Source organism: the organism of the source record quoted next, unplaced genomic scaffold, assembly GCF_019419815.1.
Source record: "Pyrus x bretschneideri cultivar Hongxiangsu unplaced genomic scaffold, Pyrus_bretschneideri_v1 Contig29, whole genome shotgun sequence".
Lineage (NCBI taxonomy): Eukaryota > Viridiplantae > Streptophyta > Magnoliopsida > Rosales > Rosaceae > Pyrus > Pyrus x bretschneideri.
The window spans coordinates 97,429-224,524 of record NW_025999601.1 but is presented as its reverse complement, the minus strand read 5'-3'; the positions used below and the strand labels follow the sequence as shown (position 1 = coordinate 224,524).

General features: G+C 35.9%; 6 protein-coding genes, 1 non-coding gene and 1 pseudogene across 15 annotated transcripts; 2 read left to right on the top strand and 6 right to left on the bottom strand.

Moving 5' to 3' along the window:
* Window positions 1-30,019: 30,019 nt before the first annotated feature.
* On the top strand, window positions 30,020-34,877 carry LOC103945707 (putative leucine-rich repeat receptor-like protein kinase At2g19210; the record flags this gene model as incomplete). The annotated part of the gene is made up of 8 exons (XM_018647070.1): window positions 30,020-30,555; window positions 31,242-31,717; window positions 32,909-33,041; window positions 33,144-33,212; window positions 33,358-33,429; window positions 33,516-33,587; window positions 33,857-34,098; window positions 34,693-34,877. Coding segments are annotated over 8 exons (1,785 nt in total), but the record flags the coding sequence as incomplete, so codon positions are not given.
* Window positions 34,878-42,953: 8,076 nt separating this feature from the next.
* Window positions 42,954-50,226, top strand: LOC103945672 (probable NOT transcription complex subunit VIP2). Of its 7 annotated transcripts, none has more exons than XM_009356270.2 (15): window positions 42,954-43,111; window positions 44,338-44,470; window positions 45,090-45,195; window positions 45,266-45,444; window positions 45,606-45,654; window positions 45,769-45,987; window positions 46,693-46,899; window positions 46,978-47,079; window positions 48,138-48,226; window positions 48,336-48,518; window positions 48,826-49,251; window positions 49,347-49,399; window positions 49,479-49,520; window positions 49,782-49,926; window positions 50,013-50,226. In XM_009356270.2, exons 2-15 carry the CDS (start codon window positions 44,453-44,455, stop codon window positions 50,070-50,072), a joined length of 1,878 nt encoding a protein of 625 aa, XP_009354545.1. In that variant the 5' UTR covers window positions 42,954-43,111; window positions 44,338-44,452; the 3' UTR covers window positions 50,073-50,226. The 7 variants fall into 7 exon arrangements, with proteins under 7 accessions (XP_009354545.1, XP_009354544.1, XP_048444811.1 ...); XM_009356269.2 differs by having other exon boundaries at window positions 48,135-48,226; XM_048588854.1 differs by having other exon boundaries at window positions 45,606-45,987; window positions 46,996-47,079.
* On the bottom strand, window positions 45,118-45,195 carry LOC125479534. The gene has a single exon (XR_007260094.1). It is a non-coding gene; the product is annotated as a small nucleolar RNA snoR35 (small nucleolar RNA).
* A 1,271-nt stretch (window positions 50,227-51,497) lies between the features above and the next one.
* Window positions 51,498-53,981, bottom strand: LOC103945708 (annotated as a pseudogene).
* A 9,682-nt stretch (window positions 53,982-63,663) lies between these two features.
* Window positions 63,664-71,412, bottom strand: LOC103945674 (E3 UFM1-protein ligase 1 homolog). 2 transcript variants are annotated; one of them, XM_009356276.3, is made up of 20 exons: window positions 71,186-71,411; window positions 70,588-70,899; window positions 70,242-70,508; window positions 69,952-69,999; window positions 69,489-69,554; window positions 69,262-69,365; window positions 68,750-68,843; window positions 68,615-68,671; window positions 67,501-67,933; window positions 67,242-67,396; window positions 67,010-67,075; window positions 66,850-66,918; window positions 66,621-66,716; window positions 66,404-66,469; window positions 65,763-65,809; window positions 65,602-65,665; window positions 65,404-65,481; window positions 65,245-65,307; window positions 64,432-64,524; window positions 63,664-64,024 (listed from the first exon to the last, which is right to left on the bottom strand). In XM_009356276.3, the coding sequence occupies exons 1-20, from the start codon at window positions 71,357-71,359 to the stop codon at window positions 63,923-63,925; spliced, it is 2,454 nt and encodes an 817-aa protein (XP_009354551.2). In that variant the 5' UTR covers window positions 71,360-71,411; the 3' UTR covers window positions 63,664-63,922. The 2 variants fall into 2 exon arrangements, with proteins under 2 accessions (XP_009354551.2, XP_048444819.1); XM_048588862.1 differs by lacking the exons at window positions 63,664-64,024; window positions 64,432-64,524; window positions 65,245-65,307; window positions 65,404-65,481; window positions 65,602-65,665 and having other exon boundaries at window positions 65,779-65,888; window positions 71,186-71,412.
* A 2,736-nt stretch (window positions 71,413-74,148) lies between these two features.
* Window positions 74,149-77,327, bottom strand: LOC103945673 (ankyrin repeat-containing protein At5g02620). 2 transcript variants are annotated; one of them, XM_048588856.1, is made up of 4 exons: window positions 76,991-77,327; window positions 76,110-76,812; window positions 75,602-76,011; window positions 74,149-75,138 (listed from the first exon to the last, which is right to left on the bottom strand). In XM_048588856.1, the coding sequence occupies exons 2-4, from the start codon at window positions 76,468-76,470 to the stop codon at window positions 74,260-74,262; spliced, it is 1,650 nt and encodes a 549-aa protein (XP_048444813.1). In that variant the 5' UTR covers window positions 76,471-76,812; window positions 76,991-77,327; the 3' UTR covers window positions 74,149-74,259. The 2 variants fall into 2 exon arrangements, with proteins under 2 accessions (XP_048444813.1, XP_009354547.1); XM_009356272.3 differs by having other exon boundaries at window positions 76,110-76,768.
* Window positions 77,328-92,882: 15,555 nt separating this feature from the next.
* LOC103945677 (nudix hydrolase 9) lies at window positions 92,883-96,581 on the bottom strand. The gene is made up of 9 exons (XM_009356277.3): window positions 96,397-96,581; window positions 96,194-96,268; window positions 95,752-95,808; window positions 95,502-95,584; window positions 95,037-95,095; window positions 94,642-94,790; window positions 94,248-94,388; window positions 93,545-93,703; window positions 92,883-93,262 (listed from the first exon to the last, which is right to left on the bottom strand). The coding sequence occupies exons 1-9, from the start codon at window positions 96,475-96,477 to the stop codon at window positions 93,167-93,169; spliced, it is 900 nt and encodes a 299-aa protein (XP_009354552.1). The 5' UTR covers window positions 96,478-96,581; the 3' UTR covers window positions 92,883-93,166.
* A 7,996-nt stretch (window positions 96,582-104,577) lies between these two features.
* LOC103945678 (3-ketoacyl-CoA synthase 12-like) lies at window positions 104,578-106,285 on the bottom strand. The gene has a single exon (XM_009356278.3). The coding sequence runs from the start codon at window positions 106,214-106,216 to the stop codon at window positions 104,801-104,803; it is 1,416 nt and encodes a 471-aa protein (XP_009354553.1). The 5' UTR covers window positions 106,217-106,285; the 3' UTR covers window positions 104,578-104,800.
* Between the last annotated feature and the right edge of the window lie 20,811 nt (window positions 106,286-127,096).

The window sequence follows — 127,096 nt, the reverse complement described above, 5'->3', positions numbered from 1 at the left end:
TCTGTGTTTTGAAATTATTAATCTCGTAAACAAATTGGGAAAAGCATCCAATAACGTGTATCCACATGGAAAAATGTATAACCATATAACGTGCAGACCTCCTTAACATCAGCAGTCTACTTTGCTGTCATCCTAACATTTGACTTGAGTTTAAACTTTAAAGTAATGCGCTTTTCTTTTGTTTTTATTAATTTGATATTAATTTCATCATTCTATGTTTTTTCTTTAACAAACGATATTATTTGCATTAAGGTAATTGTGAGCAAGAACAAATCCACTGCACAACAATCCCAAACATAATACAGAAAAAATCCAGATGAACAGATCAAATTTAAAACAACCCATCATCATAAAGTTGGGAAATTTACCGGGGAACCCAAGGAATTAGGGTTTCTTGAGCTCAATTGGGACCAAAAGGATCAGGGTTTTCACACAGGAATTCAACTAATTAATCAGAAACAGAGTTTAATGGAAACCCAGAAACAGAATTGATTGGAGAAGTGAAAAATGTCACCCTTGAGATCAAATGAGCTCCAAAACAAATCTGATACACTCTTGAGAGTTCAATAGCAGAGGTTTCTCTCTCTCTCTCTCTCTCTCTCTCTCTCTCTCTCTAAAATTATGGAAAATTTCAAATAACAGGAAGAACAGTGAAGATTGTATACAAATCTGGCAAAACACAATCTGTTTTGAAGCAGATGACAACCTTTGTTGGATACTGACAGGTTCAAAGATTCTTTTAGACATTAAGCTATCCACGAAAACTACCAAACAAAATGTGTAACGGAGTCAACTGTTTAAAGGAGTGAGTGAAAAGTTAGAATAATTAATTTATTAATTAATTAATTGAAAAACTGGCCAAAGTTTCAAAGTAGAAACTAGACTGACGGCTTGGAGAGAAGGTAAATTACAAACAAAAAGGTTAGGTGCCCATGTAACTCGACAGATAAATGAGAAGTCATTTGGCACACTAATTATTTTTGTTGTAAATGGGGCATAAGTCCAAAAGGAAAAGAAGTATTACATAAGAATATTACGAGATCAAAGATCTTAGTTATATCTACAATTAACAATTGACAACAATGAAGAACTTGTTAAAAAAAGTTTGGACCCTAACTGCATGATAAACACAAACGAGCCAGATTATCAACAACAAAAAAAATTTCACGATAAATATGATGAATTTCGCAAGACCAGTTTTGATGCACAAGGACATGACTTCAGTACTATACTTTTCGGAGGGTGATTATTCACTTTTGCATGTAAAATTAACTATACTGCAAGTGCAGAATCTGATAAATGGACACACATAATTAATATGTTATTTGATACTTACACCGCTCATATATTTGATGCATTTAGATAACTAAACAATCACCGTTTCGAGTGATCTTGTCTAAGTATAAACTTTGAATGATCTTTTCTAAGTTTAACCTTTAAATAAAAATTATAAAAACAAATTCTCAAAAAAACGAGGATTACTGAAAATGCTCTTAAAGTTAGAAAGATTTTTCAATGTGTTGCGAACGAGAAATTTTTCATTGTGACGGGAATACGGGTGGTACACAATGTGTTTTTATGTAAGTGGTTGAAAATTTTATTTTCTAAGTTATTTTTTTAACACACATATTCTATCATTTGTATAGTGACACGTGATGTATCATCCTATGTGCCGATCACACTGAAAAATCTTTCGTTGGGAACACGATTTGATATACTAGTGTAAGAATACAATTGATTGAAAACTTAAAAAAATTAATTAATTATATATGATACTTAATGTGTAGTATACTATATCACTGTTTTGACACACTAAAAAATTCAACTTGACTGGAGTATTAGGTAAAGCGCCGACCAAAAAACAAAGTTGTAGAGAAGCTACATGTAAACACGAAAAGAAATTAAGGAAAACTAATGAAAATAGCTTAAAAGCTTTAAGTTTTAATGATAATAACAAAATAATAGGTAAAGTGAATAGTACTAGGATTAACTTTTTAGTGTAAAAATATAATTTTTCGTTAAAATGAACAGTACTAGAAACATTTCGTTAAAATTCCTTAGAAATTATGGATCACCAAATTTGGTGTACAAGTGCTGAACCTTTTTAAAATAATCATACCATCAAAGTAGAGAAAATGGAAATCAACGTCACCTCTTTTGAATAATAAATACAAAATATGGTCACCTTACGAAGATGGCCTCAATGCCACTTGCCATTTTGCATGATGCCAAAATGTTGTAAATTCTATAAATTTTGACTTCTTATATTGATTGTTTTTTTATATACCAAAGCTACTTTCACAGGAGTAGGATTATCTCCTTTCTTTTTTTCCTCCCTTTCCTTCATATTTGAACGGTCATGGTTAAATTACGTTAATATCTTATGTTCATTTTTTGTAGAAAGAGAAAGACAAAATAGAGAATGTAAAAGGAGATGATGGAAAGGGATGGAAATATAAGGGGAGAGAATTCTAATCCATTTTTACATTACTCGTAGACCTCACATAATTCACTTACTGTTATTTGATGTAGGTCCAATTCATAGAGAAGTTTAGAAAAAGATTGATTACTCTCATCATTAGTGTCAAGGTATACTCACAACTTCAAGTCTGAAAGATTTATCAATAGCACATAACTGTCAGCTGACATCGATATAGATTTACGTATAAATTTATAGATCACGCACCAATAAGGACGGTGACAACAAAACTTGAACCTTGATAGGACGACACATAAAATAAAGATCTTATAAACTAAGCCAACCCTAGTTGGACTCTTATTTTATCTAAAACAATAGAAATTATACAATAATGCAAAGTCTGTTTTTTGAAATTATTAATCTCATAAACAAATTAGGAAAAACATACAAAAACGTGTATCCACATGGAAAAATATATAATCATAGAACGTGCAGACCGCCTTAACATCAGGAGTCTACTTTGATGTCATCCTAACATTTGACTTGAGTTTAAACTTTAAAGTAAAGTGCTTTTCTTTTGTTTTTATTAATTCGAGATTAATTACATCACTTTATGTTTTTTCTTTAACAAACAACATTATTTACATTAACGAAGTAAGCGTGTGAGTTAAGCCTCATAATGAGCCAATATTAATGTAGTTCAAATTCACATTTAGCGAAAATCAAAACTAAAATCTCATACTTATAAGTGAAGAAAAGTACCACTAGATTGTAATATTAAGTGGCTACACCGTTGCATTAATTGCAGAGATTTTTTGAAAGATATATATTGCTTTCATCTGGTTAATTTTCAAATAAAAAGTCATGGCAGTTGATATTTATCTTTTGTTTTTTGAGATTGATGTTCTTATATGTAGCATCCTTCAATCCTTGATTGATGGCGAATGTTATACGTAGCATCCTTCAATCCTTGATTGATGGCGGAACAAGCTCAAAAGCGATGGAAATTTAGCCGTTAGATTTTTGGTAAAAGATTTAAGAACCAAAATCGATGGTAAAAAATCTCTAGTGTATTGAAAACCAGAGACCAGTGGATTTTTGGCAAATGAACATGAAGGTTTTATTACCTTTTGTTTTAGTTTCGACCTTCTATTGACTGGAATTAATATCAAGGTTTAAGATAGTCACTCTTTTATACATTCGATAGTAAATTACATATATTATTTAAATTAGAGTAAACTTTCGTTTGACTTTTGAACTATTATTCTAATTGAAATCAAGAGTGGCCTGATGGACGCCAAGCTATGGCCAGCTAGCTCCAGCAGTGAAGGTGCTTCTTTTGCTTGGCAAACGGAAACCCTACCTGCTAATCAAAACCGTGTACGGTACGACGAGACACACACGTAGAACAAAACTATCATCGCGATTATTCAAGGCCCAAGGGACGCGGCAATACTCCATAGGACGACATATATCTATACATATGCCAATTGCCAGCATTTCATACGAGTTCAACGTTTCTTTCCCGTTGTATTTTTGGCAATATTTTACGACCAATTTTCTTTTAAAAAAACTTGTCTCTCCAATTTTGTTAAACAAAAGCAATAGTACTATATTAGATACTAAGGAGTATTCCAAAAGAATGGAAATGATGAAATTGTACTTGTGGCAACCAAAAGGTCGATTAAACACGTACATAAAGAGGGATAAGAATTGTCTGCCCTCCTCCTCCTGTTTATATTACTATTCGTTTTTGTCTTATTATCTCTATAAAAAAACAATATAAAATGTTAACGTAGCTTAACGATGATCACACAAAACAGGAGGACACGAGAGGGCACCGAAAGTGGGAGGACAGATCCTTGTCTGACAAAGAGGGCGCAGACAAGTAAAAATGCCCTCCATTACACTCGCGAAGTGAGGAAGGAAGCATGTTTGCTCACCACCATAAACTATAATGTATACGCACTAATACACCTAATCATCTAACACTTGTACTTTCACTTAATATTCGATAATTTTTTTTTCAAAATTGAAAAATGACCATTTAATATGAAAGTTAACTAGAGTTAGATGAAAATGACAAGTAATAGATGATTAGGTGTATGGTGAGCAAACACCATAGTTTATTATGGTGAGACAAAATGCTTTCAGTGAAGAAAGGGTAATGCTAGAGAGACTAAATGAATATACTAAATTTTATAAACTAAATGACATCGAAGTTGATAATTGAATTATTACTTAAGTATTGATTAACGTGTTTATTTCTTATTGGCGACACGTCATTTAGTTTGTAAATTTATTATACTAGCATTACTCAGTGAGGAAAAGATTAGTTATTGGATTACTATACCAATAATCATGGCCTAAGCATAGGCTATGATATCCAATGTGGTTAAAGGTCTTCCTCCAGCTCTCTAATCTAACATCTAATCTAATAAAATTATCGTTTTATAAAAAATAAAAAAATAAAAAAATAAAAAAAAAAGGTCTTTCTCATTTGTTATCTTATAATGGTGCCAATTGCAACAGAGCATGAAGCAAGCGAAGGAAAAAGAAAAAAAAAAACTCAACCTATTCACTGAGGCATTTCTTCGAATGTTTGGTGGGGTTGTTGTTGTCAACTAAACCCTATTGCACGCATGTCAACAAATAGCGACATATGCTGAAGGAATCTGATAAGTGATATAGAAAGAATTTATTGAGTTCAACACAACCTTTGAAGATATGCCTAACATTCATTACATCAAACATTTAGTAGGCACAAAAGGGACCCGTACCAAACATTCGGAGGATCTTTAGAAGACCTTCGCATGTTTATTTTTCGGATGTCATTATACTTGTATATATATTTCCTCCTTGAGAGAAGAATGTAAAACAACCATTTAAAACTTAACTTTATCTTAACACAATTATCCAGGGTTTTATAAATAAAAACGAGACATCAAGGGCGATGAGATTTATCCATGAAATGGTGGAGAGAGCCTTCGTTGCAGGTGCGTCTACTACAAAAATTGGTAGTTAATTTGTTGTCTAAAGATGATAATAATTATGAACATCATTTGGATGTTGAACTTTTGAAAATGATCCTTTTGACCGTCCCAATGCACTTTGGAACTCCATCACAATGTCGGATTTTTGTTGGCCCTCAAATTTTTAGCAAATAGTTTTGCATGTTAGAGTATAAAGGTTATAGGTTGCTTGTAATATGACATGTGTCAAATGTAGAGTGGATATGGTTTGAGGTAGTTATTGTAGGTGTAACTATAAATAGTGAAGAGTCCTGTAATTATAAACATATAGAAGAATATAAGAAAGTTGTTATACAATTCTCTTTCTCTCTAAACTCTCTCGAGTTCTTTCTCTCTCTAGTTCTTGATTGCTCGTCTCAGTATTGTTAACATGGTATCTTCGCCTCTGATGGTTAACACCGGTGGTCGACGATCCTTTGCTTCCGCTCATCAGTCGTCTTTTTGGTAGTCGTAGTCGTTGTCGACATTCCAGTTTCTGTTCGATTGACGAAGTTGTTTGGTTGTTTTCGCGTTGTTGCCATTCGTTCTTCAAACATAGGGTTCGGGTGATTGTTGCTCCTTGAAGTTTCGTTGATTTTTTCGAGGTGATATCTTTCGTCTTGCTTGTTTCTTGGAGATTTTGTTGTGAATTTCTGATTGATTTACTAGTTGGCACATTCTTTGTTCTGTGAATTGTTGATTTCTTGCGATTCTATCTGGCGTATTCCATTTGCCTGTAAATTGGTAAACATGGTGACTTCTACTCAATTAGCTCTTACACAATCACCTATTTCTTCGTTAATTCCTAGTGTGGTAAATACCGTTACGATGAAACTTGATGATTCGAATTATGTAACTTGGAAATTCCAACTTGAATTGCTACTGGATGGCAATGGCATTTTGGGCTTTCTTAATGGTTCTATGCCCTGTCCCATTAACTTTGAGTATGACACTGGAACTGTGGTGAATGACATTGCTATGGCTAATGCATTTACGATCTGGAAAATACATGATAAAGCCTTGATGGCCCTTATTACTGCTACTTTGTCTACTACTGCTCTATCCTGTGTTATTGGGTGTACAAGCTCAAAACAAATGTGGATAAATCTATGTGAGAGGTTTGCTAATATGACCAGAACCAATATTGTGCAACTGAAGATTGATCTTCAAAACATAAAGAAAGGTTCTGAGTCAATTAATGATTATCTACAACGTATTAAAGATGCTATAAACCAATTAGCTACTGTTGGTGTTGTCATTTCTGATGAGAATATTATCATTGTTACATTGCGTGGGCTTCTTCCTGAGTATACTACCATCAAATCTATCATTCGTGGCAGAGCAAATCTTGTCTCTCTTCAAGAACTTCGGTCTCAATTGAAAGCTGAAGAAACAATTTTGGATGATGCTCCCAAACAAGTACCTCTAATGTCAGCTATTATTGCTCATACCTCCAGTTCTGTTTATGATCTGGTGGTACTTTTGGTACCAAGTCTGTCTTTTTAGGCTCTCATTTTGGTGGCCCTTCCAATTCTCCAGTTTCATACTCTCCAGCATTGAATCCATATCAGCAGATGCCATCACTTCAGCCAATGCCACAGCTTCAGCTAGTGTTATTTCCTCAAATGCCACTACCTTTGCCTCAAATGGTAATGCCTCAGGTGTCTATATCGAGTCCATATGCTTTTGTTTATCAAACTAGCTCATGTAGCTATAACAATTTCAGAGGAAACAATTTTAAATCTAAGGGAAAAGGAAGAAATTTTTCTTTGGTGGCAATAATTCTCAACAGCATCCTTTGTATGTGGGTAATGTTTTTCCTGGTTCATAGCAGTTTTCTTCATTTAATCATCAAATACAATCTCCTCAAGGGTTTCAACCATTTCAAAAATGTTAAATTTGTGATAAGAAAGGTCATTCCGCAATTAATTGCTTTCAACATGAGTGCCAGCTTTGTCATTGAGTGAGGCACACTGCTGCCACTTGTTTTGACAGAAACCAGCTGCCTAGACAGGGCTATTCACTGCATCCATAACAGTTTCAACAGGCTACACAGGGTTATTCATCATCTCCACAGTATTATACTCAAACTCAGAATCCTGGAATGTCTTCAGTTCAATTTTAGAACCCTTCTATGATGCAACCTCCTTAGTATTCTCCACATGGGGTGCTTTCTCAGTCTCATTCTCCTATTATTATTAATGCTCAAACTACCGCCAGTCCCACAGCACATCCACAGGAATTTTGGCTTTTGGATTTTGGAGCCACAAATCATATGACATCTGATTTGTCCAATCTTAATGTGGCAGCACCTTATCCTTCTACTAAAATAGTCACTGGAGCTAGTGGTGAAGGTTTGCGTATTGCTCACATTGGCACTTCTACTCTTCATACTCCAAATTATAACTTTCAATTGAATTATGTCTTTCATGTTCCACGATTGTTTCAACACCTTTTGTCTATGCATCAATTATGTAAGGACAATAATTGTCGATGCAGTGTTGATGAGGTGTCTATATCTATACAGGACAAGGTCACCGAGAAAACATTGTTCCATGAACTGAGTAGTAATGCAGTGTATCCTCTACCTACCATCAAACCTACAAATACTTCACCACCAGCGTCTTTTGGACAGAAAGTCTCTTCTACAATTTGGCATAGTCAATTGGGACATCCTACAAATTCTATTGTTCGTGCAGCTCTAAGTAAAGCTTCCATTCTAGTTAGTGAAGAGTCTAGTCCTCACACACATATTCCTTGTCTTAAGGGCAAGTTCACAAAGTTACCCTTTCCTGTAACTACTTCAAAATCTGTCATTCCCTTTGAAGTAATTCATTCAGATGTGTGGGGCCCTACACCTAGTGTGTCTCTAGAAGGATATAAGTACTATGTTTCTTTTATAGATGAATTTACTAGATACACTTGGATCTTTCCACTCATTAATAAAGCTGTTATGTTTGGTATTTTTGTGCAATTTCAAGCTTATGTTTCAAACTATTTTGCTGCCAATGTTAAAATTCTGCAAAGTTATGGTGGTGGGGAGTATGTGAGTGCTCAGTTTCAAAGGTTTCTTAGCATCAAAGGTATTCTTCATCAATTGTCTTATCCTTATACTCTTGAACATAATAGGTTGGCCGAGCGAAAAAATAGACATGTTATTGAAACGGCCATTACTCTCCTTCAAACAGCTTCTTTGCCATCTCAGTTTTGGTGTCATGCGTGTGCCACTGCCACCTATCTTATAAACAGGATGCCTACATCAATTCTTGGTATGAAGTCTCATTTTGAGATTTTATATCACTCTCCACCTAGACTTGATCACTTAAAGGTTTTTGGCTACTTGTGTTATCCTTTCGTGAAACCTTATAAATTTGATAAGCTTGAACCAAAAACAATGGATTGTATTTTCTTGGGGTATGCTACTAAGTATAAGGGGTATATAAGCTATTCCGTGCATAACAAGAAGTTTATTGTCTCTAGACATGTGTTATTTGATGAAACACGGTTTGCTGCTTGGTCACATACCTAGTCTTCTACTCCCGTGGTTCACAACAATACTTTCCAACACTCTTTAGTTATCCTCATACCTTTACCTCATGTTTTTGTCCCACCTGATGCTAATGTACAAACTAGTCCTTCGTCCTTTCCTCTCAACAATTGTGATCCTGTCTCTACTTCATCTCTTGCAACTTCAAGCTCCAGATCACATTCTCCAAGGTTTTTTGAGTTACATCCAGATACAACTGTTTCTTAAGTTCCAGAAATATAGTGTGTGTCTCTTCCTTCACATAATAGTCATCTCATGCAGACTCGATCTAAATCTGGAATTGTCAAAAAGAAACAAGCGTACCATACTGCAATACACTTAGATTCTGATATTGAACCAACCTCATTCACTGTAGCATCAAAGTCACCTTAATGGACAAAGGTTATGGTCGAATAAATAGATGTTTTTCTACAACAACATACATGGTCTTTGGTTCCCTTGCCTCCTAATAAAAATTTGGTAGGATGCAAATGGATATTCAAGATTAAGAAACATCCTAATGGTACCATTGCAAGACAGATTAGTGGCTAAAGGCTTCTCTCAAGAGGCTGGTCTAGATTATAATGAAACCTTTAGTCCTATGGTTAAGCCAACCACAATGAGATTAATATTGTCTCTTGCTGTAACTAAAGGGTGGAAACTCAAGCAACTTGATGTCAAGAATGCGTTCTTACATGGCTTTCTTGATGAAGAGGTCTATATGTCACAACCACAGGGTTTCATTGACAAAGATCATCCTGAATATGTTTGCAAATTGGAAAGATCTTTCTATGGACTCAAACAAGCTCCTCATACTTTCTTATTTTCACTAGGGTTCCAACATCTTTTGCTGATCCCTCATTGTTTGTTTAACATAATGGCAAGTCCATTATTGTGTTACTTCTATATGTGGACGATATAACTTTTATTGGTGACAATGATGGTTGTATTCAAACTGTGGTTTCTTAATTGACAAGGGAGTTTGACATGAAAAATTTAGGCATCCTTCATTATTTTTTGGGATTGCAAATTGATTATCAGTCTCCGAGCAAGTTTGTTCATCAAACAAAATATGTTCAAGATCTTCTCATCAAGACTGACATGTCACAATGCAAGCCATGTATTACACCATGTCATCTGAATCAGAAGCTCTTGAATCATGGCAACTCCTCCTTCTCCAATCCTACTTTATATAGAAGTATTGTTGGTGCTTTACAATATTTGACTTTCACTCATCTAGATATTACATATTCTGTTAACCAGGTTTGCCAACTTATACACTCTCATTTGGAATCTCATTTTATTGCTGTGAAAAGGATACTGAGATATCTCAAAGGTACTTTAGGTTGGGGAATCTGTTTTCAACCTGGTTTATTGGATTTTAAAGCATACATGGACGCTGACTAGGCTGGTGATCCCAATGATAGGTATTCTACAATAGGTTTTGCGGTCTTTCTAAGCTCTAATCCAATTTCATGGACTTCTAAAAAACAACACACAGTCAGTAAGTCGTCTACTGAAGCCGAGTATCGAGCAATGGCTACTACAACCGTTGAGATCGTTTGGCTTCAACAATTGCTTAAAGATCTTCATATTAATTGTTCTTTCCCTCCTCTTCTTCATTGTGATAATATCTCTGCCATGGCCCTCACTACAAATCCAGTTTTACACTCTAAAGCTAAACACATCGAAGTTGATTGTCACTTTGTTAGGGAACGGGTACAACAATGAGTCATTTCTCTTCAGTTTGTTGCCTTTGCAGATCAGTATGCAGACATTCTCACAAAAAGGTTATGTTCTCCTCTGTTTGCTCATCATTGTTCCAATCTTATGCTTGGGGATTCCCAACATAAGATTAAGGGGAACGTTACAGTATAAGGGTTGTAGGTTTCTTGTAATATGACATGTGTCAAATGTAGAGTGGATATGGTTTGAGGTAGTTATTGTAGGTGTAACTATAAATAGTGAAGAGTCTTATAATTATAAACGTATAGAAAAATATAAGAAAGTTGTTATACAATTCTCTCTCTAGTTCTTGATTACTCTTCTCAGTATTGTTAACATTACATTCATCAATTTGCATTTGACAATATCATGCTTGAAAGCATTAAGATTACCCAGGAAGAAAAATTTCCATCAGTTCCCCCTTGGTGAATGGAGGACATGACCTAAACACAAAACAGTTTGGTAAAGCAGTAAGATTTACTGCGAATTTATAGTGTCTGCAAGTTTCGGTTATTTTGCCGGAATGAGTCTTCAACTGTAGTATTTGATGTGAGAATTACTTGACACTCAAATTAAACCCTCGTTTGACAATTGTAGTAAAGATGCAAGTAGGGATCGTTCTGGACCGGGGATTAGGAGGGATTGTTAACCACTTGGATTTGACTTCAAAAACGTAAAAACAAGTTTAAAACACTAATTAATGCGAAGAAAACAAAACTAAAGTAAGAAAGACTTAGACTAAAACTTAAACAAAATAAAGGGGGATTGGAATTGGACGAAAATTGAAATAAAATGGATACTTGGAAACAAATAGATTGTAAAGATGAATGTGACGGAAATGAATGGATGGGAAGCTAGCTAAGGGGTTCATCTCCACATATGTTATACTTGCATACAAAATGATTTCTAATTGCTTTTCAATAAACCATGAATTCTCAACGCCCCGGGTTAATTAGGTCCGCTTAAATTAACCGTCAAGTTTTCCTTAAGTTAATGAATTGGATGATTGCATACGACAACCCAAAGCATTCCTCACAAGTTCCCTACATGAATTGCATAATAGAGATACAAGCAAGAATCATTAAGCATCATGAAAACTATAAGTGTTGACGAGGCATTCGTTACTATGATTGCATGAAACTTATGCCAAGAATTTGTTTAACGCGATTGTTTATAAGCAACCTCCACTACTTGTGAATATAAGTTCATAACTATTACGTGAAACTTACTTATATTCTAGCGTCAAATTCATGCATGAAAATTAAGCGTCGACTCTCAATAAACATACATAAATAGGTTATCAATCAAATAGTTAAACAAATTGAATTCACAACTTATGAAACGTAATTAGAAGTACTCAAATCATAATGCAAGCATAAACATATATTTCGAATCACCCCCTAGCTAAAGGGGGTTTATTTCCTCATACGTACAAAACAAAGAGAATTGAAATTAAACATTGAAATCAAAGAAACACCTAAACATTCCAACAACTCAAAACTTGAATTGTATGAACGTTTAAGCACTCTTCTCTTCCATTCCTTATACTTACAAAACAAAGAGAATTAAAATGAAACTTTGAAATCAAAGAAACACCTAAACATTCCAACAACTCAAACTTGAATTGTATGAACGTTTAGGCACCCTTCTCTTCCTCGTTGTTGTAGCACAAGGTTTAAGGATAGGTTGGTTGATGGGATGGAAGTGTGGAATGGAGTGGAAATGGAGAAGATGGAGAAGGGGAAGTGTTTGTGTATTACAATGGAAAATGAGATGATTTGGTGAATGGAATGAATGGGTATTTATAGGAAGAGAATGGGTGTTAATGGATGTTTGTTTAAGGTATTTGGTGGAAGGGAAAAGGTGTGGATGGTGGGAATTATGGTGGATGGATGGTTTAGTGGATGATAATGGGATGGTGTGGAATTAAAAAGCTAAAGAAATGGGATAATGGGCATTTAAGTGTGAATGGAATGGTGGGAATTATGGTGGATGGATGGTTTAGTGGATGTAGTTTAGGATTTATTTAGGTGAATGTGGATGCATGGATTAGGAGGAAGAATTAGGGTGAAGGGCTTAATGCATGGATTTGGGCCTAAAATGCCCCCCCTTGCATGGCAAGGGAAAGGACTTGGGCTAAAGCCCACGGCAATGGCTCTAAAATGGGCTAAGGTTATGGTTTAGGTGTGGCATAGGCTTAGGGTCCACAAAGAGTTAGGGTTTAGGTCATCTAAAAGCCCAAAGCCAAGAATAGAAACTCACGACAATGGAAACCTCCAAGAATAGAAGCTTCCAACTTTAGAAACTTTGGTTGCCAATTCCGACTTCTTTGCTCTTCATTTTCATTTCTTCATTTCTTGAACTCCTTTGACCTTCAACCACGTTCATTCCTCGTGCTCCATTTACATACACCACATTCCAGCTCAGTTTTGCTCCAAAAGCTCCAAATTGCATCATTTCATGTAATATGTCCTTTAAACCTGAAAACACATGAAAGTAGCTTAAAAGACTACTTTAAGGAAGAAAACATAACAAAAATGCATAAGAACTAGCTAACTAAGGCGCATAAATATGCTTCTATCAAATTCCCCCACACTTAGCTTTTGCTAGTCCTCGAGCAAAACAAAACAACTAAAGTAAACAAGCTGAAACAAAATAAACAAAACATAACCTAAACCTTCCAACGGTTGCCTCAGGGATTTCCAATGAAACATGACATGTCAAAATTCATTACTCACATGGCTTTTAGTCTTCCTTTCCCTCAAGCACATACTTAATCATAGTCACCATTCACTAGTTCGCATTTAATCAATTAAAACATATTTTGAATGTAGTAACATGCCTTAGAGAATTCCCTCAATTCCTCACTCGTTATGCACTCAATTTTCACTCAAATTTTCTGACTACACACCCTACACTAGTTATATGTGAGAAGATTGATGTAAACATGAAAGACTAGTACTCACATACGTTATACAAAGAAAGCAATTTCGGGAGTAATTAAACGTGTATGGATATGATCTCATGAATGGGATGCTACTACTTAGATGCGAGAACCAGTGACACCATATGCTCATACCAAATTCAAACTCCACATTTGAAATGCACAACACTCAAGATAGAAGTCAAGGGTTGTAACGGGGCTTGGGGTTTTGGCTAACAAGGGAAGGTAAGGAATAACAAACGTTCTTTAAGCAACAATAAGTAAAGTAATGAAATTAAGACCTAGAATTCCCTTAGAATGCAGAAATCAACTTTTAAACAAATAGGGGAGATTCAAACAACTCTTAGGGCCTAATTCATTGTTTTGGGCCCTTACTTCAACAACCAATACTTTTCAACTATTTTCAACTCTTTTTCCATTTTTTTCTTTTCTTTTTCTTTCTTTCTTTTCTTTTCTTTTCTTTTTTTTTTTTTTTTTTTTTTTTTTTACCGTGCCTATGGCACATAAAACTCACATGAATACACTTTCCCCCACACTTATTTTCTGCACACATTAATCAAAGGGAATTCATTCATGCTTACTATGCTTCAAGAACAAGGGTACGGATGTTCCTAATCTAGGCTAGGTGAAGATAATGTGGGTTAACAAAGAAAGTAGGCTACACAAGGCTCAACGGGGTTAAATCCTATAAAACAAATGAAAAGGGAAATATGGCAATTTGGCTATGGTGTTCACTACACAACTTCATCTTGAATACGTGTTATGCAAATCAATGACATGCTTTGAATGAAATGGGCATGAGTTCTAGCATTTGGAACTAAGTGATGAAACGCCTTCTAAGTAGCAACCAAGCAAAGAATAATGAGATCATGCAACGACTTTAGAAAACAAAGAATGCACAGATTTTAACTCTCCAAATAAACGTTTAAGCTCAAGTCTCACAGGGATGTAGTGTTAGTTTGAGCTCATTCCTTCAAGCATGTTACAAAAACTAATTTTTTTTCTTTGTGATTACATGTGAATTCGTAAACTATAACTACAACCAAGCATAAACCAAAGAGTATATCAAACGTCCATCCATGTTTGTAACTTTCTTTAACCGTCATGCAATTAAAAACCAAATCCTCATCATTGTGTTGGAAGGTAACCTACGACACAAACACACAAAAACAACTCTTTTTGGGTTTTTCAAAACAATTTTTCAAATTTTTATGGGATTTTCGAATTTTTAAGTCAAAACACACTAAAACATTTTAAAAACATTTTAAAACAGCAAGGAACAATACTTGAAGTTATGGGTGATAAAATCCAACAAATTTGCATCAACATACTTAGTTACCCCCCCACACTTAAATCAAACATTGTCCTCAATGTTTTAAGCTTAAAACACACCAAACAAAAGAAAACATATAAAACAGCAACTAAACATACTAAACATGGCAGAATGTATCTAACAAAGAGAAGAGTTTTAGAGATGCAAATCTGGTTATGGAGTGTAAATTCCATCTTCTCCTTGGTGATTGCAGTGAGGCTTCATCTTGAGTGATTCCACAGGCTTACTCTTGAAATGCGCTGCTCCCATCGTTGATTTTCCTTTGTGCTACTCTTGGGCCGCAGGCTTCCTTTGGTCTCCCCCGAAGGTCTGAGCTTCCTCCTTTTATCTGTTTCTTTGTTCAATCTCTCCAATTCGTATTGAAGAGGGTTAGAGGATAGCTCAGCAAAGCTAGGTAAGCAACCAGGGAATAGAGTCCAGATAGACTCCAAGTGCCGGCTGATTGCTTCTTTCACTTTGCCATGCAAGTAATATCAAGAACAAAGGAAAAGACAGGGAAAGAGCATGATATGAGATACCTTTGCTTTTGCCCTTGATGATATGAGATACCTTTGCTTTTGAAGAAGCGGTGAATGAATCAGCACATGTATTTGTGGTGCTGTTTCCTCCTGGGTCATCTGTACTCCAGGCATCTGGTATCATCTTTGGGGAAGAAGAAAGAATAGAGTATTTCGAAAGGCTTTGGTGAGAGTGCGCCTTCAGAGGTGAGAAAGAGTTGGGCATTTTCTTCAGTTCTGTCTTGCCAAAAAAAAAAATGAAGGTCGACATATATAGGGAATTCAATAGCAAGTGGTGATACTGTTCTTTTACCGTTGTCGACAAACATTTTGATCCCGCAAATCCGGCTTTTTGGAATAGTGACGACTCTTCGATCTTTGAATTTGCCTCTTCGATTTCTGAGCAGTCGCCCCTTCGATTTCTGAACGATGCCCTTCGCTTTCTGAATGACACGTAGTAGCGCAGATGCGGCTCTGTCTGAGATCTTTTGACAAGTGGCACGCGTTTTCTGCAAAGCCGGGAGTTTTCTACAAATATGCACACGCTTTCTGGAAAGCCGGGAGCTTTCGGCTTTGTCTCCCACATTTGTTGGCTAAAGTGTGCAGCTGATTTCTCGCCTTCCACGCGTCTTCTGAAAAGCTGGGATTGCGTCTGACGAGCTGGCGATCTTTACGCCGGAAATTCCGGTTTTGAAGAGTGGTGTCTCTTCATTCTGAATTGGTGAACGCCTCTCCTTTAATAGAGGTAATTGATCACCTCTAGCATGCACACTTGAAAATTGCCCAGAAATCGTCTCCGGCCCGTTTGAAAATCTACTCCGTCCACCCCTTCTCTTTTAACTTCGTGAACAATGGCTAGCTCATCCAACCCATCGAACCTTTGCTTAGATTTGAGTCTAAGCAGTGATCCGGTCGCGTCTCGTCAGGGTAAGGTATGGTGCCCGTCTTTCTTATCTTCCCATGGCCCTCTTACAGATGAGGACTCTGTGATGACGGATCCCACAACGGCTACGATAGTGGCTCGGAACCTCCTCACTCCCAAAGACAGTCAGCTGCTTTCTGGACGGTCCGATGAGTTGGCCGTTCAAGAGTCCTTGGCTCTTAGCGTTCAGTGCGCTGGCTCTGTGTCCAACATGGGCCAACGCCTTCTTGCTCGCTCCCGTCAGGTTGAATCCTTGATGGCGGAGGTGGAGAGTCTTAAGCAGGAGATCAAACAGCTTAAGTACGAGAACCGAAGTTTGCACGTGCTTGCCAACAATTATTCGTCAGGCATGAAGAGGAAGCTTGATGAGCTTGATGACCGTCAAAAGCTTGCGGCTTTCTTCCAGAGGCACCTCTTTCCTGGGTCATCCAGCGTTCCACCAAGGTTTGAGGCCTTGAATGATCTATCTTTGGTACCTCCCGCTCCGATGCCTTCCGCTCCGATGCCTCTTGCTCCGATACATTCTGTTCCGATACCTCCTGTTCCGAGAGTGTTGCCACGTAGTGGGGCCTCAAGTACACAACCTTTGTGAAGGTTCCATCTTTCTGCCATGTTTTTTTTTTTTTTTTTTTTTTTTTTTTTTTTCACTCGGAAATCAATAAACAAGCTTTATTCACTGTATTGGGTTGCCTCCCAAGTAGCACTTTCTTTTACGTCTTGCAGCCGTACGAAGAACTTTTTTTCTCACTTAGGACCCCCGGCATGGAATTTATCTTTGAATGGGGGGTGATACTTGAGATGATCCGGTAATGGTTCAAATTCTAAAGTGGGTGCCTGGATCATTAACCACATATTAGTATAAAAGAAAATTGAAATTCGGGGAGGCGGCTTACCTATGGGCTGCAATATTGGCTCTAAAGTCGCAGCACATTCAACAAATGCACAAGGGATGTTTTCATTCAGATTGGACATTTTGCAGGTTGTGGCTGTGTGATCCACTCCAATTTCCTCCTTGATGAATTCAAGATGCTCCTCAACCACTTTTTCCTCGTGAATTGTTGGAAAGGTGTCCAAGATGTCTTTCTTCCCCTCATCTTTCATGGATTGCATGAACCTGCCAGGGAAGGGTGCATTTGGGGGAACAAAGTTAGAAATAATTAAATTTGGAACAACCTTACTTGAATGGGGTGGTGTAGGAATATTGGGAGGTTGCGGCAAGGGTTGTTCTTCCCTTGCCGTGCCTTGTGCATCCTCCTCCTCTTCAAGCAGTAGCAATTCATGCATGGGCTCATCTTCAACCATTTGTTCTTGAATTTGTTCCATGCATTCTGCATTCTGCCTAAATTGACTGTTCCACTCAGCCAACTCTTTTGCTTGATAGAAATCCTCAATTGGTCGCCAAAATGCGTCTTGTTGAAATGGTTGAGCTTCCCTGCCCTGCTCCACAGAATTCAGTTGTTGAATAACTTCCTTATAACAATTTGATATACCTGAATTTGGATGTGAAGATTGAGGGGAAGGCTGTGGTGGTGCATATGAATCCTCATATGGTTGCCAATATGTTTCTTGGTGAGTCTCCTTAGCTTGATTTTGTGAACCCTGCACCAAAGAGTTTAATTCATTAAGAATTTGATTATAATCTATTGACGAACCTGAGTTTGATTGAGCATATTGCATATAAGGTTGTAGCGGCTGCATAGGTCTTGAACAGAACTCCTCATATGGCTGCCAATATGCTTCATGTTGAACTTGTTGAGCTTCCCACCACATAGAGTTTGAATGATCACTCCAATCGCTTTGTGGATATTGATTGGCTTGGTATCCTTGCCTATAAGATGCACTAAATGTAGGGACATTTTGTATTGTGGTCCTTTCAGCAATCTGCGACAATTGAGAAGTAAGATTTGCCAATTGAGCTTGAATGCTAGCAAAATCCATGTCTTACTTCTCAAGCACCTAAAATCAAAGAAAAAGAACTAAAGCAAATATCAAAAGTAACATCAAACAAAGAAAATAAAAATAAATTAGAAACTAAAACGAAAACAAACTAAACAAAAATAAAAGAACCAAGGGATTAGCAAAGTTGCTAATCCCCGGCAACGGCGCCAAAATTTGATGTGAGAATTACTTGACACTCAAATTAAACCCTCGTTTGACAATTGTAGTAAAGATGCAAGTAGGGATCGTTCTGGACCGGGGATTAGGAGGGATTGTTAACCACTTGGATTTGACTTCAAAAACGTAAAAACAAGTTTAAAACACTAATTAATGCGAAGAAAACAAAACTAAAGTAAGAAAGACTTAGACTAAAACTTAAACAAAATAAAGGGGGATTGGAATTGGACGAAAATTGAAATAAAATGGATACTTGGAAACAAATAGATTGTAAAGATGAATGTGACGGAAATGAATGGATGGGAAGCTAGCTAAGGGGTTCATCTCCACATATGTTATACTTGCATACAAAATGATTTCTAATTGCTTTTCAATAAACCATGAATTCTCAACGCCCCGGGTTAATTAGGTCCGCTTAAATTAACCGTCAAGTTTTCCTTAAGTTAATGAATTGGATGATTGCATACGACAACCCAAAGCATTCCTCACAAGTTCCCTACATGAATTGCATAATAGAGATACAAGCAAGAATCATTAAGCATCATGAAAACTATAAGTGTTGACGAGGCATTCGTTACTATGATTGCATGAAACTTATGCCAAGAATTTGTTTAACGCGATTGTTTATAAGCAACCTCCACTACTTGTGAATATAAGTTCATAACTATTACGTGAAACTTACTTATATTCTAGCGTCAAATTCATGCATGAAAATTAAGCGTCGACTCTCAATAAACATACATAAATAGGTTATCAATCAAATAGTTAAACAAATTGAATTCACAACTTATGAAACGTAATTAGAAGTACTCAAATCATAATGCAAGCATAAACATATATTTCGAATCACCCCCTAGCTAAAGGGGGTTTATTTCCTCATACGTACAAAACAAAGAGAATTGAAATTAAACATTGAAATCAAAGAAACACCTAAACATTCCAACAACTCAAAACTTGAATTGTATGAACGTTTAAGCACTCTTCTCTTCCATTCCTTATACTTACAAAACAAAGAGAATTAAAATGAAACTTTGAAATCAAAGAAACACCTAAACATTCCAACAACTCAAACTTGAATTGTATGAACGTTTAGGCACCCTTCTCTTCCTCGTTGTTGTAGCACAAGGTTTAAGGATAGGTTGGTTGATGGGATGGAAGTGTGGAATGGAGTGGAAATGGAGAAGATGGAGAAGGGGAAGTGTTTGTGTATTACAATGGAAAATGAGATGATTTGGTGAATGGAATGAATGGGTATTTATAGGAAGAGAATGGGTGTTAATGGATGTTTGTTTAAGGTATTTGGTGGAAGGGAAAAGGTGTGGATGGTGGGAATTATGGTGGATGGATGGTTTAGTGGATGATAATGGGATGGTGTGGAATTAAAAAGCTAAAGAAATGGGATAATGGGCATTTAAGTGTGAATGGAATGGTGGGAATTATGGTGGATGGATGGTTTAGTGGATGTAGTTTAGGATTTATTTAGGTGAATGTGGATGCATGGATTAGGAGGAAGAATTAGGGTGAAGGGCTTAATGCATGGATTTGGGCCTAAAATGCCCCCCCTTGCATGGCAAGGGAAAGGACTTGGGCTAAAGCCCACGGCAATGGCTCTAAAATGGGCTAAGGTTATGGTTTAGGTGTGGCATAGGCTTAGGGTCCACAAAGAGTTAGGGTTTAGGTCATCTAAAAGCCCAAAGCCAAGAATAGAAACTCACGACAATGGAAACCTCCAAGAATAGAAGCTTCCAACTTTAGAAACTTTGGTTGCCAATTCCGACTTCTTTGCTCTTCATTTTCATTTCTTCATTTCTTGAACTCCTTTGACCTTCAACCACGTTCATTCCTCGTGCTCCATTTACATACACCACATTCCAGCTCAGTTTTGCTCCAAAAGCTCCAAATTGCATCATTTCATGTAATATGTCCTTTAAACCTGAAAACACATGAAAGTAGCTTAAAAGACTACTTTAAGGAAGAAAACATAACAAAAATGCATAAGAACTAGCTAACTAAGGCGCATAAATATGCTTCTATCAGTATTCAGACTATTTTAAAAATAAATCATTAGGGATATTTGTTTGAATGTATAATGGTCCATTAAATTGATAGTGTGACAGATACGGGACATTTTATGGGATCCGTAGAAGTAACATTTGCACCATTGTGAACAAATTGGCACTAACTGTTAATTTGGGATACAAGGAATCCATTGAGGAGAAGCTGACACTCCAAGATGATAATTCTTGTCAGGTGGTCTGATTGTGGTTTCCGCATCAATCTAGTTACAGTCCCATGGTTAGCACATTATTAATTTAATAAGGGTCATAAGGTCAAACAACAAGAAGGCATAAATTAATACGATTTGAAAATATCAAAAGGCAATGTGAGTAAATTTAACTTTATGAACCATTTTGAAAGCCGTAACAATGGTTTGAAAGAAATTTACCTCCACAAGTAAGACTTTACCATTTCTCCTGGCTTATTTACATTTTTTTTTTCTTCAATATAATTAGATTCAGTTGAACTGTTATCAATTCAATGACTTCTCCACAAATTCTTCTCAATTGAATGCATGCACCATACAGATCTTGCTCCTTCTAGCTCTTCCTTGGCCATCTTCATTTGCCGATAATCGTGAGTTTGATTTTCCGTTCTTATGACAAATACTATTTCATTGCTGATTAGGCCGATAACAAAATACTTGTGATTGGCACTGTAAGTCTTTAATCTCAACTTTAATTTCATTTTACTTGTTACGTATATGATCGATTTAGAGTGGAAGATAGAGGCCGTTCTCCAGATGGCAGATGATTGCACCTATAATACAGTTTCAAGTGTAGTACCAACGCGTTATAACGAGTAGCACACGATGTTCCCTTCATTCACGACCAACCCATTTAGCCATAGTGGATGAAGCTGCTGGTTTTCACCTTTTTGGCTGATCATATATTTTCACTCTCCATCGCTAGGTACAGGAATTGTACCCATACTGACATGAAAGATATGAAGAAAGTTGAGGTTCCACTATAAAATCAATTGACAATATGGAGAATAGTCCAACTAGTTATAAACACATACAATGTCCTTCCTCTCATTAAGGTGGGATTTACTCTTAACACGTCCCCTCACGTGTGGCGAATTTTCAAGCCAAACACATAGACAACACAAATTGCGTGACGTGGAGCACATGCGGCTGTTGGGCTTCATACATGGGCCAACCTGCTCTGATACTATATAATGTTCAAGAGGCTGTCATATATACACTAGAAAGAAATAGGGAAACTCCTTTTCCTAGGAAGCAGTCAAAGAGAAAAACATGCACCTTCATATAAGGTTCCTAGACCAGACATCATCTTTGACGACATTGTATGCTGAATTTCATCCATGCAAAATAGTTGCTTATTCCAAAGAATCTAACTCAATCAATGTCTTTCTAAATCATTTGAGATTCATTCCACTACAAAGATAATAGAGAGAGAGAGAGACTTAAACAGATAGATTAAATTCATATCTAACACATCCACGATTGTCAAAGGTACAACAGTTTCAAAGTAAATTTGTGAATGTAAGAAGGATCTGTTTCAACTTTCGAATGTGTCAATAGACTTCATAATCCTCTTTTAATCTACTATCAATTCCTCAGTTGATGCATCTGCAGAGAACCCTCTCTCCACCATTCTCCAATTAAGTTTCATTGCCTTTGATGTCTCATTGTTATTGACAAGCCCTCAAATAATCGTGTTATAGGTGTAATTGTCTGGACGACAACCTCTCTCTTACATCTCTGTCAGCAACTTCTCTGCTTCACTTGTTAGCCCTCCCTTACAAAGTCCATTAATCATTATGGTATATGTCCTGGCATTAGGTTGAAATCCTTTTGATAATAAAATACAGAAGAGATCCTTTGCCGATTCAAGTTTTCCAGTAATGCATATACCTTCAAAGAGAGTAGTGCAACATACAACATTTGGATCCAACTTTTAACCTACCATTTCTCTTAACAGTTTCATTGCCTTGGAAAGTTGTTGGCTTTTACACAGGCCATCAATTAAAATAGAATATGTTTGACCATCAGGAAATTGCCCACAAGCGTGCATTTTGGTAAGGGGTGTGATATCCACACACTCCATTTTACTTCTCACTCACCTTTTTAAATTTCGACCATCAGATCGGATGAATTGAAGAAGATCAACAGACAGAAATTATCAAGGGTGTGTGAAAAGTAAAATGGGATGTGTGGATAGCACACCCTTTTGGAAAATAGCTTTTGTGCATCATGCATTTTGCCTAGCTTGCAAAATCCTTCCACAAGAGCGCTATAAGTAACGACATTCGGAACCACTATCCTACGAGACATTTCCTTAAAAAGCATCAGTGCCTCATTTATCCTTCTATGCTTACAACATTTACCAGTATGTTATAATTGTAAGCAGTAACCATGGAGCCCTTACTAAGCATTAAGTCAAAAACCTTTTGCGCATCACCCATTTCCCCTCGCAAGCAGTAACAACCCATTAGCGAATGGTAAGTAAACGTATTAGGTGCAATGTCTCTATGATTCATCATTTCAACCATAATTTTTGCTTCTACAACGATCCCCTCCTTACAATGTATGTCAGCTAAGACGTTGTACGTGAATACATCTGCATTGATATGATCAGATTAACATGCATCTCGTCTTTTTTGTCAAAGATTAACATGCATCTCTTGAGATAATGCAAGTTGTAAGAAAATTATAATCCAGCTTTCGTTATGAACTAGTAGACCTTATAATTACACTTTGGAATAATCCAGCTTCCATTGTTTTCTGGGTCTTCCCTATTCAATGACTCTTTATATTAAAATATCCTAATTCTGTTTTTCCACTATTAAAATTTGTATATGAATATTTTTCTTTTATCAAATTGAATATAAGTTTTCTAAAAAAATAATTGCTTATATGGGTGATTATTTTTCATTAGGAGATTAAATGTTTTAAAATATACTTGGACTGCTTTAACTGCGATATAAGGTGATTTAGAGCATTTCTAATGGAGTAGGCAAATGGGTAATTAAACCTATTTTGATGAGCCACGTCAGCAAAAACATGCTTGGTGTAGGCAATTGAGTAGGCAAAGTTTACCTACTCCCACAAAGTAAGCAATGTAATTGCCTACTTTCAACATTATAGGCAAATAGGGTTCCACATTTATATTTATAATAAAGTATTCCATATGGATGAAGGAGACAAAAATAAAGGATAAGAGGAGATGTTAGAGATGTTAGAGATGAAAATAAAATAATAAATAAAATTTGCCTACTTGGTTTGCCTATTCTATTGGAATGATGCACTTTTTTTGTGAGACAATTAAGTAGGCAATTTGTCACGTCAATCATTATAGTACAATTTTGTCTATTTTCTTTGCCTTCACTGTTAGAGACGTTCTTATAATTGTGGTCTTAAAAATAGTTAGAGATGTTAGAGATGAAAATAAAATAATAAATAAAATTTGCCTACTTGGTTTGCCTATTCTATTGGAGTGATGCACTTTTTTTGTGAGGCAATTAAGTAGGCAACTTGTCACGTCAACCATTATAGTACAATTTTGTTTATTTTCCTTGCCTTCACTGTTGGAGACGCTCTTATAATTGTGGTCTTAAAAATAGTCTCTCTAGCATTCTCCTAAAATAAAATGTATATGATAGCAATATCAACATATTTTTTTGAAGGGAAAATTGATCTCAAAATTTGGTAATGAAGAAATTAGTTGACAACATTTTAGCTTTATTCCAAATGAGTTGCCATTAAATCCACACCTTGAGGAGCTGAGTCAAATGAAAATAGTAGACGTTAGGCCATCTCCAACCGAATAAGGGCCAAAGAGCTAGCTTTATAGCCCTGCAAGAAATTAATATTTTGATGAACAGTATCATACCATATTTTATACCATCTCCAATCGAGGGGGCCAAAGGGCCATAGGGCAAACATAGTCATTTGACAAAAAACCATCTCCAACTGAAAGGGCCAAAAGGTCATATGCCAAACATAATTTATTATTTTAATTGAATTAATATGGTTACTTAAGTTAAACTACCATATTAAAATAAGGTTTTCAGATATATTTTGAGTGCCACAACTTAAATTTAAAGATTCAACTACTTCAATTTAAAAACTACAACTTAAATTTAAAGATTACAACTTCAATTAAAGACTACAACAACTTAAATTTAAAAACTACAACTTAAATTTAAAAACTACACCTTAAATATAATTACAAAAATTAAAGGAAATTAAATGTAATATAATTAAATCTTTGAAATAACTTGTGAAAACACTTCGTCATAGTAATTGGCTTCGCTTTCATGTTTGCTTCCGTCCTTTACCACTGCTTGATGCCATTTATTCAAACTTGGATGAAGATGTTTTTTTCCATCTTGAAGAACAACTCTTGTGATTTCAGGGATTCGGTGGAGTTGTACCTTCGTAGAACTCACAGTACTTCTTGGACATACGAGTCCAAAGACCTTCACTTGTTTTGAGAACTCCCCTTGACACTACATTCCGAGACCTATCTATAAGCCATGCAAAGAATTTCATCTTCTTTTCGAGTCCAAGCCCTTCCTTTCATTGCAGATGTCGCCATTTGAAAATTATTGAAAAAACTAAAGGAAAAATTTTTGGAAGAGGTAAGAGAATAGAATGTGAAGAATTGAAATAAAATGAGGTAAGGTAGTATGGAATGGTGAAAATTATGTGATAAATGATGTATGAATAGCTTAGGTATTTATAGGAAAATTATGTAGAAATGACGTTAGCATGATCCCAGGTTACTGTTGCAATTCAAATTCTTGGGCTGCCTGGGGTTGGCTGGCAGGCTGGAATGGGCCAGCTGGTTGGCTTGATTTCAGATTTTTGGCCCGGTGAAGCCCACAAGCCCTTTGGGCTAGCCCCGGTTAGAGACCGTTTTCGTGTCATTTCAAGCTATTTAGCCTTATAACCTTTTAGCTAGGTCGATTAGAGATGACCTTACACGCTCGATATTAAATTGTTTATGCAAATCTTGCTTTGGACAATAAAATAAATTCGGCTTATGATAAGTTGATAATAAAATTTATTGAACAAAGGCGTGAAAACTAAAAAGTCTTACAAATCTGTTTGTCAACCTTAATTTTGCTTTAATTACGACCATAGTTATGAAAAAAAACTATTATCAGGACCTAAATATGATTAAGAGCATGTTTAGAAGTGTTACCTAGATACACTGTTAAATAACACTTTTGACAATGTTTGAAAAGAAAAAGTTCAAAAACGTCTCCGAGTACGAAAAATCACTTGGAAGTGGTTTATAGAAAAAGTAGTTTTAGATACTTTTTTTCATAAAGCACTTTAAATACTTCTTTCAAAAAAGGATTTAGATCCTCTCTTGAGCTAATGGAGAGGATCCTCCTGACCAATCATCGTGGGCCATTGGATTTTTATCTAACGGTTACAAACAGGGGGTCCCTTTAAAGTTATAATGATTTTAGCCGTTGGATAAAAATCCAACAGCCTACGATGATTGGTCAGGAAGATCCTCTCCATTAGCTCTTGTAACCGTTGGATTTTATCCAGCGGACCACGATGATTGGTAAGGAGGATCCTCTCCATTAGCTCAGGAGAGGATCCAAATCCTTCAAAAAACACTTTGGTTCTTTTTTCAATAAGCAATTGAAGTTTTAACAAAAAATTTAGGATGAACTGCCAATTAGTCCATGACCCGACCCAGGCCCAATGTGGTTAGGGCAACCGTCCGGGGCCCAAAAAAATTGGGGGCACCAAAATTATTAGGTTAATATATTTATATATGTTTTTATAATAGTATAAATTTATAAAATTTGGTTTAGTGACAAAGAAATTTAACTAGAGTGGGTGGTTTTGTTGTTTAAAATGAATGAAGAGGTTTTAGGTTCAAAACATCGTGTGTGCTTATTTACATTCCAATTTTTACAAATTTCTTTTCATAACAATATAAATTTATAAAATTTGGCTAAATGATCAAGAAGTTTAATTAGAAGCAATGATTTTTGTTGTTTAAAATTAACGAGAGGTCCTAAGTTCGAAATGCTATGTGCATGTTTATTTTTTTTCAATTTTTACAAATTTTTGTTTAGTTGTTAATTTATTTACTAGCTAGTAGCTATGTGGGTTGCTATTTTTAAATATATGTTCCAATTCAAGTTTAATCTTCAGCAAAAAAAAATGCGTAGACTAAATTTTTAGACCAAATTTGCAAATAATATTACGTGTCATCAAAAGGTTTAATTTAGTATTCATTCATTACTTATACATATCCTTAAAGACTCAAAAACATTAATATTTTTTTAGTCTTATATTGACGAGGTTAGTAAATAAGAAAACAAAACTCATATTCTATCTACTTGAAAGCCCGAAGCTTTTTAGTTTCCTTCTCTTGATACAAAATAAATTAATTATTCCGTATTTCTAAATTATTGAGTTTGAAGTGTCTTTCTAAATATAATTTTATCGATGTTTTAAGTGTGAAAACAAATATTTTTTTTATATGAAATGAGGACACATTTTTTTACGTCGTCCCAGGCCTCAAAAATCTGTGGACCGGCCCTAAGTCCATGAATTATCACCTTAGTGAAAATTAAGTCTCTAAACTATTTTTTTCCATAAAAATTAGTCATTGAATTATAAAAATCTGTCAATTACATTCCTAATATTTCGATTCGAAACTACTATATTCAATTTTTTGTCAATTTAAGTCACATTACTTGCATGTAATACATATTGGATGGTAGATTGGTAATTTTTCATAAAGAAAGTGTATAGTTAATTTTGGAAGGTAAATTAGACATTAGATTAGCAACCTATATGAGCTTAGAGGCGAGAAAAGGTTGTATTACACTGTAAAGTGTGTTAAGTGACTTAAGTTGACGAAAAATTAGATAAAATAGTTTTGAATATAATAGTAGGGAAGAACTGCCAATTCAATCCCTAAATTATCACCTGAGTGAAAATTAGGTCCCTAAACTATTTTTCCAGAAAAATCAGTCATTGAATTATAAAAATCTGCAAATTACTTTCCTAATATTATATTCGAAGCTACGCTATTCAATTTTCCGTCAGTTTAAGTCACTTTACTTGCATGTGATACACATTAAAGGGTGGATTGATAATTTTTCATAAAGAAATAGTGTAAAAAAGTAACTTTGGAGGGTAAATTAGACGTTAGATTCACAACCTATATGAAATGTGAAGAGCTTAAGAAAAAGACGGTATTGGACTTTAAAATATGTCAAATGACTTAAGTTGACAAAAAATTGGATAAAATAGCTTTGAATATAATAGTAGGGATAAAATTAGCAATTTTTTAGGGACTTATTTTACCTGAAAAATAATTCAGGGACCTAATTTTCACTAAGGTGATAATTGATTAATTAAATCGGCACTTTACCTTAATAGTAAGGATGCAATTAGCAATTTGTAATGAATTTAGGGACGTATTTTACCCAAAAAAATAATTTAGGGAACTAATTTTCACTGAAGTGATAGTTCAGAAACTAAATCAACACTTCACCCAAATTTTTATACGTGCTTCTTATAGAGGCCCTTACAATAAAAGTGCTTTGAGTAGAAGTGCTTCAAGCGTTTCTAAACTAACCCTAACTAGTTTTAGTTTGACGTCAAACAAAAAAAAAAAGTTTTGCTTTTTATTTTATTTTATCAAAAGATGAATGAAAATCGAATCTGAAATATCTTCTATTATCGTTAAATTACGAGCTAGTTGATCAAATGTAATTCAAGCGGCCCCTTCACTAATCAACCTCTAGCAAACTAGCAAGTGTTTAGTAACATTTGATTGTGGACTTGCTTGCTTAATGAAGATTATATCTTCAAAAACTTCTTCCCATTATCTTCATGTGAAGATTCACGTTCATGCACGTTCCATCCTATTTTTCAACTGCCAACTTGTTTATGATAAGCAATGATTACAAGAATATCAACGCCGTTAATCTCCATAAAAATGTCGTTGTCTGCGACTGGGTCTACTCTTTAACTTGTTCTAAGTTCATAAAGTCCACTCTCTTCCTTTCCCAGAAATTCACCACCAACCGTTGATTTTGACTACTTCTTAATCCATAGAGATCCCTAGAATCAAACGAATGAGAGCTATAGTTAACGTCAAAGTCAACAGAGAGATAATCTTGTGGGTTCCGTTCAGGTCCAGGAGCTTCACCTATGCTTTCAAATCAAATTGGCGAACAGCGTCTAGAACAATCATTTAAGCAAAGAAAAATAATTTTCGGACATTCTTTTTTCCTTTTGCGTATTCTTGTTTATCTTTGTTAAAAAATACTTTCAACTTTCTATGTAAAAATGCATTTATCTCACCTTTTAAAGAAAACATATGTTAATCATATAATCCAAAAGATTCAATTTCTTAAGCTTTATTTGAAAATCATCACTATAAAAAATCATTCGAATGAATATCATTCAATCATCCAAATTATGGAATTAATAAACGGTTTATCATGAATATGTTACTTAGCATTTATGTCGTCGACAAAATCCATACGTTTTAATGCATAAACGATCACTAACCCGAATGATTGTTTTTTTGTAAAGATGATCTTTGAATGAAGATTAACAAATTATTCGCAAAAAGTGAGATATATCCATTCCTCCTTCATGAGGAAATACAAGTACTATCCATTTTTATTTATTAATTTTCATTTAATTTATTCAATCTTAAAGTCCAAATGAACAAGATATGCACGAAGAGAAAATTCTTACAGGAAATCAAATCCCCTAAGAAAAAAAGACACTATGCAATTCTATTGGTTCTAGTCTCTACACCTCTTCGGTCTCATATGAGTCTGAGCTCATCTGATGACAACTAAAATATAGAGGAAATTCCCACTGGATCCAATTCCTTTACTACCAACATGCAACTAGTATTATTGGCAAGAAAAACTCCACATTAGGCAAGTCAATGCCCTTAATGTAAGGGTCGTGATCAACCATCACTATATATGGGAAGGGCTTATTACCAATAATATGTGCCTCTTATTTTGTCCTCAGTGCTCACCAATCACCATGGCTAGCTCCATAGTACTGTTGTTAGTGTTACTCCTCGTAGCTATATCTCTGTTATCTGTATCCGCTAATCGTGAGTAACGCAATTATTTGTACTATATGTACTATGTTTATTAATTTATCTATTTACGCTTTATATTCGTAATTTAATTTCATATCTCATAAGTAAATGTACTTTAGTAATCAGTATGTCATAAATGCGATCTGTTAGTAAATTTGATACAAATAAGATTATTCTTGTACTTTTTTGTACTTAGCTTTCATTTTCTTAATTTTAAAAAAGTTGTTTTTGCCATTTTAAAAGTGATAGAGAGATTTTGCATTTGAATGAGCGTATGATGACTATTTTAGAATTCGGATACACAGTTGCCGTATAGCATCACCGTGTTGGATACCATCCTTGTATGTTTTGTATCAAACTAATACCTCTTTTTCTTGCTTACACATGATTCATCTGCAGTTGTTAGCATCGATTGCGGATCATCGGATTCGTTCACGGACGAAAATACGATCAAATGGGTTGGAGACGACGAATTTGTTTCAGGTGGAAAATCCCAAGTGGTTCAAACCACAAACGGAGTGGCTCGTGTGTTGACCACCTTGAGAGTGTTTTCAACCAGGAAAAGAAACTGTTACTCCATCAAAGCAGAAAAGGGGGCTCAGTTTCTTGTGCGAGCATCTTTCTTTTATGGAAACTATGACAAGAAATCATCTCCTCCTGAATTTGCTCTTCTTCTGGACGGGAACTATTGGGCCGACGTCATAACTTCAGCCACTGATCTTGTGTATAAAGAACTAGTTTATGTCGCCAACGGTGATTTTATAGAGATTTGTCTTGCTCAAACGAAGCCTAACCAGCTTCCGTTTATATCAGCTATCGAGATCGGGGGCTTGGGCACGGATATGTACAGCCATGTCGACGCTGAATATGCTATGGTTCATACAAGAAGGGTTGCTTATGGTGCAACTGATAATATAAGGTATATAAAAGGTTGCTTATAATTCAAGCATTTTGACGCCTTTCTTTTATCTTTCTATACTTTACACCTCTATAGGCACATTATTTAGTGAATAAATTTGATGACGACTCTAACATTATTAGTCATTCACTTGTGTCATATAAACAATTTTGGTGGCCGTATATACTTGTAAGCTCCACTACATGTGTGCGCACCTAGATTTACATTTAGCAATAATCAAACACATGTTCACTAGAGACCCACAATAAATCTGTTAGAGATTAAAGAAAAACTAACAATCGCTCATGTGAATGTGAGCATATAAACAATTTTGGTGGCGTATATACTTGTAAGCTCCAGTGCATGTGAGCTCACCTACATTTACGTTTAGCAATAATCAATCACATGTTCACGAGAGACTAACAATAAATCTATCAGAGATTAAAGAAAAACTAACAACAGTCGCTCATGTGAACGTGAGCAATAGTACTATATCCACATACTCAATTTAACTTGGCCAAATTTTAAGTCAACTTAACCCAAAGCCTGACAATGGATTGGAAGTAGGATCCATATATAGTCCATAGTTTATCAAAAGTCTATAGTATAATACTAATCCTATTTAAGTTGACTTCAATTCATTTATTTCATGAGACAATCAAATTCCATGCGATATTGATATATTTATATGTGTGTGGGTTTTCCAGGTACCCAAGTGATGATTATGATCGGATTTGGGAGCCAGTGGAGGGTGGAGATGGATTAGTAAAACTCACAAACGATCTACATATTATTGATACATCTGTGCCAGATCAGCCTCCAGCTGCTGCTTTCCAGTATGCAATAACTACCTCAAAACCCTCCGTATCAATTAGTCTGGGCACTGATCTTCCGACCGATAAAGTTCCCATCTACATCATCATGTACTTCACCGAAATGAGCCAACTGACCACGTCCGAGACCAGATCCTTCGAGATTTACATCGACGGCAAGTCGGAGTCGGACCCCATTGTTCCTGTCTATGGAACTGTCACGGAGATGTCTATTACCAACATTACTGCTTCTTCCAGCACAAATATTTCTCTGGTAGCTACTGCCGATTCGACACTTCCTCCGTTGATTAATGCCATGGAGGTTTATTATGTCAGTGGTCCGTTAACGGGTGGAACGGATAGCAATGACGGTTGGTACTCGAGTCCTTAATCTTATCATACTATGATAATTCATGCACGAATGAGGATCCTCTCCCGATCCTCTTTGTAAGGATCCTGAGGATCCTCAAATCATGTTCGTTTATCGTACATCGTGAGGTCAGAAATCATTCTAAATATTTTTATTTAAAATTAAATATGAACAGTACCTAAAGAAAATTAGTCGTATGATATACTATAAAGGAACACCATTTGAGGATCCCTGGGATATAATACTACTGCTCACGTTGTCATGTGAACATGAATCCATACTCCCATCTTATCGTTCGGTTGGCAAACCATGCCAAATTCCTTGTGCCACCTGCTAGCCACATATACATAATTACCAAAAATCAATTACCGCTAGTCAACCGTCTTCTTGCAGTTACCAAAAATTGGTTCAGCCAAAATTATTGGCTAGTTCGGTTTGTAAATGGCACAACCAATAGTTTCCACTTCTTCCTCGCTATCTTCCAATTCCAAGGGCTCAATTTGATTTTCAGATTGGGGTGCTTGTTCGGTTGCATTGTGTGGTTCATTTTGGGTTAATCCATGTTGTGCACTAGCGGTTGATTGGCTAGACTCCAGCATCCTAAACATAAGCAACGCATATACATTCAAAATCATATATATATATATATATATGTATGTGTATATATGGTATCAGTAATCATCATGCTATCAATTTTGTTAACAATATTTTCTATATTTATTATGGCATGAATCATATACATATACATAAATTTTTTAAACCCTAAAACTAAGGAGTCAAGCATGTAAAAAATACCTAAAATATCTAAATAGAAGAAAAAAAAATTATATATATATATATTGGTGGGTATGGCAGACCGCCAGAATACAAAATCAATAACCAAAGCTATGCCATTAATTGTCGGTTCGGTAAAATGCCAACCAATTATAAAAAAATACCAAAACTATACCATACCGTTATGAGCCAACTGGTATGGTTCGGTTGGTAATTGGTTTATGGCAAAATTTCTTATCCCTAGTTGAAACAAGGCGCTCAACAGCGTTGATCATATTAAGAGCCTAATAACATAGCATGATTTACATTTCATATCATATGACCATCAATGAGCTCATTATTTTGTGTGTGCATTTTCTAGTTATGAAAATTGACGATTTTTTTCCTTTTTTGTGGGTTTTCTTTTGCTATATATCAGTGACAGGGTTAGGTATATTGCAAGACAAGTTCAGTATATTACAGGAATGGACTGGTGACCCATGCCTCCCTTCTCCATTTACCTGGGACTGGGTCAATTGCAGTTCTGATATTACACCCCGCGTAACAGCACTGTAATTACTTTAATTTTTTTTCTAAGTAAACCCTTTTATTTTTATGTTAAATTTTCAATTTATATTATATTCATTAATTTGTAACGCACTTGAGGTTTTCAGGTATCTGAGTGGCTATGGCCTCTCTGGCCAACTTCCAGACTTCAGCTCCCTTGATGCTCTTCAGACAATGTAAGCTATCACTGAACACAGCTAATTAGTTGGTGAAAAGAAAATAATATAAACTGAAAAATATAATTAAATAAAAAAAGGAACCTGTTTAGATAGTTTTTCAGATTCTAACCATGTCACTTGCAAATTATTTTTTGAATTGCAGAGACATGCACAACAACAGCTTGGGTGGAGCCATTCCTGATTTTCTTGGCACCTTACCCAAACTAACCCAATTGTAATATTTCCCCAGAAAATGTCTCCTAGAAGATTATATTCTTGCTAATTTCTGTATAATTAACCATAAATTTTCTCCTCTATTAGGAATTTAGTAGACAATAAACTCAGTGGACCCATTCCCACCACAATTTCAACGAATAGCAAACTGAAATTAGTGTAAGTATACTTATTCCTTTTTCTCCCTTGAAGTAATATGGACAAATAGAATTGATAACAATTTTGTTTTAAAATATGAAAACTAGATCATATTATACGAGCTCCGATTTAGTGACATATTATTATCCGGTTAGTGTTCCTCAAGTTCTATTTTTCATTTTATTTAAACAGAAAAAGAGTTTAGAACCGGTTCTGTTTTTGCATATATATTTCTCTTTTTTCTTTGCTTTTGTGTTGACAGTTCGAACTTCTATTTTCTGGGGATGAAGGTCGTCGGGAAATCCTGATCTTTGTGCCGCCGGCGCGTCCTGTAAGACAATAATTCCAGCTGATAGTGATAATGGCTCTTCTAGTGGTGGTGGCAGCAGCAAGAAGAAAAGCAGCAAGCTACCGTTAATTATTGGAGTTACAGTTCCAGCTATCATTGTTTTTGTGGTCATTGTGGTAATCATAGTTTGTGTTATAAGCAGCGGTAACAGGAGAAGAGCGGCAATTGCAGCACACTATGCAGGTAATTAAGCATACAACCTAATCTCTGAGTATCATATTGTGTAATACATCATCGTTAAAAGAGGTAGTAAACCTAGGTAGCGACCTATATGTCCAATTAAAAGTAGCATGACTTATCACGTGACAAACAACTTTTCACCTACATTGATGATATTCTAAACTAATAACGTCTGATTAGTTTGCAATACCATCGTAGTGATGTATTGTAGTAAGTCTTGATTTTGTTAGTGGGGAAATCTTGAGTTGAAGAGTTTGACCGTGTGTCTTATCTAGCCACCTATAATAAGATGACCTCACATTAGCATTTACTTTTAACCTAGATTTCTACTGACAAGCATATCGACAAACATGTATTCGAAGTATCAATAGTATGACTAACGTGTCAGTAGTCAATAATATGTCGATATATATACTTACAAAATATTAAATGGTCCAAATAATCATTTAATTCAACAACCTGATAATTCTAGATTCTCTCATGTTAGTGTCATGATACATAATGACAAGCCATGTGGATTTACTCAATATTTTAGTAATTAGTCTATATGCTTGAAATTATGAACTATTGTGACTCCTATTTTTGTGCATTTTATAGGGCAACATGGTGGTGGCAACATGCCTAACGGCCAGCCACCACAAGGAGGGCCAATGGATCCCCAGATGGTGGGGAAATATGCAGAAGTAGCGATGAATCAGTTTGAGGTGAATATTCAAGGGCAAAGTGCCCCAACAACACCAGATCTAACACCTCAACAGAACGAAGAAAGGCCACTCTATTAAGTGGCTCGCCGTCGCCGGCCGGTCATCTTTTGTTTATAGTTGTGTCATGTGTAAGTCAAAATTGTATTCATACATAGTTGTGTTTTTTAATTTTGGGTTAATTACAAAAAACTACCTCAAGTATGGGTCAAATGACACTTTCATACCTCATCTTTTAAAATTGACAATGTCATACCTCATCTTACGAATTTGTGTCAATGTTATACCTTCCGTTAGTTTGGCCGTTTATTTCTCAGTTAAATGCTGACGTGGCTTGATCCGGGACCCATTTTTATTAAAAAATTAATAAAAAATTTATTAAAAACAAAAAAAATCATTTAATATTATTTAAATATTAAAATAATAATAAAAAGTACATAAAAAAATTAAAAACATTAAACATCATCTTCCTCTCCTTTCGTGCATCTCCCCCCTCTCTCTTCCCATCATCTTCCTGCAACCCAACAACCCAGCAACCCAGAAAAGAAGAAGGAGGAAAGAAGAAGAAGAAGAGAAAAAAAAAAAAAAAAACCCAAACCAAACCAAACCCAGTTCATCCCCCCTCCCCCACCACAAACTCAACCCCCTGCAACCTAGAAAGGAGCAGGAAGAAGAAGGAAACAAAAAAAAAAAAAAAAAAAAAAAGGAAACCCAGTTCGTCCCTTGCAGAAGAAGAAGAAGAGGGAAGAAGAGGGAGGAAGAAGAAGAGAGAAGGGAAAAAAAAGAAAAAAAAGCAGCAAACCCGTCCCTCCCACCCAACCCCACCCCCCCCAACCTAACCCGCAGAACAAGAGGGAAGCAGAAGAAAGAGAAGAAGAAGAAGAAAAAAAAAAAAAAACCCAGTTCGTCCCCTGCAGAAGAAGAAGAAGAAGAAGAAGAGGGAAGAAGAGGGAAAGAAGAAGAGGGAAGAAAAGAAAAGAAAAAAAAAAAAAAAAAAAAAAAAAATACCCAGTTCGCCGCCTGCAGAAGAAGAAGAAGAAGAAGAGGGAAGAAAAAAAAAAAAAAAAAAAAAAAACCCAATTCGCCCCCTGCAGAAGAAGAAGAAGAGAGAAGAAAAAGAAAGAAAAAAAAAATCGAGTTTGTCCCCTGCAGAAGAGGGAAGAAGAAGAGGGAAGAAGAGAGAAGAAAAAGAAAAAAAAAAAAAAACCCACTTCGTCCCCCTGCAGAAGTAGAAGAAGAAGAAGAAGAAGAAGAAGAGGGAAGAAGAGGGAAGAAGAAGAAGAAGAGAGAAGAACAAAAAAAAAAACAAAAAAACAAAAAAAAAAAAAAAGCCCACGCCCAGTTCGTCTGCAGAAGAAGAAGAAGAAGAAGAGGAGGGAAGAAGAGGGAAGAAGAAGAAGAAGAGAGAAGAAAAAAAAAGGATTTTTATTATTTTAATATTTAAATAATATTAAATGATTTTTTTTGTTTTTAATAATTTTTTTATTAATTTTTTAATAAAAATGGGTCCCGGATCAAGCCACGTCAGCATTTAACTGAGAAATAAACGGCCAAGCTAACGGAAGATATAACATTGACACAAATTCGTAAGATGAGGTATGACATTGTCAATTTTAAAAGATGAGGTATTAAAGTGTCATTTGACCCAAACTTGAGGTAGTTTTTTGTCATTAACCCTTTAATTTTTAATTTTATTTGTTTCCCTCCATCAATAAGAAGTGTCGAATAAATTGCGGTTTCACAAGCTAGCTAGATGCTGGAATTTCTGAACTTGCCACAAAGTTCAAACATAATTTAAGCTTTACACTCAATTCTACCTTCTAAACGACTTATATTAATCTGGTTACCACAAGGTTAGGTCTGGCAATTCCTGACACGACCCGATAACTCGACACGACACGATACGAAATTAACAGGTGTTCGGGTCGACACGATAACGAATCGGGTCGTTATCAGGTAACCCGATAACAACCTGTTAAGATAACGGGTTGATTCGGGTATACACGTGGGTAACACAATACATGATAAGAAAAATATTATTTTTATAATTTTATAACCCTAAAAAAATACTGTAATAATTATATACATTAATTTAACAATTTTATATCCCTAAAAACTATAATAAAAAAATATATATATATATATATTAAATTAACTATAAAGTCTATAATAATTATATATACTATAATAATTATACCCCCAAAATATTAACTATCTATAATAATTATATAATTATATATATATATATATATTAAATTTTGAATTAAATTTTATAAAAACTATAATAATTATTAATTAATATGCATGATGCATCCATTGATTTGATTCCATTCCATTCATGTCGCCCTTTTTGAAGAAAATGGAGGGAAAATGAAAATGATAAGAAAAGTTGAAAATGAAACAAAAAAGTGAGGGAATTAAGGAAAGATGTTGGAGGGAAAAGTAAAAATTATAAGAAAAGTTGAAAAGGAAACAAAAAAGAAAGGGAAAAATGAAAATTAATAGAAGTGGTAAGAAATTTTTTTTTTTTTTTAAGTTATTAACTTTTTATCACACATGTCACATCCCGGTTCGGGGCGGATCACTTCCCGGGCCCGCTCCACCAGTGTAGCACGATATTGTCCGCTTTGGGCTTACCATTCCCTCACGGTTTTGTTTTTGGGAACTCACGAGCAACTTCCTAGTGGGTCATCCATCATGGGATTGCTCTAGCCCCCTTCTCGCTTAACTTCGGAGTTCTTACGGAACCCGAAGCCAGTGAGCTCCCAAAAGGTCTCGTGCTAGGTAGGGATGTGAATATACATATAAGGATCACTTCCCTAAACGATGTGGGATGTCACAATCCACCCTCCTTATGGGTCCGACGTCCTCGTCGGCACACACGCGACCAGGGTTAGGCTCTGATACCAAATTGTCACATCCCGGTCCGAGACGGATTACTTCCCGGACCCGCTCCACCAGCGTAGCACGATATTGTCCGCTTTGGGCTTACCATTCCCTCACGGTTTTGTTTTTGGAAACTCACGAGCAACTTCCCAGTGGGTCACCCATCATGGGATTGCTCTAACCCCCTTCTCGCTTAATTTCGGAGTTCCTACGGAACCCGAAGCCAGTGAGCTTCCAAAAGGCCTCGTGCTAGGTAGGGATGGGAATATACATATAAGGATCACTCCCCTAGACGATGTGGGATGTCACAATACATATGACATATATCACTATTTTTATAATGACACACGTGATGTACTACTCCGTGTACCAGTCAATTATACGTACAAAATAAATAAATTTAAATCTACTTAATAAATAAATATATATATCTATATACACCATTGGAACTTGATGGGATACGAATTCTCCGAAACTAATTTGAACGATCTCAACCGTCAAACTTGTTTGTATATGCTTTAAAATCACATCACCAAAAAATAAAAAAAAACAAACTTTCAAAGATCAAGTAACGTGACAAAGCTTTTCAACGGTTATAAACGAAAAATCACGATTTAACGGTTATTTTAACTTCGATTTTGATGATTTTTTATAGCTACACTTCTTGACCCTATATGAATACAATGAATGAATTTGATCTTCAATTTAAAATATTTACACAAGTGAATACTACAAAATCTTATGTTATACTTGATGAAAGTATAAATAAACTCTAAGTGTTAGTTAATCTATTGTTTTTATGGGATACAAATTCTCTTAAACTAATTTCAACGATCCCAACTATCAAACTTTTTATATATGCTTTGAGATCACATCAGCAAAAAATCACAAAAAACAAAGATTCAGAGATCAAATAACGGGACAAAACTTTTCGACGGTTATAAATGAAAAATCACGATCTAACGGTTATTTTAACTCCTATTTTGATGATTTTTTACAGGTACACTCCTTGACCCTATATGAATACAATAATGAATTCGATCTTCAATTTAAAATATTTACACAAGTGGATACCACAAAATCTTATGTTATACTTAATGAAAGTATAAATAAACTCTAAGTGTTAGTCAATCTATCGTTTTGATGGGATACGAATTCTCCAAAACTAATTTCAACGATTCAAACCGTCAAACTTGTTTGTATATGCTTGGAGATCACATCAGCAAAAAATCACAAAAAAAAAACATTCAGAGATCAAGTAACGGGACAAAGCTTTTCGACGGTTATAAACAAAAAATCACGATTTAACGGTTATTTTAACTCTGATTTGGATTATTTTTTACAGCTACACTCCTTGACCCTATATGAATACAATGAATGAATTCGATCTTCAATTTAAAATATTTACACAAGTGGATATCACAAAATCTTATGTTATACTTAATGAAAGTATAAATAAATTCCAAGTATTAGTCAATCTATCATTTTGTTGGGATACGAATTTTCCAAAACTAATTTCAATGATCCAAACCGTCAAACTTGTTTGTATATGCTTGGAGATTACATCAACAAAAAATCACAAAAAATAAACATTTAGAGATTAAGTAACGGGACAAATCTTTTCGACGGTTAAAAACAAAAAATCACGATTTAACGGTTATTTTAACTCTGATTTTGATGATTTTTTACAGGTACACTCCTTGAGCCTATATGAATACAATGAATGAATTCGATCTTCAATTTAAAATATTTACACAAATTGATACAACAAAAGTTTATGTTATACTTAACGAAAGTATAAATAAACTTTAAGTGTTAGTCAATCTATCGTTTTAATGGGATACGAATTCTCCAAAACTAATTTCAACGATCTAAACCGTCAAACTTGTTTGTATATGCTTGGAGATCACATCAGCAAAAAATCACAAAAAACAAACATTCAGAGATCAAGTAACGGGACAAAGCTTTTCGACGGTTATAAACGAAAAATCACGATTTAACGGTTATTTTAACTCCGATTTTGATGATTTTTTACAGCTACACTCCTTGACCCTATATAAATACAATGAATGAATTCGATCTTCAATTTAAAATATTTACACAAGTGGATACCACAAAATCTTATGTTATACTTAATGATAGTATAAATAAACTAAGTCTTAGTCAATCTATCGTTTTGTTGGGATACGAATTCTCCAAAACTAATTTCAACGATCCAAACCGTCAAACTTGTTTGTATATGCTTGGAGATCACATCAACAAAAAATCACAAAAAACAAACATTCAAAGATCAAGTAACGGGACAAAGTTTTTCGACGGTTATAAACGAAAAATTACGATTTAACTGTTATTTTAACTCCGATTTTGATGATTTTTTACAGGTACACTCCTTGACCCTATATGAATACAATGAATGAATTTGATCTTCAATTTAAAATATTTACACAAGTAGATACCACAAATCTTATGTTATACTTAATAAAAGTATAAATAAACTCTTAAGTGTTAGTCAATCTATCGTTTTGTTGGGATACGAATTCTCCAAAACTAATTTCAACGATCCAAACCGTCAAACTTGTTTGTATATGCTTGGAGATCACATTAACAAAAAAATCACAAAAAACAAACATCCGAGATCAAGTAACGGGACAAAACTTTTCGACGGTTATAAACGAAAAATCACGATTTAACGGTTATTTTAACTCTGATTTTGATTATTTTTTACAAGTACACTCCCTGACCCTATATGAATACAATGAATGAATTTGATCTTCAATTTAAAATATTTACACAGGTGGATACCACAAAATCTTATGTTATACTTAATGAAAGTATAAATAAGCTCTAAGTGTTAGTCAATCTATCATTTTGTTGGGATACGAATTCTCCAAAACTAATTTCAACGATCCAAACCGTCAAACTTGTTTGTATATGCTTGGAGATTACATCAACAAAAAATCATAAAAAACAAACATTCAGATATTAAGTAACGGGACAAAGCTTTTCAACGGTTATATACGAAAAATCACGATTTAACGATTATTTTAATATATTTTTATATGGTATAATATTATTATTTTATTTCTTTTCATAATTATTTTGATAAACTTCTCATAATTTGAATAATTTTTAATGTTTGGTTTTTCTATACTTAGTTTATGCGGAAGAGAGTTTTAACGTGGAAAACCTTACTGAAAACATCTTTAACATAACTCTTCAAGGCAATAGATCAAGCCAAAGTTTCAATACAATTTCATGATGATCGATGTAAATTGAAGATTTTGTAGATAGAGGTGTAAACTTTTGAAAAAGACTTACAATCTTGAAAACCAAAACTCTTTCATTTTGCATATCCTTGCACATTTAATATTTGTAATAGATTAGTAGTGTATGTATTATTTTTTTATTAGGCTCTTATTTTCGAGTGTAGATATAGTACTTAAATGACAAATGTTTTAATGTTTTGAAGTAATATTTATGTAGCAATGTGTGGTATGTGCAAATTTAAATTTTTTGTTTTCTTCTTAACGGGTCATAACGGGTCGGGTCACTTTACCCGTTGGGTAGAGTGACTTGACATGTTCAGGACCCGTTAAGATAACGGGTGTGATATGACACGACCCGTTAAAATAACAGGTGTTACACGAAAACGACACGAACACGACAGACATGACCCGTTCTCCAGGCCTACACACGGTGACTATTTAGAGTGTCAATAATATTCGCAAATGAAAAAGCATTACAAAAAAGTTACATTCTCTAATTTTTCTCCAGTAGTACACAACACCGATTGAAAATATAATATCTAATTGTTGTAGAAATTAAATCTAATGGCTAAAACACCCATAACATTGATTGTTTTGTATTTCATCCTCAAAACCATTACAGAAGATGATTTGTTCATCCAGTGCATTCTTCGACACAATTTATGCAACTTTATGCGAGTTAAGGGATTGGGGAGTTCCGAGGTCGTTACCTTCAATTAAAAAAAAGGGATTGGAGAGTTGGAGAAATAGGTGAAGTGTGTTTAAATGAGAAGAGATCCTTTCCGGATCTCTTTCACCAAGACCACATGATCAAGTAATCCGGAACTTTGAAATTTCATCAAACGACCTACCTGTTTTGACCCCTTAAATGCTATAATAATTTTTTGCCGTTAGATGAAATTTCAAAGACTCAGATCATTTGATCCGGTAATCTTGGTAGAAGAGATCCGAAAAAGATCTCTTCTCGTATTGACATGAGTGAGATGGTAGCAAGAAGGTGCTTATGCCGCAACAGTGGCCCTTATAGGCCTAGCCGAAAAGGGGCAGCACTCTTCACTTCAATAGCAGATCACCTGCTAAAAAGCCCACTGGGATAGTAACAGCTTTCTCTTAATTTTCGATTGTCGGTTGAATGAGCTGAAGAGGGTCAAATGACATAAATTTACATGAGATGTGTGGAAGGTAAAAAAGGTGTGTAGATAGCAACACTCTTGAGATATTCTATGGAAAACATGAATATGCTTTGTTAAAAAATTCTATGCAGATGATCCTTGTATCCTTGCACAATTCAATGTGCTGAGAATACAGTTTGGTGCATCAATTATTAGAGTATAATTGGTTGAAAATTTGAAAAAAAAATTCAAAACAATTATAATATGACACTTGATGTATATACCTGTATTTCTGACTGTTTTTTCCTAAAAAAAAAAAAGATCTTCCCGAGAAAAACTATTTTAAATAAAACTTCTAAATTACAACTAAAGTCAAGAAATCAAGTATACCACCTTAATATATAAGAATTGAAGATTTTTTCACAACAAAAATTATGCTTTTATTCCCGATTTTTATCTTATGATGTTTTATCTAACAAAAAATGTTTTTGCCAGTTAATATTACAATCTAGTGATATATATATTTTTTTTAAGTTAGAGGTTTTAGGTCAATTATCGTCAAAGACGAATTTAAACTATATTATTGCTACTCAATTGTGAGACTTAGCCTAATCCCGTACTTCTTAATATACATTACATCAGTTGTTAAAAAAAAAAAAAATGTTTTATAAGCAAAAATTTATTTTCATTTCGTTATAAAAGTAAAAAAATTACAACTTTTGTTTTGGGCAATAGAAACAACCACAATCGACAATTGGCAATCGAGATTCTCCTCACTAAATTACCATTTTCCTTTATTACCCTGCACCCAGGCCCACCTAAATTATCAGATCCAACAGTCACCCGACAGCCACAGACTGCGGCCCACTCCACCACACGTACTCGCCGCCGCATACGATCTTTTCTCTTCTCCCTACACCGAACTTTATCATCGAAAAATCTCGACATTTTCTTTCTGCTCTGACGTTCTCCTCTTCTCTCTTTAGGGCAATCTAACTCGCTGTTTGACTCAGACCTCCAAACCCTCGCTCTCGCTGATCTGCTCCCTCAGGTACTAACTCTCTCCTCTCTCTCTCCGACCCGGACTCGATCCCGACTCGGTCCGAGTTCGTTCCTCTTTTGTGGATCCTCGCGCCTGTGACTGTTGAGGAAATTTTGGCTTTGGTGCCCTAGCAACATCGCTCTCTCTCCTAGGGTTTTTGGGAGAGGTTTTTGATTTTAGGATTTTAACATCGAAATGACTGAGGCAAGTGTGCGTTGCGTTGCATTTTGCTTGGCTGTCGAGAAAATTTGGATTAATGAAGAAACCAGAAAGTATTGGAGTTTATGATTTAAGTGTTAGTTTTTGTATTCGTTATAATTTATGGCGTGAGATCTTTTCCTTTCTTTTTTTATTTTTAAATTTTCGTTTTAGTCTCAGAGAAGAAAATTAAACTGCTAATTTACTGGATATGAATATTTTAGCGATTGAAAATGGGGTAGTTTGTGGAACGTCTCGAATTATGAGTTAATCTTTGGTGAAGCATATTACAACATTCCGGTGTCGTGTTTTGATTTTGAAATGGTGTTAGATGTTTTTGAAAATCTTTTCAGTGAGTTAAAGTGCATTTGAAATTGGGAAGCAGATGGTTAAGTCTGTGGGAATCTGAGAAAGTTACTGGAGAACTCTGTAATTTTCTTCTTGGGATTGCTCACCTTTAAGATATTGTATAGTTTACCTTTTCATTTTATGGAACTTGTTATAGTAATTGATAGTTTCATTTGCATTTGGGAAGTCGAGAGTACATAAAAAATCTGGACACCTTATGCTGCAAGAGATACATTGCATTAGTAATTTAGTTAGTCATTGCAAAATTAATATGTAGAAGATTTTGGGTTTCTGTAAAGCTGATTATAGTGTGTCAATTCCTTGCCTAAGAAAACCCAGTTTGGGACTTAAGAACAACGGTTTGTACCTTGTGGTCTCAGGTTAGAAACCCCAAGGTACCTACCTTGCAATGACTAGTGTTTTATTCCCCCAAAGATTGTAGGGGTAGGCAGTGGATCCAGTTTAGAAGCTGTGTCAGCAAGGTTGACATGTTGAGTCCTGGGTTTTAAAAGAAATGAAATAAATACTTGTACCGTACCATAATCTCTCATATGTGTGTTTGTGTGTGTTGGTTGTGTATCTGTGTGGAATTATTTTGTACTAAAGTTGATGCCAAGTTATTGAATTATTATGGATGCATCTGTAGGCTATTTGTCAACAAAGAAGATTTATCAAGTTGTCCTTTTCAGGCTATAGGTGATTTGTTAACAGAGAAGATATATCAAGTTGTTCGTACAAGGAAGGGTTATTTCTCGGCAAGGAAGCAAGGAATGCGTTATTGCATGACCTTTTGATGCTCATGCAATGTCGGGTTTACTTAATGTACAGTCTTTTGTCCATATCACTTCTCTACAGTAAAATTTGTTTATAAGATATTAAGATTGTCTTCTTGACTCAAAATGTTATCTTTTTCCCAACAAGTCTGTCTAATCATTTAAGGTTTTGGATCGTTTAATGATTGAACTCTGGATTTGTTTTTGAAAGAAATGTGTCATTTGTCTGTTCATGTATCTTTCCAAGCACTTGCACTTATACACGGCTTTTTTCTCCTTCAATTTTAACATTGTCGTGAAATGCTCGTTAGGATTTGCACTTTATTTGCAAATATTTTATGGTCAGACCATGATGCTGTATGCTTTTGTTTCTAAATTTTTGGTGATTTCATGCATGTCTATTGTTTATTAGTGTTATGGTTTGCATGATGAACTATAATTATTTTTGCAGTATACGAGAATTGTTAAAATATTGAATAGTTTTTCTAATTTTATGTTTTAGACAGAATGGTGCCAAATATTGTATTCCTTGCAGTTATTGTTGCAGTCGTGATTTTTAGGATTACGAGGAATTTAAAGTCTCTAGTGTTGATATGTGTTTTGTGTTTCATATGTGTTGTATAATTTGTTCATTTATGACATGAAACCTAATTTGTTTTTGGTTGCAGTCTTCTCTAAACGGATCAGCCTCAAATCTCCCAGACAGTAGTGGGCGATTTGCGTCATCTTTCTCTGGTCAATCTGGTGCAGCTTCTCCTGTTTTTCATCACTCAGGTGGGTTACTATTGCTTGAGTTTCTTGTGTTAGTGTCAATGTTAGTGAAATTTCAAGTTTCTTTCTGCAGGAAGTATGCAGGGATTGCATAATATTCATGGGAGCTTCAATGTTCCCAACATGCCAGGTACATTAACATCAAGAAACTCAACAATAAATAATGTTCCTTCTGGTGGAGTCCAACAACCAGCTGGAAGCCTCTCTGGCGGACGATTCACATCAAATAACCTTCCTGTTGCTTTGTCTCAGGTACATGGGATATGTATTTCGTATGCTGATTGTAGTTTTGAGAGTAGTGACATAATCGATGGACCTCTCTCTCTGCCTCTCTCTGCCTCTCTCTGTCATTCTTTGTCTTGTATTTTACTCTTCTTCCATATTTTCCTTAAAAAAAAAAACTGTTTTTGCAGTTATCTCATGGAAGCTCCCATGCACATTCAGGAGTCACTAATAGAGGAGGTATAAGTGTAGTAGGAAACCCTGGATTTAGTAGTAGCACAAATGGAATTGGCGGTTCTATTCCTGGGATTCTCCCTACATCTGCTGCAATTGGTAACCGGAGTGCTGTTTCAGGATTGGGCGTGTCCCCTATTTTGGGAAATGCAGGTCCTCGGATTACAAGTTCCATGGGAAACATGGTTGGTGGGGGAAACATTGGGAGGAGTATTAGCACTGGTGGAGGCTTGTCGGTGCCTGGTCTTGCTTCTCGTCTGAATTTAAGCGGAAATAGTGGATCTGGAAGTTTAACTGTACAAGGGCAAAATCGCTTGATGAGTGGCGTGCTACCACAAGGTATATTGCCTTCCTTATGGAATTAGTTCTTTTCGTGCTTTATAACTATAGTTAGGCCTTCTGCAGTGGTTAAGGTGAGTTTGATTCCTATAACGCAATTACTACAATGGTATGAGTTTGATAGACGTGAGTTATATCTATTAGTTGCAGAATCCGTCCAATTTTTATTCTCATATTGGTTATTCCATTTTCTTTCAGAACGTTTGTCATTGATTGTATAGGAATCAAACTCATGAGTTCAATATATTGAGCTCAGAGTTGGAATCACGCTCATAGAACTCAAATTTTTTGGACTATTGTATGAATTTGATTCCTACAAAATTGGAAACAAACTCAATTTTATCAGCCTACTGTGGAAGGCCTTAGCTATGAGACTCTTGACTTAGGTTCTAGTAAGATTTGATGTTTGAAATGAATTTGAGCTCTGGTTCACGATTTGTTATAAGATTTCGTTTGCTTATTAATTTGGTAATCAATGCAAATACTATAATTTTTTTTAATACCTTGGTGGATTCTGCTGAACTGTTGTAACACAGTTTGGTGTAGTTCCTTAGTTTTTCGGTTTGAATAGCAGTCCAAGAACTAGCAGGCTCAGCTGTATTGGTTGTTATTGCATATGGATGTCTGGTGCTGAAATGAAATTGTTTTATCATTTTATCAAATTTTGCTTATGGAATCTTCCTGTACATAATTTTCTGGTTTCAGGGTCTCCGCAAGTAATTTCGATGCTAGGAAATTCTTACCCTAATGCTGGTGGTCCACTTTCTCAAAGCCATGTCCAAGTGAATAATTTGAGCTCGATGGGAATAATGAATGATGTGAATTCTAATGACAGTTCTCCTTTTGACATCAATGATTTCCCTTCATTAACAAGTCGTCCTAGTTCTGCGGGAGGGCCTCAGGGGCAGTTGGGTTAGTAAAGAAATATGATGCAGTTTTGGTTGCATCCTATACAGTAATTGGAATATAATATACAGAAATTTTTTTTAGGTTCACTACGAAAACAAGGCCTTGGTGTTAGTCCTATTGTTCAACAGAACCAAGAGTTCAGCATCCAAAATGAGGACTTTCCAGCTTTACCAGGATTTAAAGGTGCGATATATTCATATATAAGAATATTTGTTTTTGCAGTTGCATAATTTAAATTTAACCAAGACTAGAGTTTGAAATTTAATATTTTGAGAAATGTTTCTTCGGAAGGTGATTTTCAGATGTTAGTAGTCTTTGACCTGTCATTTTTTTTTGGTGATTTTACATTTTTATTTCCAAGTTTTAGAAGATTGAGGGTATTCTGAATTTTCATTCAACTTCATCTCTCTCTCTCTCTCTCAAACACACACACACACACACACACACACCCACACCCACCACACACACACTCTCTCTCTCTCTCTCTCTCAAACATATATATCCCCAAATGTGATTAACATGCTCCCAAAACTATATGAAATAGAAGAATCGGAAAGGAGTTTTGCTCTTCTAGTCAATTGCTCCTACCTCCACTATATTATCTTGAAAGAAATCCTTCTCTTGTGTTTCAAAAATTAAATTAGTTACTAATCTATGAAAATAGTGGACAGAATTCCTAAATGACTTGCCATTTTGCTAGTATGCTGACCTCTTCACAAAATAATGTAGCCTCCATATATACTTGATATGTTCATCCTTTAATTTCTACCTAATTTATCCTACCATCCCCCATTGTGTTCTTTAGTTGTGTATGAGGAAAGTGCATTACAATTGTCGGGGACAGAGGTAGACTTGTGATAATGGATTGGTTTTGGGGCTTTTATTCTTTTTTCTCTTTGGTGGGTTGGTGTGGTTGAGTGGATGGAGAATTGTGGAAGGATGGATAGAAGGGCACCCTTTGAGCTGAGGAACTAGGTGGTGTCAGATAACCATGGGTGCCAATATATCTTTCATCTACCGTTTTTTTTTTGTTACAACTGAAGGGATGTAATCATGTAACCCTTGACCTATCATACTCCTAAACCATTTCCTCCTCCCTCACTACTTAGGATAACCCCAAGGACTTAGCGTTATGTCATTTTTACCACATATACATACTGCTTGAATAGTTGAACAACATTCCTGTAGCGGAGGCTGCTGGCCCACTTGCATTTTTGACCTTATTATTAGATCTTCAGCAGGTGGTGATGCTGAATATGGGATCAATATGCACCAGAAAGAACAACTCCATGACAATGCTGTGTCGATGATGCAATCTCAGCACTTCCCAGTGGGTTCTAAGCTTTAAATCAAAGAAGAGTCTTTTCCCCCCTTCCCCTTGGATTATTACTTGCAGCAAATTGCTCTAAGCCCTTATATCTATGTATATTGTTTTGCAGATGGGACGGTCCTCAGGATTTAACTTGGGGGGAACTTATTCTTCTCATAGGCCACAACAGCAACAACATGCTCCATCAGTCAGCAGTAGTGGTGTCTCGTTTTCACAAGTAAACAATCAGGATCTTCTCCATATGCATGGTTCAGACATATTCCCATCATCACATTCAACTTATCATTCACAGGTCTGGTAGTTTGGTTTCACAAATTATTCTTTTTGTTATAATGGGGTTTCACTGTGGGGATAGATTGTATGGTGATTTTATTCTTATGGTGTCATTCAACGTGGATTGGAAAACATATTCTTATGATTGTAGGTATTATATCTAATGATTTGATTCAGAATGATTTGTTGGTCCAATAAAGTCGATTCTAGTGCATTGGGAAAGTTGAATGGTTTTTTATCCTCAGATCGGGAAAAGCTTGAGTTAAAAGCATTTATTTAAATTCTCTAGTAATTGTGGGATCTAACATCTAAAACTTTTGATTCAGACTAGTGGAGGACCTCCTGGCATTGGATTAAGACCTCTGAATTCTGCCAATTCAGTTTCTGGTATGGGTTCATATGACCAGCTTATTCAGCAGTATCAACAACAAAATCAATCCCAGTTTCGGCTGCACCAGATGTCAGCTGGCAATCAATCGTTTAGGGATCAGGGAATGAAATCCATGCAGTCAGCGCAATCTGCTCCAGACCTATTTGGTTTGCTTGGATTGTTAAGTGTCATAAGGATGAGTGATCCTGATCTTACATCCCTTGCACTTGGAATTGATTTGACAACACTTGGATTAAACTTGAATTCAACAGAAAACCTTCACAAGACTTTTGGTTCCCCATGGTCTGACGAGCCAGCTAAGGGTGATCCAGAGTTTAGTGTTCCACAATGTTACTATGCTAAACAACCGCCTGCACTACATGTGAGCTGTTCTTTTTATTAAAAATCATTTTTTAAATTCAATCTTCTTCATGCATATTGTGCCTCTGTGCTCTAAACTCACTTTGGTGGCTGCAGCAAGGGTATTTTTCAAAGTTTTCCGTGGAAACGTTGTTCTATATCTTTTACAGGTGCTTCTTGTTGGACCTCTCAAGTTATTTTCAATTTTCAAAGTATTGAACTCACGGAGTCATTCTTTTTTGTTTGCAGCATGCCCAAAGACGAGGCCCAATTATATGCTGCCAATGAACTGTAAGCGTTCATTTGTTTATAAATTTGTATTATTTCCCTTATATAAAAAGTTTAAAAACCCCATAATATGCGTACGTTTGTCCACTTAAGAGCTTGTAGTGATGGAATACTCTTGACCTCTTAACAGTTTCTTTGAGATCATGTTTTAAATCCTATGTGCCCTTCTTTTTACGACATAAGAGTGTTTAATGTTCAGCAATATATATAAACAAGCCTTGATTGGTGTGTACTAAAATGTTGTATGACATTTGTTGTTGGCAGCAATAATAGAGGCTGGTTTTATCACAAGGAACACCGCCTATGGTTCATAAGAGTACCCAACATGGAGCCAGTTGTGAAGACCAACACGTTTGAGAGAGGATCTTATCACTGCTTTGATCCCAATACCTTTGAAACTATCCGAAAGGTAAACTGATTGAATTATATTTCGTGCATTTTATCCTAACTTGACAAATTGTAGTCCCCTGAGTTGAACCTATATTTTATGCGCAGGATAATTTTCTTGTGCATTACGAGTTGTTGGAGAAGAGACCGGTGTTACCACAGCATTGATGGTCTTAATGTTTTAGAATGTAAAGTTTCAGTTGACGGATGTCATTCATTAGAACGTAATTCAGTTTCTCGTATCAATGTTCCTTCAATTTAGCAATTGTAAGCAATTGTCTTATACACCTTATTGCCGTGTTCAGCTAATCAGCTTCTTACCCTTCTGTTTTTACCAATTTAAGCGACTGCTCGAACGATAACTGTTGTCTGAAGTAGCTGCTGCTTTGACGCTGGGCTGCAAGGTTTAAGCATTGGAGGTAAAATTTGTTACTTAACAGTAGTTTGATTTTTAAAAGGGTCAACTGATTGGTTGAAATTTTGCTATTAAAGTGCTTGTATGGACAAAAGTGTTTTGTAAAATTTCAACCATTGTTAGAAGCATTGTTTGAAGTTTTGAGTATCTCCTTGGTGCTTTATACAGGGAAGTGAGTTTTGCACGCTTTTGTCACCGGCTCACCCCCTGTTTATTTTTGGTCCTTGAATTGAATAAAATTAACGGCGAATTATTTTTTCCAGAAAAAAAGATCAAAGGAGAATTAAAAGCAAAAATAAACAGGAATTTATAGAAACAAAAAACAGCGGAAATTATTTCCCTTTATACGTTGAATTGTCTAGAGTGGCCTTCAATGAAAAGTTAGAGAGGCAATCTTTGGATTATATTTCTGAAGACTGATTATTGAGTCGAGTAATTCTAAGACAAACACAAAGTTCATATAAGTTTGTTTGGCTAGAGATTTTTTAAGCCGTTTGGTAATTATTTTGTTTTCAGTTTTAAATAGGAAATTGTTATTGGTATTTTAAATTTATTATTCTACATTCCAAACTTTCTATATTTAGAAAGAAAATACATTTGTAAGGAGTGTAGAATAAGATTTTTTGAGTGCCAATTTCTCTTTAAATATTTTGAGTTTTCAAAATTCAACTTTTATTTTTTTCTGAAACTAGAACTTGAAAAGATTATCAAACGGGCTCTTAGTTATCACACAATGAGTGAGAGAGATGTAATTGGTTTGTTGGCTGCTTTGTGTGGCCTCTTAACGTCCGGTGATCCTAAGCTACGTTATGGGATTCTGGGATTTGGAGTTTAACGAAGCACTACCATCGGAGCAATGTGCCTGGTTATGGAATAACCCGGAGGATTTTCGGGCTAGGGTTCTCCAGGCGAAATACTTTCGTTGAGCAGACTGCGTCCAGAGGATACCGTCCATCCTTGGGCTTGGGTAGTTTGTTGGGAGGAAGTTGTTGCGTCAAGGTTTGAAGTGGCTTGACAAGTCTGGTTGCTTGCGACTTGTTACATTTGCTTGTTCTTTGGAAAATATACCAACACTTTTGTTCAAAAACAGCACAACAAGAAGGTGGGAGAAAAAGCACACACACGCACACACAAGGTATACAAGCATCAAAACGAATTAAAGATGATGATGATACTAATCAAATGACAGTCGGATTCTAGAAGCATACGAGAGCAGGTCCTCGCTGCTTTCGATTATGGTCATGACGTCTTCTTTCAATGACAAGGACGCTTCTATGCCATCACCATCTCTCCTGTCACTTGAACAAATTAAACCATTGGATGGTTGAGACGTTCCCCATGATGGCTTTCCCCATCCGAAATTGGTTTCATACAACGGAAACCTGCACCAGCTGCTGCAAGTATACATTTCTATATCTCTGCTCAACAAAAGTGTCATATCCCTACCCGGGCTCCACCACATCCTGGGCTTGACTCTGTTGTAACACGATATTGTCCGCTTTAGGCCCCGACCATGCTCTCACGGTTTTGTTTTTGGGAACTCACGTGAGAACTTCCCAATGGGTCACCCATCCTGGGATTGCTCTCGCGCGACTCTGCCGTAACACGATATGGCCCGCTTTGGGCCCCGACCATGCCCTCACAGTTTTGTTTCTGGGAACTCACGCGAGAACTTCCCAATGGGTCACCCATCCTGGGATTGCTCTCGCGCGAACTCGCTTAACTTCAGAGTTCTGATGAACTCTGAAGCCAGTGAGTCCCCAAGAGGCCTCGTGCTATATGGAGGTGGGCATGCACATATAAGGCATAGAGGATCCTCTCCCCTGGACGATGTGGGATCTAACAATCCACCCCCCTTAAGGGCCTGACGTCCTCTTCGGCACACTTCCGGCCAGAGATTGGCTATAATACCAAATTGTAACATCCCGACTCAGGCTCTACCACATCCAGGGCTCAACTCTGCCGGAGTTCATCGAAACTCTGAAGTTAAGCGAGTTCGCGCAAGAGCAATCCCAAGATGGGTGACCTACTGGGAAGTTCTCATGTGAGTTCTCAGAGACAAAACCGTGAAGGCGTGGTTGGTGCCCAAAGCGGACAATATTGTGCTACTGCGGAGTTGAGTCCGGGATGTGATGGAGCCCAGGTTGGGATGTGATAATTTGGTATCAGAGTCAATCCCTGGCCAGAAGTGTGTTGACGAGGACGTTGGGCCCCTAATGGGGGGTCGATTGTTAGATCCCACATCGCCCAGGGGAAAGGATCCTCTATGCCTTATATGTGTATGCCCACCTCTATATAGCACGAGGCATTTTGAGGACTCACTGGCTTCGGAGTTCATCGGAACTCTGAAGTGAAGCGAGTTCGCGCGAGAGCAATCTCAGGATGGGTGATCCATTGGGAAGTTCTCGTATGAGTTCTCAGAAACAAAACCGTGAGGGCGTGGTCAGGGTCCAAAGTGGACAATATCGTGCTACAGTGGAATCGAGCCCGAGTCGGGATGTGACAAAAAGACCCGTAGACCTTTTGATGGTTTGACATACTTCCTCACCATTGACTCCATTTAGATGCTTTTCCTTATATTCCTCAATCCCCTTCCTGAGTTTACCAACCAAGCTCTCGAGTTTTACTTCGCTCTCTGCTGTGGTCAATGTTGCAGCGTACCACACGAAATTCCCCCGTGTGTTTTCTGTCACAGACTGCCGCCATCTTTTGCGCATGTTCAAGGTTGCACACCACATAGATGGCTTCATAAGACCAAACTTCGATCTTCATGCTTGTATTAGGCTTTTCCAAATGACTGCCGATACTACTTTAACACGTGTTGGCTTTGGCACTATGGAGCTAGTAGCCTTAGACTTGAGAGCAGAAATTTTCGAAGCATCAAACACAAATCTCCTCGTCGCGTGTCTCTCCATAGAAAATGTCACAGGAGCGCCTAGTGAGTCGAAGGAATCAAGGGATAGGGCAAGAGAAGCTGCAATACCGAATTCCTTGGGAAGCAGTACGTGGTGATCAGTAGTAGTACTACTGGCTAAGCCAAAAGCAAGTGTAGCCCAACATTTGATGAATGTGGCAGTTGTAAAAGCATCGGCGGCTTTATGGTAAATGCTGACCCCGATTGTTAATCCGCCAAATTCAAATAAGTTGGCTTGGACTAGCACAAGATATCCTGTCTCTGCTTGTGTGGACATACAATCAGTCGGAAGCAATTGTTTCAGGATCTCAAAATTGGGGTTTTCCAAAATCCTCGATACAGGACAGTTCACTTGGGCTTCAAGAAATGCAGCCCCACAATCATTGCAACTGATTGAAACATTATATTTGAATTCTCCGGCGAAGGGGTAGAATCGAGTGAGGGCTTCAGACAGTGATTTCTTTAGAAGGTTGGATCTTTTGGCAAACAAAGAACGATGATCGATATTTTTGACCTGGCCATTGTCGTTGTTATTGTTGTTAGGATAGAAGAAAAGTACTGGGATATAAATTTCAGGTTGATACTGATAAAAAACAGAGAGGTTCAAGCTTTAAAGGTGGTCAGAAGTTAGAGAGAGTGGTTTAATTGTTTCCTTGTGGACCACTTCAATCTTGATCTCCGAAGCCATATTTTGCTCCACACAAGTTGGGATTTTCATAAAGAGTTGGTCCATATAAGTAGGCAGGGTTACCACACAATGAGTCAATAATTCTTGGCTACTCAAGGTTTTAAAGGAAGTTTTCCTCGTAAACACTTTCTAATTGATTTACAAAAAATCGTGCTTATATTCACAACGGTTTCAACCATAAAAAAGAAGTTCTGTAAATTGGCCAAGAGTAGTAGCCAAGTATTATTCATGACCTGGTATCCCACGCTAGGCAATTCAGGGGAGGATTGGAAGGGTAACTAACCCTAGGTCCCTAACTCAACCTATAATTGGACTCACATTCGGGTTCCTGCAGATTCATTTGCGCTCGTGTTTCAATCATTTTCAAGTTGACTCGGGTTAGCTCAGGTTGGCCAATTTTATTTATCAAACATCAAATCAAATAGCGTCAGCACCAGTTAAAATTCAATTTGATAAATCACTATCAGTCTCAACTCAAACTTCAATTCCACATATCGGATTTGGATCATCTCCTGAGTTAATGGAGATGATCCTTTTGACCAATCATCGTGGATCGTTGGATTTTGATTCAACAGCTACAAACAGGGAGTCCCTTTAAAGTTATAATGATTGTAGTCGTTAGATAGAAATTTAACGGCCTACGATGATTGATCAGGAGGATCATCTCTATTAGCTCAGGAGAGGATCCAAATCCCCACATATCAACCTCCACAGAAAACCTGGAATCTTGCCGTCCCAAAACGTATACGTATTTTATATAATATGAAGTGGGATGAGTACGAGTGATATGTTATTTTAAACCAAATTGCATAATCCGAATCTGGACGTTGCATGCTATGTTCCTATGCACTATTATTTAATATCCTAAACCAATAAAACAAAAAAGTCTTGTATTATTATTGGCCCACTGTGTTAACAAAGCAGCACTTAACATCAGCCACCAACTCTACTGCCAACTTGGCTCAGTGCATTTCTTTTCTAGTCTTTGTTTGGGGTGATTGAACCGATCCGAACGGTTCGGTTTCGGAGATTAATTTTCTGATATTTTACTGTTCTGAATAATCATCAGATAAATTTTTTAATTCCGGATTTGGTTATGATTATTGTGGTATTCATTCCGATCTACAAAAACCGGATCATTTTCATTTTTAATAAAAAATATATTTTTATATGAAAAAGCGAGTTGTCAATAGTCATGCATTATTAAATTTGATAGGCCGTGCTAGTAATTATATGCATATATCATTGGCTTAAATGTTAAAATGATTCCTATGTTTTAGTCATTGGGTCAATTTAGTTTCTGTGTTTTCAATTTGGCCAATTTGGTCATTATGTTTATCTTCATTGGCCAATTAAGGACATTTCCATCTAGTTTATGTAAAAAAGAATTATAAATTATTATAAGCTTATTTTAAAAATTATAGTTTATGTGATTTAAAATATTTAAAATGAAATAAAATTAAGAATTAAAAGAAAATTTATTCTTCTCCCAACTCCCCGACCTCTTCCCTAACATTACCCCCTCACTTCTATGTCACAACCTTAATCATTTTTCAGATTGAAAGTTTTATTTCTTATAAGTGTTATTTCTCATTGATTTGCATTTTTCTATAAAGAGAAAGGGTAATTATTTCTCATATGATTTTTCTTATGAGTTTTTTTAAAAGAGATTGAATGAAATACCCTTAATTAGCTAACGGAAACAAACACGAGGACTAAATTAGCCAAATAAAAAATACAGAGACAAAATTGGTCATATGACTATAACACAGAGAACATTTTGACATTTAAGCCTATATCATTTTTCTATAGAAAGTATGATAGTCATTAAAATGATAAGAATAGCAGTACACGAAAATAGCAAATTTAAAATAAAAGTGACCCCTAGAAAAAGGAAGAGAGAGGGAGGGAGGGAGAAAACGGAAAACAAAATCGTAAGTCTGAAGAGGAAACAGAGAAAACTTACTGCCCGTATGAGAACGAAAAGTCACTCACTCACTATTATCCATATGAGTATATGTAAAACAGCCATCTGCTATGACAAATGTCAAACATCTAGCCTATGAGCTAGTTCTAATCTCAGACCTACATTACAACAACGAACAAAGTTAAAAATTTGCAGAAATTCAAAGGCTTTCCAACATGAAATCAGCTCCAAACTTCAATCCCAACAGTTTCTCCAAAAGCTTCGTTTTCTCAAAATTCTATCAGATGAACAATCTTCTTCCTGATGCAAATAGAGATTGCTTACATTAAATTAAGTAATGAGTCCATTGACTAGCATAAGAACAATTAAGACTTCAACGAAACGGTAAAGAAATTTAGAAAATTTAAGAGTAAAGCTGCACATTTTATCTGATGATAAAATATTCTGCTATTTATGAACTCCTTGAAGAAATACTTTTAAATGTATCAGATTTAGTCTGTCTGTCCTTTGTTTCTAGTTTGAACGGAATGAGATTGGAGACCACCGGTTGATTACGCAGCCTGCGCCTGTTTTTACCCTGGAAGTCCTTCAAGCCCTTTGGAGTCAGCCGGATGAAAGAATTCATGTCCAATATGTTTTACGCAGACTAATCCACGACACTGGACTAAACGTTGAAATCATAAACCTCGCTGCCCAAATTTTATGAAGATATATTTTGAATGAGTTTGTTGACCAAAAGTTGTTACGAGAACAAATAATTTACTTAACACAATTTTATCCTCGTCCATTTTTCCGAAGAGAGTTTTATTAGTTTGAGTTCGATCTATTTTAGACTACACGTCTATTAATTACGACCCTTCTTGTGGAAAGGAATGCCCTTTGATTCTAACTTGAAAAAATATGAATTTTGGGGATTGGTGTGCTTATTTGATTTTGCAACTGAACTTATGTCGAGCCCCAGATTGCCTATGAACCTAGGTCAAGTCACTCGTAGTTCCTTTGATTTGGTTTGGGGATTTTTAGTGCGTGAATGACCCACTAAAAAAGATTTTGTGTTTGGTTTATTTGGGTGAATTTGGTTGAATGAACAAAGATTTTAATTTGGATTTGTGGTGAATTTGGTTGAATGAGCCAGGGATTCGGTTTTGGATTTGGGGTGAATTTGGTTGAATGAACCAGGGATTCGATTTGGTCTTTTGGTTTTGCAGTTGCATCTAGAATGTGAAACTACATTGCCTACATATCCTTGACGGAATCAAACTGAAGTAGTTCTAGATTTTCAATGAGTGAATGAACCACGTGAATGACACGGGGTGTGTTTTTCCCACTTGTAACTTACTTTTTGTCCACACTTTCCTTCATCTACTCTGCTTTCATTTGGCACAAACTAGTGAGCAATGCATGCAAAGTCACTTAATAGCTCGCCGACTTTACCAGGTGCTAGAGCACCATTGCTATTTTTCACTTCCTTCCTTCATTTTGCGGACTTGCAAATCACGACGGGGATCTCTCATGTTTTCGTTGGATTGTTTACTGTGTTCAGTAGCTGTGAGAAGAGACGAAACTGAGTTTGAGACGAATTTGGCATCCAAGAACTGCATGAGTTTTGTACCCAAATACTTTGCGGGATTTAACACTTACGAAACGTTCATGGAAGTTAATGACCTGAGTTTTGCCGTTTTGGGATTTAACATCCAAGCTTTGCTCTTTGTAGAGCAAACAAAACCTGAGAACTTGATCGTGGGTTAAGTATCCTCTTCTTCATCGCAGGCGAAATGCCCATTTGTTTTGCCATGGGTACGGACAGGAGGAAGACGGTGAGTCGGGGTTGCTTCTGCTTTGCCCGTTTCGTGGAGGCCACGGCTTTCGCCAACTTCCTGGGAGAGGTGCGGCGACTATGGTGGAGGTATCATATCCTGCAGAGAGAGGACCTCTGGCCGGTCAAACTGTCCATCAAGAGAGCTTCTTTGCCCGGAAGATGGGGCGGCGGGTCTGCCTGCCATCAGGGAATCGGCGCTGCTCGGCCAGAGGAAGGGAGTCAGCGTCATCTTTTTGGGAAGGAAGAAAGGATTTTTGGGATTTGATAGAGAGCTGCATTGATGGCCACTCTGTTTGAGTGAATATTTAATGTTGGGTTTAGTGTGATTGGAGGTCCAAGAACGCAAAAAGTAAAAGAATGATTGGGCTCAGACAAGTCAACAACCCATGAAGAATTAAAAATCATTTTTGCCAAGGAATAGGCAACAAGCTTATGTGAAAAGTGACACTCAGAGGGCAGCTCATTCCCAACAAAAAGTACTTTTTAAGGGCATGGATAGGTAAATAAACAGTTACTCACCATGCTCTGAGGCCATCACCAAAGGAGGAGGCTTAGACAATCGAGCTAGATAGTCTATAAAAGCAGCGAGAGCCACAAGGAAGAATGACACTCAATCAATCAATCAGAAGACATCCAACTTTGTACTCCAACAAGCGAGAAACCAGAAAGTTTTAGTTTATTCAAACTTTACCCTTTTAGTCGTAGGTCCACCATAGAAAGTCATCTTTTGTCAAGTCTTAGAAGCTCTGTTACCTTTTCCTTGTGTTGTAGTATTGAATCCCTTTAGTAAACCCAATTTATATTTCATTCTCCAAGGATTGCAATCCCTGTAAAACACAAAAAGAAGTGGTTGCAAGAAAACGACCCTTGCCTAACAAGGTCATAATCTTGCCTGAGTCTCTTTTGTTTGTACTTACATAAATTAGATATGTTGTTCTATGCATCTTTCATTGGATCCTATATCATTTTTTACTACTTTTCATTCAAAGTTTCATCTATGATTAATCTTGCTAAACTAATTGACCTTGCGTCTTTATTGTTAACTCATAACTGTAACCAAAGAGTAGTTTGAAGGGCCCTGAACTCCCTTTAGTTGGACATATGATATTATGAGTAAAAGTCTTTGTTTACAAGGCAAAAAAAAAAAAAAAAAAAAAATCTTATATAGACTTAACCAATATGTAAACAATTCAATCGAACTAAGACGTCTAAATAACTTGTGGCGCAACTTAACCAATCTGTAAACAATCCAATCGAACTAAGATGTCTAAATAACTTGTGGTGCAAGTAATCAACCCATTTAATAAACAAAAAAAGAACAATCTGTTATACAAAGGTAACAGTGTCACGCTCAAACCCATATTGGTTTTTATTGTAAGCCTCAATGCCTAACAAAGGCCCTACAAAGGCATATTCAAACTAATAACAAACTCATATTGCATTACACCAAGCAGCAAACCTTGCCAGACATGCAAGACCCAGGAGAGTTATGCGAGGGACAGATCTAACCTGAACACACCCCGTTTTGGTATTGTCGGTGGAAGAAAGAGGTGGTGCCGCAGACTGCAAGAGTCCTGTGTTGAGGCTCCTAGCAAGGAGGAAGGAGATAACGAAGCATCTTTTGATGGTGACTGGGTTTTCAAGGCAATGCTCCCTATTAAAAGGATGGGTTGCTTTACCCCTCGTCGCCAATATTGATGAGGAAGAAAGAGAGATTTTTTTCCTCTTCCTATTTTCTCCTTCGTTAATGGCTGCCATGGGGCATCGCATCAGTCCCTCCATTTTTCTTGTGATTTGTGCTTCAGAAAGAACACCCAACACATTCTAGTGTGATCATCAATAAAGGTAAGAAAGAATTTGTTTCCTCCAAGAGTATTGATCTGCATTGGACCACAGATATCATAGTGTATCAGTTCTAGAGGTTGTGTTGCTCTCCAAGCCTTTTCCTTATTGAATGGTTCTCTGTGACCCTTCCCTGTAGCACATCCAGAGCAAACATGCTCAATGACTTGTAGTCTAGGTAAACCTTGCATCATTTCCTTCTCTTGTAGAAGCATCAAACTGATGTAGTTTAGATGTCCATATCTTCTATGCCACAACCAAGATAACTCTTCAATAGTTGCTCTATTAGCCATAAGATGATTGACATATTCTAAACCTAAGGGAAAGCACCTGTTTCCTTTCATTTGGACATTTGCAATCAAATCTTCCATCTGTCTATCCCCATAAATATCAACCATATAATCACTAAACGTAAGCCAATTTCCATGTTCTACCATCTGTCCTACACTCAACAAATTTTCATCCAATCCAAGTACAATCATAACCTCTTTAATATATCTAGTTACACCCTTCATTTCTATAGCCAAGGTACCTTTGCCTATTGACTGCACTAAATCTTCAGTGCCCATTTTAACTCTACACTTCACATTCTTATCAACATCAATAAGCAAAGATTCATGAGAGGTCAAATGATTACTACATGCATTGTCAACATACCATATGTTCATATTTCTCCCAATAGTAGCAGAATGACAGGCATAAAACATGGTTGCAGGTTCTGTTACCTAATTGGCAAAGTTTACAAGCTTTCCAGCCTTGTTTGGTTGATCACAGTCCTTGATGAAGTGACCAAATCGATTGCAACCATGGCATTTTGGCTTTCCTTTAAACGAACATTCACCTTTGTGTAGCTTATCACAATGTTTGCATTTTCCCTTAGCCTGATCTGGTTTTCCTCTTTGATCATATTTGCCACCTTAATTGACAGAGTTCTGAGGTTTAGGGTCTCATTTCTTACCCTTTGATTTCCAGTTCTTCTTTGGCTTAGAGCTACCAAAGAAAGGATTTGGTTGAGTTCCCTTTGGATTTACACTCATACTACTAAAAGCTCTCTCAGTGGTACTCTCAGCATGCCTATCAAGACACTATGCAAATCCCCTCAATGTGGCAATTACCTCTTGCACCTTAATAGTTTCAATGTCCTTAGTTTGCTCAATCACATAGCAAACAGGGTCAAATTCTTTGGTCAAGCTTTGGGTAAATCTTCCCCATAACTTTTCATCTGATTCACCAACTCGAGAAGACGAGTGAGATACACAGACAAGGTTTCATTATCCCTCATCCTTGTGTACTTGAAATCACGACGTAGACTCTGCAACTTGATGGATCTCACTTGCTTATCACCATGAAATTCCTGATATAAGATATCCCAAGCACCTTTTGAGGTCTCCTCGTTTGAGATTTTGGGGAAAATGCCATTCAAGACAGCTCCTTGGATAATACCCAGTGCCTTAGCATCCTTCATTAACTTTTCGTTCAGAGATCCTTTCTCTGATTTCGATGACCCTTCCGTATCGACCTTCTTCCCTTTCGATTATGAGATTTCAAGACCCTTTTCAACTAGATCCCATATTCCATGTGATTTGAAAATAGTTCTTATTCGGATCTTCCAAAATTCATAGTTGTCACCATTGAATATTGGAGCCCGAATATCACTACCACCTGACCCAGCCATCTGAGACCTGAATCGACGAACTGAGTCGGAAATTTCACGTTGGATTTCTGAGCACATCACTCACAGATTCGACGCCTCGATTCCAGATAGAAACTAGGCTCTTGATACCATGTTGAGATTTGAGTAGTCTTTCATTTATGAACTCTTGGATTACGAAGGGAGCAAGAGAATGCAAAGAGAGAGTGAAAAGCTAGAGTGAGAAATGGAATAATCCCTGCAACATTCTAACCGTTGCAGAATGATGCATTTCATTCATATAGATCATTTTCTTACATCAGTCATCACAACCATTCAAATACATGAGCCATTGTGATTATGACACATGGCACTTACAAGGCATGTGAGCCATTGAAAATGAAAACTGATCTAAGACCCTACACTTGGCATATAAGCATAAGTTATCACAACAGAAAATAGTTATACAATAGGAAAAAGGTAAATTGAATAAGTAAATCATTTACTAACAAGAAATTAGTAAGCAATTTACTTTTCAACAAATGCAACTTCATGGTCATTGCAGCTGATTGAAACATTGTATTTGAAATCTCTGGCGAAGGGGTAGAATCGAGTGAGGGCTTCAGACAGTGATTTCTTTAGAAGGCTAGATCTTTCGGCAAACAAAGAACGATTATCGATATTTTTGACCTCACCGTTGTCGTTGTTATTGTTGTTGGGATAGAAGAAAAGTAGTGGGAAATAAATTTGAGGTTGATATTAATAAAAAACAGAGAGGCTCAAGCTTCTAAGGTGGTCAAGAGTTGGAGAGAGTGGTTTAATTGTTTCCTTGTGGATCACTTCAATTTTGATCTCAGAAGCCATCTTTTTGCTCCACAAAAGTTGTGATTTTCATAAATAGTCTATCCATAAAGTAGGCAGCTTTTCTTGCCCAACGGCAACAATGAGTCAATGACTTTAAAATAATACTTGGCTACTCAAGGTTATGAAGGAATTTTTCTCAAAAACACTTTCAACTTTTTCACAAAATATCATGCCTATGGTTATAACAATTTCAATTATAAATAAGATGTTATGTGAATTGGCCAAGTTGTAGCCAAGTATTGTTCATGACCTTATGCCCCAGTCTACAAAATTCGGGGGCGGATTGGATGGTCAATCAATCATAACTCAGGTTAGGCTCGAGTTGCCCAATTTTATTTAGAGAGTTTTAATGAAAATGGTTCTTCAAACCAAAACCAACTTAATTAAAATGGCTTGCACTTCAATGAAAGGAGGGCAACGGAACTGGATCCCCTCCTAAGCATGGGGACCGGAGTCAGCTGAGCAGCCTATCTGGGCCCTTGAAATTTGATCCAACGGCTACAAACAGGGGGCCCCTCTAAAAGTTATACTAATTACAACTGTTGGATTAAATTTCAAGGACCTAGATGGGCTGCTCAGCAGACTCTGGTCCCCATGCTCAGGAAGGGATCTAGTTCCGAGGGCAACAACCCAATTTTTGGCGTGCATGGCTATAATGTAGCCAGCCAGCCAAGTGGAGACCCACGATTGATTAATTTGTGTTTTTGTTATTTTTTTTTTAATTTTTTATTTTTAGTCCTAACCATTAAATAAAGTTATTGAAGTGTCTTTAGTTAAGATTCAAAGTTTTAAAACATTTTTTCATTATTTTCCTTTTTATTTATCAAACTCAATTCTACTTTATATTTATAGATTTTTTTTAAATTTAAATCAAATCACGTCAACACAAGTTAAAATTCAATTTGATACATCACTATCAATCTCAATTCTAACTTCAACAACAAAAAATGTAAAAGCCTCAACCAAAATAAATGCAAAAGCTACTTTCCTCGATTATCAAATGAAAACTTTGAATCTTGCCATCCCAAAACATATACGTATTTTATTTGACCATGAGTGATATGTTGTTTTAAACCAAATTACATTCTTAATCTCTTTTGGAGGTTGCATTCTTAGTCTATATATATTATTAATGAATACCGTACTTATGCTAAAAAAAATGAATATTTACCATGCCTTCTTGTTGAAGTTACCCACTACATATTTATTATTGCAATGATTAAATTTATTTTCTACACCGCGTTTCGTGCTATGTTGCTATGCACTATTATTTAATTTCCTCAACCAATAATATAAAAAACAGTCTTATATTATTATTGGCCCCTTCATTTGTTTTCTAGTCTTTGTTTGGGTGATGGATTGTCAAGTTGCAAACGATTGCGATTAAATTAGTAAGAAATGAATTACAAAAAGTTCACCATAATTTTAAATATTCTCAACACAACACAAAGTGTATTCGAAACACGAATGGTACATCACGTGTCATTGTATAAGTAAGAAGAAATTTTATTTTGTAAGTTGTTAAGTTTGTAACATAAGTGCCTCATTACTTGTATAATAACATGTAGTGTATCACCTTGTGTTCCAGATACATTGAAAGATCTCTCACAAGATGTGGGGTTACTTTCCACCAAAGCCCGGTCCGGGCGTGCCAAGTGTATTCAGAACATAAAATTTCTCAGTTCTTTAATGTTAAATCATACCAAAACTCAACCAGCATCCATGCCAAATTCAAGACTGACCCCCACAAGGGATCTACTAATTTCTAAGCCTTCCTTAATAATCTTTCTTTTTTACAAGATATTGATGTAGTAATGATATTTAAACACTAACATATGAACGCTAATCTCTAATTTGAAGCATTCCACTATGTTTTCAGAGGTTCATTTCACTTTCGGAAACAAGATTTCACGTCAGGGTCAGGATTGTGAGGTGCGTAAGACCAGGCCTTTGAGTGCAGGCATTTGAGTCTCCAAAAGCTCCCTTTTGCTCAAAATTCTATCAGATGAACAATCTTCTTCCTGATGCAAACAGAGATTGCGTACATTAAATTAAGTAATGAGTCCGACGACTAGCATAAGATTAACTAAGACTTCAACGAGACGGTAAAGAAATTTAGAAAAATTTAAGAGTAAAGCTGCACATTTTATCGGATGATACAATATTCTACTATTTATGAACTCCTTGAAGATTTTTTTTTTTTTATCAAACGATAGATTTGTTAGATTAGGAAGCTAACGGGGTTCAAACCCATACCGTGGTGCAAAGGCAACACTCCTCCCCACCACTGTGGTAGAGGCCCACTTCCCCTTGAAGAAAAACTTTTAAGTGCTATAAAATATTGGCTCAGGGATGAAAATTTATGGATCAATTTTTATCATTGCATACACCAAGTATCTAACTAGAAAACTGCAAAATAACTACTCACCTCTCCACTTGCACCAGATATTAACGTTAACAGGGTCACTGTTGTAGTTTGATAATCTGTCAAGATCTTGAAGGCTGATTCATCCAGTTTATCCTGAAAAAAAGTTGTGTTGTTATTAGGAACAGAATACTGGAAACAATATGCACACAAATACAGGGAGCCAGAGCATCGTTGGAGCTCAGTAATAGCGAAGTACCAGCAACGTTCTCTCTGAAGCAATTAGCAGAGCTATTAATGTGTCCTTATACATTGATTGGGCATTCAATACGGAAAAGAAATGAGATGATGATTTCTGTTGAGGAAAATAAGACAGAATAGGGAGATGTGATGTCTTTTGTTTAAGAGAGAAGATAGGAAGTTTCCTTTAATCGGATGTACGAGAAAAAAGGGCAGGAAGACTGTTTATGTTGACCACTGTACCCTTTTATTCAAATGAAAAAAAAATTAATCGTAGGAACTCCTCTAGTAAGGGTACACTTCCTTGCTTTCAGTTCCTTAAGTTCACTTTAAAAAAGTGTAGTTTCTATGGTGACTTGAATATTGGAACATGCTACTCAACAGATCTTGTGTAGCAAATCACATCACCAAAATAAATAAAATCCAAAATTAACCACCATATCTTGTCTCTTTCTTTTTCTCCCAGTTGTTAACTGGATCAAGTATTATAATTTATTGAAAAGAACGGAGATATATAGTAATATCTTGTCAAAACTATACTGCTAGGATAATCATCTTGGCTAGACATACTGCAAATATGTACAACTTGTAGGAGAAGTTAGCAGTGAAAACTCCCTTCAAAAATAAAAAGCGTACCTTCAGCCGTGAAACAGCAACAGCGATGGCCCTTCCAGGTGCTTGAAGAGCTTTATGGTGAACCTACATATGAAAATTCATGTTACTAAACTGGACAAGAAACACGAAGCATGAATGCATGTATTGTACTGAATCTGGTAGCAACAAAAATTAACAAACCTGAACGTAAATCAGGGAAACAACTTTTGGCAAAAGAGGAACTGGATCTGTCTCAGCAGAAACTTGAGACACCAAATCCTGAAAATGATACAGATAGAAGAAAACTGTAAAAGGTAATTTTCATCTCCATATGATCAAGTTACACATCTAGCTGTTTGTGGATTATAGATTTGACAATTCCTTATACAAGAGCAAAACCTTCTGATATGAATGCAGAAGCGTTCTTTCCAATTTCTTGTCAAGCTTTTTCAAGAGCAAGCCGCTAGAAAATTTAAACCCAAACGTTTATATTAGCTTCAGAGAAAAATAAGTGCTTCAACGAACCCATCACAAAGACAAATAAATAAGCATGCAAATACCTCTCTTCTGCAATATCTCTTAGAGCAGTCATGAATGTTTCCACCCGCTGCCATGTAGAACATTCAACATGTGAAGTCATTGTTGTAAGTTGACGGAGTTGAGTAACAGTGTAATACATACAAAGTTTTGATTTCATCAAAAGTATATAAGATGTATCAGGCAGATAAGCAAAGATACGAATTATAATAATTGCAACTAAACAAAAACTTTCCGCAAAAAATAACATTCCAAGCTTTCAACTCATTAAATAATGGGTAACCTTCAGAGATAGAAATAATCAGCTCTTCCTTGAACATTGCATACAAAGAAATGGAAACAGACTCTAAGATCTCAATCTATAAACTGAACTGGTGTTGAGTGCTTAACTTACATACAAAATAATAATAAAATGAATGCAAACTCTGCAGAACCAGAAGAGTTTAGAAATCAGAAACAAAGTACTGAATCCACTAAGGATGCAACCTAAAATAGTTAAGAAAAATGAAAATCACTGAATAAAGGAATATCTATCAATAAAATAGAAATACATAATTATATACCCAACATTAAACAGAAAAATCAGCACAAGATTTGTAATTAATCGATCCAGATAGGTCCAAGAAACAAGAAATCAACGTGTTTCTACCAAATAAGAACTGACCTTTCCTTCCAATGCTTCAACTACAGCAAGAGCCTTGTTTGAAAGAGATCCAGGAAAATTCTTGGCCTGCAAAAAACCAAAAGGCCATAAAACTGTTGCTTACCTTGAGTTTTTTTATTGGATAACGTGATTGACAGGTTCCATATTTATGAAAGAAAATGACAAACTACTCTCTGGAAATGTCAAAATTAACATCAGGTAGTAGATTATTTCCTACAATGGAAGTTCTCTCTCCCGCACTGAGGGAAATAGATTCTGAAATTTGAGGCTCGGCAACTTCTTCAACTCCATTCTTCAATTTGTTGTGCATGTCCTACATCATAGGTATCCATCATTTAAAATCCGTGAAACAGCTCAGCTACATGCATATGGTGACCATTTAATATGGGTATACATGTACATATTGTGACCATGAACATAACAAGATCACAATGAAAAAAAGCTACCAAATTGTGAAGAAGTATATCGGCAATTGTAGTAGCTGTTGTTCTTAACAGATGCCGGTGAAAAATGACCTGTCAATCATAATTCATAGATGAGCCTTCTTTAGTCCATTGTATCACCAACTGAAACCATTTAATACGCATCACTAGAGGGAAAACTTACTGAGGTTGATTGGTCATCTTCAAACAAATCTAAAGCCTTTTCATAAAGCTGCATATTTAAGAAAAACTGCACGGAAGAAAAGGCAGTTTAGCACAATGAAGATTCTAAATTACAAGGTTCCAAAAAGCACCTTACTAAAAGATGCCTCTTATACTCCAAGAGAATACCCAATGCAAGAACTAAGGAATTGAACAAAAAATATAGTCGTTGCAGCCTTGCAAGAGTTTATTACCTCATCAAGTTTCTTTTGCAAATTATCAAGCAAGTTCTTCATTCTCTCCGCGTTTTCTGTAAACAATGCCTTTCTTCTCTCCTTCCAGGAGTTGATTAACTTAGGCCTCAAATAGTGTGCCAAAGGTCCAAGAATTGTTTGGGGACCATCAAGACCTATCAAATTAGTCCACTGCTTCTATCAACACTGGGTTCGAAACTCATGGCATTAGGTCTAAATGATTAAATGAACAAAGTAGCTGAAGTCAGAATCAACAGACCTTGTTCTTCAAAATCAGGTACTAGCGCTGTAATCTTATTCATTACCCAATCTTCTGAAGGGACGTTGAGATTTTCCTCTTTTATTTTCCCCAACTTAGCAGCTGCTTTTGACTCTGCAGCCTGCCCGGAAGAGATATTCTTGCCTTTCCTTTGGTTTTTCTTAGATTTCGTAGGAACATTGTCCTGGTTGGCCAGCTCACTCTCAGCTGGCCCTGTCATCATGTTCCCAGCCCCTCTACCTTTTTTCTTTTTTGATCCTGTCTCCATTGCCTGTTTATTACTGCTGCTGTCACTAACAGTTTCATTTGACTCAGTGGACCTGCTTGTGTCATGACCAATTTTTGTCTCACGCAAATCATCTGACACCACAGTACTGGAAGGAACTGAAACACTAAAGGTTTCCATTTCTTTCTCTAGGAGATCATACACATCCTGCCATGAGGACATATACTCAAAGCATCAGAATTCATAAACCAAAAAGAGGTGTAGAAATGCTTAAAGTCACACCGAAGACCTCTAGAAGTCAGAAAGTCCACGAGTCCCACATCTTTACTTCTACAGTAAACATAAAAACCAGGTTCTTGCTCATTTTTTGGCAAATTAAATTCATTTATATTTCTAAAGATAATCACTTTTCAGGCAAGAAATTGTAAATGTACAGGGAGGGTATAAGAGATTTATGGCTGATGGTTCACAAGTAATTCAGTTTAACATTGATGAAAACACCAGGTGCAAATGTGCAAACTTGTGATTAAAATCATATTTAATTAGCCTGATGCCCCTAGTCAGACATTTTTTTTGGATAAATAAAATGCACAATAGATTTTCTGTATTGTAAATTTGTCATTCGTAAAATCCAATAATCATCATCAATAGATCTCAAATAAACAACATGCTTCTGAAAAACAGAATAGATTTTATGAATAGCAAAAGTGTCAATGCCATGTTTGTAACTTTTGTTGTTTTTGGGTATGCAATATATGTCAGCATTTTACTTTTCTACTTGAACTCAACTTAAGAGTTTTAGCCATTAGACCTTAGATAATAAAAATACCTATCAGGGACCTGGATCCTAAAAGTAACTAGTTTTATAATATACTTCAATGGACATACCTTGATAAAGCCACTGCTAAACACATACGAGTCCCCGAATATTATTGCTCTATCAGACTGCAAAAGATGAGGCACATAAGAGTTTGACAGATCAAGTGTATGAGTAGAAGAGCAGACTTGATATCAGAAAGGCACCTTGAGACCCTGCTGAATGGAAGGGCAAAGGGACAAAAGTTTAGATGCATCTTGAGACCCAAAGGACATCGGCAGTATAGAAAGAGAATCGATCCTGCATTGCTCCATCCAATCATATCAGGAAATAAAAATGTAATGCCAACCTTAACATAACAGTATAATGGAAACACATCCAAGAACATTGTTAAAACAGCTTTCTATATCTATCTAATCCACGAAAAACATCTTGATGAATTTAAGTACTGTTTCAATTAAAAGAATTTCAGTGAAACAACAGATTAAATGGCCTTCAGCTAAAAAATTCCAAACCCGAAAGAAAAGAAATAGCACTATCACTACAATAAATGGCCACTTTGCCCACTCATGAAAGCTATCTAATTAGAGGCACAAAGAGTAAGAAATGGAAAAGGTACAGTGTCAAGGGATAAATTTTCGTACTAAGGTTTTAATAGGTGATGAAATTAACTCATATATAAAAGTAAAGTATTCATAAAAATAGTAGAGAAGTTTACCAGCTATCACGTTCAAGAGCATCTTCCGTAGCAGCATCAAGCATCTCAATCATTGAGGGGTGAACAAATGTAGTAACCAAAGGTATGCCTTCTGGATATCTGGACTAAATTCAAGTGCACAACCACAAATTTTAATTACATAAAAAATAAGAGAAATAGGCAATGACTTCACATATAAACCCTATAAGCTCCAAAATCAGAACGTCAACATGAAAGCAATTAGATACCTGCAAGAACTGAATAGGCTGAGGAATTCTAAGTTTGTGCAGAACATCATAGTTAATGAAAGAATTCTGCAGGAAATTGAAGAACAAGTCAGAAGAAAGAATCATCAACATCTAAGAATGTTCTTCCCTATTTCAAACCAAAAAGAAATGGTCGAAATCACACAAAATGTATTGAACTTTGGTTTCCCAGAAAATTATGCAACCACAAATTCATTGAAAAGGTCCAAGCCTTGAACTGAGAAGCTACCAGTAACCTTGACACTCTACACATACAAAAACAGTGCTAAATGCCACATACTACACTCGTTGAAAAGAAAAGTAAAAGGCCAAATCAGAGGCTGAAACTAAAACATATAACTGAGCATGCAATTAGGAGTACATGTTAAATTTGAAGTTCAGGAAGCATCTGAAGGTTTTTGGACACCACGTTTTTACAAATAGGAGGGAGAAAAGGGCTTCATACCTGTGAAAAGAAAGAATCAATTGATTCCTTTTGAGCAATGGCAAATACCTGCACGAAATTTACAAATAATTTAGATATATAGTCAGCTTTAAAGAAAATATGTTTCTTTGATAGAAAGCCAAAAAGTCTATGGGAAGTGATTCTGTAATAACAAAGCTAATGGTTCTGCAAGTTTGTGCTGGAACATTACAGAAGTCGATGTTAATCAGAGTATGCAGTTTTTACTCCAGTCATCATATGCAATGAAATCGAAGCACCGAAACCAAATGAAACAAGAATATGACACATACATTAGGTGTCCAATGAACTCCTGCGCGAAGTGATCCAAGAAGCTGTCCTTCCTTTACAAGCCCATTAAATAGGGACTGGAAAAAAGAACCTTCTACAGCCACTCCACTCCCTCCATCCATTTCTTGCAGCAACTGCTGTAAAGAACTCCACAACAATGATAAGTTTGTGGGAACTGCGATACCTCTGGCAGCACCACGAACCATGGCAGTAACCCGTGCAACATATGCAGGTGTATACAATTGCCCACCTTCAAGCCTACCTTTCACCTGAATCAAGAGAACAACCCATATCATAATTTTCCTTTCCTCAATTCCAAAATCACTCAAAACCAGGGAAAGTAGTTACCAAAGTCCCAAGGCGGGGCTCCAACACAGATGCCACCATTTCCGAACTGACATGCAACTGCGCGGCAAGTTCTGCCAGAGCGATTTGGCTACACTCTTGAAGCCTGTCATTGACTTCTTCGGCGACAGAATCCCAATAAGACTGCGATATTATTTCCCCTTGAATCAACATAAGCCCCAGATCATCCGAAACAACATGTTGAGCTTGCTTCTCAACATGATACAAATCAACTCCGGTAGCGTCCGCCAGGTCAATCAACGAAACACGCCCTAGTTTACTGACCTCCGCCGATAACTCATTCCTCAATTGATCCTATCATTACCACACCACCACCATCATCAAATTCAAATCTTTAAGCCAGAAACCACACTCAGTACTCAAATTACAAATGCAAATATCGTATCCAATAAAATAACAACAATAGCACAAATAATTAATAATTAAACACAATATTAATTTGAATTGCGATGAAATTCAAACTGAAATGCCGTTTTCGATGACCGAAATAAAAAAAAAGTAAAGAAAGTTTCTTTAGATGATTTCTCGTCTATTTTCTTGAGAAACAAACAGAAAGATATAGAGAGAGAGAGAGGTTTACGGGAGTAATGTATTCTTTGCCGGTGACGGTGTGGAGAAGCTCGAAGTCGATGATATGCAGCTCCTGAAGCTTCTGGACCAATTCGACGACGTTTCGATCGGATAATCTGATGCTCGATTTCGCCTGCTGTGCGAACTCGAATTGCCTCTGCAGTTCCAGCAATTCGTCGTCCATATCACCGTCTCTGAGTCGACGAGAGAGAGAGGCCCTTTGCTTGTGTTATTCTTCTTGTTCGACGTTTCGACCCGAATGATCTCGTATACCCGTTTCTCACAAAACGGGTTTTCATTGGGCTGCCCTGAAAATATCCGTTTCTCAGGAGAATCTGGATTCTATTGGGCGTCTTTGTGAATTGGGCTTGAAGCCCATTAGAAGGCCCATGTTGTATAATATTTGTTTCTTTTGGTATCCGGAAAAGAAAAATAAATAAAAGAATTTAGAGGACCATCCTGCAACAGAATATCCCACTGTCCCCTATTTGCAACTGGGGGACAATAGAGGGGTCCATTTTGGCAGCCGCCTCGACAAATGACTACTTGCATTATCATGTGGTTCCTAATATTTCTCAATCATGCATCCAAGTGTTTGTGTTTCTGTCTAGGGCTGAACGTACCGTAAAATTGCGTTTACTGATCACATTGGTAATTGTATTTTTTTTTTTTTTTTTTTATAAAAGTTAGTTCATGTCAATCACTCAACACAATAATCGTAAAAATCCCAATGAACCCAAGATGATAAAAATACTGATATAATTGGGATTCCGTGATACAACTGCGTGCAAGGAAGGTGTTTGACAGAACCTGAACACTGAAGAAGCTTTGAATTAGAAGATATGAAGTTTGAGTGGAGGAGGTGTTTGCGTATTTGATAAGTATTCAGCTTATTTGAGAGTTAGCATGCTAAACTCTCTTTTTTTTAAGTGAAACAGAACACAAATGACGTAGTTTTGATTTATGTCAATTTAAAAAATATTGATTAAAGGTCTCTGTATTTCATTTATCTTAGCTAGTATAAGCGTCAAACCAAATTTCAAAGTAAGGATTTTATATGTTATTGGGGTAGGTAATAGCCATTGTGTAAGATCTCACATCGTTCGGGAAAGAGGAGGTGATGTGCCTTATATGTACATGCCCACCTCCCTCTAGTGAGACCTGTTTTAGGTGTAAACCCAATAACAAATCAGTGAGGGTGTGGCCCAAAGTGGACAATATCTTACTATATGGACTGGATGTGACAATTTGGTATCAGAGCTACTCTCCAGCCGAAAGCGTACCGACAAGGATGTTGGGCCCCTAAGGTGGGTGGATTGTAAGATTCCACATCACCCGGGGGAGAGGAGGTGATGTACTTTATATGTACATGACAACCTCCTATAGTGAGACGTGTTTTGGGTGTAAGCCAAGAACAAATCCGTGAGAGTGTGGTCCAAGACGGACAATATCTTACTATGCAGACTAGATGTGACACATTGCCGCACATTGGCTCCACCGCTGTGTCATCTTATAAAAGTGACACCAACCCTTATACTTGGACTAAACGTGAATCAAAACTTTCACATGAAATGTGGGAGGAGGATTCTCTACCCTCCTATTCTCATCCCCTTCTACTCCTCCTCTCACACATTGTTTTTTTTTGTCTTATTATCTCAATAAATAAAAAAATCAATATAAGATATTGATATGACTTAACCGTGATCGTTCAAATAAGATAGCATGAAAAGATAAAGAGATTAGGAGGGTAAAGAATCATTCTCTTGAAATGTGATTAACACTGTAATCAATAAAGCATGGTCTAAACGTTGGAGTAGTTAAATTGTTTAAACATCGACATATTTTAATTTTTAATAATTATTATCATCACATGCCTAAATAGTAAACTCAGCACGATAATATATATAAAGGGTACATTAAATGTATTGTCTCACTATAATTGCCCCCTCTTGTCAAATTCATGAATGCCAATATTCTCTTAATTTAGACACATTGTTCCTTTTTGAAAATTAAAAAAAAAATTAAAAAGAGATTAGTGGGTGGTTTCGTTATGACAATCTTTTTTTTTTTTTTTGGGAGGGAAAGACTCACATAGGTATTTTAGCCTCCCCTGACCACCATTATATGATTCATTAGCGCTAGAAGTCGAACTCAGAACATGCTGTGTGAAATACGGGTTTGAAATCTGTCCCCAGTCACTAGGGGTGGTGGTTACATTGTTCCTATTTAGGGGTGGCAACGATTCCATTTGGGGACTAAAATACTATATCCATCCCAATAACCACAAATTAACCATCGGGGATTATCCATAACTATACCCACTGGGTAACAAATTTCCCATCGGTTAACAGAACTCATTTTCATTAATATCAAAAATATATATTTGTTCAGTTGACGCATTATAATATAATAGATATTAATTTTCTCATTATAATATAATAGATACATTGGTGATGTTGGTGATGTTTGATCTCTCCCATTGATCTCTCCCATAAGCACCATTAAGTTCTCATTGGTTTTAATTCGAAACTTTTGAACTTTCCCACAAAAACGCAACTTTTGTAATTCTCAAGGTAATGAATTCGGTGAATATAATTGTATTATTCGGATCGGATTTGAAGAATGATACAGATCGGAAACCCCTATAACAACATCTGAAACCATAACCGGTAAATTTTTGGTTTTCCTCATATTCAAAATATAACCGATTTTCATCCCCAAATCCATTCCATTCAAACATTATCCACGATTATCGAGTTTAACAGTTTGAATTGTCATCTCTAGTTCTATTTTTATCTGATGTAATTGACCAAAAACCCAAAAACTTATGAAGGAGAAAAAAAAGAGAATCATTATTAGCACTTAACATTCTCATTTTACACTCCAAATTTTCTATATTTGGAAAGAAAAATACAACGCAGAATGAGATTTTAGAATGGTAATAACAGTTCCAAAAAAAAAATGATCAACTCCTTCGAAAATATGCATTTTTGAAGTTAATTATATAATAGTTACACCTGTTGGGCCCAATGCTGGAAAACCAAGAACCCAAAAAATGTGGCAGGCGTGTTTGTGGAAGTAGTTTCAAATTGCATACATTTTCTTATAGTCATTGTTGAGGAGCTCAGATTCAGACATTACTGCAGACAACGACCACGACCGCGATCTGCTGTCCAACGATGTTCTCTGAATGCTCCTCATGTTTTTCGCCTCAATCCGATGCCTAACTACCCAGAAACACATAGTCCCCAAAGTTGCAGCCATAATTACAGTTCCTATGATTGTTACTCCAATTGCTAGCCACTTCTGTTCACCCACCACAACGAAAGAGAGCGCCAAAAATGCCACGGAAACAAGCACGCAAGCCAACCACATCAGCTTGTTCATGATCGCCATCATCTGCTTCTTCGCCTTGCTCTCGATTACCACCACTGAAGTTTGCACCACCACGACAGCAAGAGAAATGAAAAGCGCAATGGAGTCGAAGATGAAGAAGATTATGAAGGCGAGTTTGGGAGCAATGTTTGCCTCGCCAAGTGACTGCCCCTTGGGAATGTCTTCAGGGTCATCAACGTATTGGCCAGGGATTTGGAAAATTGCTGCAAAGGTGACCGTGGCAATGAGGACAGCCACGACAGTGTTTGAGTTTATGGCATTGTTGAGGCCTTCCGAGTGCATTTTGTGAAGGCGTTTGGCAATGCCTTGGACGCGTCTTCTGGTTTGGCGAGTGTGTTCTAGCTGGTGGTGGACTTCGTGCTTGATGTCACTCACCGTTTGTTTCAGCTCTCGAGCTGGGTTTCTTGCTTGTGGCTTGATTTCTTTAGCACTCTGGACACCGCGCTCTTGGAGAAAAGCTTTAATGTCCGAGTTCCCAGTTTTCTCGGCAGTGTCAAGGGCAGTTTCTGCAGACTTGTTTACTGCCTTTGTGTTGGTTTCACTGTGTTCGAGTAGTATCTTCACAATCTGCACACATATAACCGGCATTATGCTCGTAAGATTGAAACATACAATCTCTCTGTAATTTGGTAAAAGGGGTCATAAATTCATCCGATGAGCCAATCAAAGGTAAAAGAAGCGTACCTACAAAACCTAACAAAGGTAGAATTTGTAACATTGTGGGGAGACAACCCGGATATGCACCAAAAAAAAGCGACTAAGATGCCCAAATTACAAAACTTAATGAAGGTAAGTTTATACAAGACTACTATTTTTCCAGAAGATCGAGATCTAGCGGTCCATTGCGCTATAGCAATGCATAAAATCCAGCAGACGAGAGCATCCGAACATAACATAGGCTATAGGCTACAATGCTATAGGCATAGAATGTGAAGAATTTTGTTGAAAGCAAATCATTATTGCTATGATGCATTCTACTCAACTAATAAAACATGAAAACTCATAGTGGTCAGGGAAAAGGTCAGTTTACCTCCCCTCTACCCTTCCGAGTAGCAATATGCAATGCGGTATTGTCTTTGTTATCCGCCATGTTTATCAAGGAAGGATCTGCGTTAATCAACTGCTCCACCACCTCAAGATTCTGCCCCTTAGCCGCCATGTGAAGTGCCGTTTGCCCCTTCTTATCCACACGTGTTGCGATACCAGGCTCCTTGTCCAAAAGCGCTTTCAGAACCTCCAAATGACCATTTCTCGCCGCAGAATGCAGCGCGGTCTTGCCATTACTTTTAGCAATGGTTGCCAGGCTGCTTCCTGCTTCCAACAGAAAGCTCACCACCTCGATATGCCCTTGCGCCGCAGCCGTGTGCAAAGCCGTGGTGTTTGATAGATCCACTGTCATGGTCAATTCCGGATGAGCCTCCATAAGCACATTCAACACATCTGCAAAAAACCCAAAACATTAATCTGCCGCCGAAAACAACATAACACGAAAAATGAAAAAAATAACCGAAAGGTCTCATGGTAGACCAGAGACATACCCATATCCCCTTGTTTGGCAGCAATGTGGAACGCATCAAACCCGTTTCTCGCTTTGATTCCGGCGTCAGAGAGATCGTAGCACTTGATCATCTCCCTGACCAAATCAACATAACCATATTCTGCAGCAACATATAGTGCTGTTTCATCAGATGAGTTCTGCTTTGTCAATAACTCCTTCAACGCACCCTCTTCTGTATTTTCAAGGATATCCATCACCACGGCCATGTTTCCTGACCTCACTCCGGAATGCAAAGGCGTATCATCGCGCTTTCCTGTTAACTGCTTCGTCATCTTCTTCCGGGGCAAGGTTGGCTGCGCCGCCGCCTGCGGCTGCTCAGCCGAGGCCGCCTCTGCCTCCATTACAGTAAGTTACAAAAATATCCCCCTTCTTTCTCTCTCTGTATCTGTTTTTCTCTCTCTGTCCTCCACAAGCTAATTCTAACGCCAACGATTGAAGAAATTCTCCTCTTCTTTCCCGCAAAAACCAGATCAAAAATTGAAGTTTTGATCCAAAACAGTCATCATTTCTTCAAACCAAGTCAAATAAATTCAAAAAATCTTCTAAAATCCCCTGAATTCCAGCAAAGCCAAGGCCTTCGAAATCGTCTTCTATCTCACACCTCTGGTTCTGAATTCTCCTCCACCCCAAATCACTGCCCTGTTTCCACAACAAAAAACCAGAGCTCTACCAATCGGTCCCATCTTCAACCAAAAAAAAAAAAAACACAAAATCACAAAAACAAATTATGGGTTTTTGTTGCTGCACTTTTCCCAACACATCCCAATTTCTCATTCAGTTTTAATCCAATAGAATTTGAAAAATTGGATTAAAAAACAAAGAAAAAATAAAGGAAAAATAAAATGAAGAAATGATATGTACCTGGGCTTGAAGAAACAGGAAGAAGCTTGTATGTTCTCCTGCACCAGTAACTAAAAACTGCCCATAAAATTCAGGAGCAGTTTCTAGAGAGCAATGGGATCGAACAAACACGCTGTAAAAAGATATTTAGGAGACAAATGAAAGGAAACAGAAACTTTTTTTTTTTTCTTTTTTTTTCTGAGAAGCCCGTTTATTTCGGAGGTAGAAAGAGCAACAAAGGAATTAACTTGTAATATACGTGCGGGTGAATATGTACATTTAAGGAAAATAAAATAGGACAAGAAATGGAAAATTATTTTTTAAATTAAATAAAAAAAAGGCACTTGTATGCGACAACAGCAACAGCTGCAACTTTTATGTGAATCTAAATCGAAACCAGAATAACCAATAAATGATCGCCTTTTGTAAAGTTTGTATTGATATATAACAATGGTTATATATATATATATATATATATATATATATATATATATTTTAAAGAGGATCAGATAGTGGCGAAGGCAGTCTACTCTTTCGGGATTGAAAAAACTCATAGAATTCAACATTTTAGAGCAAAAATTGGATCCATGACGTGTCGCGTGAAATACGTGCTTTGAACTAGTCCTAACCACTGAGTCACCCTATAGTGGTTATATATAACAATAGTTTTAGCTCTAGAGAAAATTCCCGGAAAATGATTTTTACACATTTTTATTTTCTTCAGTACGTTTCTGTTTAAAATCATCTCGCCAGTTTTTTTCCAACCAAAATGACCAGGTGTGTATGAAGAGAAAAATAAGAGAGTATTCACATATTTCTTTTTATTTTTCACATATCCTTGTTAATTTTTTATCATTATTATTTTTCAATTCATTTGATCTGACAATCTAAAATTGAGATGGAGTGTGTAATAAGTAAAAGTAAGTGTGTAGATAACACACCACAGTAAAAATATTATGTGAAAACTATTCATTTTTTTAAATAAATATTGTTTTATTGAAAAAAAAAAAGGGAGAATAAAATGGGGGGAGTAAAAAACAGAATAAAATGACAAAATATAAGAAATAACGGAAATAACAGGACCACGCGCGCTTTTGATATTTATGAGTCATGACCTTCTATGGATAAGAATGCCACATTTACTTTTCGAAAATGTCAAACTTGTTTCAACAAATTCACAAACTTGTTTCAACCAAAAAACTAATTCTACATAACTTTAAGATATATGTGTTTATGATTTTTTACAAGTTATATGGCTCCTCCTTTTATGACTTGTTTGGTAGTACTTTTAAAATGAATGAAAGTATTTTTTATGAAATTGGTTTTCCATGATGGAAGAAGCACCAAGTATACGCTTTTTGCAGGAAGCACTTAAGGTGTTTTTTCCATTATTCACTTGCATTTTTACTAAGAATTGATTACAAAAGCACTTTCATAAAAGTGTTTTCAGTCATTTCAAATGTATTTTCAGACGAGCCCTTAAATAATTGAAAACGCTTTAAAAAAAAAAGTTTTTGGAACTAGTGAAGAAGCACTTCGAACAAGTTTTATCTAAAAATGCTTGCAATCATTTAAAAGCACTTCCCAAACGAGCTCATATTAAAAAACATCTTTTCTCTCCTTTTTCCATCTTTTTGAGCAGTAAAAATGGTAATATGATTGATTATCAAAGCTTCCGTTGACTTAAACGTAGAAGATGGAGGAGGAAGGGCTTATAAACACTAAACAACTGACCCGTGAAGAAGACTGCCATGGGACATGCAACATAACACCTCTTTTGCTTGCGTCACAAGTTAAACAAATATCAAATAACAAATAATTTTCACACTTTTTCTTTCATGCACACCACACCGTTACTTTTTTGCGACTCAAAGAAAGTAGAAAATAATTAAAATTAAAAAATAAACATAATTGACAAAATGAAAAAAAAAAGTGTATAAAAATCATTTTCCCTTATAAATGGATCGAGAGAGCCCTAAACTTGTTGGGTTTTTTATTTTTGTTTTTGCATACCAAATTGTTGGTCATGGAGTGCTTATATGAAGCGCTATAAAAGTGCTTGTGAGTAAAGCACTTATCACACAACATGTTGCTTTTTCTACTCCACAAATATAATTTGGGATTTGGTTTGGTTTACATAGGAATGTCTCTAAGATTTCGGGAGCCCTGTGCGAGTTTATAAAAGAGTCCCTCCTTCTTAAGGTAGTTTTCAAAAATATAGGATAATGTATTGATGCTAGAAAACAATAATTTAAATCAAATCAAACTTTAGAACTCATTGATATAAGTTCATATATAATAACAAGTAAAAACAACCGCAAGCATAACTTTCAGTAAATAATTAAAAACAATTCAATCTTAAACAATCAAACAAGAAAAAAAAGCTTCAAAACTCTAACTTTAATGTTCCACTTTAGTATATTGGATTATATATAATGAAAACAAATCGCTTTTTGGATGTTATTGACACTCAAAATATTTCATCATGTGCTCGAAATTTTATATTTAGAACAAAAATATTTGCACTTATGAAAAATGCACAATACGATTTTAAAGTTCTAATAAAAGAAACTTTTTTTTAAAAAATGTATAACATTTTTACATATAAATATTCAATGACGAATTCTTTTTGATAGCTCCTTTAAATTTAGAGGCACATGCGATTGCACTTTTCGATCTTCCCAAGGGAAAAGGGATTATTTTCGGATCGCTTATACATAATCATTCTCATCAAATAATCTAGACTCTTGAAATTTGATCCAACGACTAAAGTTATTAAAACTTTTAAAGTGAACCCCTATTTTTAACAGTTGGATCAAATTTTAAGAATCTCAATTATTTGATAAGGATAATTAGGTAAAAGAGATCCGGATCTCCACCCCTAAAGCCGCCATTGGATTTACAAAACGTATGGATGATGGAAAAACACCACTAGAGGCTCAGATTGCCACAGACATCACGTCAAATTAACAAAAGTTGACAATAGCCTTTGGATAAATGTTCAACAACGATTTCTCCTAAATTCATAATTTAATAATCTTTTGTGATTTTCACACATGGAGTACGTGAGTCCATCTTTAGAATTAGGGTCATGCATTATAATCACACACTAATACAAATAATTAAATCGTTTGACAATAGAACATTTTCTTTCATTCATTATTGGTACATAATTTGAAAGGAAATACGAAAATGATTTTCTCAAAATGAAAATGTCTAAAACTACTCCGTTATTTTATAATTTAAAATTAATTATCTCGCCAATTTTATGTAATATTATATAAAAACATGAGATGTCAGCGACTTTACCAAAAGTTCCAGTCTCGGATGGTAACGTGAATTCCAGCGTACAATGATTGCAAACTTTACACAGGTGTGTGAATCGATTTAATTTGCCAAAGGTGGGCCCGGGTCAGTTTAAACATTTTCGGACCGATACGCAGGTGGACCGGGCTGGTTGTGGACGAAGGCGATAACGCCCACGTTGCCACGGCAGTCCAAGACAAGACCAAATCCACGAGTGAAAGTGGACCCCACGCGCATTTGTCAAATCCCGCGGGCCCGCGCCCGAATTGCTGGACGCATCGCACCAATTGCGGGGGAGTGGAAGCACGCGCTTCGTAATGTGCGTACAGGGATGTGAATGCCTGGGCCGACAATTGCTGATAAACTCAGATGGGTTATATCCGGATTAATTTTTCAACACGGTAGTACATCACGTATTTTTATCTAATTGATGAAAATTTTTATTTTTTAAGTTATTAACTTTTTAACATACATATCTCATCATTTATATAGTAACGCGTGATATACCATCTCGTTTGCTAATCAAACTGAAAAATTTTTGGATAACGAGGGAGATCCAACTATCATAGCAGACCAACCTGACACCAGAACGAGCAAGATTGCCTAATGTTCAGGAACTGATTATTCTGCTTGATTTTTTTGGCTCAGAAATATCTCTCTGATTTGGAATTCCTGATTAAATTTGTACGTTTTTAATCGTTTTATCCACATGATTTTTGGACTCATATAATAGAATTAAGAATTTTGAATAGCGTTGGCTCGAAAACCCAGGTTAATGGTTTAACAACATAATATAACAGATTGTTTTACCAAATTATTATCAGACAAGAGAATGTGGCTTGACGGTGGTGTTGATTTCTGAAAACATTTTCGAACTATAATCATTTTCTGAAAACAAGAGTATGCTTCTTTAGGGTGATTTAATGTTTATTTTTATAATCTCCTCAAACTAGACTTAATTCAATGAAGAGTCTAGATTAACCGTTTGAGAATTTGTCTTTTCAAATCATGTGACATGAGAATATTTCTTCAATCTAATCACATGCGTCAACATATATTCAAGTCATATATATGCGACAAGTAACCATTATGGGGTAGCTCAATATGTGGTTGGAGATGAATTTCAAGTAGTATTCTACATGACACGTCTTGGGTTCGATTTTTTGTAGTGGTGAATCACACGATGGTGATCAGGGGAAGCTGAAATGCCTCTGTGAGTCATTTTAGCTTCCGGAAGGGTAATTTGCCTTGGCAAAGACATTAGTTGGTCCATTTAAGGGAAGAGATCTCCATTTTTCAAAAAAAAAAAAATTGGGGACACCTTCTTGATCATTAGATTTGAATTTAATGAAATTTTGTGGCTGAGATTAAATCACGGACCACAAAATCTCAACCACAGGATTTCATTAAAGTCAAATCTAACGGTTAAAAAGATGTCCCCAGTTTTAAAAAAAAATGGAGATCCCTTCCTTTAAAGGCTATATATATATAGCATCAAGGTTATTGATGATATTGCTAATTACCTCTCATGTTTATCTGATATTCGTCCATGTAAATGAATCTTTCATAGTGATCATGAGTAAGCAAGCATGAGCCATGCGGTATTGTTCTAACTTAAAATTTTGACTAAGTTTGTTATATGTCATTATCGGTTCATAAGTTTTGGGTTTATTTTCGTAGTTATATAAAGTAATCTTCTAGACTTATATGAGTCATGGAAGATGTGCGATTGACTTTGTGAAAAGTGTAGTGGAGAGAGAAAACTTTGAGGTGTTATTTTCCTTAGTGTAACACAAAGTCAATTAATTAGATCCCCCTAATCCTAATTACCAATGATCTCGTAGAAAAATGTGATATAAAATAGGAGGACAAATTGAAGTTTGGTGGCTCAGAGGGAGACTGATTAACTATATATATATATATGCAATGCAAGGGTCCAAAAGGAAAATGATGGATGAGAGACTGTATAAGTCCAAAATGAGGTGAATATCAACGAATCGGAAGTCAATAACCACTCTTTTCATTTATATAATATATCTAAGATAAACACTAAAGAGTCTTATAAAAGTGGGATTCTCTGTTATGTCATATTTTTTTTCACATGTTTTATAATGTTGGTATTGAAATTGATGATAGTGAGTACGTGAAGAGCCCCACTTTTGAGAGAGTTCCCTTAACATTTCTCAATATCTAAATTACATATTAATAAAACTCTCTTTGTCAACTAAAAGAGGGTGAAAATATATTTTTGTTTTCTATCACAACAAAAAAGTTAAGAACAATGACGTGATTTTTAAAGTAAGAAAAAGTTACTGTTTAAGTTCAAGAGATGATGTAAAAGACTTTATATTATAGAAAAATTAACAGATACTCTTAAATTTAGGGAGCAATTGTTCACTTGCTAAATTTAGAGAGATGAGTGTTTTAGAAAATAAGTGGGTTGTGTTTGAATTGTTAATTATAAAATATTCAAAGTTTGTTAAAATAGAGTGTTGTTAGAGATGAAAAGTTAAACTAAGTAACTAAAATAGTTTTTTTGACATTCGTTGTCTAGTTTAACGAAAATTTAGAGCTTCTCTTAGAGATGCTCTAACAATTGATATATATACTATCTTGAAATCAAAATATTAGATTATCATCTATGAGCAAAGAAGTCTACAGGCATCAATTGTTCGATCCAAATTCAATTTTTCATATGTAAAAACTTCTATCTAAAGTCTAGACTAATCAATTGTTCACACTCACATATAAATATTAAGACATGTGAGTATATAACTTTATATACGAATGAGGCTCACATGAATATGAATATTATGAGAGAAATTAAATAATTATACATAAATAATTTCAAACTGTGATGTGTTGGTAGAAAATTTCTAGCATAACAGACAAGTAAGCTTATTTATATACAGTTAAAATTTTCCGTGGTGCCTTTTTGTAAATCTTTAATGCAGGGTGATATGTGTAGGATTCAACGTACATATAGAGAGGGAGATTATGTCATGGATAAATTAGCAGGAATTTGTCCTTTGAAGCATGCTTGTAATATTTTTTAGGCTCCTTCCGATAATGTTAGTGGTTTAGTTCAGGAAGATTTATGGAAGGTTGCTGGACCAAATTTGTTTAGTTGTTATTGTACTTCAACCTATCGCTCTACTGCAATCACCACCATTGGTTCGTAAGAGTAGGATTCTCTCTCAACCTAATTTTTTCCTCTTCCTTCTACTCCTATTTGAACAATTACAGTTAAATCATGTCAACGTTTTGTGTTAATTTTTTAATAGATAAAAGAAGATAAAAAACAATATATAAGAGAAAGAAAGGAAAATAGAGGGGAATAAGAGGGAAGAAAATCTTATTGCTAAACCATAACAAAAGAAATTATAACATTGAGATAAAAAAACAAAGAAGAAAAAAAAAAAGAAGAAGCAGAATCTCTTTAATATACAAGTCAATGATGGCCAGCAGAAATCATAATTTTCCACCTTTAAAAAAAAAAAAAAAAAATAAACATACAAGTACTTAGTATCAATGGAAGCACAGAAAGCTGCATGATTGGTGGTAAATACGGAACCAATTAATTGTTTATTTAAATCACAAAGGCCAAAATTAAAAAGAAAAAAACCAATATATTTTTATATAAATGTAAAGAAAAACTAATGAAAAGGGTTTGAAAACTTTGAGATTTAACGATAAAGACAAAATCAAGGGTAAAGTAAATAGTATTAGGATTGACTTTTCAGTGTTAAAATGTGATTTTTCGTTAAAGTGAATAGTACTGTGGATTTTTCGTTAAAACTCTCTAAATGTAATCTTGTGCTAGATTATGTTATAATTATACACAGGAATTGGATCCCAGAATCCCCACATCTTAGCCGTTCATCGTATATTGTGTGGTCAGAAATCATTTGATTTTTTTAATTTAAAATTAAACATAAATAGTATCTGATGAAAATTGGCCACACGATGTATAATAAACAACTAGGATGGATCATTTTCCTAGGGATCCCGTGATCTCATCCGTTCATTGTATATCGTGCAGTCAGTTTTCATTAGGTACCATTCATATTTAATTTTAAATTTTAAAATAATTTATGACCGCATAATTGGATGAGATCACAAGATCCCCAGAATCTCTAGGAAAATGATCCCTTGAAATAATTTCTGAACAGATTGTATTCGCAGTTTCTCTTTATAAGTGATTTTATTTTTTTAATTAAAAAAATGAAGAGTAATTCTGCCCACGTGTGGTTTGCACGTGCTGGTCCAAACAGTCCTCCCATGTGGGAATCTGTGCACTACGTATAGTGCCCCAAAAATGTTGGTGTCATTCTTTCTCATTGGGGGGATATCATAATGGGACAGAAATTTTTCCGTTTGCTTGTGCAACGCTACATCTTATCTAATTTACAATTAAGGCTCATGATACATAGTGCTATTATTTATTTATAGAAGAAATTATAGTAAAAGTTCTTTAATTTTAACTTAATTGAAGTAATGATCATTTTAAAAAACATGCTTATTAGGTCCTTAATTCATCAAAACGTGCATTTATAGTCGTTTTCTTCAATTTTGTTAAAACTTCAGTTAAATGAGTCACATGTCACGCACGTGAGGTTGAATTAAGGAGAAAATATGGAAAATCAAATGTGAAAATTATTGTAATGGTCCCTCAACTTTAACACAATTGTAGAAATTGTCTCACAATTTAACCTTATTGTAGCAATGGTCTTTCAACATGACATATTTTGACGGAAGTTTTAACGGAGTTGACGAAAAAGACTATAACTGCACATTTTCATGAGTCAATGACCAATAGTCACGTATTTTTAGTTAAAGAACCATTAGTACAATTTTTTCTTATTTATATTACAAGACATAAATTAATGATGTTACGTGTTATTATGTTTCAGCGAATTTTCTTTAATTTTAGAACATGTAAACATCATATGCTTATCTAGTAATATAATATATGGTTTTATATTTTTATGAAAAAATTATTGACTTGGGCTTTGCTTTCGCCATCATTGACTCACCAAATACGGATTGCTTTCATTATCGTTCATGTCTATCAGCATTTTGTTCGTACACACTACTGCTAATAAACTGAAATGTCTCGTTTTCCAGTCAAAGTGGTGCAACTTGGAAAGCTTCTAGATCTAGTAATTGTATATGGATCAATTATTAGCCCAATTGGAATTTTTGTTCATGTACACGTGTAGTTTGCGAAATTTTACCATACTCCGATAAATAGGATGTGTCGGTTAATATATCAAAGTCGTTCCATTTATTTATTTTGATACATATTTTAATTCTGAATATTAGAGGTAGTTTAATAATCATTTTATTTTTTATTTGAATTCTGAAATTGGGTAACCACTTTCGGTTTCCAGAAAAACGAAACTTCAAAACCAAAAAATGAAAACCACTTTCTTGAGTTTTCAAAACTTTTGTTTCTTAGGTTATATTTTTCTAAAATTTGAAAACTGAAAGTGATTACCAAAGTTTTCATTTTAAAAAAAAGTTAAAATTGAAAACAAAATGATTATAAAACGTCACCTTAGTCATGTAGTTATGTATAGTCGCAAACTTACAATGTATACCACACATAGAAGAATTTACATGACACGAACGTATTGTCACAATAACATCTTGTGTTAATAAAAACATGCAAGGTTTTTGTCCATATATCTCTGTTTCATTAATAACGACACCAAGTGACAATAAAGTGCCGTGTAAGTTCTCAGCCACACAAACCCATAAAGCGAAAAGAAGAGAAAAAGCAACAGAAAAATGGATCACAAGCAATGCATCTGGTCAAGTGGGAAAAATAGTGACAGGGCAATTGTAAGACAAGATGCTCCACCTCTTTGCCTAGCTTTCTCTTTCATGGACTCCACCTACTCTCCAAAATGGGCACTTTTTAGTTTTTACCTTGCTGCTAAAGTCTCAGAGGTAAAACGCAGTAAAAACACAGATCATCTGACAGAAGCTTTTACCAGTGTACTTAAATCCAACATGAATTGTAACCGGGAAAAATTATCCGGCATGAATCCCTCATAAGAATTATCCTTTCTATTGTTTGCTCGGATTTTCACTTTCGCAATTTTTTTTGGTTGCATGTTCGTCTTGTGGTCTCATTCGGCTTCACAATACTAGTATTTGCGACTCCCCGACATTGTTACAAATTTTATACTAGTATTTTCTTGTCAGATGTCTCCACAATAGCACCATTGCCCAATGGACTTGAGCTGTTTTGACAACGTATGGCATCATCTACAGACAAGCAAAGCTTACCCATCGTAAGGCTTCTTGATCATTAATTTTACCATATGCTCAGGATTCCAATCGGACAAAAGATTAAAGATGATCAGGGACTTGAGTTTGTGGGTGTGCGAAAGGCAAAAATGAGAAAAATAATGGAAGCTCATTGAGAAAAATTTACTAATTCCTGCAGTTGTACCTTCTGACCGAACCAGGAATCTTTCCCACAAAGGATTTAAGTTTGTGCCCACAAAAGTCCTGCAAAGCAAGTAGGTAACTGATTTAAAACCAGCAAAATAAAAGGCTGACTGTATATCCTTTTAAAAAAGTGGCATCCGATTGTAATTTGTTTCTTGTTTTCCTTGTTTCATAGGCGGAAGGAACCAATTACAAACTAATCTCGCTTATCAAGTATCATGGAATTAGAATCTGCCAAGACAGAACAAATAACATTTCCACTTTGTTCAAGAAACCATCTCTTCATGAAACTGTATAAATAAGCTAAATTACTAAACATGCTATCCAGTATCCACTGTCAATATTTGTTTTTATTTTTATTTTTAGAGGAGGTAATGACAGTGAAAAAGCGCATAAATCTAAGAATGTCGCATTACAGAATCAGATTTAGACAATAGTATATATGCCAATCATTTTGTTTGTTTGATTGAGAGAGAGAGAGAGCCCTATAATCTGTCAGACCAAGGTGGAGGCACACATGAGGCTCTTGGAGGAAGATTATCTTCTTTTCTAATATCTCTCTTCTTTCCTCTTCTCATATTTAAATGGTTATGGTTAAGCCACGTTAACATTTTATATTGATTTTTTTTAATAAAGATAATAAGACCAAAAGTAAAGTGTGAGAGGAGGGGACTCTTATAAAAGACCAAAACAACGAATCGGAAGTCAATAACCACTTTTGATCTCATAAGTTATACAATATATCTAAGAGAAATACTAAGGGGACTCTTATAAAAGTGGAACTCTCTGTTATCTGATATTTTTCTTTCAAATGTTTTATAATATTGGCACTGAAATTAATGTTAAATTGTGAGGTGATAGTGCGTTCGTGAAGAGCCTTACTTTTGAGAGAGTTCCCTTAACATTTCTCTATATCTAAATTACATATTAATAAAACTCTCTTTGTCAACTAAAAGAGAGTGAAAATACATTTTTGTCTTTTATCACAATAAAAAAGTTAAGAACAATAACGTGATTTTTTAAGTAAGAAAAAGTTACCGTTTAAGTTCAAAAGACTTTATATTATAGAAAAATGAACAGTCACTCTTAAATTTAGAGAGCAATTGTTCACTTGCTAAATTTAGAGAGATAGTGTTTTAGGAAATAAGTGGGTTGTGTTTGAATTGTTAATTATAAAATATTCAAAGTTTGTTAAAATATAGTGTTGTTAGAGATGAAAAGTTAAACTGAGTAGCCAAAATAGTTCTTTGACACTGTTCGTTGTCTAGTTTAAGAAAAATTTAGAGCTCATCTTGGAGATGCTCTAACAGTTTATATACTATCTTGAAATCAAAATGTTAGATTGTCATCTATTATCGATGAGCAAAGAAGTCTACACGTATCAATTGTTTGATCCTATTTGGACTCAAAATTACACCATCAAGTTGAACGATCGAGGCCGTTGAATGAGTAGAGTTCCAGACATTTGTGGAGTTGTTAAGGTAATTTCTTATCATTATTGAGGGATAATATTGTGGTTTTAATCATAATTATTATCTCTTAATAGTATATTAAATTATTGTAATTTAATATTATCTAAGATCCCAGTCAGTTTGAATGAAATGGAATAATTTGTCTTATTCATGTATTGCTTTGGCCACGTGGGGTAATGCATCATTAGGAGATTGATTTGATAGAATCTGGCAATGTCGGGGAATGATACGGCTGTAATTTACAAGGCACGACATCTAGCATGCAAGATGGGGTAATTATCATCACCGAATATCCATGGTATTTTAATTCAATGGGATAATGCAATTACATGCATTATCACATCTACGGGAAATAGGGATTGCATGCAAGACCTGCAGTTGAAGTGGGACTGTATCAAGTTGTTATGAAGGAACACAAGGACTTTTTGGATGATGGTGATGATAAGATGGCAACAATCAGATTGATAACTTTTGGTTTTTTATGTTAAAAGATTTAGTATATTGGCATATGCCTTTATACCGTGAGTCAGCATGAAGACCTTTGTGAAGCCAGATTCACTTAACATGAATATTGGGAACCCGTGCAGCCATGCATGCTGCGAATTGTGTTGATAAGGATTGTTCAATATGATTATCAAACAGTGGTTGATTATCCTTTAGTATCAAGACGTGATTTGTTGTTCGCGGCAAAGGCTCTACAAGGCGGCCATCATGTGGTTTGGTATTATAAATACAAAGCTGCACACAACATAAAAGCCCTCTCAAATTCAACACACAAACTACTCTACGTAAACTCTCGCTTTAAGCGAAACCTCTCAACAACCTTGAGATTTTTCTTTTTCTTTTTCCGCTAACACATCTTTAGTTTGGATAAACAGCAGTGTGAAGGCAACTAGCGACATATTCAGTTTGGATAAATAGCACTAGAGCCGTAGAATCAGTCGACCAAGGAGCACCTTCAGTTTGAATAAACAACACTGCTTCGAGGCCGACTGGTTACCTATCCAAGTCTCGGTCAACAAGAGTCATTGTGGGTAGAGGTCATCTCATCAGCTTTTTCGGCGAAGTAAGGTGGTACCAAGTCAATGATGGTTTTTTCGGCGAAGTAAGTGCTTTTTCGGCACATTGAAAGTCGAATTTGATATTTGAACTTCATAGAACTATCAGCCTTGTCTTCAAGCTCTAGAACCCGAAGGCCGAGATGTATTCCTTCCTCGGCTATAGTTGCAAGATCAAGAAGTCAACAGCGCACCCAATGCCACATCAACATATTTTACTCCCCAACCTAGCTCAGTCGACGAGTTGGCACGCCTCGCACATAACCGAAGGACATAGTTAGCTTATTAATTACTCGGCATGCGCGCTATGTAGGCTTGGTAGTTTTTAGGGTCAACAAATCCAAATTCAATTGTTCATATGTCAAAACTTCTATCTAGATTAATCAATTGTTCACACTCACATAGAAAGATTAAGACATGTGAGTATATAACTTTATATACAAATGAGGCTCACATGAATATAAATATTACGAAAGAAATTAAATAATTGTACATAAATAATTTCTAACTATGATACGTTGGTAGAAAATTTTTAGCTTAACAGACAAGTAAACTTATTTTTATACAATTAAAATTTTTCGTGGGGGCTTTTTGTAAATCTTTAATGCAGGGTGATATGTGTAGGATTCAGCATACTTATAGAGAGGGAGATTATGTTATGGATAAATTAGCAGGAATTTGTCCTTTGAAGTATGGTTGTCATATTTTTTAGGCTCCTTCCGATGATGTTAGTGGTTTAGTTCAGGAAGATTTATGGGAGGTTGCTGGACCAAATTTGTTTAGTTGTTTTTGTGTTTGTGGATGTGTGCCCAAAAAAAAAAAAACAAAAAACAAAAATTGTACTTCAACGTATTGCTCAACTGCAATCACCATTATTGATTCGGAATATGATTCTCTCATCTCTTCATTTCTCTATGCTTTCTTCTTTTTCTATTTAAACAGTTATGATTAAGTCACGTCAACGTTTTGTGTTAATTTTTTAATAACCAAAAGAAGATAAAAATTAATATGTGAGAGGAAAAAGAAAATAAATAGAAATAAAAGGTGAGAGAATCCTACTCCTGCCCTATAACCAAAGAAATTATAACATTGAGATACAAAAATAAAGAAGAAATGCAGCAGAATCTCTTTACAAGTCAATGATGGCTTTTCCACCTTTTTAAAAAGAAACAAAAAATAAAAAATACAAGTACTTAGTGTCGAAGGAAGCACAGAAAGCTGCATAATTGGTGGTAAATACAGAACCAATTAATTGCTTATTTAAATCACAAAGGCCAAAATTAAAGGAAAAAAAATAGAATATATTTTTTTATATAAATGTAATCTTGTGCCAGATTATGTTATAATTATACACAAACAAGCCACAGGGAAAAGCACTGTTTGGGCGTTTGTTTGTTCCCCTAAACCTGTTCCCCTAAACCCAATCACAGACCACCTCGGCTACTTAGTAAAACTAAAATTTAGTTAAACACTTATAACTCACATGCATGTTCTGCAACGGATTGTATTCGTGGTTTCTCGTTATAAGTGGTTTTATTTTTTTATATAAAACAATGAAGAATAATTTTCCGCACGTGTGGTTTGCACGTGCTGGTCCAAACAGTCCTGCCTTGACCCCTAATTGGTGCCCATTTGGGAGTCTGCGCACTACATTAGTGCCCCAAAAATGTTGATGTCATTCTTTCTCATTGAGGAGATATACAGACAGAAAATTTTCAACTATGCAGCTATGATTTTCTTTTTTCAACTCTGTTAAAAATTTTGTTAAAATAAGTCACGTACTACGTACGTGAGACTAAATCAAAAAGAAATATATGAAAAATCTGATGAGAAAATTGTAGCAATGGTCTCTTAACTTTAACCTAATTAAGAAAAATAATCCCTCAACTTAAACACAATTAATAAATGGTTCCCCAAATTTAATCCTATTGTAGCAATGAATCTTTTAACAAGACTCATTTTGATAGACGTTCTAACGGACTTGATGAAATGGATTATAACTGCACGTTTTCATGAGTTAATACCAATGATCACATATTTTTAGTTAATCAATTATTACTTCAATTAAGTTAAAATTAATGTACGATTGCTACAATTTTCTTAATATAAGACAAATTAATGACGTTAAGTGATATTGTGTTACAGTGAAATTTCTTGAAATATGGTACAACATGTAAACATCGTATGCTTATCTAGTAATATAATGTATGGTTTATATTTTTATTAAAAAATTTAGTGACATGGGCTTTGCTTTCGCCATCATTGACTCACCAAATTCGGATTGCTTTCATTGTCATTTACGTCTATCAGCATTTTTTTTGCGTACACACTACAGTGGGTGTCGACTGCTAAACTGAAGTGTCCAGTTTTCCGGTCAAAGCAGTGCAACTTGGAAAGCTTCTAGGTCTAGTAATTATATATGGATCAATTATTAGCCAAATTGCAATTTTTGTTCATGTACACGTGTAGGTTGCAAAATTTTACTAAGCTCCCATAAATAGAATGTGTCCGTTAATATATCCAAGTCGTTCCATCTACTTATTTTGATACATGTTTTAATTTTGACAATATTAAAGATCATTTGATAATTATTTTGTTTTTACCTATTTGAATTCTGAAATATAGTAACTATTTTCGGTTTTCAAAAAAAGCGAAACTTCAAAGCCAAAAAATGAAAACCACTTTCTTGAGTTTTCAAAACTTGGCCTTGAGTTTCTAGTTTTGTCTTCTAGGTTTTATTTTTTTCAAACTTGAAAACTAAAAGTACTTACCAAAGTTTTCATTTTTCAGAAAAGTAAAAATTAAATACTAAAAATTAAAAATGAAATAATTATCAAACGTCTCCTTAGTCTTGCAGTTATGTATGGTTGAACTTGATCACAAACTAAACAAAATTACAAGACAAACATTGCCAAAATTGAAAGGATGAAAAAGAAAATAAATTATAAAGATTAGCAGCCTATACAATGTATACCACACATAGAAGAATTTACATGACGTGAGCATACTACCACAATAGCGTCTTGTGTCAATAGAAACGTGCAATTTTTTGTCCACATATCCCTATTTCATTAATAATGACACCAAGTGACAATACACCCGTCACATAAAGCGAAAAGAAAGAGAAGAAGCAACAGAAAAATGGATCATAAACAATGCATCTGGTCAAGTGGGAAAAATATTGATAGGGCAATTATAAGACAAGGTACTCTAACCCCTTTGCCTAGCCTTCTCTTTCATGGACTCCACCTAGGCACCTACTCTCCAGAAATGGGCACTTTTTAGTTTTTACCTCGCTGCTAAAGTCTCAGAGGTAAATCGCAGTAAAAACACAGATCTTCTGACGGAAGCTTTTACCAATGTACTTAAATCCAACATGAATTGTAACCGGGAAAAATTATCGGCACGAATCCCTCATAAGAATTATCCTTCCTAGTTTGCTCGGATTTTCACTTTCGATTTTGCAGTATTTCTTTGTTGCACGTTCGTCTGGTGGTTTCATTCGGTTTCACTACAAAATGCAACAAAAAAACTACAGGGACGAAAGCGAAAATCCAAATGAAAAGGGACTGTTGCTGCAATTTAACCAATTAAAAAAAAAAACCATATATCACAGATTGTAAAATATGTTTACCACTATTGGTGATAACAAGTTGATGACAGTAACTGTAATTAGCTACGATAAGCCACCATTGTCAAATTACAGGTACATAATTCAAATTAACAGTGATAAAAGACAAATTATGTTTTTGCAAGCATGTGTGAAACTGAGTATAACAAGCATGGTTATCTGTTTTTGTACCGAATCGCTAATGATGAAGAAAGGGAGTCCGAGCCTTAGAAGTGTTACGGAAAGCTGCTGAGACACTAACGGCTGAGAGATATGAGCAGATCTTCCATCAAACATTCTTCACGGCTTCAACCATCATCTTATACAACGCGAATCCACCTTCATGACAGCCTGGCATTTTCGACACCATGTTCTCTAATTCAATCTGGTATAAAGAAAATTTCATGAGATTTGCATTGAAACTCAAAACGGAAGTTGAGATTCATGAGTGGTCCCATAAGGTTGCATCACTATTCAACCATGTTTCAGTCAGTATCACCATAGCTCGCAAACAACATTACCGCACAATTACCTCTTGCCATTCTACCATCATTGACCGTGACTTGAATATTAACAAATAAGTAAACGAAAGACTTCCAATGCAAACAATTGTTTAGAAAATAAATACATGATGGTGCGTCTCTGTTGGATAAAAGTTTGAACTTACCATTGGAACTGTAAAGAGCTGAGTTGATTCAAAGCTGTCTTGGGCACTAGAATACAGTTTTTGAATCTCCCTTGAGCTGAGACTGCATTTCATGAAGAAAAATGCAGTTGGCCTCACATTAAGCTCCCTGCGGGATATACCGATAAAAACTTGCTCATGCTGCATCATGGCCAAATGATTAACATTAGATACTTTTTAGTCAGAGAGGAGAGGAGTTACTAAGTAGTATCAAAAGAAAAAGTTCATTATCATTGGATAATAAAATGCCCTAAACCTAGAGAGTCAGATTGGTGAAGGCAGCAGAATTTATGTAGTTTAACTTTAACTAAAACAAGCGTAAAAGATAACCGGAATTGCTCCAGGGGCATCACACCCGTTCTTGGCCTCTCACCAAGAATTTTGTCATCTCAACAAAATAATCCCATCGCAGGATCAGAATTCCAATCTCTGGAAAACACAGCTTTTCTATTCATAAACTCTTCATGCATACAACTATTGGAATTACAAGGGATGTTAGGAAACTAAATCTAATCCCAATGAAACTGGAAGTAATCTTAATCCTCATAAAAGTAGGAAATCAAATAACTAAAACCCGATATTAAAATACTAAAAGCCTAGAGAGTAAATAAAACTCATCGTGAGCGGGGAAGACACATAAAATGTGTAATGGACAATTAGGAAACAAACATACAGATGTACTTACAAGGGAACCTGAAGGTACTCCGATTTCTTCAACTACCTCACGAACAATGCTCTCAAACATCTCCTGAGAAACTTTGTTGTTAATAGCTTTAGAGTCTGTCATGTCCTCATGGTGATGGGATATTATTCCAACTTCGTGGGGCTGTTAATCATCAAATATTATGGAATTAGAGGTCGAGATAAGCCCCTGCAGAAGGATAAGGCAATAGAAAAACCTTCTTACCATAGCTACAAGGACAAACAAAAAAGTTTGAAATGATCTAGATAATGCGTGGCAGGCATTGATATGATCCCAAAACAATGAAGTCATGCACAGGCAAGCATATATCCAACGATAAAATCTCACAATGCAGCTAAAACTGAGGTCCGAACTATTTTTGTTTCAGTTATGATACCTCTGGATGGCCTCCTGGGAATACAAAGTGTCCGGGAGACTCCCCGACATTGTTACTTCTTTGCAACACCAGTACTTTCTTGTCAGATGTCTCCACAATAGCACCATTACCCAATGAACTTGAGGTGTGTTGACAACGTATGGCATCATCTACAGACAAGCAAAGCTGTAAATGTCAAAGAAATTTACAAACCAAGTGAATAATTATATGCCTTCTGAGTTGAATTTACCCATCGTAAGGCTTCATTATCATTAATTTTACCAAATGCTCAGGATTCCAGTAGGACAAAATATTAAAGATGATCAGGGACTCAAGTTTGTGGGCGTGCGAAAGACAAAAATGAGAAAAATAATGGAAGCTCATTGAGAAAAATGTCCTAATTGCTGCAGTAATACCTTCTGATCGAACCAGGAATCTTTCCCACAAAGGATTTAAGTTTGTGCCCACAAAAGTCCTGCAAAGCAAGTAGGTAACTGATTTTAAACCAGCAAAATAAAAGGCTGATTGTATATCCTTTTAAAAAAGTGGCATCCGATTGTAATTTGTTTCTTGTTTTCCTAGTTTCATAGGCGGAAAGAACCAATTACAAACTAATTTCGCTTATCAAGAATCATGGAATTAGAATCTGCCAAGACAGAACGAAAACATTTCCACTTTGTTCAAGAAACCATCTCTTCATGAAACTGTATAAATAAGCTAAATTACTTAAAATGCTATCCACTATCAATATTTGTTTTTTTATTTTTAGAAGAGGTAATAACTGTGAGTAAGCGCATAAATCTAAGAATGTTGCATTACAGAATCCGATTTAGACAGTATATATGCTGGTCATTTTGTTTGTTTGATTGAGAGAGAGAGACCTATAATCTGTCAGACCAAGGTGGAGGCACACATGAGGCTCTTGGTTAGATCCACCTCCACCATTCCATACATGTTGTCCATACTGTATGATTATCAACAATGTACACTAGATCAGTACATTACATGAATATCGAAAATCAAATGAAACTACGGGTTACAATTTCAGACAGAGGGATACGTGTCAGGAAGAAACTAAATGATCCTGCCATCATACTACATAAGTTTCATTGTCAAAGAAGATCCACATACCCTGAACTTTGTCCCATTGTACAGTGATGGATTTTTCTGGACCCTTTGATCCCATATCTATAAAAACAAAATAAAACAGCTTAGCCATACGGTATAGAAATGTGAGTGAACACAAATCAGAAAACCAAGCTTGTGATGAAAAAACCACCGAAAGACGCTTGCGTATTCAAGAAAATAAACTCAACCCCAGGATCCAAAATTGCAGATTTTGTAATAGAACAAACAAGCTCATCTAATTCCTACCAGAACTGGGCTCCCCAAAATGCAACCCATAACACACTGGACTGTTTCATTTCTCCTTAAATTTACAACTCTCTCACTAATCAGTTGTTAAAATCAAATTAAAGAAACCCAAAATACAATAAATACATAAATAAACATAAATATATAAAATGCAGCTTCCTGATCACACATATACAAAATTACACAATCAAAAGATCACCTCAGAAATAGAATTCTCCAAGTTGATGTCTGGATGGGGAATTCGATCATAGACTCCATCAAAAACCACAGAAATCTATAAACCCACAAAACAAAAAATTCATCAGGTTTGTAAATCATATTCATTTGAAAAGATTACCATTGAAGTATGGCTTTGTTAATCATACAAATCAAGTGAATGATGGAAACGAAGAATTGAAGAACCTGCGAGGGTGAAAGACCAGAGGGGCAAGAGAGCAGAAGCCTGTAAGGCTTAGTGATCGTTTCAATCTCTGCCTTCTCCATTGGAATAGCACGCGCAGACCAATGTCGATGAAAGTCTTCTGGGATTCTGAGAACTTTGAGAAGCCAATGCTTGCAAGCAACTGGCAAGGATGGTTGCTAACTTGCTCTATGGTTCAGATGGGCTTGGCCAGCTAAGTTTTAAAATTTTAGGGCCCAAGATAAAAATGTTGGGCTTTTTTATCAGGCCTGGATCGAGTCGGTCAGGCCCATTGACCAATCCAATGTCTTGGTCCGTTAGGCTTACCAGGTTTGTATGCTAGGGAGTTGGTATTGTCACTCGAAGATGTATACACCATGCACTCCTCTTTTCTTTGTCAACTGAAGATAATATCTTTTTTTATTGTCAAACATGGTCAAACAAAATGCATGTGGGTTAGATCCAAAGGAGGAAGTTTGACATTACCTTATAAACCATCAAATTAATATTTGATCTTTGTCTTTTGACATGTCTATTGGAGATATTCTTCGAGAGGCCCTCCTCGCTGCTGAAAGGAAGGTGTAGAAGACCAACCACCAACCGCCTACTATTTTTTTTGGGGATTAGAATGGATACCTTTCCTTCATTAATTAGTAATCCATCTTATACTTTTCAACTTGAATTTTTTTGGAAGTTGTCGTCAATTTCTTCATTCAGTATGTCTTGAATCTTTAAGTTATCATATTCAACCAATTCTCTTATGTTAATACCACTTTAAAATAGGTCGCTGTGCACTCTCTAAAAAAACAAAAAAGGAAGACAGAGATGTATGATAACTATTTTGGAGTTTAATAGAAATTCACACTAGTTGATTATTTTTCCCGCTCCTTTGAAACCAATTTAGCTAAGAAAATAAAACTAGCCACTCCTCCCATTATATGTGGAGATCGAGCTTTCTCTCCTAGCCCTTCGATGCTAGACTTTCGGTCAAGGATTTGTCTCACCTCAAGTCTTCTTGGGGCTTTATTATCCCAACTGAAATGAGTTGGATCTTCTTAGATCGGTCGGCCCCTGTTTGGGGGGTTGATGTGATGAATTTACCGGTGATCGTGGTAGATTTGCTCCTCTCCGCATTTGTAGAGCGTTGAAGTGACAAATTTACAATGAATCTGGTGCATGCCAATGAAATGTCGACAAGTTGTGAGGATAATGTCACCTCTTGAAGTAAACTTGAGTTGATTTAATTAAGGGTGTCTAGATGTTTAGGTGGACATCGATGGAGAGTGGTGGAGCTCTTTAATTTATGCGGTCATGTCATTAGCCCTTGCGAATGGAGGAATCTCCCCTTTTAATCTCTTCCCCTTTCCTTCTCATTTTATTTGAACGGTTATGATTAAGCTACGTCAATATTTTATATTAATTTTTTCATAGAGACAATAAAACAAAAAATAATATATGAGATAAGGAAATGAAAGAAGATAGATATAGAAAGGAAGAAAATCCTACTCCCTTGCGAATTAGCCCTTATGAATGGAGTTCGCTTAGAGTCCCTATCTAACACTGGCACTTGCAAGTTTTTAAATCAGATTTGTCACTGTTGGCATTTAGTGAATGGGGGGGTTAAGGTGGCTGGGAAATAATATATGAGATGAGGAAATGAAAGAAGATGGATATAGAAAGGGAGAAAATCCTATTCCCTTGCGAATTAGCCCTTATGAATGGAGTTCGCTTAGAGTCCCTATCTGACACTGGCACTTGCAAGTTTTTAATCAGATTTGTCACTGTTGGCATTTAGTGAATGGGGTTAAGGTGGCTGGGAAATAATATATAAGATGAGGAAATGAAAGAAGATAGATATAGAAAGGGAGAACATCCTATTCCCTTGCGAATTAGCCCTTATGAATGGAGTTCGCTTAGTCCCTATCTGACACTGGCACTTGCAAGTTTTTAAATCAGATTTGTCACTGTTGGCATTTAGTGAATGGGGTTAAGGGGGCTGGGTCCGACTGTGATGTAAGGTGGAGGTGGCTAGTTAGGGTTGTTGAGAATTGACAACATATATTTTAAATTTTTTTAATCTTATTTCTATTTATTCTTTAGTTTTCTTATTGTTTTAAAACTTTTAGATGTTACTTTTACTTTGTTTATTTAGTCCATGTGTCAATGTGTTACCCGACGTATGGATCCCACAAAGTGGCATGTTAGCAAATTAACCAAAAATTTGGCAAAGATGGATGGTAAGGACGAAATCATAGTTGCTGGATTAGGTAAAATAGGGTCCGAATTTTGTATCAGTACGTACGAACCAATACTTTGGCGATTCGATGGTTCATCTAGATCTCTAATCAGATTAGAAAAAAAAAAATTAAAGAAAAGAAAAACGCATTTGGTCACTGTAAAATCGGTGGTAAATTTGTCGTTGTCCTGGTTGTGGTTGACGGGGAAGGAGAGGAAAGAAGAGGTCAGGGAAGGAAAAAAAGGAGAGAGAGATGAGGGAGCAAGAGAGAGACTGAGAAGAGGGAAAGTCAGAATGAGTTTACCACCGTTGTGGACCTTGTGGTTGTCGGGGAAGGAGAAGAAAGGAGAGAGAGAGAGAGAGAAAAGAAGGAAAGTGAGATTAAGGAGAGCTTACCAAGGGGAAGAGAGTGGGTGGGATATGAATTGCACAGGAGAGAGGAAAGGTTCAACATTGCGAATTTAGAACGAATTAAACTGAATAGGGTAATGTCTATGTATACTCTGACGAATGGTATTTATAGGTTACTAGTGAATTTCATACCCAAACCGAACTCCGAACTCAAATCTTACTCTGTATCTGGCAGCTATGGGCGAAATGGAAGAATAATATCGCAGCAACTTATCCAAGAAACAAGAATTCATCCAATTGAATCACAACTAGTCTAAATTTTGCATTTAACAGACTTAAGAACCATAACCTTTTAGAACATACGTACGTTGCTCGATCCTGATGAAGAAGCCATTGTAGCCCCTGTGTTCGAAACCTTCTCCTCTTTTGCGATCACAATAGCTTCTCTAATCAATAGGACTTAGAACAACATAAGCTAGTATTGCAAGATCAGTGGTTTGAACCATAAATATATAGTGCTCCTCTGTCCATTCCCTATCAGAATTGGATTGAGATTCAAGCTCATACAAACCATAAAGAATTACGAGACCTCATGAAGTTCCAACACTAAGTTCTTTACCAAAACCAATTGGAACTTCTCTCAACTCTGTTATCCTAAAACAGTAAGGACAACCTAAATAGTTTAACCAAGACTTTTCCATAACCAGTTCTTGTATATGGTTCATACTCATAATCTTACACGAAATTGATGAGCGGGTGCAAAAAGAAATTAAATATATGGGTACAAATAAAAGCTAAAATAAAAATTACTATAAAAGGGATGCAAATTAGAAAATAGGCATAAATAAAACTAAAAAAATGTGATATAAAATTTAGCTATAAATACAAATATACCAAATGTAATGTTGTAAACTAGGGCTGATTTCGGTTTGGCAATTGAACTAAAAACCATGTCTCGAAATTCGAGCTGAAAAAGTTCGGAAAGAAGAAAAATAGACCAAGCAACAGCTGCAACAACTAGCAGTTTAGCGGCTTTCTTTCACATGTGGTTCAACAGTCATCACACCAAGAAATTCGGCTAATAACGCAAAAAGAGGGATAGGATTCTAATGAAATCACAATTTGGCCGAAGAGTTGTTAACTTTAGTGGCAAATTAATGCGCCTGTTTGGTTTTTCACAGGAGAAGTTAACTGTGTAACTCAAGGGAGAAAATTCTGCTAGACAGGCCTACTACTTTTCACTTCTCCTTTTTGGTTGAAGGCTGGACAGAAGGAATTATGTTGTTTTCACATTTCTAATTGTTTATTTCTTGATTTCGAACTACCCTAAACTACCCATAAACCATAAACCCTAAACCACTCCTAAACCCTAAGTACCGCCTTATCTTGACTATAACACAATAAGGATTGGATTTAAATGAATAAGCTTCTATAATCATGGTATATTAAAAGTAGAGGCCACTCAGTACTACGGTTTGATGGTATTCCTCTTCACTTGGAAGTAAGAGGTCTTAGGTTCGAATCTCGTGGATGACGAATTCGATACCAAATTAGGCTGCCCATTATGTGACTTAGCCGAACTCTCCCTCCTCTTAGTGTCTTAGAAATGAATTTTTTGTTTTGTTTTGTTTTGTTGTGAAGAAACGATATTATCTACACTTACCAAATTAGGCTGCCCATTATGTGACTTAGCCGAACTCTCCCTCCTCTTAGTGTCTTAGAAATGAATTTTTTGTTTTGTTTTGTTTTGTTGTGAAGAAACGATATTATCTACACTAAGGGGAAAGGAGGTGGGCTAAGCCTCGGATTAGCTAAGGGGAAAGGAGGTGGGCTAAGCCTCATAACGGATTAGCAATAATGTGGTTCAGATCGAACTTAAGACCTCTCACTTATAATTAAGTAAAGATGAATATTACTAGACCATAATACTAAGTAGTGAGAGATTAGATATGAATCATATACAAAGGAAGTTAATTTATAACTTTCCTTTCATGAGTTATTCATCTTCAACCTCCAAGTTGAACATAATTTTTTTTTTCATTTATTCCTTCAACATATACATTGTATACAAATACAATTAGAAAGTTTAGGGTTTACAATAAAAAAAAACATATACAAATTGTCTATGTATGCGTGGATGACTAACCATCATATCTCACCTTCCCTACATCAACTATTGGCTGATGGACCACTAACCGTACCCTTGTGTCAGCAGAAACTAAGAAAACTGGTATATGCATAAAAGATCTTAATTAGATTTTCAATATTCTTTCCAGAAGAACGTTCTTCTGCTGTAGAGGGTGGCCACAGAAGAGCTAAAGTTCTTCTCTGCATGTGTCCAAGCTGTTAATACACACACACACACACACACACACACATTGCAACGGCTATGGAGTAGGTGTTAAAGTCCCACATTGGTAGGTTCAAAGAAACCCAATGGATTTAAATAGTATTACTCTACTCTAACTAATAATGAAATTTTTTGTGGTAAAACTCCACACCTGACGGATTGGGGAGATGATAAAGTTGAGAATAGTATCGATGTTGTTAGAATGGAGCAGACCTAATGATCCAAAAATCCAACAGGAGGGACCTTTGATTAAAAATAATTTTTTGAATTGATTAAATTTATGATGATGGTGGAGTAGTAGATGTGTAGAAGTTAATGCAGTAGATCGCGTTAGCTCCATCAACCTGCAGCAATTCAGTTATTGGTGGTGATACTAATTCCAGTTGCATCTAAGCTGTACGTGGATCAATCGCACGTATGCTCTCTCTGGTTAGCCCATTTCTCAATCTTAGCGGCATATTATTAAAGGATAAAAGGAGTGTCAGCTGTGTGTGGATTTTGCTGCAGGCCATATTATATCTGTAAATTTTATACCTTTTTTCTGATGCATATGAAATTTATGCACCCTTCTTCACTAATTATGGGAAATAGATTATATTTATACGGTTATTTACTGTTTGAATTCAACGAACTCACAAGAATCAAACTCTTATCGTAAATTTGAAAACAAAAAGTTTATTGATGAAGCTTCCAAGCCTCTAAGAAAATTAAGGATAATGTTAAAGAGACTAAAATTTTACACCAAATTTGCAAACTAAATAATGTATCACCGATAGTAAAACAAGCACGTTAATCTACACTTAATTATTAATCCAATGATCTACAACCCTATCTTTGGTCTGAAAAATTTAATCTCTTTAGCAGTATCCGAAAATTAAATGAAGTCGTACTTTCTCAAAGTTATCCCCCCAACGTCCAATGGCGTGCCAATTTCGGGCTCACAAGTATCCCATATGTACTACAAGGGTATACATATATTTAATGTGACTCTCCAAATTGCAAGAACCATTCTTTGGGACATCAAATTGCAAGAATCATTCATTGGGATATCCTGACTTGTAAGAGCATCTTCAATGGAGATGTCAAAAGATGAATCTCAAATGTTTATTTGATGGCTGACGTGACAATGTCAGATTTTCTTTTTTTCCAATCGATATACTTTTTTTTATTATAAATGATATTCGTACTACCTATTTTAAAAAAGAAATCAATTAAAATAATTTTTTAAAATTATAATTGGTGCATTAATAGGATCCACACAATAAAATAATTAAAAATGATTTGACATCACATTTTCTTATATAGCAAATTTGATATATGAAAACTCGTATTTCAATCCACAAAGGATTGACATATCGGTTGGAATTTGCTCCTATCTTCAAATTTGATATTCCACTTAGGATTTAATATCTCCTTTGAAGATGGTTTAAGTCAACATCAAAATTAACTCACTAATCCAATTCTAAAACATGCTTAGACACAATTAATAACATGGGTTTTGCCCTTGTTTCTTTATTTCGTAGGCGGTTTCGAAATTGAAGGGATTACGAATACATTAGAAAAATGGTTTCCTTAAGGTATAATACCCATAAACATGGCGGGGGTTTTGGTTAGAATGAGTTATGACCATAATTTCTTTGTAATATCTTAGCAGAAGATGCAAATGTCTCCATTTGAATTTTGATTGATCAATACAATTCCTTCGACAAAAAATAAAAATAAAAAAGTATAATACCCATAGCTATTTTGGAAAAAATGTTTCTAACCCTAGGCCATGTTTACGTAACTGAAATGGAATACAAAGAAACGGATTTGCACTTTGTTCAAGGCATTCAACTGTTTACCAACATTTCAGTAATTGGAAACAAGGTGGGGCTTACACAAAATCAGGAATTGAACTCCTGAATCTCTCGGAATTGGATCCCCTCCATAGAGGTGGTATTTGGATTCCAGGGAGAAGCTCAGGAATTCGACTTTCCTACCCAAACTACCCATGTCTTTATGCCTTTCAACAGAGTGCCGACTCTAGCTCAATCCTGTCCACCGACGATGGCGGGGCTCAAGCTGGTTGGTTCAGGATGATTTTGTCAGGATGGGTTTCGAAGATGTAGTTGGTGAAGAATAGGTTGTCGTTGGCGACAACTGGGTTTGTAACTCGTTTGGTGCCCATTTGGCATTGAATTGACAGGGAAGAAGATGGAGAAAAGAAAAGAAAAAAAGATGAGGAAGCTAAAAGAATTGGGGGGTGGTAAGAAGAGTATCAGGGAGCAAGGATGAAGGGGAAGAAGATGGAGAAAGGAAAAGAAAAAAATAATTGGGGATGCGAAAGAAGAGATCCACGGAGGAAGAAGGTTCTGGAAGAAGAATGAAAAAAGAATTTGGAATGATAAAGAAAGAGTATGAAAATAATTTATTTATGTAAGGGTAATATAGTAATCAACTTAGTTTTCATTCCAATTAAAGTGAATTAGTAAACAACTTATATGGACTCAACATCATTCATACTCTGATTCCAGACAATTTTAGTAAACAACTCCAACATGAATCTAATTCTGATTCCACCTCATTCCTTCTTAATTCAATTCCTTTCAATTTGATTACGGATTAGCAAATACGCCCCCTAGTATTTAGGAAATGAGATTTCCCTTTTTTTAATGAGAAGAAATGATGTAATTTTAATTGAAATGAAACAATAAACAAGAATCACACAAGCACGGAACTAAATATGACGAACACTCACGATTCAACCACCAATATGACAAAAGTCATTAGTTACAACTCGATAAAACACGACGAATCTCTAAAGAGAGGACACTTGACAACTCACTAATAACGAGACCACAAACCTTGCTTATAACAAAACTACATAACACAGACAACTCAAACTGAACTTTATGTAAGAGAATCATCATCCATGGCCATTGTACAGATTAGGTTAGATGGGTGAATTTATTTGCCTAATAAAGAAAATTTATTATAGGTAGTCCAGCGTGTAAAGCATGTCATATTACCACAGTTTATACACCCAGGATTTGGGCCCCATCTGCTAGCTATTGCAATCACTCCATAAAATCAAATGCAAAAAGGTTCTTCTTATATGCATCCTCTTTGTACAATGGAAATAAATACAAAGCCAAATAAATCTGTATAAATTAATATGTAGGACAAACTTGTTTTACATAAATGTTTCTGAATCAAGGTAAAAAGATAAATTCAAATGAAATGTAAAAAAAAAAACCTAAAAGATGAGAAAAGGGATTTAAATTTCAAAGCAGCAGCAGCAGCAGCATATCTTATTGGTCATGAAATCCGCAGAGGGATTCAACAATAAGAACTTTATAGTATACAGAAAAGAAAAGAAAAATCAAAATACAACAAAAACAAAGAAATTAAAGAGTAAAAGCCCCAAAGAAGTTATACATTTTAGAAGTAATTAAAAACAATCAGAGAGATTGATATCACCTTTAGTTTAAAGGTTCAAATAATTATCCAGGTTGAATGTGCTTGGATCCTCCTGACGAATCCAACCAAACATCTCCAAGAAAGGGTTTGTGAGCGTCTTTGGTGGGTACGTAGCAATGTCCTCCTTCCAAACATTTTCATCCCCCAAATCCCTTACCACCTCCAACAAGCAACTGTTGCATTTAAACCCTGCTCCAAAGCTTATCATCAAAACAGTATTCCCTTTCTTCAACCTCTTCTTTGCCTCCATGTATCCCAACACATACCAGAGGCTGCTAGCTGATGTGTTCCCAAATCTGTGGAGTGTCATCCTTGCAGGTTCCAGATCATACTCGCTGAGACCAAGATTTAATCCTATGCCGTCGATCACCGCCTTCCCACCGGTGTGGATGCAAAAATGATCCACCCCAGTTTTGAAATTGATCACAGGTTTTGGTGATGGGCTACCAATAGCCCCTCCCTTGGTGGATTGTTGTGAGGAGGTCTTTTTTTTCACTAGGGTTACAAGCAAAAACCTCATTAGCTCCCTGATGGGTAAAATCTTGGGGGATATTACCCTTAGGTTGTCCACAAAAGCTCGTGTGGCCGCCTTGGGTAAGAATTTGTCTAGGTGAAACCCTAGATACCCTTGTGTATCTTCTTGTTGGATGCAGCAGCCGTAGGAATCGTCTCTCCCGCCGTGATGGGTTCTCACCAAGCATTTCAATTTGAACATGGCTCGGTGTTTTAAGGCCCGTTTGTTCGTCAGAAGGATCGCGCAACCGCCGGACCTGAACAAACAGTTTGCCAGAATCATGGATCTGGCATTGCCTGAATACCAATTGGGGCTCAAGGACTCAGAAGTGACCACAAGTGCATAAACATTTCTGTGTGACTTGAAAATGTTTTTCACTATGTCAACTGAGATTAGGGATGCTGAGCAGCCCATCCCACTGAGGTTAAAGACCTTTATGTCCTCCCTCATCTTGTAGTGGTTTATAATCCTGGAGGACAAAGATGGAACAGATGCAAACATGGAGACATTCACAACAAGCACATCAACTTCTGAAGGTGAAATCCCTGATCTGTCAAGGAGTTTCTTGATGCTATCATGGAAGAACTCCTCCATCTCCGAAATGCTGTCGTCCAATGTGGGACATGATTCCCTGCCTGAAAACATGATTCTTGGAGCATAAGTTTGCTCACCAATCCCTGAACTTACAATTGCCTTGAGGAGGAACTGGTATTCCAAAAGACCAAGATTCTTGGTCCTCTTGATAATCTCACCTGAGAACTCAGTGTCTAGCTTTCTGTCATCTGTGGGCTTGTGGCACTGGTAGTCCAAAATGTAGCACTCTTGGTCTCTCCTCTCATCAAAAAGCTTCCACATAATAAAAATGAAGTACAAGGCTGAAAAAACACAGACTAAAGCAAGAAGCTCCATTATAAAATGGAGAGAGAGAGAGAGAGAGAGAGAGGTGGATGGAAATGTGAGCTTATTGGGTAGATGGGGAATTGAAAATGGGAGTCTTATAAGGAGGAATAGGTACACTACATGTGAAGATGCAAAAGACTCATTTGCAACTTCTCAACCCCCACCATCCTATGTGTGTGTGGCTCAAGCTTTTTGACAAGTAAATTATAGCCTGCATTTGGTTTAAGGCGCGAGGTTTCTACTCATACGTTCTGAGTTTGAACTCTCCTCTCTTATAAATTATTATAATAATTTTGTATTCTCCCTCTCCTATTAATAATAATAATTTTTTTTTTTAAAGACAAGTAAGATAACCATGCATACACTCTTGCTAATGTTCTAATTTAATTTTTTTAATATAATAATCACAAAAAAAAAAAACTAAAGAGAGATATGTTAAAAAAAAAAATTAGGTTCACATCCTTCTTTTTTCAACTCCATTGATTGAAACCTTATTCTTTTTCAATTTTTTATTGAGGTCCCTTGGTTTTAATAAACGTCATCAATTATTTCAATAATAAAATATTTTGCAAGTCAAGATAACTAAATTTTATTTCTAAATATATTCATTTAGTGTTAGAAATGTAACATTTGAAATATATATATATTTGAGGCTAAATTTTGTATCATATATGTTTGTTTTTAGTTTGTACCCATTTTAATTTGCAACCCTTTTTTTAAATTGTACCAATTTTCTTTTCAGTTTTGTACACATATATTAATTTCTTTTTGTGTCCATATTTTCCAAACTTTTATTTGTACTCATATTTTTTTAACCTTTTATTTGTACCCATAATTTATTGAAAGTGTACCCATTTGTCTTTAAAAATATACCACTTTGTTATATGTAAAATGTACTAATTTTTCTTCGTAAGTACTATTTTTTTAATGCAAGACCTATTTATTTATTTTAATCTAAAATGTACCCATTGGTTTTTTATATAAAATGTACCCACTGTTTTTTTATACAAAATGTACCCCCTTTTTTTTTATATAAAACATACCACCTTTTTTTATATAAAATATACCAACTTTTTGTAAGTAAAATGTACCCTATAAAAATTACCAATTTTTTGTATGTAAAATGTCATTAATATAAGTAATGACAAATCATGAGTTTTATTTACATAATAATTTATCTTAATGACAAATCATGTCCTTAAGATAAATTATACTTTTTATAATATAAATACAATTTATTTTAATATTTTCAATACAACAAATCATTGATTTTATTTAAAATCTCATTAATATAAGTAACTACAAATATCAAATTTTAATCTAAAATTATAATAACCTACATAGAAATGCATCATTGCATTAATTTCAAGGACTTCAATAAAAAACTGAAAATCAATAAGGCTTCAGTAAGAGAACATTGATAAATAGCGATCACCTCCAAAGTCACAAAAACAAGAAGGTGTGTATTTATCATTTTCCTTGATATCAAACTTTATTCCTGATCAAATTAAGTCGCATCTTAAGCGTGGAAAAGTAAAGCTATTGGGGATTGTTAATTGGGTTCTAGGCTCCTTGTGTAACTTCTCCAATGAGCAAAACTGTAAACAAATTTAGTAGGAGCAAAATTTTATAATTTAGAAAAAGACAAGGAGAACGTGAGTTGAACTAGTAGTGAGTGCGAGTAAAGTGTGCTCTACTATTGAAGTTGCGCAACGATCTTTGTTTCGTCGTGATAAATTTTTTGCACGACGAAAATCTTCTTTGTGTGACAGCCTTTATTTCATCGTGATAATTGTTAAACGTAGTAGTGAGTGCGAGTAAAGTGCTCTACTACTTAAGTAGTATAAACGTTTCACTCAGCACGAGCAAACGTAAACACATATGTTGTATTAACATTATCTCAATCTTCTTATAACTTAGAGCCCCTCAAACAAATAATGGATCCACAACTGATGAACTGAAGATACATTATCTCTTACAATCAACTAGGGTATTGTATATCTTACTTTAATAAAAGTATATTATTTTAATTTTGGGGATTATTCTGCTGGAAACTGGCGTCTGTTGACTTGTGTTAGTTTTGTAACTAGCCAGTTGATTGGTGTTGGACTTTGGCACTTTGGTAGAACATACATTAATGTAGAAAATTTTATGGTTGGAAACTTGGCATTTATGTATTGACTCCGTTCAGTCTATTCCTTGATATGAGCGTTAGGTATATAGACAATGCCTTCCTAACGAAGTCAGTCCAAGCTAGGGCCTCAGCTCTTAACTCAAGTTGTACAAAGGTTTTACACTAGTAAAAAAAAAACTTCTTACACGGCGAAACAAACATCATCGCTTAAAGTTACTTTTGTCCGATAAAATTTTAAACTTCGTCGCGCAAAGTCTTTACAAAAATAACAAATTATTTTTTAAAAACCTTTGCGCGATGAAATTCAAATATTTCGTCACCTAAACCAATTTATTTTCTTTTTTATTTAATTTTATATTACAAATTATAAAATATAGTTATTTTCATAAGTTTTATTTTTATTTTTTTAACTTTGCACGACAAATATCAATATTTCGTCACCCAAACCTTATTTACTTTTTTTTAATTAATTTATATTTTATATTGTTAAACTAAATTATTTTCTTTGCGCGACAAATCAACATTTGGTCGCTTAAACCTTTATTTTAATTTATTTATATTTAAATTGTAAAATAAAATAATTTTCTTTCTTATTATTTATAAATTTATTTTTTAAATTTTGCACGACAAACATATATTTCGTCGTGCAAAATCCTTAAGTTTGGGTGGGAGCCAAAAATAGGACACGGGAATTTTTTTTAAGACTTTGTGCGATGAATCCTTCGTCGCGCCAAACTTTGCGCGACCAACCCTTTCGTCACACAAAACCCTAAAAATTTTGGGCGGGCGCCAAAAATGAGACGCGGGAAATTTTATTTTTAAAATTTTTTTGAGACTTTGCGCAACCAATATTTCGTCGCACAAACTCGTATCCTTCGTCGCGCAAAGTGATACGACTTTCAAAACCAAAATAACTCCTCCACAATTTTTTCAATGTCTTTCTCTATTCTCTTACCTCTCCTCTCTTTCCCTCTCCCCAAATCCGACCCTCTCTCTCACACTCACTCCTCTCACTTAATCTCTCTTCTCTATCTCTCACTCTCACTCGCTCTCTCTTTTCTATCTCTCACCCTCACTCTCTCATTTCTCTCTCACTATCTCCTGTAACTCTCTCACACTTACTCCTCTCTCTCGTTCTTACTCACTCTCAATCTTGCCAAAAGGTATTTTCTCCCCCAAATTTTAATTTTTCTTTCATTAATATGTGTTTTTGGAGTAAATTAACAATTTTAGGGGAGATTATGCTAATTTTTTTGTATTATTTTATGTTGTTTTTTGGTTATTTGACCATGTTTGTTTTGTTTGTAGGGAATCATCGAGACTTTGACAGCAAAATTTGAGGGTTAGGATGCTATCGGACTGTATCCCCCACCACTACCACCACATTAGACTTGTATTAGGATTTTATTATTGTACTTTGTTAATTTATGTGTACATTTGTAATATAATATATATTATGGATAATTTGATCACTATTTATCATATGTAATTTTATTTTGAATATGTCAATTTAAATTAAAATAATTAAAAAAAATAAAGATACAATTAAATTAAATTAAAAAAGTAAAAATTCGAAAAATCTTGCGCTACCAAAAATTTCGTCGCGCAAACAATTAATATAACTAAATTAAAATAAGAGAAATAAAAAAAAAATAAAATAAAATACCTTGCGCAACAAAATATTTCGTCTCACAAACAATTAATTTCGTCGCGCAAAATATTAAATTAATTTAATTAAATAAAAAAATAAAAAACCAAAAAATTTGCGCGACAAAATATTTCGTCACACAAACCCTATCGTAATGAGCTCTGCACAACCAATCATGCGCGACAAAAATTTCGTCTCGCAAGGTTTTGAGTGACGAAATCATACTTTGCTCAACAAATCTTATTTCGTCACGCAAAGTGTTTTTTTTAGTAGTGTTAAGACCTCAAGACCACATGTGTATCATTCACTTTGATCCACTTGCGTCAACTTCTCAAGTCAATCCCAAAAAATCTATATATTATATTGCAGGAATGAAATTTTGGACTAACAACACAATGAGTTAGTCAAAATTAGATATTGTATTCGTCATTCATATGAATTGAATAAGAGGCATTCTACTTGCGAATAGAGAAGAAAATTCTACTAAACTGTATTGGCCATTAAGCCTAAACCTCTTTGCAACTCGGATGCAGTGATCAAATGAGTTAGGGAACAACTAGCTAAATTACCATTGAAATATTGGATGGACGTACGCACGAAAAATTAATGGAAGTTCATGAACTCTTATTGTGAATGCGAGAGTAAAAGTACTCTATCGGTCCACACTTAACTAGTTCAACGTTTAGAAAAAGCTTAGTTTAATTATATAACTAAAATGTAGTTGTGACGTGACTTGACCAGTTGGCCTCTTGCAGGTTGCGGTCAACCAGGGCCTTGAATTTTTTAATTATTTGTTCTTAACTTTGGCGATTATCCGGATGAAGCTGAAAGCAAATTCCCTAATATGATGACAGTTTGTAGCTGTCGCCAGTTGATATGCATGGGACTTTGCTAAATTATACAAATAATCCGACCGTTGGAGACTTAATTAGCATTTATGTATTGACTTTGACCTAATAAACCTATTACTTGTTTTAAGCATTAGGTATAAGTCCAAGCTCTCTCTCTCTTTCTCTTCACGTGAGAAGGAAAAAAAGACGCGGATGCGTTATGTGAGGAGAGAGATATAAAAGAAGCGCGTCAACCCGTTTGATAAAAATTTAATTATCTCCTATTCTAGAGTCTAAACTCAGAGTTTTCAAGCTTTAAAGATGTTATGAAGAAAATTTGTACAAGTTGCTTGCTCATTCAAATATATGATCTTCATCCCATCCAAGCAAGCTCTGCAAGTCAATACCAAGCAAACTATATATATTCATGTTTTTTGCATAATGTTTTATAATATTGGTGCGAAATGACGTTAAACTATAAGGTATTGAAAAATCTATAAAAAATCTCATTTTAAGAAAATCTCCTTAATTAGCATTCAAGAAAAATATATGACGAGAAGAACTTCAAAAAAGCCTGCTTATTGATATGAAGATAGCAGCAGGTCCGTGACAATAACAACTACTGTGAAAATTATTGTTAATCAAGCTAGTTTGATGGTGGTATCTTTAACTTTTAAGTATAATCATTTATCTAGAACCGATAGAACCGTGCTTTACAAGAAACAGAAAAGCTAAATTTTATATATGTGATTCGTATGAGCTATGGTGAGACTAATTTTAAGTTGAACAGTGTGGTAAAAAAAAAACTTGTTAATCAAACCTCTATATCGAAATTTGTTAGCAATTATAGTTCATTCCCATGTAAGGACAAAAAGAAATTTTTATTACAAAAAATATTACTACTTTAAGCTAAACTAGAAAAAATATTAAAAACAAGAAAAATTTAAACTAAAACCAATTAATGAATGAAAAGAAGAAATTCAACCCAATATCCCTACACGGTCCACCCACCACACGGCAAGCCTTCCTCCGCCCCAATTTCTCAACAAAATTTAAGTAGATATTCAACATGTGAGAATGTGAAGGTAAAAGAGAGAGAAATTTTGCAAGAGCTTATAAGATGTTGGGCTACTCCTCACATTGCTAATTGATTTTATGATGGAACCTCAACTTTCGTCACAACACTGCAACTACTTAATCAAATCTTTTGGGAGGAAATTTAAATTAAAATGTGGATAAGCTGGTAGGATAATACATGCATCCCTACATGGGATGCACATGTCTTCATTTGAAGGATCACTCCTACAACAACTCGAGATCATTTAATCATCCAAATGCATCAAATAAACGGACGGTTCATTATGAATATTTTACTTGGTATCTACGTCATTTATTTGTTTTATATATTTGAATGACTAAACGATTTCCAATTGAAATGATTTTTTGAAAGAGAGAAACTGAACGGTACCTATTATAAAATTTGTACGGTCAAGATACATTATTCAGAATGAGGAAATGAGCTCATCTTCAAAAGGAATATTGCAAGTTTCTCTTATCCAAATTGATAGGTGTAGAGTGTAAGTAGAAAAAGTCTAAACCACCCAAGTTGTATATAACTCTATCCATAAAAATCATTTTATATCTTGACGTATAAAATCATCTTTATGTTACAAGATCAGGAGAGACAAATTATTAGATGATGAGATAAACATCTAACTGATAAATGGCTGCAACCTCAATCTCACTATGTCATTCTTGTCTTTATTTTTTGACCAAAAACTATATACACATGCAGATTATGCAGATGCAGTTCAGCTGAATATAGGTATATTTATATTATATGTATACATATCTATATCTGCAACTCACATCAAACAATTGAATCAATAAATATTGATGTAATTGGACAGCTAATTCTATACCCCTAATCACATGCATATTAAAAAGTCAAATTACATGGCCGTTTGCTTTCAAGTTTTGCCTACTTGCGTACACAATTCATTAAGTTTATCTTTAACTTTTTGATTAATAATTTTTCCGCGGGACCTCCCCTACAGTATTGTCGCTACTACACCAATTGCAGTAAAATGCAGTTTGGGTATAAAATATCGAATTTCTTTAATGCTTAACAATCATTGCACGTGTTGGATGGCAATACGTCTCACTCGCTCCAACTAAAGCTGGATGCTTAAATGTACGCGGCTATATGATGGTCATGTTCATACTTATTTTTACTTCTTATACATCCTTATTAATTTTTTACATTGATATTCTTCAATTTATCGAATTCAACGATAGAAAATTGATAGAGGTGTGTGAGAAGTTAAAATAGGTATATTGATAGTACTTCATATAATCTCAGCGCAAATATCATTTTCATTACCCCAGAGCAAGTGCAAGTGGTGTTAAAGTGGGATATTAACTAGTCATAATTTGAATATAGAACACAAAGAGAAATATTTTGAGTATATGTGTCAAGGGTTTCTCGCGGCCCATTACCCAATTGTTCTTCAATTTGCATCTTACATGGTATGAGGATTTTATTGCTCAATATAATTAGAAGCAGAACCACATAATAATAGTCATTTAATTTGATTGACTTCTTTTTTTGGGTTTTTTTTTTTTTTTTTTTTTGGTGGGGATGAGAGATGTTTCTTGTATTTGTCACCACACCACCACGTGAGACCATCACATAGTGGGCTACACCAATTCCGCGTCGGTCATTCAAGTGGAAGTAATGCAAGGTATTGAAATTTTTTTTTTGAACAAACGATATTATCTATACTAAGCAAGACATTAAACTTGATGACTTGGGCATGGTAAGGTTGTTCAGGCAGGAATTTCGTTGGGAAGGATCCCTGGCTCGAGCACATAGCTCCCCAAGGAGTTGGCACTTTGGGTGGCTGTTGGGCTCTCACTTACTTGTCGGGCTGCAAGAAGAGGACAAAATTAGTTCTGAAAGGTGCCTTTGTCAGGCCTTAGGCGTAGGCCGTGAGGCTCGCAATCAAAACTAACTAAATGTTGAGGCTTTGAGATCAACGACTTTTCTTTATCTTGTATGCTTTAAAGGGTAGGGGTTCTGATCTGATCAATGCATCAGTTTCATTTACTTTTACGATAGTAAAAGTACCAAGTAAACCAGATCTGAGAGTTTAATAGAACTTTGGATCATCAAGAGACCGAAAATGACTTGCATATATACTAAGGGATATGTTATAACACCAAATCTATTAATGGAAAGGAAAAAACAAAGAGAGTCGGGCAAGATTTCACTTTATCGGGCAAGGTTAAAATGTCTTGCAATCTCTTCTCTTTGCAGTTACAAAGGGTTGAGTAATAAAGAGAGACGAGGGGTAAATGAGTTTACACAAGAGAATCGATACTACAACATTTGGAGACGGTAGCAAAGCTTTTACATAGACAAAAGATGTCTTTCTATGGGAAATCTAAGGCTAAAAGGGTGCAGAATCTGGACAAAGCGCATCTTTCTGAGTATTTGCTTGACTGAGAGACAAGTTGTATGTTTGTTTGTTTGATTGGTTGAGTGTGTTTGTTTCTGAGCCTTCTTCCTCCTTTTATAGACGAATTAACCCAATTGTGCTACTTCTGTTCTTGACCGAAAGTAACTGAAGGGTAGTGAATCATCAACATTTTTACATGTTCTGCCATCCAAAAGTACTTTTGGGCCAGGAGTAGGTAGATTTCCATTGGTTGTCACTTCTCTTGTAAGCACCTAGCCTTTGCATTAATAAGGAGCCGTCATTTCGTCTTGAGATGGATGTCCTGGGCTTGACTCTAGGCTTCGGGCAAACCTTCTTTATTGTGCTCATTTGGGCTTCCTTCCCTTAAAGCCCAAAGTTTAAATATTAACCCAAATAGTGCCCTCTTCAATCGTTGTTAAGCCTGCAACCCGAGGTGTTAATAATGATTGAACAGTCGTCGTAAGTGCATGCCTTCTCTCGGGACTTGTATTAATTAAAACAGTCGTTGTACTTTAGACTCTTGCACTAACCCATGAATTCTATCTTTAAGTTGACTGTTCAATATAAATTCCCTCATTGACTACTTGGCTAAACACCTTTTGAGCTTTCAATGTATTTTGAACTTCTCAAAATTCTCAAAACCTTCATAATTTCTAGAAAATCTTCCCTGGCTTTCTTAGTTCTTGATATTACCTAAAATTTGAACTTAGCCCTCTTGTGAGATTAGTGAGGAGATTTCCACTATGCGTCGCTTGCTATACAGCCTTCATCGCCTTCGGGCTGGCTTGCGTACTGAGTTTTTCTTCGATGAAGATGGAGTGCTTTCTTTGGGACCTGCATGGATATCTCATGCTTCAATAGCCACAAAAAGCAACATACTTAAGGCAAATTTTAGCCTATGTATTATTGGTCACTTCATCATCATAGGTGTATGCTTTGGGATCAATATCAAAGTTTTTGGGAGGACTATCATCAGCCCAAGCCTTCTTCTCCTCAAGCGTCAAAGTATCCATTAGCTTCTCATTTATTCGAATGTCGGGTTCAACCATGAGATTGGTAATGGGTCTCAGCCTTAGTCTTTGCCCCTAATTTTTCCATTCTACAGAGAGACTTTAGTGTTCCCAAATAAATCCCTAGGTCCTCCAAGTGTGGATGCAGAGGGATTTTATTGCTTTAGAGGAGTTTAGTAGAATCTTCATTATTATGCTGTCATATCATCCTAGGATAGTTGCTCTAGAGGAGTTGAGTAGAATCTTTATGTAACTTCATCATTTAATGAAATGAAAATGTTCTCTTTACTTTACCTTAGCATGTTCTTTCATTTTTCAACTCAATTGTGATGAAGATGCTAATTGTCTTTAGATCTTTCAAACCAATTAACCCTCTTCGACGTAACAATCCCTAATATCCCATAAAGTCGAACGATATTTCTTCAGAAATTTATGATTAACTGGATGTTTCTGTGAATTTCCTTCTAAATCGGCCAAGTAATATCCTCCTTTATTCAATGCTTAATGAATAATGAAAGGGCCTTCCCAAGTCAGACTCCATTTCCTAAAGCCCCTCACTTGGGCTCTTAAGGGCAAGATTGCCTTCCATACGAAGCCTTCATCCTCGAAAGTTTTCAATTTTACCTTTTTGTTGTAAGCTCGGGCAACAGCTCTCTTTCCTTCATAAATCTTGTCTAATGCTTCAATTCGGGTTGCATCTAAATCTTCAATTCCTTGACACATAGCCTCAATGTATTCTTCACTATGTAGCCCAAACTGGTTCTGAATCTTGACCAAACTCACGTTAATTTCCATGGGAATCACGACATCTTGCTTGAAGGTTAGAGCATAAGGTGTAGTCCCAGTTCTTGCCCTTTTGGAAGTTATATAAGCCCATAAAGTACCTCCCAACTTCTCGTGCCACTTCTCTGGATTATCTGTCACCATTCTTTCAATAATGTTAACCAAGATCTTATTGCTGACTTTTGCTTGACCATTTGACTGGGGGGTAGTAAGGACTGGATTAAATCATCTTTATCTTGAATCTACCAACAAATTCTTCTACTTCATTTGAAATGAAAGATGGCCCGTGGTCTATGACAATTGTCTCGAGCACTCCAAATATGTGTAAGATCTTGGTTTCGATGAATTTTTTAACAGTAGCTGAAGTTTCTACCCATTTGGTGAAGTAATCTGTTGCCACAATTATGAATGTGTGTCATTTGCTAAAGGTTGGGTGAATTTGCCCGATGAAGTCCATTGCCCACCCTCTGAAATGCCAAGACTTGACCACGGGGTTTAAGGGCATAAAGGGCATATGTTGGAAGGGTATGTGCCTTTGGCATTCTTTACACCCTCGGGCATAAGCTTTGCAATCTTTCTCCATCTTGGGCCAAAAATAATCGTATCTCCTAAGCAGCCACCTCATTTTGGTTCCAGCTTGATGAGCTCTACAGATTCCCTTATGTACTTAAGCCATGACTATCATAGATTCTTCTTGGCCTAAGCATTTCAACAACAATCCATCCGAGGTCTTTCTGAGCAGATTCTTTTCCCACCACACATATTTAGTTGCATGTTGCCTATTCTTCTTACTGTGGGAAAAGAAAGATCTTCCAGGTATTGAATAATAAGTGATCTCTAATCTTCTATCTTGGGCTATTTGGTCATTACATCCAAGCTGAATCCTCTATCAAAGATAAAAGGGAGATTTCTTCTTTTCACCTCTACTTCTACTTCAAATCTTCTTTCTCGAATATGGGCTCCTGAAGCTAATTGGGCTATCTCATTGGCCATTGCATTTGATTCTCTGGGGATGTGACTGACTGATATTTCGGTGCCCCCAATAACTTAACAACTGAGTGGCTGCTAGGTAATAATTGGCCTTGGTGATGTGTCTGCATTTATATTCCCCACTTAGCTAATTAATTACCAATTTTGAGTTGCCAAACACCTCTACTTCGGTTGCCCCCAATTCTATTAGAATCTCCAAGCCAATTATCAGTGCCTCATACTCTGCCCGATTGTTGGTGGTCTCTTGATAATCTAAGAGGAATGAATAACAATGGTGAAAGCCTTTGGGATCGATGATGACAATTCCAACTCCCGTAACATTCTGAGTGCAAGAGCAAGACTCATCAAAATATAGTTTCCAATGAGTGATCCAAATGCTAGTTATTCTTTTCACTTTTTGCTAGACCCATTCTTCCTTGCCCAAACAGACTCTATTTGGAGAGATCCATACACTTGCCACTTCCAGAGTTCCTGAGATGCTAACCATTTCCTCTTGAGATTCTTGGTGATCGGCCAAGAAGTCTGCAATTGTTTGCCCCTTAATTGCCTTTTGAGGTACATACTGGAAGCTGTACTCTGAAGTGCTAAGATCCATTTTCCAATCCTCCCTATCAACATTGGTTTTGACAACATATATTTGATCACGTTGGTCTTGGCAATGATATGGATGTGGAAAGGCAACATGTAATGTCTTAACTTGCAAGTATTAAAGTACAAGGCCAAACATAGTTTCTCCACTGGAGTATATCTTGTCTCTACCTCAGTAAGGATTCTACTAAGGTAGTATATGGCCTGTTCCTTTCCTCCTTCATTGTTTTGGGCCAGCAGGCTCCCAATTAACCTCTCCGAAGCAGAGATATAAAGCTTCAATGGCTTTCCCCTCTGAGGTGGCATGACTACTGGTGGAAAGAATAAGTAAGCTTTTATGCTATTGAAAGCCTTTTGATGTAGTGGGCCCCATTCAAACTCTTCTTTGTCTTTTAACTTAAGTAAAGGGGTTAGCGGCTGAATCTTGCCCGTTAAATTCGCGATGAACCTTCTCAAAAAGTAAATTTTCCCCAGCAGCCTTTGCAGTTGTACCTTATTGGTGGGGGGAAGTGTCTCCATGATTGCCCGAGCTTTGTTTTTGTCAACCTCCACTCCTCTTTGATGAACAAGGAATCCAAAAAAGTTGCTCGATTTTACTCCAAAAACACATTTCTTTGGATTCATTTTTACCTTATGGATCCTCATTCTTGTTAAGGCTTGTCTGAGATCTATTAAATGCTGCTCTTCAGTCTTGGATTTCACCATGATGTCATACACTTCCATACTCTGGCCGATTAAGTCATGAAAAATGGCATTCATTACTCTTTGATAAGTTGCACAAGCATTTTTGAGCCCGAATAGCATTAACAAATACTCATATGCCCTAACATGACTTGGGCATCTACAAGTTGTTTTATGTATATCTTCTTTGGCAATTTTTATCTGATTGTATCCAGCATTTCCATCCATAAAAGACAAAACTTTGTGTTTGGCAACTGCATCTATGGATAGGTCAGCCATGGGCATGAGGTATTTATCTTTAGGAGTGGCTCCATTAATGTTTCGTAGCCAACATAACATCTAACTGCTTTAGTTATAGCTTTTAATACAGGTACAATGTTGGCCAACCACTCAACATATTTGGCATGCCTAATAAATCTAGCTTTTACCAGTTTCTCGATCTCTTCTTTGACCTTTTCCTTGATCTATTTCGACATACTCTGTGGTGCTTGCTTGATAGGTCTAAACCCCTTATTGATAGGCATCATATGTTCTACTAAGGTTGGATCTAAACTTGGCATTTCGGTGTAGTGCCAAGCAAAACAGTCTTTAAACTCATGCAGAAGGTTGACAATCCTTGCCCGATCTTCGGTTTTCAATAAACAACTAACCTATATAAGCCTTGGGTCCTCCTCAGTTCCTAAGTCAATGGTCTCCAAAAGGTCTTGTACTTCTGGGGTTGGTTTATCAGGTTTTGTACACAAAAATTCAACTAGCTCCGGGTTTTCAGGCAAGTCTTCTGGTTCGTCCATGTCATATATGCACTCGGGCATTTGGATGGCTGCTTCTAATTCTTCCCCAAAAGACTCTATTTCTTGGTTCTGGCTACTCGAAGCCTCTCCACTCAATTATTCCTCTTCCATGGCTAAGTTCTCATTTTTTGTTCTAACATTAATGGTGTTGGAGAGTTGGGATGATATAGGGTTGATCTCATTCTTCCCTTGTAAGGGATAACCCTTGTTCTAGAAGCTTTTGGGCCGTCACCTTAGTCAAAGCTGCCTTTCTTATCATCTCCTAAACATTGAAGAATCCCAATACTAGGACCGTAGAAGTTGCCTTCTACGATGTTAGTTGTAGGTAAGAATGGCCGTGATTCGACCTCTACCATCTCCCAGAATCCAGGTCCTATTTCTCATTCTTCATGGTAGATAGCCATTCGTTGGTGTAAGGTAGATGGCATAGAGAAACTCTAATGAATCCAATATATACCCAGTAAAGCTCCATAAGTGAAAGTACTGTCCATAACAAAAAATGCCAGCATGATTTGTTTCAAACCCAAGTCTACCTCTAAGGGCAATATCTCATGCGCTCTGGTGATAGTTCCCAAGAAACTATAAACTGTAAGATCGGTGGGGATAAGATGATCCTCACTCCTACACATTCTCTTCATCTGCTTATATGGCAGCACATTGACCGCGACCCTTCATCAATCAAGACTTTTTTTGAAAGGTACTCATTCCAGGTGCACAGTTACATATATGGGCTTGAGATGGTTGGCTAGGGTCGAACTCGGGCAAACAAAGACCATTTTTTCTGAGTATATTTTCTCAGGCTTCTTTATTGGTTGCTCGGGCAATTCTGCATGGCTGGGTTCTCCTTCTCCCACCTCTTTAACAGTAACATGTGTCATTATAGGTTCCGTCACCATGTAATCACCTTCCATCATGGGAGGTTGATCATGCTCGGCACGAAACATGTCTGGTAAAACATATGTCATGTTTACATGGAAGTTGCTAGGTCCGGGTAAATCTTTCTCCTTCCCCCTGATGTGGTTCATAAACTCATCTAACCAAGCATGTGCTTCTTCTGGCAGCATTAGCTCAGGCAATGCCTCTTTTTGAGTTATGCCAAAGTTATGCGCCTACACTAGGCTCTCACAGAGAGTATCAACCAGCAATGGTGAGGGTATTCTCATCTCAGGCGAGATTGTTCCGAAAGAGATTGGCTCCGGGCTCCACTTAGGTGTTGGCATCATCACCATATCCTCCTGAGCTCTTTTCAGGATTATACACTTCCCTGGATGAAGGCTTGGTGGCGCATGGTCTCCTTCCTCATCGGTCTTGCTATTAGCTTTCTCCACCTCTTTCTTGGTTCTCCAGTGGAGTTGATTTTTTTCCTCATCAGGTACCTTGTCCATCTTTACATTTTCAGAGGTTTCTGAAGTGGTGAGGACTTTCAATGAGTTCATGTGGTCCTTATGTTGCCTTTGGACCCTTCTGATTATAGAGGCTTCCATTTCTTTAGCAGGCCTCTCATCCTTTCCAATTATGTATCATTGCTGCCCAAGTTAGGCAAGATTCTTCTTTGTGACTGGGTTTTCGATCATTTCCTTCATTCTAACATCTTCACCATCATAACTTGGTTGGGGTGGCTTCACATCTACCCATCTTGGCACTTTGGCCTCTTTGTCCTCCCTTCTTCTAAAGCTTCATAGTTTCTAAATACTTCTAACAAGTTTTTAGGCTTAGAGTCACCCCCCCCCCAACCTTTGGAAGATGTTCCGAGAGGTTTCCTTCTCAGTTGCCTGCATATTATTTCTTCGGGATTCCTGCTCTTCTCTCTCATTTCTTTTGATTAATTCCTGATCAAGGTTGGCTCATGTCGTTGGTACCTCTGGCTCGCAATTACATTGACATTTACTACACAAAACCACCCCTTTGATTATTGCTGCTTTAGGCTTTTTGGGCAACTTGATAGCTCATTCAGTCGCCCTATCAACTTGTCGCCTTTTAGCTTTTACCTCCCAGGTAGCTTTCTCTTTCCTTTTCTCTGCCCATGTTAGGTTGATCATGTTTATCATGGTTTGTAGAAAAGAATCAACATCTATCGTCACATTAGCATATGGTTCTTTCAGTAACTTTCAGTAACCGCTTTATTTTTGACCCACACTGCCCCCTGCTATCCAATAACACGGGGTCGGGCAACTCTGGCTCCTTGATTATTTTCAACATTAGCTGACTATTTCCGGATTCTTCCTTGTTTTTCTCTTCACTCTTTTTTCCTCAAATAGAGGAAACAAAGGAATAACTGGCTCCTCCACCGGGCTAGCTTCCCTTATTATCTTTCCAGCACGATCATTTCCTAAAGGTAGAACACTTTAGATCTAGCCTTCTTTGTAGACTCTTTGTTGGGGAAAAGAGTCTACTGACTTCTTCTCTCGTTTGTAGAGAATCTCTCTCCATGCTTTTTATGACAGCCATCATGGTAGCCTGCAAGTCTTCATTTGTGACCTTCCCTCCTGATTTCTCAAAAGCAGTCGGGTTTTTCATCAGGACAGGTCCTTGCAAGTCTTCGGGGAGATTTTCCATGCTACATCTTTGGTGTGTACTAGGGCGGTTTCCGTTCTTTTTTCCACCTGAAGGTTTGTTCTTTCCCTTGTCTTCTTGGCATACAAGATTTATGTTGTAATGGGCGTGCCAAAACTATGTACGAGCATGAATTTTGCTAGGGTGCCTGGCTCGAGCACATAGCTCCCCGAGGAGTAGGCACTTTGCTTGGTTATCGGGCTCTCACTCGTTTGTTGGGCTGTAAGAAGAGGACATAGTTAATTCTGAAAGATGCATTTGTCAGGCCTTAGGTGTAGGTCGTGAGACTCGCAATCAAAACTAACTAGGTGCTAAGGCGTGCCACTGCCATCTCTGTATGGCAGATGTAGAATGAGTGTATTTAAGTCGATTACTTGCCCCCCATGTTATTCTAACTTCTTATCATCAAAGGATTGTCGTGGATGGGTTAAGTCCACATTAAGTTCTTTTCTATGCCTTGAGATCAACGACTTTTGTTTATCTTGTATGCTTTAAAGGGTAGGGGTTCTGATCTGATCTGATCAAGGCATCAGTTTCATTTACTTTTACGATAGTAAAAGTACTAAGTGAACCAGATTTCAGAGTTTAATAAAACTTTGGATCATCAAGAGACTGAAAATGACTTGCATATATACTAAGGGATACATTATAACACCAGATCTATTAATGGAAAGGCAAAAACAAAGAGAGTCGGGCAAGATTTCACTTTGTCAGGCAAGGTTAAAACGTCTTTCAATCTCTTCTCTTTGCAGTTACAAAGAGTTGAGTAATAAAAAAGGACGAGGGGTAAATGAGTTTATACCAGAGAATCGATAATACAGCATTTGGGGACGGTAGCAGAGATTTTACATGGATAAAAGATGTCTTTCTACGAGAAATCTAAGGCTAAAAGGGTGCAAAATCTGGACAAAGTGCAACTTTCTGAGAATTTGCTTGATTGAGAGACAAGTTGTATGTTTGTTTGTTTGATTGGTTGAGTGTCCTTATCTCTGGGCCTTCTTCCTCCTTTTATAGACGAATTAACCCAACTATGATGTTTCTGTTCTTGCCCAAAAGTAATTGAAGGATAGTGAATCATCCGCATTTTTACATGTTCTACCATCCAAAAGTACCTTTGCGCCGGTAGTAGGTGGATTTCCATCGGTTGTTGTTTCTTTTGTAAGCACCTAGCCTTTGCATTAATGAGGGGCCGTTATTTCGTCCTGAGATGGATATCCTGGGCTTGACTCCAGGCTTTGGGCAAACCTTCTTTATTGAGCTCATTTGGGCTTCCTTCCCTAGAAGCCCAAAGTTTAAATATTAACCCAAAGGTAAAGACCAAATTTCGGCCCAGTCAAAGAACTTGCTCTCTACTATATATATATATATATATATCAAGATTTCGTAGTGTCAAGTGATTCACAACTAATTAGTTATATTTAATTTTTCTTTGTACTATATAAAATAATTTTATCTTTTTTTAATGATAAGATAATCTACACTAAATTCATCTAAACTATGGAAAGAAGGATACGAATACAAAACCTCGAATGCATGAGCAAAAACTCTTAACCAACTAAAGTACTACAAGCCACTTACAGGTAATTCGTCGTCTTTGGAAAAATAACCCATTTTGACTGTCTTCCACTCTGAATACAACTACAATTATGGGCATCCAATTATTCATTCATTATTCGTTGTAATAAATACAATATTCAACATGAAAAGATTAGATTAAATGTGGTGACCATGTGAGGTACCAAAGTCTCATATTGTTCGGGTGCGAAAATGTGAATCATGTGTCATAATCTACTAGTAAGCTGTATTTTCAACTTGAACTCCCAAGAGCAAAATCGTGTGAACTAGGACCCAAGCCAACAAATCTTGTTAGAACCTAATTCGATTCTATACTTTTCACATAGTTCGTTTAGTTCAAGTGATGAAGATCTTTCAACTTTGTACCAAAATCATGTGCTTGATTGAATAAAGAAAACAAAACTTTATTTAGAAGTAAAATATCAAAGGAAAATGATAACACACAATTTTTAACCTCTTACACACTCTTATTTAATTTTGGTCGTTGGTTCCGTTTGATTTGTTTAATTTAATGATTAAAAATAAAAATAAAAAGTGAAAAAGTGTGAAAAGCATATTTCCTAATATCAAATCAGTTTCTTTCTGTTTTTTTTTTGTTTTTTTTTGTTTTTTTGTTTTTTTGTAGTTGCCCTTTACTACAGTGGTTTGAACCCTATCAATAACTAGACTTGAGTCCTTGCATGACGATGTGAGTTCGAACCCCATCAAAAACTAATCTAACATTTAATCTAACATCTATAACTTTTAGATTTTTTATTAAATATTTTCCCACATTTTAGGTGCCACATGTATTATAAGTAGCATTTTATTAATTCAAAATTACACAATTTTCCATTATATAATGTACCAATTAATTAATAATTATTATATTAATATTCCAAATCTCCTAGAATCTAGTAGAGGTATGTTTAAAAATCTAAGAACTATTCAAATTTGATCTATTTCTACTTCTAATGTGATATATACTTCGGTCATTTTCTTTCGCGACCATTCAACAATCTTTTCGTGCCATTTCTTTGCTCAGGTCAGTGTACACTCTTCTGTTCTCCCTTGTCAATTATATTCATTTCCTTTGTATTTTCATTTTATGCACCTTTTGATTTGAGTATCCGTGGTACATTTGGAAAATAGATTCTAGTGGTAGATGGTATTAGGTACGTTTCAATTTAGCATTATACATTTGAGGATCCTTACCATGGTACATTTGTCACATCCCGGCCCGGGGGGGACGACTTCCCAGGCCCGCTCCACCACCGTAGCACGATATTGTCCGCTTTGGGCCCCAACCACGCCCTCACGGTTTTGTTTTTGGGAACTCACACGAGAACTTCCCGATGGGTCACCCATCCTGGGAATGCTCTCGCGCGCTACTCGCTTAACTTTGGAGTTCCGATAGAACTCAAAGCCAGTGAGCTCCCAAAAGGCCTCGTGCTAGGTAGGGGATGAGAATATACATTTAAGGATCACTCCCCTGGGCGATGTGGGATGTCACAACATTTGGAAAATAGAGTCTAGTGGTAGGTGTTAAAAGGTACGTTTCAATTTAGCATTGGTACATTTCTAGTCAATATGTTGGTATGTGTCAATTTGGCATGGGTACATTTTTATCAGTAGCGGTACATTTCAATTTGGCATTGGTATGTTTCAAATTGGCACATGTACATTTCTATTAGTATCGATACGTTTCAATTTGGCATTGGTATGTCTCAAGCCAATATTAATACATTTCAACATGACATGAGTACAATTCAAATTAGGCATATGGATAGACGGAGAAACACACATTAACCATATATGCAATACTCTTCTTTAATGGAACCTCCTCTTTGTTCTTCATGAATCCATTTTGAGAGACTCCTTATTTGGGAAAGAAATCAAGATGTTTTTTTTTTCCCAAGAATCAAGATGTTTGTAGTGTTCAAATGGCATAGTAATCATAAAGATCACAACATACAAAGCAAGAGTTCTTCTTTTAGCACTAAATGAAATAATGATGGATTCTTCTCCATCAGAAAATCCTTAATGCTCTACTTGAACCAACATTTTTATGGTTACACCATTCCTTAAAGCAGCATAACCAATTATTAGGTATACTTGTTGAACCATGAAACGTACCTCAAGTTCTGCAAATCTCTGCCGGAGATAAAGAACATGAGGTACAGATAATATACAAGTGAAAGTGAGCTGCAACAAATAAAAAAAAAAAAATTGTTCAAAATTCAAAATTTAGGAGATAATATTAATGATTTACTAGTTAATATCCATTAATAATCCCTTAAAAATGGACATATAATTTTGATGATTTAATAGTTAATATCCATTTAATAGTTAATATATCCCTTAAAAAGGGGCATAAATTCTGGCACATAAAAAAAACCTCCATCGACTAAAAAGATAAAGTGGGAAATCAACATATAATATTTTTCATTTAAAAGAAATAAACTAATGATATGTAAATAAAAAAATTTTAAAATGCTTAGATGGCCATTAGTCCAAGCGTTTTGATCAAATCTTTAAAAGACACAAAAGTTTAATTAGAAAAGAGAAGTGTTATTGGCACTCCAAAAATCTCATTCTACACTCCTCACAAGTGTATTTTTCTTTCTAAATATAAAAAATTTAAAATATAAAATAAGAATTTTGGAATATCAATAATAATTCCCTTAAAAAAATGTAGAAAAAGAGTTGAGCATTCTAATTTCCCCTCTGCTCAAGGGTAAAGACTGATAATGAGGAAGCCCACATTTAATGGGCTGTGAACATTGAAATGTGTTAGGCTGCTAGCATATTAACCCGCCTCTACTGGGTCTTGTATCCCACTAGTGGTGACTCGTGAAGAGTTTTTTTTTTTTTTTTTTTTTTTTTTTGGAAATACATCAATATTTTTAGACTAAACAGAGGGAGAGTTCAACTAAACCACACAATGGGTAACCTAATTTGGTATTGAATTTGCCATCCACGAGATTCGAACCTAAGACCTCTCACTTCCAAATGAAGAGGAATACCATTAGATCGTAGTATTAAGTGGCGACTTGTGAAAAGTTGTGGTAACCAGCCTCGCAAATTCTCTTGTGTGTATCACCAAATACGGACTTACTGTGTGGATGGATTTAAGTCGTTCGATTTGATCTGGACGCCTCACAGCCAACCGAGCTCATTGGTGGAAAAGGTCATAAATGACCTGTTAATTAATGGACAAATTATGAATAAAATATAATAAAGGGTGTGAAATTCGTAAAAACCTAGGAAGATGGAAAAAAATAGTTCGGGAGTTACTATGGACGTTTGTAGGGTGCTCGCTGTTTTGATTCAGAAAAATCGAAAAAAAATTGTATCAAAGGAATCACAAGGTGCCACATGGCACATATTGAAAGTTGATGCGGACTCATTTAAGGGCGCTCATCATTTGATGCCATAAAACTCGAGAAAAGTTATATCAAACAAATTACAAGGTGTCACGTGGCACATATTGAAGAAAATACCAAGTATTTTGATGCCATAAAACTTGAGAAAAGTTATATTAAATAAATCACAAGATGTCACGTGACACATATTAAAGAAAATACCAAGTAAGGTGCAAAGTTGTATCAAATGAATCACAAGATGCTCGTCGTTTTGGTATATTGAATGTACCACATTGAATATATCACGTTCCCAATCACGCACCAATCAACGAAATATTTTTTTATTAACTTTAAACTCAAACTCTAACAATACATTAGTGGATATGTATGGTTTTAAAAATCCAAACGACTTGGTGCTATAATCCAATAATTCATTCCTCACCACCCCACTTCCGCCTGCTTGCTTCCCCTTACCTTGAT

What these genes read in the sequence shown, in the direction of transcription:
- LOC103945672 (XM_009356266.2), top strand. An exon ending in TCCTGTTTTTCATCACTCAG is followed by an intron (nt 45,196 to 45,265) that starts GTGGGTTACTAT and finishes TTCTTTCTGCAG; the next exon opens with GAAGTATGCAGGGATTGCAT. An exon ending in ATTCAACTTATCATTCACAG is followed by an intron (nt 48,519 to 48,825) that starts GTCTGGTAGTTT and finishes CTTTTGATTCAG; the next exon opens with ACTAGTGGAGGACCTCCTGG.
- LOC103945674 (XM_009356276.3), bottom strand. Translation starts at nt 71,359, where the DNA reads ATGGACGACGAATTGCTGGAACTGCAGAGGCAATTCGAGTTCGCACAG. An exon ending in CCATTCAGCAGGGTCTCAAG is followed by an intron (nt 68,672 to 68,749) that starts GTGCCTTTCTGA and finishes CATCTTTTGCAG; the next exon opens with TCTGATAGAGCAATAATATT. An exon ending in TATCTGGTGCAAGTGGAGAG is followed by an intron (nt 64,025 to 64,431) that starts GTGAGTAGTTAT and finishes TGTTTGCATCAG; the next exon opens with GAAGAAGATTGTTCATCTGA.
- LOC103945673 (XM_048588856.1), bottom strand. Translation starts at nt 76,470, where the DNA reads ATGGAGGCAGAGGCGGCCTCGGCTGAGCAGCCGCAGGCGGCGGCGCAG. An exon ending in TGCCAAACAAGGGGATATGG is followed by an intron (nt 76,012 to 76,109) that starts GTATGTCTCTGG and finishes GGTTTTTTGCAG; the next exon opens with ATGTGTTGAATGTGCTTATG. An exon ending in CTCGGAAGGGTAGAGGGGAG is followed by an intron (nt 75,139 to 75,601) that starts GTAAACTGACCT and finishes ATATGTGTGCAG; the next exon opens with ATTGTGAAGATACTACTCGA.
- LOC103945677 (XM_009356277.3), bottom strand. Translation starts at nt 96,477, where the DNA reads ATGGAGAAGGCAGAGATTGAAACGATCACTAAGCCTTACAGGCTTCTG. An exon ending in TGGAGAATTCTATTTCTGAG is followed by an intron (nt 95,809 to 96,193) that starts GTGATCTTTTGA and finishes TTGTTTTTATAG; the next exon opens with ATATGGGATCAAAGGGTCCA. An exon ending in GAGTACCTTCAGGTTCCCTT is followed by an intron (nt 93,704 to 94,247) that starts GTAAGTACATCT and finishes GCCATGATGCAG; the next exon opens with CATGAGCAAGTTTTTATCGG.
- LOC103945678 (XM_009356278.3), bottom strand. Translation starts at nt 106,216, where the DNA reads ATGGAGCTTCTTGCTTTAGTCTGTGTTTTTTCAGCCTTGTACTTCATT.